Below are 144179 nucleotides of genomic sequence, written 5' to 3'. Positions count from 1 at the left end.
AAATGCAAAAAGATCATGGGAAGAGAAAAATGCTAATTTTAATATTAAATAATTAAACTGAACAGTTTTAATGAGAAAAAACGATAGAAGTGACAAAATTTGGTGAATTGCCATTTGTATTAGTTTGGAATAGTACCTTAATATTATATTTTATGATTATTCATCACTTGGTACTTTTTATCCCATTCATTTTTTATGATACATATGCTAAACCTCTTTTATATCCATATTATGTACACAACAATGTGAAATTATAGCTGTCAGGTTTTTAGCTGGTGTTGCCCTTCATGCGGATCAAATGTATCAGCATATTATATGTGCAGATCCAAGAGTGTGGTCTTTTATAATTGACAGATGGAAATTTTGTCAATGCATAATGGCAGTATTCCAGTATTTAAGGGGCTGCTGCAAAGAAGAGGGGGTCACGTTATTCACCAAAACGCCAGAGAGAAGGATGAGAAACAATGGTTGGAAACTGATCAAAGAGAGAAGCAACCTGGAATTAAGGAGAAACTTCCTGATAGTGAGGACAATTAACCAGTGGAACAGCTTGCCTCCAGAAATCGTGGGTGCTCCATCACTGGAGATTTTTAAGAAGAGACTACCCAGCGACTTGTCTGAGATGATATAGGTTCTCCTGCTTGAACAGGGGGCTGGACTAGAAGATCTCCAAGGTCCCTTCCAGCTCTATTCTATTCTATTCTGATATTCATATATATTTTTTCCTGCATATTCAGTAAACACCAATATTTAACATGCATCCATACTTGTTTTTGACTGTCTTTTATGTAATTAGTCAATGAATGCTTTTATTTTTCAACATTTTGTTTGATTTGAGGTAAACCTCTGCCTTCATTGGGGAAGGTATAATTTATCATTATCACTATGGGATATAATCTATAATGAATAGTCATTAGCTTTCTTGGGTTTTTTAATTCAAACTTAGTTCAGTGTAGTATATTATATCATAAGTATGTTCCAGGTATTGCTGGCTCACATAGTGTTTCCACCATTAATGTTGTCTTGAGCACTTTTCTCTCTTTTAGGATATATTTTTTAATACTCTCATTTTAGCTTACCCATGTTTCATGTTATCCAACTGTAAAATGTCCAGATATTCATAGGCTTTCAATTTCTGGTTTTTCTTAAAGCTTCAGATCATCTATACAAAGCAAATATAAGATTTTATTGGCATTTTTTTTGTTTTTTGATAGCCAATTTGTTTTTCAAAATTATTAGGACAATCATAGCAATGACGAATAATAAGAGTAATCATGAGTCACACTGGAAGATAGTTCTCTTAATTTTGACAAGCTTATATTTCCAACCACCAATTCTGTCTTCCATTGTTTTATTATTTTTTCTACAAATATTATAATTTTTTTTATTGACATGAGTTGTTCCCAAACATTGATGATTAAACTATGTGGTAATAAATCAAATGCATTTTTATAATAAATTCAGATCATTTGTTAATTGGTTGTTTTACTCTTTGCAATTCTCCAAAACCATTTTATCAATCAGAAGTTGATCTTTCATATCGGTACTTTTCCTTTTCTTTTCTTTTTGTTCTACTGGAAAGATGTCTATTCTTTTAAATAATCTTCCACTATTAACTCTGTGAGTAATTTAAACATTGTAGGCAAACATAAAACTATGGTTTCCTGATGCTGTCCCATTCACTGTGTCTTGTAGAATCAGATAAATTTTGCCAGCCTATAATTGAGTGTAATCTAGACATTTAAGCCCAACCCGTAGAATTGTTCATTTCCAGAAGATCTCCATTTTTTAATCCTTTTCATTTGATTTTTAATCACTTCTGTTGTTATTAGTTCTTCCATTTGATTCATCTTCAAATTCTTTTATTCATCCAGTATTTTTATTACAGTCTTTTGGAGCTTCCCTTAGATCGTGGATTGTTTCTTTTTGTTAGATTCTTCATTTTTAGAATTTATACTTTGGTATAATTGCCTATGGTCTGATTGAAATAGCTGATTTTGCTTAAATTGGATTTGTATTTCACAGTGTTCATTTTTTCAGCTATTGCTGTTATTTCTTTTTGTATGATTTCCAACCTTCTTCAGTTTTTTTAAATTATTCATATATGATCTTATTTTTTTTATTTTTAACTCCAATCTGATTTTTTACTTTGGGATTGAATATGATTTTGATTTTGGTTCTAATATCAACACCCTGTTGTTCTGTAACCACCACTACTGTACTGTAGGCAAGGTAATTCATCTGTTTGATAGATGTTAATTTAACCCTTGCAACCACCTTTTTCACATATTTCATTATAAGTGCCAGATCTCTTTTGGGCATATTTTTGGTGCTGGCAATCTTTATCTTTCTACTGGTAATTCTGAATATGCCATAGTTTTCTCTTTTAATTCTTGTTGTAGGGTGTAGGGAGGATCACTTCATATATTGTCCTAGTGCTGGCCTATACTGTCTTTGTTATTATTAGTTCTTCTCAGTTATCATTTCTGTAGTTCAAATCAGTTGTTCCTTTATCTTTCCCATTGTTGTTATTTGAGTTTATTCTATTATTCCACTAGTATTCCACTAGTATTCTATTATTCCACTATTCCACTATTATTCTTTCTATTATTCCACTATTGTTTTGCGATCTTATACTTTCCTAATGTTTCTGAATATCTTCTAGTTCCGGCAATGAATCTCCTTTGATCCTTTAATCATGGTTCAGTGATATCTGAGTCTGGATAAATTATTTTCCAAACACTGCTTTAAATAGTCCTGCTTTGTTGGTTCCGATTTATAATAGCAGGTCATAATGGTGCAATTTTCAAATACAATATACTTTTGTCTTCTCTATGATTATTGTTCTTCCAGTAATCTTATAGGGCTGGAACCTGGTTCCTCAGCAATAGTTCCTGAGTCCCATTGCCCACTTGTTGACAGATGGAACTCTAATATCTGACATGTCCTTGTTGACCCAGATTATGACTGATCCAGTAAAAGATTCTTTTCCTAATTATTATTTTTTATAGTTTTTAACGGATTTATTAACTGTTTTTAGCTTTGTTGTACACTGCCCAGAGTCATTTGTTGTGCGATGGATGCTTATTTAAATTGGTTGAATAAATAATAAATAATTGTTATGAAACATTTTTAAGCTGCAGAGTTCAAAATGTCACAAAGATACTTGCAACACTAAAAGGAGTTTGCAGCAATTGGGGGGAAATCATACTAATATTTGGATTGCATGTATGTGAAAATAGTTAGATTTTTAGTTTACATATTATTCTAACATTGCCAAAGTACTTTTTTGAAAAGTACGTGTGCTCTTTAAGGCACAAGCATCACCCCCAATGGCTACTTATAGTTGTTAATGTCTACTAAAAAAGCACTATGTTTTAAGAAACAATAACAAAAAAGTTAGATAAACTCAGAATTACATTTATGCATTACACTGAATCATAGTTTAGTTAAATATGATGTGCTGTTTAAGACATAATGGTCTCTTTCACCTATAATACTATGCCATAAATCATGCTTTACTAACCACAAAAACTTGATTACACATAGATTAATAATTCAAAGCAAACAGTAGCCCTTGTGGTAATGCAATGTGTAAGCCTATCTTTATCATTCATTATGTTAAAATGAACTATCATAAGACTATTTCTGAGATCTTGATTTACTTGATTTCCCTGATTCATGAGTGTATCTGTTAAAACTGTACAATAGAAACTCTTTTATTTTATAATGATTTTTATTCATAAATAGAAACTTTTCTTCCAAACAAAAATACATAAAATATATAAAAATAGATTGTAATTAAAAATATAAAATAATAAAAGCAGGCTGTATGAAAGATTTCTGAATAGCAATATGTGCGAATATCAGCAAATGAATTAATTACAAAAATGTTATAAAATGTCTGATGCCCACAAAATAACAACATAATTCCCTGAGGAAAGGATTTTGAATTGTGAGACTACTATTAGAATGACCAACTTTAAAAGGGGATGCTCAGCGGTTAAAGACATAGCTTGTCATAGATGGAAACCTGACAGTCTGGATTTGAGACTCAAGTGTTCTATGTTCTTGCCCCAATTCCTGCCTACCTAGCAGCTCAAAAGCATGCAGATGCGAGTAGATAAATAGGTATTACTATGGTGGGAAGGTAACAACATTCTGGGCACCTCAATGTATAGTCATGCTGGCCACATGATGGAAATATTTTCAGACAATGCTGGCTCCCTCGCCTAAGAAAGATGAGCACCGCCCCTAAAGTCAGACACAACTGGAAAGGGGAAACCTTTATCTTTATTTTTAACTTCTCCAAAGAATATCCTGGTATGAAAACGTGGAAAGAAGTGTTCCAGAAACCATGAAGGTAACACCTTGAATTTAGACTTCAAATTAACTGGGAACAAGTGAAAATTGTATAAAATTGGCTCCAGTTAATAAACTCATTACACTGTTTTGTACCAGCTGGAATTTCCACTCTTGTCTTCATAGATGATGCAGCACTGAAGTAATCTAAATGAGATTATGATAGTGATTACTGTATAATGTTAGTTGTATTCAAGTAGGATTATAACCAGCACATCCATTTTAGCTGGTAAAAAGTGTGTTGTGCCACAGAAGACTATTGAGTCTTTAGTAAGAGATTTCAATTATAGAAGCACATATAAGCTGTAAACTTAATATTTGGGGAAAATATAATATTTCCCCAACACACAGGATATCTGTGTTGCCTAGACTGAATATCAATTTTTTTCACCTTCATTAAAATCATTTCTAAGGCTGGATAATGATTCAGCATTTCTTCTGCATCAATCAAGATATCCAAATAATGTTGCTGATTTTTTATTAAATAGCACATGGAATATAAATGGAACATTGACTACAGTAATATCATTGTGTAAACTCCAGGAAGCAAAGCTTAAATTTCCCAGAAGATCTTTCTGGAAGCAGTCATCCAGGTATGAATAAGTTTCTGTATCTATCTCTAGCTCACTTGATAGTATTGGAAGTCATTGAAAGATACAGGGAAAGATACTGATGATATCCCAGTAGAAATTTTAAAATTGCTGGAAGACAATGGGAAGAATTTTTTACTGCAGCTCTTCAATCAGATATATGAAACAGGAAAGATACCAAATGATTGGCTAAAATCAACCTTTGTGACAATCCCCCAAAAAATAAATGCAAAGAAGTATACTGAATACAGAACAATAAGCTTAATGAGTCATGCCCTGAAAATATTCCTGAGAATAATTCACACAAGAATATACAACAAAATTGAAGAACATCTAGGTAACACACAATTTGGTTTCAGAAACAATCTTGGTACACAAGATGCGCTGTTCAGCATTCAGGTTCTTGTACAGCATTGTAGAGATGTCAGTCACAGTGTTTACATGTGCTTCATTGATTTCGAAAAAGCTTTTGATAAAATAAGACACAGCAAACTATTAGAAATCCTGAAACAAGGGCAACTAGATGACAAAAATATCCAAATAATAAAGAATCTGTATTGGCATCAGGTAGCAAATGTGAGACTAGGCCAAAAATACTCAGCTGTGCAAAAATAAGAAAAGGGGTCAGACAGGGATGTATTCTGTCTCCACTGTTGTTCAATATCTAATCTGACTCAATCTTCAACGAGGCACTGGAGAACATCGATGCTGGCATCAAAGTAAATGGTGTTTGGATCAACAACTTAACATATGCTGACGATACAGTTCTGCTTGCCAGTAAGCATAAGACCTTCAGCTCCTCATCAACAGAGTCACAGAAATATCTGAAAAATACGGCTTGAAGCTTAACACCTGAAAAACCAAGATCATGGTCATCAGCAAACAACCCGTTAATTTACCACCAATAAATTCAGAAGGAATACCACTAGAAAAAAATAAGATCATATATGAAAAAGTGGACATGACCGTTGAAGTAAAGACAAGGATAGAAAAAGCTCAAACAGCATTCTTCAAAATGAAAAAGGTCTTCTGCAGTCACGACATAAGCCTAAGACTGAAAATCAGGTTTGTCAGATGCTATATTTTTCCTATCCTGCTCTATGGAGTAGAGAGTTGGTCTCTGACAGAAGGCCACCTGAAGAGACTAGAAGCATTTGAAATGTGGATTTACAGGCGGCTGTTACGTATAAGCTGGGTTGACAAAATCAGAAATGAGGAGGTGATAAACCGCATGGGAAAGCCAAGGGAAATCATCAAAACAATTAAAAAATGAAAATTAGAATATTTCGGACATGTGATGCGACACCCAGAAAAATACGGCATACTCCTCCAGGGAAAGATTGAAGACAAACGAGGTCCAGGCAGAAGAAGAACATCATGGCTTCAAAATCTAAGGGACTGGTTTGGACAAAACTCAGCAGCATTTTTTGTGCGGCGGCTGATAAAAACAGGATCGCCAACATGATCGCCAACGTCCAATAACGGATATGGCAGAAGAAGAAGAAGAAGAAGAAGAAGAAGAAGAAGAAGAAGAAGAAGAAGAAGAAGAAGAAGAAGAAGAAGAAGAAGAAGAAGAAGAAGAAGAAGAAGAAGAAGAAGAAGGGAAATTGATAACTAGGTTCTTGTTCTCCCTTTCTTTTAAAGATTACGAGCACACAGTCTAAGTTCTAGATAATATGGATATAGAAAATCTGTTTAAGAGTCTCAGAATCTTATTAGCCACAATTCATAGAGGACTTTGGTTATGAAAAGGAATCTGTGACACAGAGAAAGGAACATTATTTTGTTCCTGTATGCTATTTTTCTTCTTTTAATGAAACTAATTTCTCTTTTATTCTGATAATGCTGGATATAAGAAGAAAGGATGGACAAGTATTGGAATGAATATGTGTGAGTGATCTATATGCCAACATTCTGATACCTAAAAACTGAGTTATCTAGAAAAAAATCTGAACAAATAGTCCCATGGAAATCTCTGTAGAGTCTAAATTATGCTGAATATACATATCTGTATAGTCATCATGCTATTTCCTATTGACATAAGTAACATTATAACTGTAATAATTTATCCTGCAAAATCTGGTTTCATGAATGGGAGCTAAGCTTTAAATAACAAGTATTTTGTTTGATATAATAGCTGTGTAAACATAAATCAGGGTTGGCTTTATTGGATACAGAAGAAAACCTTTGATAAAACTCAAATCCATTTATTTTTGTTCAAGTGCTATAAAACTTTACATGTTGATAAATATAAGTGTAAAATATAAATATTTGATAAATATAAAATATATTTCTTGGATTACAAAGTATTACCTTAATAAATCTTCTGCTCACACAATTTTCCAGTAGGATTGTTTCACCCATAATTAAAATGCAACCAGGAACTCATCAAGCATATCCTTTGTCTCTTCTAATTTTTATTTTGGTATGAAACCTTTGGCATGCTTATTAAAACAATTCATGTAGTTAATTTGCTTGGATGAATTTAAATATAAAATGCTGTTATATGCAGATGATTTCAACTTTTTTCAATGATTACCATTTTTTAAAAATAAAATCTATATCTACATTTCTAGAAGTAGCAAAGGTATATGGTTAATACTCTGTGTTATAGTAAATTGGTAGATGATACAATCTGTAAGGCAAATACATATTTTATCAGCTGGAAAGAAAAAGTATGATGGTTATAGAGAAAATTTCAGACTTTATACTGTCCAGCAACTTATGTATCTGACAGATATTGCCCCCATAATAAAATTTTAAAATGTATCATTTAGATGAAAGAGAATATTAGAAAACTGTCTAAGTTTGTGTTTGTGGTGGGGCGAAGGGAAATTAATATGAAAATGGTTTTTGAATTAGCACTATATACTTAGAGAAAAATGCCTATATTGACTATAGTTTTTTAAATATTAAATTAATATTTGAATATTATATTTAAGTAATAATATTGATAATAAAATATATTTTCAATAATTGTTTAATTGGTTTATGAACATTTATGGTGAAATAGGAATAATAAATTTTATCCATTCAACATAATCCTTGTAATATTTATTTCATTACGCACAAAGTTTGTTTATAGTTTCCAATTATATAAAGAATGCACAAAATTTGTACCACTTCTTTGGAATCGTGGAAAGTTTATTGAGTAACTATGAATCATCCAAAACTGGCAGACTTGTGTAGTCTTGGTCACTAATTTTCTTTCTTTCAGGACATAAAACACGGCAGGTATTGATATGAGGGAATATATTCTTACTTAAATATAAGCTGGAATTGGTAATAATTTGTCTCCCAATGTTTTGTTCCTATTTCCACCTTAATCCTGCCCCTCTGACAAAAATGGTATGAAAAGTGAGCTCTTACCTGCAAGCCCAGTTAGTTTGGAGCAGGGATAGGCAACCTTGGCTCTTTTATGACTCGTGGACTTCAACTCCCAGAATTCCTGAGCCAGCCATGCTGAAGGGAAAGGGAGAGGTTTCCAAGCTGAGCCATGCTGGCTCAGGAATTCTGGCAGTTGAAGTCCACGAGTCATAAAAGAGCCAAAGTTGCCTACCCCTGGTTTGGAGGAACAAATCCCAACCCAAACAATTATATAAATTATAAAATAATCCTGTTTTCCAGACATTTTGTAACTTAAAATATTTATTTTAAATATAATACTATTGTTGGGTAGTGATAGTTGGATGTTATTGGAATAAAAAACCAACATTTTTAACATCATGTACTGTATGGTTCTGATAGTATCTGAATAGCTATCTGGCCAGTACTTAAAATGAAAAATCTCTAAATCAGTATTCGATTTGCGAGCTTAGTTGTCTGAGCAATAGTTGTCTGAATAGAATGATAGACTCAATGTCCTTTTAGTTTCTCCATGTATAGGTTTTCTTAGGGTTCACTTAGTGTTAATCAAATTGCTTACTAATGTCGTCACAATTCTTATTTTAAAACATAGTTAAAGATCAGTCTCTCTCTCTCTCTCTTTTAACCCATCTGTCTGTCTTACTTGGGATAAATCTATATTTCACAGTTTTAGTAAAACTGTTTTTGCCTATTTTTATTTATTGCACATGAAATCCAAAACATATTATGTCAGAATCTTAATGCCTCTAAAATCAACACATCCATTACAATATTTGGCACTAGGTAGTAATTGAAAATATATTTATACCCACTAGAACTTATTATTTATTTATCTTCTGGAAGCTGTCAACATTAGCTTTATTTTAAAAACTGGCAAATTCCTCTTTAGCAGATGGACCTGTAATCTGGTGTGCTGGTAAGTCAAAAATTGTATTCTGTTTGAATACCATCAAACAGATTTTGACTTTGGAATTTACAATATAAAAAAGAAGAAAAATTTAGTTTTTATCACTTAATATGGGCTGACTAAAGAACAACAGAGAAACATAATTAAGCAATTTTGGTTATCTTAAAAGGGAGGAAGACTTTTTTTTGTAAGAATAGCTATTGAATAATAAACTTCAGGTAAAACAATAATTACATTATCTGAATTTCTTACATTCTGTCTCAAAAGAAATTACATCTTTTTGTAGCTTGGGATTTTGTATATTCTGGATCAAGCAAAATTTATTGATAGAAAAAAAATGACATGTATAAATAACAATATAAATTAACTGAATTAAAAGGATAACACTGTAAATATGGCCTATGATCACTGTGCAGCATTTTAGCATGAATGTAGGTTCATTTATATACTGTTTCCTTTTCTTTGTTCAAACAGTTGGCTGATAAAGTATAAGCATGATAAAATATAAAGAATCCAAGTGAGGATTCATTTTTTTCCCTTGCCAGTTATAAATGTAGGCTGTAAATATAAAGCAGAATAGTTTTTACCAATTGACAAGGGGTGCATTATTCCAAGCTGTTGTGCATTATGTGTGAAGAGTGTCCCAGCTGTGTCATTGGTGAGGTTAAAAGGTGTTTGCACTTGCATCTTTTAAATGAACATAGTAAATGAAAGTGAACAATTAAGAAAGAAATTTGGCTTCGTATTTATGCATGCTGTGTTTTATTGTGACATTGCCAGCTTCTCTGAATGAAATTACAAAAGCAAATTAAACAGCTTTATGAACTCACAGGAGGAGCAGTTGTTCTAGTGCTTTTCATACAAATGTGTAATTAATTTTTGAAGTAATTCAAATTGTTCTTTTGTGAACAGTGAATGAGAATTTGCAAAATAACCTGTGCAGATGAAACTAAGTGAGATGGGACATAGGATTTAATGATTAGGTGGCAGTTTGCAGTTGCTGGGACCAGGAAATTTTATATAGTCTTATTAATATTACATTAGTAAGTTAATGAAACATTTGGGTGAATATATTATAAGTAATAGAGGCATTAATGATATTTTTAACACTCAATTATGTTAATTGGCATCTGTTATTTTGTCTCAAAATATAAACCTTAGTTCAGAAAAGATAAGCATGAACAACTTGGAATGAACATTTATTTTTTGAAAACATAGCCTTATTGCTGTTAAATATATTCTGCAGTAAGATTTTTCACTTTTTAAGTAAATAGAAAATATTTCTGCAATGCTTCAAAATTATATTTTAGAATTTAATTTGTGTGTGTGTCTTTGAGCAGTATTGACTTCTGCTGACTGGGCTGAAAGAGAGCGACTGAGCCAGGATCACCAAACTAGCTTCATACCCAAGGTGGAACTAGAACTCACAGTCTCATACTTCTGTTTGTCTGCCCACAACCACTTTCTCACTGCTTCAGACAAATATTGCCATTTACTATTGGTTAGCTAACAAATACTACATTTGAATCCCCATCATTATCAAGACCGCAGAGTTTTCTAGCTGCTATTTAATGTTCATCTGGATTTTGTATTGTAGATATATTATTTCAGGGCATATCTTCTACTACTATTATGTTGTTCCTCTTGCTCATGCTGCCTTTACTCTATGCTAATCTGACAAAATCCTGTCCAGACTACTTCAATAACAACTTACAACACATTCAATTTAGACTGTAGGCTAACACATTCTTTCACTGGAATGTTAAGAAACTGAGGATGAAACCAGTGGTGGGATTCAACCGGTTCGCACTACTTCAGCAGAACTGGTAGCTAATTTTTTGTTGCCCAGGCCCAGAATGGACTTCCGGAAGCAGCATCCACACAGAGAACCGGTTGTTCACATATTTGAATCCCACCACTGGATGAAACCCATTTATCTCAAGTGTCTGGAAAAATGGTAACAAGTACTTATTTTTTTTTAAAAAACCTGAGAAATAAGAAGTTTGGAAAAGGAAATTAAAAAAAATCTGCCAAATTTTGAATCTAACTAGACAAAAGTTTCATTCACGTGCTACTACAATAATGCTGGATAAGAAAGATTTTGCTTCCTGAACACTTTGGGACTAATCAGATTTTTGGTGAGTAATCACAAAAATAACCCACAATTTAACTTATCATGTACTGTTTTATAGAAATGTTATGGTTTTACAAAGTGGTAATGTATACCTTTCAGTACATGTTCACTATGCTGCACACACAAAAGAAACATACAAAAACATGGAACCAACATTAAAACACAGTCAGTACACCGAGTGTAACTGGAATATCTGTGAAGATCTAAAAGTAGTAGCTCTGCTGCTTGAAATGCAGCTCAGATATACCAAATACCTTTGTTAAATATGAGAATGGAACAGCCATGCAAGAAAGTTGTCATTACATTAAAAGAAATTACATTAAAAAGAAATGGTCACTCCAAAAGAATTTGGTTCCAGAAAATGTTGTACGTAACCCACCTATTGATCTTGCAAAGATATTCTTGTCTCTGTTTCACATAAAACTCGAACTGATGAAAAATGATGTGGAAGCAATGAACAAGGGAAATGAATCTCAGTATCTGAGATGGATGTTTCCAAGAATAATTGATGCCAAATTTAAGGAAGGTATTTTTATTGGTTCATAGATCAGATACATCAGGGGTTTTCAGACTTGGCCCTTTTATGACTTGTGGACTTCAACTCCCAGAATTCCTCAGCTAGCGTGCCTGGCTGAGGAATTCTGGGAGTTGAAGTCCACAAGTCATAAAAGGGCCAAGTTTGAAGACCCCTGAGATACATCATCAATGTCAAGTGGTTCAAAGATCTGTTAGTGGGGCCAGAGAAAATTGCAGCATTTGTAAACATTAAATACATTACAGTCAATAAAAGTTAATGTTATGTTTCTTAAGATTCCTATGTGATACAGTCATTCTAAAATTATGTTTGTGTTCCATTTGAAGAGGTCTATTGTAATCACTAAAAGTTGTTCAGGAAGCAAAGTGAAAAAAAAAATTGTCCAACACAATCAGAATAAAGGATTGATTTAGAAGGTATTGGAGCTAAAGACTCCCTTCCTCTGTGAAATAGTTAAATAAACTGTTGCAAAATAAAGAAATAAAATGCTCTATCGCAAATGGACAAGAATACAAAAGGTAATCTAAGAGAAAAATATTATCTAAACCGTAGTAGAAAAGTGCACAAGGAGAGTGAATTTGGAAAGTAAGTATGTGATGTTCAGCTGTGATTCTTATGCCTGCAGCAGTTGCAAATCTAAATAAAAAATAAAACTGAAATTTATCAGTCAGAAAAGCATAGAAATCAAAGTCAAATTACAAAAGAAAAAAGGTAAAGAAGATTAAGCATAGAAATGAGAGATAAGAGAACTTGGTAAATCTGATAAGATTAGTGGGCTTGAAGCTCCCCATTCATCATTGTCGGAGTAGTTCTCAAATACAACAAACAGTTTGATAAATAATTATTATATCACTTGGCTCACTACTTAATGGAAGACATTGCAGTCTTAATCTTGTCAATTTTGTTTAGGAGTCTGAACAAGCATTTATCCATAAAACTGATTATTATTTAATTGTATGTTGTTATTATTATTATTATATTACAAGGAAACATGGTAATGATTGTAATGTCACTTTCATACACAGAATATCTGTCTCAGTGTACATCTTGAATACAAATACAATAATAATAGAATATATATTCTTGGCAGTTCATATAGTTGATTCATGGATAGGACAAAATTACAACATCTGTTTGCAGATGCTCAGTTGCATTGTGGATTCTTGACAGTTTAACCAGCTTTTCTAAATTGGTATCACTTGAGTGTCAGAATCTTCCACTGTAATCTCTTAGATTCAAGCAATTCATACTGGTAGGAAAGAGAATAATACATAATAGTGTGGGTTGTTTTAATTTATAGAGATCAATCTTTCTCAGATTTTTTAATGATTTCTGTGCCTAAAATTTAGCCGAAATTGTTTCTGTATTTTTACAGAAATGCTGAAGTCTCCTTCATAACATTTTAACATTAAGGCAATTATTTCAAATACGTTTCACAAAAACAGATGCCTGTGGATTACCAGAATGAAGGTTTACAACAGCTAACCAACTTGGAAAGACTATATCAAAGGATATATCCATGTCATTAATCTACTTTACTAATTATGCTCTATTTAAGTTAAATTAAATTACATTACTTTGAGTACAAATGCCAAATCAACAGACTCTATTTTGAGTATTTGGCTTGATCTAATCTCTAAAAACTGTAACAGGTCATGCCTTATTTGTGCATTATTGTACTTAAACCTATCGGGTTTTAGAAGAACAGAAGAATATTCCAGTAAAAATGGAAAGTACAATGCATGCAGGCAGAATTCTATGACACATTTGTTCTATGATAATCACAGTCAAGCCCTAATGAATATGCTTGGGTATTACTCACACTGCACCTCTTGACAAAATAGTCTCCAGGCAAAATAGAGGTTGGCATCCCAGCAATTATAATTTAACCATATATATACATAGCTATCCTGCATGATAAATGTAAGATTTGAGAGATTTTATTATGCAAAGAACTATACAGATCAAAGCCTCTGTTATCATTTTCAAATTAATTCCAAAATACATGGGTACAGTGCTTGAGACTGGGGGATTAGTGTTTGTTTTCTGCTATACAAAGCAGGTACATATAACTTTACAATTAAAATTAAGTCTTTAATTAAAATAAAACACAGTAGATTAACATCTAGTTGAAATAAGTAAGGTCTTTAGTTCAAATATAAGTATTATGGCCAGTGGTGGGATTCAAATATGTGAACAACCAGTTCTCTGTGTGGATGCTGCTTCCGGAAGTCCATTCTGGGCCTGGGCAACAAAAAATTAGCTACCGGTTCTGCCGAACTGGTGCGAACTGGCTGAATCCCACCACTGATTATGGCACAAAAATGAGTTCTGAAATACATGCTCTGGCCAATGCAAGAATACATGACGCGGCATTACTACAGAATTTGAAGCTGCATATTTCTTCTCTAATTTGGAAATATTTTTTTCATTTTCATTATAAGGTTTATAATATAGGACTTTAATATAGGACTACTCTCTTTGTTATATTTTCTGGAATAGGAATAATTCTTACAAAGATACAGAGGAACAATAGAAAATATTTTTTCTGATGTAGTAAGACTGCAAGCAAACCATGTTGGTTCAGTATTTAGTAAGTTATGTAAGATTTAGAATGAAAGGCACTATTCCAATTCCATCCTTGTGAATTGTTGTCATCAGGGAACAGGAAGCAGTAACATGCCATGTCTCTTGAAAACAGGCTAGTCCAGTTATTGGTACTCTCTCCTATATGTTAATCCTTAGGAAACTGATGGATGCTGTTTCCTGAGTTTTGGTTGTTATAAATTCTATTTACTTTCACATTGTAAGCCACTCAGAATCTTTTGGAATGGTGCAACTTATAATTGATTAATGTAACGAATGAATAATACATGTCTAAATAAAACTGGAGGTTGTCAAGTTGGGAAATACCATAGATTTAATGATAAATTGCAATTATTCTTCCTAATTTTGTTTTTAACCTTTTCCTTCTCCTGCATCCTTTTTTCTTTCCACTGGAGATGAAATGAATATTTTATTCATTATTTGATGTTATTATTTTTATTTTTAGTCATGGTTCATTTATATTTTGTTTCATGAGTCTCAGCTCATTTTCCTTCTAACCTCAAATGAGATTTTTTTAGAAGAACATGTTAGGTTTGTTATCTAAAATTAACTGACTTTTGTGTTGTGTTGCTTTTTCAATAAAATTTTATTCCATTTTTTGCTTGCATATTTGTCACTTCATAGTACAATGATGGGTATCATAGAAGATTTATCATTAATATGTTTTTGCTTCTTATACTTTTTAAGATGATAATATTTCTTGGTATTCCCTATAAGCTGGTCTGATTAGTGTTTCTTCTTTTGTGTGACCATCTCTTGATTAGACAGTTGAAAAGCATTCATAAGATAAGAGACTCCCTGGAGTCCTGCACTCTGTCATAATGTTTTCTGCAAATGTTAACACAAATTGACATTTATATTCATATGGAAATGATTATGCTAATGAGTCAGTTGGTAGTAATATCTATATGTTAAATTTAATATAACTAATATATACTTTTTACAAGGGAAAATTCCTCTAAACAGATTTCTCAAATTGTACTTGTATTCATCAGGGTAAAATAGTTCCACCTCAGATCACATGGTATTAGTGAGCAAGCATTGGAAAGAGTAGCAGCCATTTCCTCACCTGCTTCTCATTATTATTATTTTTTTACAGAAGCACCTGAAAAGAGAAACAGAATTGATTTAGAGAAAACTTGGGCAATAATATATTAATTAATATTATTAATTAATATTTGTTTCAATTATAATAGAGAGCAATGTGAAGCTTAATATAGTTACAAATAATATTTATATTCCTTAAGAATTTATACTAAATATGATTTAAATGAATAATAATGATTTTCTGCTTGTGATGTAGCTCCACAAAAGATTTTTAAGTGTAATACTGTTACAGATTTAACCTACTGATAGAATAAATAGGAAAATGCAAAACTGAGTAAAATATTAAATTAGCCTATATATAAACTCTATACTCTATATGATAAATCTATCAACAAAGTTCAATTTTGTTTAGGTATACAAATAAACAACATGTAAAATTAGAAAAAAAAGAAATATATCTATAAAGTTAATTCTCATATTGCATAACTCACTACAACAAATACCTTTCTTTAGGACAATAATTATATTTAAAAAGGAATTTTAAGCAACCTCATAAATAATTCAGTGCAGAGGAAATATATAAGACAGGCATGTCAAACTCGCAATGTCACGTGACATCATGCGATGTATCGTGACTTTTTCCCATTGCCAGCAATGGGGTGGGCGTGGTTTCAGTATGATGCATCTGGTCCACGGGCCGGCAGTTTGACATGCCTGATACAAGATGTTCCTGTTAAGCATTTATTATTTGGGTATTTTTTGACTGAATTCCAATCCCAATCGCTAGCCATGTAGATTATTTAATCAAGATCATCGTAGAGGTAACAGCAGTATTTGAGGAGGGTCAAAAATGTAAAATTCAGGGTTGTAACTGTGTGATCTAAGTCTCATTTTTTCCCCAGGTGTGTTGGCATTGCTAAATACATGGAAAATGCTAAAACTTCAATGATATGGCTGCAATCATCATTTTTTCCTCTTTTTTTTAGCCCAGATGATGACATCTATGAACGACATTCTTTTGAAATAAGGATTAATATATGCAGCATTTATATATGATACTAATCATTAGAAAACATATTCCTTATCTTCATGAGATTCATTTACGTTTAATCAAAAAATAAAATTTGGAACAATAATTGCGTCTAAAGAGGCACAAAATTTCTTCTTTTTCCATACTATATTTAATTGTTCTAATACATGAATTTTGTGATGGCGTCCTTATTGTGGTTAATATCATTTTGTCCTGTTTTGTGTGCCATTTATAGCTACTTTTAAGTGTGATTGTTTTTATGTTTTTATTGTTTTTAATTAAATACTCTATGCCACCCAGAGTCACTTCCATGTGAGATTGGTTATTCAAATATGTTAAATAAATAATTTTCCATAAAAAAAACTTTGTTTCCAACTTTCTGTAATACAGTTACCTGAACTTGTCATAATTGTTACCTAACTGATACGTAAAACATTATAACAATGTTTTAAGAACTGTCTATTCTGATACAGTATATACAGTTGGCTTGATCTACATATTAGACTGTGAAATACAAATTAGATTTGTGTCATTTAAAATGTGGACTATACAAAATACTTGTATCCCATGTATGTGTGTGTGTATGTGCATGTGCACATTGTAACATACATATGTAAAATACAAAGCATCTTTCTGTCCAAAAATATTTATTTTGCATGCCATTTATATAATTGCAAGCGATGATTATAACTATTTATTTATTTAATTAAATTTCTACCTCACTTGCATTTTGTTTTGTGAAACCTGAAGGGATGGAAATATTAATGTAGTTATATATGTTAAGATCTATAGGATAGTAAATTTATTGCAAATAACTTTACAATGAGTACCGGTATATCATACAGGAAAAAAAGTTTTACCTGCAGAGAATGCACAGTCCTAATATTAGTTAGAAATCAACCAGTAATGTATTTCTAGTCATGCAGTTTCACTACATAACAAACTGAGAATGAATACAATTAGCATTATGTTAAGTAGGTTATGTTTTCCTTTACTAGTATGAATTTTAAAGACAATTTTAAAATACTCATGGGAAAAATGCATGATGTGTGATCTAGGTTGTACATGCGAAACCATCCCCCTGCTACCACCATTGCCACTCTGTGCAGCCAGAAAGGTTGGGCACATTTGCTTTAAGATCTTCTTCACTCTTTTAATGTATTCATTTCTAATCTTTTTCTTGATTTCTTTGTGCTTGATGTTGTCAGTTTGAAGGGTACCCAGGTATTTATAGGGATCATCTTCATCCAGAGTCCATAGGACATCTTGATTCCTTCAGTTTATTTTATTTTATTTTATTTTATTTTATTTTATTTTATTTTATTTTATTTTTCCTGTTTGATGGTGAAAATGGCATATTTGTCCAGTCCAAACTCCATTGCAATATCTTGGCTGTATATATGGGCAATGTAGAGCAGCAGTTCTATTTCAGATGATGATTTTCCATACAGTTTCAGATCATCCATGTAAAGAAGGTGGGGTAGTTTGGTGGATGTTTTTGATGTTTGAAATGACATGAGCTATTCAGTAATGTTGACAGAGGAATCAGTGAAATGACAAATAGTACCTGAAAGATTCCTCTCTGGTATTAATATCTCCCAATCCCAACCATTGAGCAGCATCCATAACTTCCACTGTGCCTTTGATCTTTGTACATCTTCTGATGTTTCTACTGACACCTGTTATTTCTAGGCACTTCATTATCCAGGCATATGGCAGGGAGTTGAATGCCTTCTTGCAATCAATCCATGGTACATTCAAGTTGGTCTTCCTTCACTTGCAGCTTTTCCAGAATCATCTTGACAATTAAGAAATGATCTTTTGTTTGCGTGGTTTCCTTTCTGCTCAGATAGAGGAGTTTGTTTTCAACAAGAGGCTGTTGGACTACATCAGCTCCCATTGTTGTTATTATTGTTGTTGCTATTATTATTATTAATAATATTAATATCTCTGTGTGTGTTGGTGGTGAAATTATTATTGCTCTAATATGTTCTATTCGTATTACAGTATCTAAATATTTTCTCCAAAATAAGATTGCAAGTAGGAATATTTTTCTTGGCTTCTATAGGAAACATCCTAATTAGGGACTGCTAAGGTAATGGCACAAAGCTTGGAGACCTACTCTCATCCTGTGTGTAATTATAACATGTCCTCATTTGAAATATTATAAAATGTGTAATTCAGTTGATGTCTATAGATGCTAAATGATGATAGTTTGCATGCAAGGATACAAAATATTATGGCCTATGTATAATCAGGCAAGATAGTAAGAATTAAGATCATTAAAATGAGACTGTGTCAAAAAAGGAAATTGCTTTCTCATATCTTTGAAAATATAACATTGCAGGCTAGCAATAGCAATAACACTTAGACTTATATACCACTCCATAGTGTTTTACAGCTCTGAGCAGTTTACAAATATTAGCATATTGCTCCCATCAATCTAAATCCTCATTTTACTGACCTTGGAAGGATGGAAGGCTGAGTCAACCTTGAACCGGTCAAGATCAAACTCCTGGCTGTGGGCAGAGTTAGCCTGCAATACTGCATTCTAACCACTGTGCCATGATGGTTCAGTGGTTAAATGCAGGTTAGATACAGCATCTTCAAAATGGAATGTTTAACAATATTAATATATGGATATTTTGATTAGATGCATGGCTAATCTTTCCAATCTCTACAAAATATGCTGCTATTTCATTCAGATCTAATATTTTAACATCATGGTCCATAAGACCATAAATTTAAGTTAGCTGAATTTGTTTTAAAATTAGAATTTTAGTTACTTTTAAATTAATAATAAATATTCATATGTTCCCTTTTAAAAAAAGAAAGGTCTTCTAGGCTGAATATATTAAAATTAAAAGAGAGTATTTGTAGCTTGGGGATGATGTTTATGGAAATTCTTAATCATCCAGGTCATGGTTGTCCCAAAGGTGCTTTTTCCAAAAGGCAACTGGACTTTCTTGGTTTTTTCTGTTGAAAACATTTCACTTATGAAGTAGCTTCTTGGATGAGAAGCGAAACATTTTCAACCACCACCACCCAAAATCAAGAAAGTCCAGTTGCCTTTTGGAAAAAGCACCTTTGTGGTAGCTGAGTTGTACTGTAAGAGCAGCAAGGATCCCATACTGAACATTTATATACATTTCTTGTTGTGTTAATTTTGGATAGAGTTGATGTCATGTTAAACCTTTCCCTTCCGCTTTGGAGACAGGGAGGAGAATCAGAGTTTTCTTGTTCAAGATCAGTGATGTATATTGTATATTCCAAGTATTTACATAAAATTCTGTCAAAAATGACAGAGATAAAATCATTACTATCAAAGCCCAAAGACTGAACATAGTTCTGTGCAACTGCATCATTTTCTCATTCATCTTTTATTAATAGCAACATTCTGTTATATTGGAAAATTTGTGTGAAATTGAAAATAAAATTATCCAGACTTTACTTAAAATAGTAAGAAAGAAAAAGTTTTGCTTGTGTCATCCCAAGTTGCAAAACTATTTTTGTTTTCTGCTTCACAGAAATCTCAGATGAAAATGAAGCAGGTGTCTTCAGGTCTTGGAAGAACTCATTACAATCACAGAATTTTAAAGAACCATTTAAGCCATTAAATCTATTCTGGGCAAGAATCCAAATTAAAGCATCCCCTGACAGATGGCTAAGCAGTGTCTACTTGCACATATCCAGCAAAGAGGGGGGGCATCACCTCTTTGGATAATTGGTTTCACTGTCAAACTGCTCATACTGTTAGATTTTTTTCCTACAGTCAACAGGAATGAACATTCCTGTTTTTTTACCTATAATGAATTCCACTCAGAATCCTTTGTGATGAGATGGGTTTCAAAAATTGTAAATAAAAAAATGATCTATCTATGTAATGATAGAACTCGGGTTTTTTGCATGTGGGATCCTTTCCTGACCTGTAGAGCTATATTACATCTTCTCAAAATTAAACATTTCCAGTTCTTTCAATCTGTCTTTAGTTAGTTTCTAGTATACTTTTCATCTTTGTTCTTCTTTGAACCTCTTCTACTTTTCCTGAATACTTTTTAAATTCTGGTGCCCAAAATGAAAAATTCTCAAGTTGCAGTCTGATAATACAAAATAAAATGTTTATTCGCATTTATAATCAAATCCCAATGATATTCACAAGGTATTCACAAAGCAAGCCATATACTTTCCCATTTTATAACTCTGCATTTGATTTCTGTTTCCTAAGTGCATAATTTCCATTAACATGTTCTTGTCTTTTTAATCATCAAAGTAATTTTTTTATTTTTTTACTTTTTTTAATATAGCTATGAAATTCATAATTGTGTGTCATGCACTTTTTAATTTCCACATGCAAATCATAAAAATCTAGCATTCACTTTTCAGTAGCAAATATCAGATTATTTATTCATTCCAGTTTTTTTGTCTGTTGAGTTGAGAATAGTGTACAGTAGTACTGCTTTCAACTATATTTTCATTTTTTAAAAAGCCATTATGTTAATTAACTATACAATACCAATACTATTATTTGCTATGATCCTCAGTATATGGAATACATGTAAATTTCAGAGCTGATATAGATTTATGTTCTTCTTTGTTGAGCAGCCACTTGCAACAGCTTAATAAAATATCTTGCTAATTATGCATGCATGGACATTGTGTCATGGTTTGACACACCTCTCTACTGCAAATATTTAAAAAATGTTTTGAAGGTTATGGTTGAGTTAATGAGAATAATTGGACCATTAATTCTGATAGTTTTTCTTCTAAACATTTTTTCATTTATGTTTTTCACTTTAAAGAGTAAATGAATATATAATATTTGTCTTTACTTTGAAGTATTATTTTATTGGAATAAGATTTCATTTGATTAAAAATATATAGTTAGCTGTTGTTAAATATCTGATGATCATTGTCTTCTAATTTTAAATTATTTTTTATTTAGTTCATCCAGTAAATTTATATATCACCATAAAGAAATAAAATTTAAAATTTTGCTACCTTTTTCTTATTATACATAGCTTTTTTCCCCCTCACAGATCAATTTGTAGTGTCACTGAAGCATTTCCTGGCTGTGAGAATATAATTTTGAATTTTGTTGTCTTTTCAAAAATAGAAAAGTATAAAATAATATTACTTTTGATAGTAAAAGCTACTTCAAGCAACGGTTAACATTTGATTAATAAAGATTTTGTATAATTCATAAATCAGCATTGCTGGTTCTATACATAAACTTACCTTTGTAATAATAGTAACTGAAGATATATATGTTCAAGATCTACCTGAAGCTTAATATTTTATGAAATTTGAAATAGAACAGAGTAATGATTTTCAAAACAGATACTTTAAATATGTTAGGCACCAATAATAATGTTCTATTATTCTATTTAAGGCAATTGATGGTCTCTAAATTCTAAATGTAGCCATTATACAGTACTGAAAAGTTAAGAAACGGCTATTTTGGGAATCTATGATTAGTACAGAATGTACAGTTTTTCCTTACTGAACAAAGATCTTCCCTTTCAGTTTTAATGAAATCGCTGTTAAGAAACTTTGGTATTTCTTCAGATACCCTTCCCCTAAATTAGAATATCTTCTGACTTCATAGGAATGCATACGAAAAAATTTAATACTTCATAATTCTTACTTAACTACATTCATGTCTCTGCTTGGTTCATTGGTTCATTGACTGAATGGCTGTATTGTGAAGGTAGCAATGAAACAATCATATTTCTTGCTGGCACTAATGACATTTGGAAACAGAATTGTGACAGCAAATTTTTCATAAAGGTTCTGTCATTTCACATTTCTTGAATGTATTGGGTTAGACATTTTGTAGGTTCCCAGAAACTTGAAGACCACCTACTTCAGGTGGAATCTGCTTAATAGCTAAGACTGGGTGAAACACAATGCTTTGGATTTCCTCTTATATGTTAAGGAAAGAAGCTGGAAACATGTCTTTTCAAACACAGCCACAATGTTCTGGTATAATTCCCCTACCTTTCCAGGTTAGAATGGCTCTTCTCTTTTCCCTGAGAATATTAAACCAAAGTTATTCCAGTTGAGAAGCTCCTAGATGTGTTAAAATTGCAATATCTCAAATTTCATGTCAGAAGCTGCACAGCATTAGGATACATGTTGTAAATTGCAACCATGAATGGAGTATGGATACATAACTATATGTTTGGACATTTCATTTATCAATTTTCCCATAAACTTTGTGTAATGTTCAGATGAGCCAATGTTGTTCTTCCATGTTCCATCAGAGCAGCCGGCCCCAACCTTTACTTCTTGGCAGCCCGGTGGGGGAGGGAGAGAGGGGAACCATCCCATGCAAGCAGCATGCATGTGCATCAGCCCACCACTCATGCAAGTCGAGCTGTGCATGTGTGCGCCAGTTTGCTTTCGTGGTCTGGTTCCAAATAGGCCACAGCCTATTTGGAACCAGACCGGGGATTAGGGACTCCTGAATCACAGGACAAATCTTTGTTCAAATTCTTGCCTTAGGAACTTAAAAGTTTACTTTTCAATTCAAACCTATTTTTTCTTAGTTCTTTTTTCTTTTTCTTGTATTAAAACAGATGTAATAAGGGCATTGATAAACTTTTTGGCCTGGCCAAATGTGAAGAAATTTCTGAATACTTGATTTAATTTATAATTATAAAACATATTTCTTGTCCTAAATATGTATAAATATCATCTTTAAAATACCAATATTTTTTCCTGGAAGTAGCCTTCAGAAATTAATTGGTAGATATTCCTTTCCTTTCTGCCATCTTCTTTCTCTTTTCACAGTTTTCCTCATGTGTTGAATTTGATACAGAACAAAACTCCAATGCCAGTTTAACACATGTAGGCCTTAGTACAGGTAATTATCAGTTAATTATGGTCACTGGGCATCTCATTTCTCCTCACTGATATTTTTAAAGGAAGATTGTTGGTCTTTAAATGATACCAGATAGCTTGCAAGCAGGCCAGCAGTCAAGTAAGTGGCTCTTCCAAGTGAAGGAGTTGAACAGGTGGCATTGTGCAAGCATGGGAGAGCACAAGTGGCTGCTGCCTGATGGAGCAGGGTGTAGCCTGCAAGGCGTAGTACAAGTGTGGCAGACTGAAATTAGCAGCTATCATGTGGGGTAGAGCAACTTGCAGCATTCCGTCTCATTTTCTCCAGATTTTGCTTATGGGAAGCCAGCAGGAAAGTTACAAATGACAATCATGTGACTATGGGAAGCTGAAACTGTTGTAATTGTGAGCCAGTTGCCAAATGCCTAGATCACAATCACATGACCATGAGGATGGTAGTACAGCCACAACTTCCAGAACTAGCAACAGCAATATCACTTAGACTATATAACACTTCACAGTGCTTTACAGCCCTCTTTAAGCAGTTTGCAGAGTCAGAATATTGCTCCCAACAATCTAGGTCCTCATTTTACCAACCTCAGAAGGATGGAAGGCTGAGTCAACCTTGAGCCGGTGAGAATTGAACCGCCAAACTGCAGGCAGCCAGCAGGCAGCAGAATTAACCTGCAGTACTGCATTCTAACCACTGGGCCACCATGGCTCATAACTATTCATAAGTACCACTTGTTCAGTGCCATTGTAATTAAAAGTTCTGCAACAAGGTGTTGTTAAATAAGGACTCCCTATACTAAAATATTTATAGATTTTTGAAAAAAAATGGAAATCAGATCTTTGTGATACTCTTTTCAATGTAAAACATGAATTCTTAAAACTGCCCTTTTGCTAATTAATCTAATAATACACATTTTTGCGAAAATATACATACATACACAGAGTCCATGATGCACCATCCCCCATTTGCTTTCAAAATAAAACAGTTTTTGCCTCAGTCAAGAAATAGGATACTTTAATGAGGAGGAAAGGGCTTTTCTGATTACTATTATTCAGTATAGAGCAATTGCAGATAATTCATTTGAATTGCATAAAATAAAATTGGTTCTAAGGTAAGAGAGAATGTATTGTAATAGCTAATTATTCTATAGCAGTTTGTATGTTGTCTTTTTAAGTCATCCAGAGTTGTAACAAATTGGGGCAACCTATAAGTTTCATAAATAAATAAATACATAAAGATGCACTATACTAATTATATTGTTACAGTTGAAATGCAAATTTGAAATAAGCAAAGGGAAAGGAAGTATAAGTGGTGTTGATTTGAAACCAAAGACATCTATGAATGTTTATTTTGAACTACAGGGGGACTTGTGGAAAATTGACTTTTTATACAATAATTCATGTATGAGCATTCACTGTATTTTTTTTACATTCCTATCACCAACCAAAGCAATTTTAGAGCTGTGTTGCCTTCTATATGCTTCTGTACCCATGTATAGAATTTGATTTGTAAATGAACAGTGTTATTCAGTAACCTAAGATTTTGTTTCCTTCATTAGAAGAAAATGTGACCTTGCAAAAGCTTTCTTGGATTTACAGAGGGTATGAAATAACATTGATAGTGACTGGTAAATTTTGCTGCTTAATTCCTATTTTGTAGTCACTAGGGATATTCTAGTCTTTGAATCTTGTCAGTTAAATAAAACGCTATATTGTCCATCAGTGGCTCCAGGGCACAATTTAATTTCTGGTTGTGTCCTGCCAAGCTTTGCTATGTGACTTTAAAATCTCTCCAATGGTAATTAGGTGTATATCAGATTGTTATTGAAATGTGATGAGGTAGGAACTCATCTCTGTTTTTTCTGAATATATTAAGCATGTGAACGTTTACTGTAGATTTAAATATTTTTGGAAAATGGTTTTATATTTTAAAAGAAAACTCTGTATATAGCTATTCCTTTATAAAGATATTTCAGTATTGCAAATTTATCACATAAATGTATAATATTGCTACAAAAATAAAAATCTATATGTATCTGTGGAGAAGGAGACTTTTTTTTATCTGAACTTCCCTTCTTTCTCAGAACTCTATCCTTTTTCTTAATAAATCAGCGGTACCTATTTAGTGTAGTTCATTAGACCACAGGAATAGGATAGGATAGGATAGGATAGGATAGGATAGGATAGGATAGGATAGGATAGGATAGGATAGAGCTGGAAGGGACCTTGGAGGTCTTCTAGTCCAGCCCCCTGCTCAAGCAGGAGAACCTATACCATCTCAGATAAGTGACTTTCTAGCCTCTTTTTAAAAAATCTCCAGTGATGGAATGCCCACGATTTCTGGAGGCAAGCTATTCCATTGGTTAATTGTCCTCACTGTCAGGAAATTTCTCTTTAATTCCAAGTTGCTTCTCTCTTTGATCAGTTTCCAACCATTGTTTCTTGTCCGGCCCTCTGGTGCTCTGGTGAACAATGTGACCCCCTCTTCCTTGTGATAACCCCTCAGATACTGGAATACTGCTATCATGTCTCCCCTATTTCTTCTTTTCTTTAGACTAGCCCACAGGTCAGCAACTTGCGGCTCCGGAGCCGCATGTGGCTTTTTGAGCCTTCCCCTGTGGCTCCCAGCCTCCTCTGCCATTTGCAGAGAGAGACAGAGACAGATACAGAGAGAGGCACTTGAGCTTACCTTCTCTCTCTCTCTCTCTCTCTCTCTCTCTCTCTCTCTCTCTCTGTGTGTGTGTGTGTGTGTGTGTGTGTGTGTGTGTGTGTGTGTGTGTGTGTAAGTAAAAAAGAGAGTGGACTCACAGTGTTCTCCGAGGAGCTGAAAAGCTTACTGGGCTGCGCTTCTCCTTTGGCTGTGTCTCTGCAGGAAGCAGGAGAGAGCTAGCTAGCCCAGCTATGCTGGCTCAGGAATTCTGGGAGTTGAAGTCCATGAGTCATAAAAGAGCCGAGGTTGCCTACCCCTGAGCTTGTTGGAGAACAGCTTGAAGCCAGCTTGCCAGGTGAGCAGAAGATCGGAGAGAGGCAGAGAGAGAGAGAGGGAAAGAGAAAGAGAGAAAGAGGGAGAGAGAAAGAGAAAAAGAAAGAGGGAGAGAAAGAGAAGGAGAGAGAGAGAGGAAAGAGAGAGAGGGAGAGAAAGAAAGAGTGGGGGAAGAGGACTGGCAGACCAAGGGCAGAAAGAGAGAGAGGGAGAGAGAGACACAGAGAGAGACCCTTTTGACATCTAAAATGAAGATAACACTGCATATATCCTTTTTTACCTTTATGAGATGTGTGTGTGTGTGTGTGTGTGTGTGTGTGTGTGTGTGTGTGTGTGTAAGTAAAAAAGAGAGTGGTAAAAAAGGATATATGCAGTGTTACCTTCATTTTAGATATCAAAAGGGTTTTGCGGCTCCCAGTGTTTTGTTTTCGGTGGGAAACAGGTCCAAGTGGCTCTTTGAGTGTTTTGGGTTGCCTACCCCTGGACTAGCCAAACCCAAGTCCCACAGCCATTCTTTGTATGTTTTAGTCTCCAGGCCTTTGATCATTTTAGTTGCTCTTCTTTGAATTTTTTTCCAAATTCTCAACATCTTTTCTGTGGTATGGTGACCAAAATTGGCTGCAGTACTCTAGGTGTGGTCTTACTAGGGTTTTATAAAGCAGTACTAATATGTCGCGTGATCTTTATTCTATGCCTCTGTTTATACAACCCAAAATTGTATTAGCTTTTTTGGCTGCTGCTGCACACTGCTGGTTCATGGTTAAGTGATCATCTACTAGGATTCTAAGGTCTCTCTCACAGGTACTGTTTTTAAGCCAGGTCTTGCTCAATCTGTACTTGTACCTTTTGATTTTTCCTGCCTAAATGTAAAACTTTGCTTTTCTCCACATTGAAACTCATTTTGTTGGATAGGGCTTATTGTTCAAGTTTGTCAAGATCTTTTTGGATCCTGAGTTTGTCTTCTGGGGTGTTGGCTACTCCTGCCAGTTTGGTGTCATCTGCAAATAAGTAGCAGTTACTTATTTGGGGTAGACGTGCTTGAGGCAATGTCATTATGCCCAGTAAAAGACATAATGTAAAATGCAAAACCCCGCAAAAAGGTTTAATAAACCATTCCCCCAAAAAAGTCAATACAAAGTATAAAAATGGAAGAGAAAGTAAATCCATATTGAAAATTAGAATTTTTGGAGCTAAAAATATTAACTTGCTTTTTGTTGTGGTTCTGGAATTTCCTCTATTCACAAGATAAAGGATACTAGAACTGCAAGTATGTCTTTCTTGTAAGTCATCTATCTGATCTAATTTTAGTAGACACACTTGAAAATGACCCATAGATTAGGTATATGGGATATATGCAGATTGTGATTTTTGGTTTAAAGAACACTGACTCTCTATTTTTAGATTTTACATAATACTTAGCATGCTAAGTAATTTGCAGTAGCACACTTAACAATTTAGGGAAAATTCTCAGTGAGCTCAAGTAGCTGAGTTAAGTATTTTAGAATAGATGATTTTTCTGTCATAAATTTATGTTATAAACATACATTTTTTAAAAAAACAGGTATGTTTTTTTAGTAAAGGTAAAACTAGGAATTTATTTATTTATTTATTTGAATTTATATACCATCCAGCTCCCACTACTCAGGGTTGCTTACAGTAAAAATATTAAAACAGAGCAAAAGAATACATTGTATCAAAATAATCAAATATCAGAAGAGTAACTAAATCAGTCCAATATATAATTAAGATTTTCTAATGAATTTAACTACTCAACCAGGGGACAGTGTGTAATCAATCTTACCTGACCTCAAAAATGTCACCACCAACAAAAAGCTAAGACTTGTACCTGATTAGTATGTGCATGATAAATCACCAATAAATATCAAGACTACAAGTTAGATAGTCTAAAGCATCACTGAAAATGTCAATAGCAACCACTGCTGTACTTCAGCCAAGAAAACTGGACATGTATACTTGTCACCATGATTCTAGTTAACTTCAAAGGAATCTTTATTACGTTTGACTAGTATTTTGTTATGGATAGATGTAATTCTAACCCTAACTGAAATAATTAGTCATTTCTAATTTTAAAAAAATGTGCAAACTTTGGATTGTTCATTTCCATTTTGAGTTCATTTTCATAGAAGAGATAGTTGTCAGGTGATTACCGTAGAATGAGATGTGCCAACAGCTCTGACAAAAGGCTCATATTTGCTGAAACAAAATCAGATCCAATAATACTTTGTATTTTGCAGCTCCAATGTCAGATCCAAAGCTCCTGAAAAATAAGCAATGTGAATAGAGCATCAGAGAGCAGGATATGGAAGAACTTCAATCTGCAAATTCAGGATTCCAAGAATATACATCTCCTTGGAAGTTATATTCATAATAAGCACTAGCTACTACCTTATAAGATAGCATCTTATACATTATTGATAAGGCTGTTCATTTCAGACATCCTTACACCACTGTTTGGAAGCTTGGATTTGATTTGTTTTTTAGATATACGATCTAATTTCCTTCATCTTTGTGAGTGTCTAGTCTGGAAGATAGTAGTATTTTAGAATCTGAAATGTACACTTTATTTAATGGCTTATTTATTAATTACATCTTTAAACTGCTGAAACTTTTGGAACTAAGAATAGAATAAAAAATTGACAGCTTAGTTGGTCTAGTGGTGTAGTGCTTAAGGTACAAGGCTAGAAGCTGAGAATCCAAATGTTATTAATGAATGATTTTTAAAAATGTTATTTGCCTATACTTAAATATATAGTTTATCTTCTAACTTTTTATTTATTACATATGAGAGCTATGATGTTAATAAATTTTGTAGTTTTAGGGTAATAATAAATTTGTTATAGTGTTTTTTATCTATTGTCTAACTATAAAAAATGTTCTTATTTTTTCACCATTGTATAGAAATAACATTGTTGAAAGTACTGGTGGACTTAATGGGATGCAAGAACAGACACAACATGAAATGGAAACATTATTCTTTTACTGTCATGGGAGTCATACTCAGCCTATCCTGGATCCATCAACTGCTTGGTCAACTTATTCCAGGTAAGATTTAATCAAATCAAAATACATGAAAGTCCACAGAAAGAAAGACAATGTTTCAAAAACATTACTGCTGTGATAGTTAAAATTGATTTATTATCACATATACATTTTTAAGTACAGATACTTTCCACAAATGTATAGATAAATTGACTGGGGTATGTAAAGTCTTAGGGCAAGAATATATAATATGATGCTAAGGAGCAGAAAACAGTATATCATATTGAATATTCCTATGAACCTGTGATAGCTGATAGTCATTAGTATTACATAAAGAGAATATACCACTAAACTGACATTTCTTTTTTGAGAGTTAGTTTCTTCTTTGGTCATCATTATATTATCTTGGAATAACAATGTCTCTTTAAAGATGTTTGTGGCTGGGAGATTTTTGTTTTCAATCAGTACAAAAGATAAAAACATATTCAATAATGTTGGTTCTACCAGTTTCTTCTAGAACTCTGCCTTCTGTGAGGGACAGAATTAGCTAATAAATTAGCTAATTAGCTAATCTTAATAAAGATAAATTATCTTCAGAAATTAATAAAGCTCATGTGATAAACGTATTTTAGATTTAATCTATTGTAATCCAAGAAACACCACTGATGGAGAGTTTCACTTTATTTTGTTTATGTTCAGAATGATTATTCCAAGGTACAAATTTTGCATATAATTTAGTGCTATTTCTTTTTAAAAGAAACAAATGGGAAAAAATGCTGTTGGTTTTTTTTATGACCAACTGCCTTCTGTTCAATATAAAATTATAAAAGACCTCAAAGAAGACCTCTAGAGTCTGACTGTACAACTTATTTCATAATTCTTTAATGTAATAATAAACTGCATTGAATAGTTCCTAAATTGAATGTTTCATGTAAATGTTTCATGTATACTTTTGTGTGTGTATACGTGCGAGTAAGGGAGAAAGAGAGAGAATGAGAGAGAGAGAGAGAGAGAGAGAGAGAGAGAATTTCATGAATCCATGGAAATTTGATATCATTAGGCTGGATTAAGTGCTTATATTTATGAGATGGCAATAAATTTCTAAATGCTGATTAAACTGAAAAAAATAGGAATGGCTACTTGTTATGTGATATCTGTACATCGTGTTCTCTTACATCATGTAAGAGAATATAATCCATGATAAAACCAACTAAGCCTAAAACTTCTATATTATATTATAGTTGAAAAGATAATTATTTGTAGCAGCATAAATTTAAAAGCATAATATAAATATCAAATTTCTATTTTATTTAAATTGAAGACTACAAAAACAAGATATATGTCTAACATGGTTATTTCTTCTATAAATATTTCTACGGATTATGAAAAGTCTCTTCACTGTTTGATTTCTCTCCATTTTGATCTTGGCAAATATTTTCTTATAGGCCAGCTATAGATATGTATTGAACAAAAACAACCAAAAAAGGTTCATTGATAAATCTATGAAATTTAGTACCTATCTTATCTGAAATATGTCTACGTCATGCTATTTAAAAGACTAGGAAACAATAGCTTTAAAAAGAAAAATATATTGCTGCCTTTTTTTTAGCTATACGATTGTCTTCTTGCTTTTCATTTTGATTGACACATAGAAATTGTCAATGCCTTTTGAATGTTTCATTTTCTCTAGCTCTAAATGTGACCTTTGTTTATTCTTTCCCTTTTTGTGAGGATAACAAAGGGCTGAAAATTCTATCAGCCAAAATGTCATGCCCCAAAAAGGCAGATACTAAAAAACAAAGGGAGTAAGAATAAGAAACCAACTGACATGCCTTGCCTTGTACATGCTGTCACTATAGACGCTGTCAGGTCCTAATAAAGGAAAGATTGCCAGCTGCACTTCAATTCAAGGTCTCTTTATTAGCCTTAGTTTATCCTGCATGAGGTTTTATTTAATTGCCTGAATAGATGATGACAAGCAAGAAGCATAGTCAGCTGCATGATGCTTAATGAAAAAAATCTGTATTTCTGAAATAGTTGTATATTGCACAAATCTTGTGCTTTGATGAACTGGCCTTTTGTGATGAACCTGACTGAAAAGCCACATGTGTTACACTGACTATCTAATTAAGTCATCAGAATGCACTGGAGCAAGCGGAGTGGTTCACATGGATTTGTATAAATAATTTCAGTCCCTCTATTACCTGGCTAATAAAAAATGGCACTTTTCCAGATTATGACCGATAGAGATTAGATGGTACAGCTGCTGCAATTATGCTGGCAGGTAAATTTCTTTGAAACATGTTTCTTCTTTGACCACAACAATTGTAAAGCCACTTTGTTTCACTCATCTTTATTTTACAAATGTGTGCTGCTACAATTCCTTTTATTATACTTCCTCTCCTTTCTTATAATTTATTGTGATCATGCTTTACTGCATATATCATTTCATGTTTATTGCTAGTGTTCTTACTAACCATGATATGTTTATGCTAGAAAGTGGAATCATACATTTCATTTAGTCCAATTACAATTCATCAATGACTGAATGTATTAAATGGTTGTATAGCTGGTATAAACTAAGTGAAGTTTGGCACTTTGGTTCAGTTCCAGTTCAGACTGGAAAACCTCCCTATTAATAAGATAGGGTTTTAAAGTACAATAAAGTAGATAAAATAATTTACAGTCATGATAATATGTGCTGAATGTATTTGGGAAAACAATTACTTCATATGCATGAAATCAAAACACTTATAAATAGAAATGGTAATAAGGAAACTGAAACTGAAAGTCATTGCCTTGCCTTTGATTTTAACTAGAAAGAATGTATACAAATTATTTCATTTTGGTGCAATATATAAAACAATTTTCAAAGATAGATGCAAAATGTTTAATTAAATGTAGTCACAGATCTCTGTAAGGGTACTGTATTTTCATGATGATCTTCAGGTCAGTTATAGGATTATAAAACTCCAAGCATACTTATTACATATATATCTTTGTGGAGTTTATTTGGAGGTTCACCTTACAAAATGAGACTGAGTAAAAGTAAAAGTATAGATTAAAAGTATAGGTTCCCCCCCCCCCCAGCTGAAGTATCCTAAACAATAATTACAATGGTGCTAAGGACTCCAAAATAAGACAGCAAAATAAAAATTATATTGATTAGCTAGTTTGTTTGTGAAATTATGCACATATATAAAACTGAAGAAGGAATCATTAGATCTATTAAGTAAACCAGTTAGAATCAATGAAACAATTTAATTACAATCAGTTTAAATTGTATTAATTTCATGGATTTGTAGTAAGCATGAATATGTCTGCTTTAAGCTGATGAGTGTTATATAGAAATTGTATTCATCTAACTCCATCTTGATTTTAAACCTAATATTTTTCCTATATGTGAGAAGAATAGTTTTTGCTTAAGGCACTGTTTTAGATATGAAAATGAAAGACTTCTCAAAGGATATCATAAACCTCTGGTTAACTATTTTCAACCAGATTTTGTTCTTTAGACCATTTCCTTCATTGTCTTTGGTGGGTTTGTTGTCCTTTAGAACAGACATGTCAAACTCGCGACGTCACATGACATCGCACAACATATCGGGAGAGTTTTGCCATTGCCGGCAATGGGGTGGGCACGGCTTCCGCATGACACGTCCGGCCCATGGGCCGGCAGTTTGACACCCCTGCTTTAGAACACTTTCAATGGTTTTGAAACAAGAATACACACATATCTATGATCTTCACACATGCATGCCCTTTTTTTCCCAGTTGAGGAGGAGACCACAGGTTCCAACTAGGGTGAAATGCCAAAAAATGAGTTATAGAGAAAGAAAAATATATCAGTTCAGGTCCCTCTAGCTTGCTAGAAATCCTAAAAATGTCAGCAGGTTGGTTCCCTGGTCCTCATTTTATAAGAAATGTGATCATAACTTTAGAGTGAATACCTGCCAAAGATATCTTTAGGTAAGACATTTGCAGAATACATTTGTCATCATCTTCTGATTGAATTTTTATTTTTATAAGATCACAATTTATATGTGCCATATACATGTAAATGCTTAAGACCATATGAAATCTTACTAACTATATATAGTAAATTAATTTAAAGTCATTTTTCACAATTCAGTCATTCTCAGGACATTTAGATTACTTAGTGTCTTAGGAAATTTCATGGAATATTAGAAATATGCATTTATAAGTTATAAGCTCTGATAATACTTTAGAATATGTAAGTACACATTTTGTGTGATTATTTTAGTACTTCACATCTGTCAGGTTCTAAATACTGAAAAGAACTTAAAACACAAATCAGAGAAGAAATAAAGTAGTTGAAAAGAATAATTAGAGGCTACACATGGAATCTAAAATAATATATGCAGTAGATGAATAATGCTAAATTTAAATTGCAACTAAGGTGATGAAATACAGAGAAGGCCTCATTTTAGCTTCATAAAGATGCAAAATAATTTAAATAAGTTATTAATGTGCATAATTAATTATTTCTGCCTTTGAAAACAATTCTAAGATATACTTCTATGATTTTAGTCATTGGCATTCAGCTCACACAGTAGATTCTCTTTCTATGTCTGGGTGTCATCTTTTATTCTCTCTACTAAACCTTAAAAGGTTGATATATTTCCACAGAAATTCCCTGAGATGCCATGCTGATTTCTCCCATGGATGTTTTATAAATTCCATATTTGCAGAGAGATCACTCTCTAGAGTGACTTGTTAAAGCAAACTGAAGACCATAAATCTAATAGTTTTCAATAGCTTGCTTTCTGTAAATATTTCATTTCATGTGTACATATAACACAGTTAGCTGTAAGATTAGAATCTTTCAATGTTATTTCAGTTAATAAATTTATAAAATATTCTGGTAGGCAAGTTCAGTGAGTTGATTATCAGTGTTTTATTGCTTCTACATTCAGTACATGAATCATAGAGTAATATATTTATTACCTTATTTGTGTAGCTTGTATATTTACTGTATGAATTAACTACTGTATTATCATATTACTCCTGTATGTTCCAAATATTGGCAGGTTTCTCCTTGATACAGGAAAAAAAGGTACATAATATCCAAGAACACATACAAACATTTTTATTTCAGAAATCCTAAGAAGCTATTATGGAACTCTAGCTGCATAGCTAGAGTTATAAAGCTACAGTATAACTATGTAACTATTGTTACATAGAAAATCTGCATTTATTAATTGTTATTATATTACAAACTAGTATGGCTATAGTGTAAGATAATTATGGGTAAGTTTCCAATCTAGTTAATAGTTCATGGGCTATGACTACTGCCAACATGATGTCATGATCACTATAAACTTTGAGATAAACTTGGTAAACTCACAGATAAACTTTTAAGATTTTCGGTATAGTAACTAGCAACACAAAGAAATAGCCCTCTTAGCATAGAGTGATCACCCAAATAGGTATTTAACTTTTGAAAGAAGCCACATAGGAGAAGATGTCCTACATGCCAGATGAATGAGTTACTGGCAGAAAGGGCACCTTCAAAAGCATTTTCTTGTTGATCTAAGTAACTAGGTAACTGGAAAAGAAATCATTCAGATAGTTAGACATTAAGATATTTAGGGATTTAAAAGATCAACTCAAGTACCTTAAATTATGTCCACTAAACAATTGGCAATCTGTGGAACCATCTTCAGCACTGGAATCACGTGTTTACTGTACCTTCCACAGATAAGGAGAATAGTTGTTACATTTTCTATTGATTGCAATTTCCAGACACTTTTAAGAACTGTTCCAGATAAAATAAATGCAATAGTCAAGACAGGATGTAACTAAAAGATGTCTTAACTGGTTCAGGAAGACAAATACTATTGCTGATGCACTCGCTGTAGCTATAGAAAATGCATTTCTCTACAGAAATTGTTAGCAACAAATCCAATGACAAATGAGTACCAGCCCTAACATCAAACCTATTCTTTATTTACTACATTTATATCCAGCAGAAGTGAAGGCAGCTTTTGGCAGCAAATGTAAAATGAATAATTTTAAAACATCTGTAGTACATTTGAATCAAGTAAAATACAAAATACAAATTTAACAAGAACAAAAGCAATATAGTAAAAATTCAAAATAGTAGTTAAAAGAAGTTCACTTCACTAGAAATCTTTTCATAAAAGCTTGGTCTTTTTCCTGAAAGCCATCTATTATGCCCGTTAGGTATTCAGTTTAACCTAGAATTATAGTCAAACTTCAGAGAGCTACATTTAAAATAAATAAATTTAAGAATAAAGAATTCAGTGCAGTAATGCCAGAGAGCAACAGTATAGAAACCATAATCAAGTAGTCTAAGATGGTAATCTTTTCTGTGTAAAGCATAATAAAACAAAATACTTTATTCCTAGAATTTTTCTGAATGATAGAATATATAACAGGATATCAGTAAAAACAATACATTATGGGTATATCATACAGGAGTGATAATAAATTTATTTCTACAACCTATTTGTTCTCTGTATATCTAAGTGATTCATTGGGGAATGATTTCATTTTCCTTGCACTGAAATGCAGCACTGATTTTGATATCCTGAATTTATGGCATAAACTTAAGACTAAGTAAATTGAGAACCAAATAAAACAAACAAGAAGAAAGCATGAATAACTTAAATCAAAAACAAAAGGAACAGATAACATTGTTTTATACACAAAATATTTTCTCTTAGAGGATATACTGTAGATACTATAATACGTGCAAGTTGCAAAATTACAAATCTTCTAGCAGATGTTTAGTTTTGTAGTTTTCTATTTTTATAACAAAACCATCCTACCATTTTTAAAATTTTAAAAAGCATTAAGGGAAAACTGCTGTAACTTACACAAAATAGCATGCTTATTCTCTGTGTTCACTTCCATATTTTTTTGTATTTCACAGGATTTATATAGCTGATTGTTTGCTGTGTAGAGATTTGAACATATGAAAGCTAATACTCTATCAATGTAGCATGCCAGTTCTGATGTATGCATTAGATAATAGATGCTAGTTGATTAACAATTCTAATTTACAATTATATTACAGTCAAAGTCAAATCATTTGGATCAATTATGTTGTCAATAATTAGAAAGGAAATACTGTATGTTCTGTTCTCAGTACAGAACTAAAGAGCCAACAGCTGCAAAAGTATTTATCTGTTTCTTGAAGTAAGTACATATGCCTGAAAAGAGAAATTAGATAATTGTGAAGTTTTCTTTAAATGCGCAGATAAATGGAACATGACAGAATTTACATTTTTATATTTTTCTTTCTTTTTACTGTAGAATTTTTCCTTGTTGTTTATACTGAACTGTTCATTTAAATCAGCAATAAGTGTTAGGCTTTTTTCAAAGTAATTACAGGATCAGAGATTCAGAGATCAGATTATGTATTATGACAATGTGTTGATTTATTTTGTTGTTAATACTGAACAGCAATGTATAATTGACTTTTAACTTGAAGTTTGAGCCATGAGAATTTTCAGTATTGCTTTCCTATTCTACACATAAACTGTTCAAACATTTTAATCCTACTTAACATAGAACTAAACTTTTTAAACTTTAAAACTACTTTGTATTTTTTGATTTCAAACTAACTTTTAAATAGCTATGACCCTAATTATTAGTTTCTTCATTTATATATCTATTTTATGTAGCTTCCCCTTACCAAAGAGACTAACAAGATATAAATTCCAACAATATAAACAACAACAAAAATGATGATCAAAAAGAAATAGCAGCCAAGAATAAAACCTCAAAATTAGCCATTAGGCTCCCTGAACTATCTGACCTTTATATCTTGGCAAATAGATGCTTGTGGGAAAGCCGGGGCGGTCTTATTTCAGGTGGTATGGTATTCAGAGGACATGACCTCTGAAAAGAGCCCACCAGATGACAGGATCCAAAGCATCCCCTTCTTTACAGATCTAATAGGGTGCTAAAGTCAACTAGAGAGAGGTGATTCTTCAAGTATCTTGGCTCCATGCCATAAATGTCTTATAAGTACCTCTGGAACTGCATCTGGAAGTCTATTGAGAATCAGTGCAGATCATGGAACACCTCCATATGAAAAGTGACCAAAACATAAATGACCGATTATAGACCACGTATAGATCATGAGTAGAGTCCAGTCTAACACAAAGCTGTGCAAAAGCTAGCCCTCTTGGCACTTTGTTTGAAAAGACGTCATAAGATAAAAGGATCCTAAATTATATACTGTTTCTATCTGGGTAGTTCTACCCCACCTAGAACTAAAGATGGCATATTTATATCTAGGAAACCCTTAGAGCCCAAAGCCTCTGAGTCTTCCTAGAAGGCTGAGCAGAAGCCTATTCCTCCTCATCCAGAAACCCACAATCTTAGCAGAATAAAATTTGCAATGTATATTTGCTAAACAGAGATTGGCAACTACACAAACAGCTATGCAATAATTATGTTTATAGCTAGACCTAGATTTCTCTCATACCTTCTGTTCATTATTTTCTGTATCTCTCAAATCTTTCATTTTCCTCTAAAATAGGCTTAAAGCAAATTTATCTTTTATAATTAATGCTAAAACATCATCCTAAGTCTCATTTACTATATGCCATGATTGTTTTAGAAAATACAATGAAATTAATAAAGAAAACATAAATCCACCAATAAATAGAATACCTCACAAGCAGAAGAAAATGTCAGTTTGTCATTCAATATTAATGTCTACAAAAGTTATTGTTTGGTTGGCAATTTTTAGTTAAGAATTATTCATTATTAGATGATTCAAATTAGATATTCTAAAAATTAGATCATTCCCAAAAAAGCAATTAAACAAAGAAGCCAGTAACTAAACAAAAGTATGCATTATGTTGTATCAAAACAGATGTGTAAACAAGTTAAGTTTGATTTTGGTTTTTCATTCAAACAAAATAAACAAATAGAAGTCTATTCTTAATGGCTCTGATCATATTATAGGAAACTGATCAACTTTTAAATCACATATATTTGCTTCTGCAACTTCAGTTAATCTTATGAAATACATTAAAAAATACTGCTGTCCCTCCATCTATCCATTACAAGATGATCTTCTTATAATTTACAGAACATAGAATTTTCAGCAGCAAATCAGCTTTATATCTATGTGCTACTTTCAAAATCCAGGGAAATATATCTATTCAGGTAAATATCACCCTTGTGTCTTGATTGCCTCCATACAAAAGCTAACATATGACACAATGCTAGTGTAATAGGCCTTTATCTGAATTCATGAGAGTTATTTTGGAAAATAACTTCAGAATAATGATATTGAATTATGCTATGCAAAATTATGGATATAAATATCCAAATTTTTGAGTAACATTTTATCAATAAGATGATACTTATTGAAAATAGATATGTAAAAACACAAAATTTGGACGCTGAGAATGCAAAACATTAAAATAATTTTGATTTATATGTGGAATTGCAGCAAGACTGTAATCAGTGCAAATTTCAGGCCCACTACTTGACAATAAATAAATTGAAGTGTCGAGTCTCATTTCAGTCACCTTCAGTAGTGAACTTGAAGCCATGCAAATGTGATACTCATTGGGGACTCTGTGATTGAACTGTGAAATTAGACTAGCTTGTTCTTTATCAGAAATTTCACACCTACAGAACAAATAGGGCTTATTTGTAATGACTTAGAATTATAGAATGTTATCCATCAATATGCTTATATGATGTAGTGACACTAGAATTGTTTTGTTTAGGTAGTTATATTTAATGATAGTAATCAAGCTACACTATAATCAAGCTACACTATAAACTCTAACAAAGTTTGCATTAGATATTAGCATTATTTATACTCTGTAATGCTTAAAAAGTTTCCTGAGATGTGTCAGCACTCCCAGGTAAACCAGACAGGAAACATAACAAGATGAACTAATTCTACTTTATTGTAAGGTTATATTAACCGAATCTTGCAAGTAGACTGGGTCTTTTCTAAGTTGCTCTCTCTGTTAAGTGACTGCTCTCTCCTGCATCATTTGTCTAATTGTTCCCTGGACAGCATCTCTTCCGCTCTTTCCCCAAGAGGATTAAGAGAAGGAAAAATGAAATCATCTACTACATACATGATAATACTTTATAAATAAATCTATATAAATAAAAATGTAAATGTTCGTTTGTTCAAAATCTCCGAACGTTCTTCACCGATTGCTTTGAAATTTTGACACAACGTTGCATTTGAATACGCACTTGTTTTTATATACCTATATTATATAGATGTCACACCTGTGACAGGTAAAAACATGCTTTTTTGAAAAACAGCACCATCTGTTGGACGTAAAAGCAACACACACTTTTACCAGACTGAGCCACAGCAACGCGTGGCCGGGTACAGCTAGTATTAAATAAAAACATAAGTCACTATAACCCTAATCCTCTGGTTTATCTAGCATCTTAATGTATAATTCATTCTTGAGTTTATATTTGACACTAAATATCCCCCAATAATAACTATTCAGGCATAAAGCTTATTGATCAATACTGACATCAGGAAAAAAAGAGAAATATTTGCTTTTGCTGACTGCTGTTTTCTTAAATTCACACATTAATTAACTTCTGTCCTGTCCACCATTATACATATAAACAATGTGTAATCCAATCCATTAAAATATAGAACAAATTGCCTGTAAAATATGTACAATTCTCACCTTCCTCTATCCTTCAACCACCCTCCTTCAAACAGTCTTTGTTCTCCTTGTTTTAGTAATACTGTACTCTTCTCAGGTCTTGCTGTCTTGCATGGAATAATGTTTTTTCTGGTTTATAGAGAAATTATAGAACTTCATTATTTTTTGCCTCTAATTATTTTAGAGACATTTTCCTTCTATTCTACCTTTTCATCATTACCAAGATCTCGATTTCATTCTTTGTAAATGTAGAATGTAGATTAAATAGAAGCTAACATAGGATAGCATCTAAATGTATGGCAGCAGTACATCTAGGAATCAGTATAAACACTTACATTCCTGTAATGTAATTTATTCTACATCTCTAGAATTCTCAAGATATTATGTGTTTACAGCTGGGATAGTAATATACAGTACATTAATTTAAGGTTAGCATTTCATGTAACTTAAGTATTAGTATATTGTGTGCCCTTTCCAGAAGAGCTTGCTTTATTTTGCAGTATCATATAGAGAGAACATGCACATTTTAATTCTTCCCAAGTTTTGTACCATTTGGTGCATGTACTATTTGTACTGTTTTCCACTTTTTTCATTTGTATCAATTAGTTGTTTTATAAACATCCTTTCTAGCTGACTTTGCATTTATCTGTGGTTACCATGTATTAACTTAAGTTTCTTAACTGCTTTCAACATTGCTAATTTATAATCTCATGGTTTATCTCTGGCAAAAAATTCATCAATCTTTATTTTCTGCCTACTTTACATTCTATTTTGTCCTGCCAAAACTGGTTTTTGTTTACCTCTTTCTGCAGGAAACTTTCTCCAGAAAAATAAATATATAAAAGCCTGCCTTCCTGTTTTAGTTAGGCTGATCTTTATGGATTTTGAAGCTAAACAAGGCCAGGTCTTGTTAATATTTTGATGAGATACTTCCAGGCTATAGACTAAATAGTGAAATCAAATGAGGCAATTTTTCTATTGCTGTCAAGAAGTCTACATGGGCTATCCCTGATTTAAGTAAACTTGATTTAAAGAATATTTTGTTTTTTCAACTTAATTTTGAGTTATTTAGAACAACTAAAATTTTAATTGAAAGGTTGAGAACGATGGGGAATGTTCAAAATGACAAGCTTTGTCTTAATAGTCAACATAACATGTTCTATAAAAATTGAGTAAGATATATTGAAATGGAGTCACTTGCAGTAGAATGTTCTGTGTTTCAGTTGAAGATGGGTCAATTTAAAACACAATGGTGAGACTTCTGGTCCTGTGCGGTAGCGATTGGTCGTGGGCTTGCGGACCACCTCACCCCCCCACGGCCAACTTTCGTCCTGTCTGGAGACCTAATGGGTCCAAGCCGCTCCAGAGAGGCGACGAAGAAAGAAGGGTGCCCCAGCAACTCTGGAATGATGGCAGTTGTTCCATTCGTCTTTGGAAAAGCCTTCTAACCCAACAGAAGAAAGGCTGTATTTCATCGATCAGCCCAAGCTACTTGCAACCGGAGTCCAAAAGAACTAACCAGCACTACAGTAAACAGCATGCTTGAAACTGGGTGAGGAATCTGATTTTTCCGTTTCTATTCTACACTTAATTTCCTGGAAAAGATCCCCAAGAAGCAAAATACCTTCGAAAGTGAAGGAGGGTGATTTCTGCCCCATCCTTGTACTAACCGAAGCAGCAAATTAAAATTTCTATGGAGAATCAAAATATATGGCAGTGAAATAAATTTATAAACTTGAAAGCTAAAATTTAACTTTGGACAAGTTTAAGATTGCTGAATGGTTAAGATTCTCATTTTAAAGACCATTGTTCATATTGAAAACTAAATAGATTCTGACACCTAGTGGTGGATGAATATTATGACAGCTATGATTTCTATATAGAACTTGCCAAAACCTGGGAAAAGCTAATCTGTGTTTGTGACCTTCAAAGAATTAATAATAAAGAACAGCTGTGACAAAAAAAGACAACCTGGGCTGCAAACAAATAGAGAATTATAAACTTTAGGGGGAAAAAACTTTTTTGAACTCTTTGGATTACAAATATCTATTTAATCGGAACTCTAAAGCTATTTGCAGATAAGAAGGAAAACCCCAGCTTTTGGCCATCATGTATCAGAGACATGTAGACAGAACACACCAAGAAAACATAAATACTTCTCAGGAGGAGATATATAGTATACTGCAATTAATTCAAATAACACTGAGTTCAAATCACAAAGAAATCCAGAATAACTTTGAAAATACAAATCAATCTATCTCTAAGTTAACTTTACAACAACAAAAAACTTCCAGGAAACAACAACAGAGAAAGAGCAGACAAAACAAATAAGTGGACATAAAATTGAAAATAGAGACTCAAAGACGGACAAAGGAAGAAAAGATGATTTAATCCTAGTGGGGAAAAAATTACAAGAAATGGAAAAAACAATTCATCCCTTAAGACTACAAAATAAATCTGAGGACAAAAAAACAGATTGGAAAAAATGGAATGTAGACATGTTGAAAACATCAGAGAGAAAGGAAGTGATAAGAGAAGCAAAGAAGGAGAAAGAGAAAAAGATTTTCAAGAAACATGGAAAGGCAAAAGCCTCACATAAAGACACTTTATTTGATTTACTTCTTATACCTACAGAAACAGTCATGAATATATGGAAAAACTTTTTGATTCAGCAAAACACATTGATTAAGAAAGACACTGGTCAAAGGAAAAAGATTAAAGTGAAAATTAAGAAAATAGACGATGGGATCTATCAGAGAAAATATTTAAAAAAGAAACATTTGTTTGAATATGGTTAAAGAAATAGAAAAGATTCTGAATACATATGTCATTCTAAGAGAGATGAATTCCTTAAATAATACTATATGCTTCCCCCCCCTTTTTTATTTTATTTCTTGATATAAGTAATATAATACTGCTGAAATGGTCTAGATGAAGGAAATGTTTTAGATAATTAAATGTGTCTGAATTTAGGGAAATTATAATGTATAAAAAAGAAAAAAAATGTTTTGAATAAGAGTTAAAGGATTAGACTAGGTAATCATGGTTAAAAAGAATAAGAAATTTTGGGAATGAATATATATTAGCATAGGAGGAATATATATTTTAAGTAGTATTTTACTTTTTATGTTTCTTTACTCTTGCTCTCTTTTCCTTTTCTTTACTGTTTTTACCTATTCTTTAAGAAATGTAAAAGTGTTGAGATGGTTTATATGGGAAAAATGGATTTAAATCTTTAAATGTAATTAACTGTTGAAAATCTTAACTAGCAAGAATACATTGAACTTTATGGGAGAAACAAATCTAAATAAGGACTGTAACAGGATATAAGATGAGGCAACCAGAATGATCAGGTAGAAAAGAAATATTGTATTGATGTGATCATTATTTTTAGGAATATTGGGAAAAAATCATATATGGAACTGTTATTTATCAAAATAATAAGAACTGTATTATTTCAAGGTTTGCAAAGAAGACATTTTGGGGAAAAGGAGAAATCAAGTAAATGTACTATGTGGATTATGGATTATATAAACCAATTGTTAATGATTTTTCTTTACAAATGCAAACACACTGTTTACCAACTATTAAGTGATTTATGTTTTAAAAAAATCAATAAAATATATGGGGGGAAAAACCCACAATGGTACTTACAGAGAAGTTCCTTGATCTTTGATTTTATTCTGAGCCCACAAGGATGGGTCTAAGGGCAGTTCATGCCAATTGCTGCTGATAAGGCAGCTTGTAGAAACAATTGATAGTGATAAATTTGTTTTTAATTTTTTTAATTACATGCAGTTTCATCTAGATATATTTTTTAATTAACAGGGAACTAATATAAGAAACTGTGGGAAAACCACTCTGCTCTACCATTTGAAAAATCTGTGAATTCAGATCAAGCTTATTCTTTCTTCAATAGATGCCTTTCTGTTTCTTTAAATAAGATCTGAGGTGTTGAATCAATACATTATCTAATCTTTTAAACATTCAATTAGCACCTCTTCCAGCTTGAAAATGAATAAATCTAGACTTGAAGATAAACATGGTAGGTTTAATTTCTTCCTTTCCCATGAGGTTTTCTTGGTGGTTTTTTTTTTAAATGAAGAAGCAGGAGAGGGTTTTGGCAGACTGCCTGCCAGCCTCAAAACAAACAAAAGCAAATTAATTTTATTCACATTCATATAGTGGTATAAATATTGGCTCCAAAAGAAAAAGAAGGTATAATGCTTTTTACCATGTAAAAACCAATCTAACAGAACAGAAGAGCATGTACAGAGTACACATGTATCTCACCTCAACAAATTCACAGTAGTGAAACTATGATCTTCACAGTATGGTTCTTTCCTCACAATCTAATATCTATACGCTATAATATTTCAACTAGATGTATCATTTTCCCCCAAGTATTAAGTGTCTCTTTAGTTCATGGCTACCATCATCATCCTGTGAAATTTTGAGAGAAATAAGGACATAATATTGTTCCCTCTTCTTTTACTTTCATTGAGAGATTTGTTAGATCTGTTGTATTTCCAGACATAAAACAGGCACCTTCAGCATATCAACGTATCTTCAGCATATTTGAAGTTGCTGATTTTTCAGTTTCAAATCTACTACCTCTAGTCCAGCATTTCACATGATGTATAATGCATACAGTTAAATAAGGCAAAATCTTTTTCTTTTTTGTAATATCCACTGGATGTTAGTAATGAGATTTATCTTGAACCTAATTTGAACATTTAATTCTTATCCATGTATTATTGATATCTGGATTGCAAAATGTTACAATACACAAAACAAGCATATTTTCGCAAGGCAACTGGACTTTTCCTTTGAAGACATTTCACTTCTTATCTAAAAAGCTTCTTCAGCTCTGACTGAAGTGGGGAATGGAAGAATTTATATTCATTGCAGACAGCTGGTCATTTGTATTCTTTTAGAGGGTCACTGAGGCTACTTGGAGGTTTACCTGTGTCATCAGGGTCATCTGAGTAGTGCAAATGGGTGTGAAGCCTTCTTGGAACTGTTAAAGGACTGTGTTGTACACTGAGGTAGATAACGTCATATCCCTCACCCTCTGTTGAGAGAAGGTTAGTCAATTTCGACATAGATAGCCTCTTTGACCCCTCTTTCAAACCAGGGGTCCTCTCTGTCCACAATGTGGACTTTGCTGTCTTCAAAAGAGCGGCCTTTGTCTTTTAAATACAGATGGACTGCTGACTCTTGTCCTGATGGATTTGTTCTCTTATGTTTTATCATGCATTTATGAAGTGGTTGTTTTGTTTCCCCAATGTATAATGCACATCTGTACGGCATATACCACATTACTCAGTTTGTGTCTGGGTGTTTTATCCTTGGGGTGGACAAGCTTTTGCCTTAGTGTATTCTTGGGTTTGAAGTGTGCACATATGCTGTATTGGCTGAAGTTCATCCTGAGCTTTTCCAATATTCCTATAATATTCCTGCAATTGGAAAAGCTCAGGAGGATCTTCAACCAACACAACACATGTGCACACTTCAAACCCAAGAATACACTAAGGCAAAAGCTTGTCCACCCCAAGGATAAAACACCCAGATACAAACTGAGAACGTAATATATGCAGTACAATGCAGTGAGCCATGTGCAGATCTGTACATTGGAGAAACAAAACAACCACTTCATTAACTACATACTGATGATACTGAACCCCAAACTGATGGATTATCTGAGCAGCAGATTCATGTAGATATTGAAGAGGATGGAAGAAAGTATAATAATAATAATAATAATAATAATGATGATGATGATGATGATGATGATGATGATGATGATGATGATGATGATGATGATGTTGGAAGGGACCTTGGAGGTCATCTAGTCCAACCCCCTGCTCAGGCAGGAAACCCTATACCATTTCAGACATGGTATGATATATCCAACAAATGAGGGTTGTAGGGGATGATCTCCAATTGAACAACATTGAATAGAACTGGCCCCAAAGAAAGGAGGGGAACCACAGAAAAATGGTGTTCTCAATGCCCAACCTAGAATTGGCTCAGAAGGATACCATGGTTGACAATAAAGAAAGCTGGTGAGAGATCAAGGAGCACAAGGGTCGATGCACCATAACCATCCTAGTTCTGCCACATGTCATTAACAAGTGTAACCAAGCTGTTTCAGTAATAAGTATAAAACCTGACTAAAATACAGCTACCCCCATTCTAGGAAGTGAACGGCCCACCAGATTGCTCAGGAAAAATCCCAAGCCTTTTCAATAACTCCACTGGGTTCATCAATCTCCTGAGGCAGGCCAATCAAACAGGCTTCATCTCCCTGCAAGGAGAAATGACAATAGTCAGCTGAAAAATAACCAGGGAATGATCTGTCCATGGCGATGGACAGATATTTATGTCCTCTATGGCCAGATCACCCCGAGACAAAAAAAAAGATGCAACGTTTGGCTTCCAGTATGTATTCCTCCTCTGCATAAAATCTTTGATGCAAATTCCATTAACTTCAATATTGTTATAAAAATTGTAAATTTTAATGTGATAGGGGAAATAATTAATTAAAGGAAATTAATTACATTTAATTTTAATTATATCTAAATGTAAACCAAATCAAAAATATTTTTTTATCTGTCCTAAATACTGCTTTTTTAAAGTCTAGATGTTAATTGTTTATTACCACCTTCCAAGTTTTCTAGCTTCCTGGAGCTAATTTGCTATGGTAAAACTTGACAAAGAGTCTTGCAGCACTTGCATGGTAATTCATGAAATATCATTCTAAGCAGACTGTGTGAATAAATAAAAACATTTTAATAATAGTTGTTTAAATTCATAGCATTGAATAAATATATGTTTCTGCCAAGTGTGGCATTTTACAGAACTTAGATCTGCTATTATGATAGAATTGGTATGATTCAACTGCCCATGTTTGTAAGCTCCATTAATGTTAAATAAAGGAATGTGATTATTTAATGTTAATTTCTTTTCCTGCTGTGCAAGAATGGGTGTTGAGTATAATCTGCATGGTTAGTCTGATTTAATAAAGAGAATAATAGCTTGTAAATTGAATTGCCTTGCATTAAAGTGCAGTTACAGCTAATATAGCTATAAAGGTGCATTGTCTTAATTCACTTATCATTGATAGCTGTAAGAAAACCAAAGGACTGCAGAGTTTAAATATAACAAATATTCTGTCTATTTAAACTGGAATAGATGAGCATTTTTTAAAAAAAATTGTAATCTCCAAGACATATACAGTATAACAGAGTACATTCTAATGGTTTTAGAGTTGGAATTTATAGGAAAATCAGTAATTATATTTTTTAAAAAATGTTTTGTAAATCTAACTGTTCTACTAACTGAAAGTAGCATCAAAAAGTACAACTCTCTAACTTTGTTCTTGCACAGTGCCCTGCTAGTCATTTCCCCATTAATGATTTATAGTTTCTAGACTCATTCACCTAGTAAGTTTACAACTTAAGTTATGGTTGGGTGCAGCCATGAAGACATTATTGGTAAAATGGTATTTTTCATGAGATAGTAGCATTTTCAAAGTATTGAGAAAAGGAAAGGTGTTATAAAGGAAAATGGTCTGTTGATTATTGCAGCTTTGTGATGCTTGGAAGTGATAGATTTTGAAGGTATATTTTATTTTGAAAGGATATTTTATGTTTCTCCAGATTTTAGATAATCAAAAAACAGATCTGCGAACAACTAGAAGCAAACAAAGTTATCATTAGTAGCCAGCACGGATTTGTTAAAAACAGATCATGCCAAACCAATCTTATTTCATTCTTTGATAAATTGACTAAATTAGTAGACCAGCAAAATGCCGTTGACGTAGTATACTTTGGTTTCAATAAGGCTTTTGACAAAGCAGACTACAACCTACTTCTTGGTAAGCTATAAAGAGGCGGAATAGACAACATCACCACCAGATGGATTTGTAGCTGGCTGACAATCCATACTCAATGAGTAGTCCTCAATAGTACTACATCCACATGGAGAGAAGTAAGCAGTGGGGTACCACAAGGCATCGTCTTAGGCCCAGTACTCTTCAATATCTTCATAAATGACTTAGATGAGGGAATAGAAGGGGAACTCATCAAATTTGCAGATGACACTAAACTGGCAGGAATAGCCAACATCCCAGAAGATAAGCTCAGGATCCAAATAGATCTTGACAAACTTGAACAATGGGCCCTATCCAACAAAATAAACTTTAATGTGGAGAAAAGCAAAGTTTTATATTTAGGCAGGAAAAATCAAAGGTATAAGTACAGATTAGGCGAGACCAAGCTCAAAAACAGTAACTGTGAGAGGGACCTTGTAGTCCTAGTGGATGATCACTTGAATATGAGCTAGCAGTGTGCAACAGCAGCCAAAAAAGCTAACACAATCCTGGGTAGTACTGTGTTTTCTCGAAAGTAAGCCCTACTCAGAAAATAAGTCCTAGCTTGATTTTTGGGGATGGGCTTAATATAAGTCCTACCCCAAAACTAAGCCCTAGTTTTGAGGTGAGGTGCATGCCTAAAAATCAAGCTAGGGTGGAGGTGTGGAGCTGCCCAATGTGCCCTGCACCAACTTACCTGGCAGCCAGGCCTCTCCTTACCAGTCCCCTTCTCCGGTGTCCACAGGCCTGCATTTTACAGTCAGGCCTTTCCGGAAGACCACTGTAGCCAAGAACGGAGCTATGGATTCAATCCATTGAATCTATTGCTTGATTATCAGCTGCAGAGGCCTTCCAGAAAGGTCTGATTGCGAAATGTAAGCCTGAGCTCCATTCTGAGCTGCAGAATGAAACTGCTCCTTTGGCTGCAGAAGTGAGCTGGCTGGGCAAGGCTGTCAGTGCCGGAGGTAAGTGGAAAAGACACCCCCCGAAAATAAAACCTGGTGCCTCTTTTGGAGGCAAAAAAAAAAAAGACTCAGTTTTATTTTCAGGCAAACACAGTATAAACAGAGGCATAGAATCAAGATCACACAAAGTACTAGTAGTGCTTTATAAAACCCTAGTAAGACCAGGGCTTTTTTTTCTCATAGAACGCCCAGAACAGAGTTCTGGCATCTTTTTTGGATGGAACCTTGTAGGGTAGGCAAGGCGGGTTGTATGACGTGTGTGAGTTCTGGCACCTTTTTTTTTTTTTTTTTTTTTTAGAAAAAAAGCACTAAGTAAGACCATACCTGGAATACTGCAACCAATTTTGGTCACCATACTACAAAAAAGATGTTGAGACTTTGGAAAAAATTCAGAGAAGAATAACTAAGATGATCAAAGGCCTGGAGACTAAAACATACTTTAAGTTCTCCTGCTTGAGCAGGGGGCTGAACTAGAAGACCTCCAAGGTCCCTTCCAGCTTTATTCAATTCTATTTCCAGTTATATTACATGAAATGACAAAAGTAAAAGTCGAATGATTCTCATGATTTAAAAATTGAATTTCTGTATATGCAGCTTAAAATGCCCTTATGATGCTACTTAAGTTGCTGCCCTTAATATCTTATGAATTAAGTCATTCTGGTATAATGGTTTCACATTAGAAAATGGGAGACCATGAATTCTAGTTCTGCTTGTGGCACTAAGCCAAATGGGTGACCTTGGACCAGACAACCTTGGGAAGGAGGCAATGGCAAACCAATGGGAAAAATATTGCCAAGGAAATTGCAGGCACTTCTTTATGCAGAGTCTGAAAACTGAACATGATTTAACAGAAGGAGGAAAAAAGGGAAGTAATTTCATCCTGGAAATTCTTGCAACCTTACTGCTATAAATCTTCTTAAGATGATGCTTTGATTTATGCCTAGGAAAAGGATTGTTTTCTACTATAAGTAGAAATCATTGATAGATATATTTTGAGTAAAAATATTTAACCATGCCTGTATTTATAAAATGCTTTAACCTGCCAAGAAAGTTGCCAGCTTCAAACTAACTTGTATGTTTTGGCAAGGCATGTTCTTGACAATAACTTACTGACTTTATGGTTATTACTATGCTATTCTATACTCTGATCTGGAATTTTCCAAGATACTAATAGATTAGTTCTGTAATTATCTGGAATCTTCTTTTTTATTTCTTAATATAGGAACATCTATTTTTCTGGAATCATTTGATAATTCATTTATCTTATCAATGTCCCTTCAGTACTTGAAAATGCAATTGATTTTATTCCAAATATATAAATTTCTAAGTATTACAAGACTGTTTTTGGTCAGTTTCAAGAATCAGTTCTGTTCTTCACAAATACCCAGTGGAATATATTTCCCCTTATTATAATGGTCAGAATAGGAACCAAGTAGCTCTGATTTTTCTTTGTTACCTCTTTGCAGTCTTCACTGAGCAGCTGATGAGCTGTTAGAATACATTAGCAGCCATAGCTTTTCCTCAGCTTTAGCTTTCCTTGATAGCCTATCTGCATTTCCAAATTATCTACACATGCTCTTCTTCGCTAACCCTCTTTCTATTTCCTACACATTTCAGTAATTGGTTCTTAAAATTTTATTAAGTGTTCTTTGCTTTAAGATATTTATCACTGTCTTTTTTCAATGATATAAGGTTCCAAGAAGGAAAATATATGGCTCATACAAGCAAATTTAAGTCACTTATTGCAGAGAAAATTTGAATTTAGAAAGATATATATTTCTATACCTGTAGAATATTACTTTCAATAATATTTTACTCACAACAAAATTGAAAAAATAATACTAAAATGTTAAATACAAGAAATTTGCTTTAAAAAATATTGTGGATGTACAAAAATGTATAAAAATGCCCCCCCCACAAGATGATGCTATGCAAACTCAGTCATCCCTACATCTTAACATACATGGAATTTTTTAGCATATCCTTTCCTTCAGTCTCTGTATGTCTACTTATCTTGTGGGAATCTGTCACCTTTTAATTTTTAGTGGGAATTAATTCTGTATTTTTTTTTTAAATATTCAAATATGTATTTAAATTCATTTGACATATTTAAAGTGCTGTGAATACATCAGGAAGATGCAGTTTTATGACTTTAACTTTGTTTAGAATATAAAGGCCAGGTCATTTCTTGTAAGAAAAGAATTTGCAGAAACTGGAACATTATTTTTATGAAATATATCAAATTTATAAAAGTAAGTAAAACTACTGCTGCTTTCCTCATTCAGTTAATGTTGCTTTTCTAAATGAGTAGCATCCTGACACTGATTAACAATGTCACATGGTTTTATAGACAGTAAGCTAATTAGTGAATACTGTGACTTAATAGCTCCTTACTGCTATTTCATTCCAACACAGATTACTTTTTAGTAATAGAAATTCTTACATAGTTGTCATGGAATAAAGTATGGAGCTCTAATGGACTACTGCACATTTCTGAAATGAAAAGGAAGAGAGGCAAGGCAAATAAAGTTGTGTGCTTTTAAGTAATAAAATAAAGAGTGATGCAGAAAAACCACTAGGTACAGGAAAAGGTAATAAGAATCTATTTTTAATAAGAATTTATTTTTCTATTGAAATGGGTATCTGAAAATACTGCATCATAAATAGGATTGTTTCTTTACCTTTAATTTGAATTTTGACATATAAAATACAGCAATTCCAGTACATGAGATATAAGTCTTTACAGATGGAATAATATTATTTATTTCCATATTATAAATTTTATTTCTATTTATTTATTAAATTTGTCGCTCATCTTTCCAACATTTTATCAGGAAAGAATGATTTCAATAGGAAAATTAGAATAAATTGTATTGTTATAGAAAGGGAATGTCCAACTGTTACTTAGAAACTTACAAATATGGAAGGCAATTTCTTTATCCTTCTAATGAAATCATTTTTAAAGTTATTAGTTTATTATGCTGTTATTAGTTTATCATTTCTGTGTGACTAATTTATATAATAAATTAGAACTTATGAGACAGTAAGGATAAATAAAATAAGGATGCTGTGATTATCATGGTCTATGAATCAGATACCTATTTTATATTTCTTAAACTGTCTAGAAAATTAAAACCAAGAATAAATTATAATTTGCAATTCTAGCATATTAGAAAATTATTTAGTACCATATCAGCAAATTCTTGAATATCAGCATGTAGTAAGGGACTAGGCAAACAATATACACCAGCTGCATATTCACTGTAAGTTAGATCTTCCATAACTTAATGGTGAAATATTCAATACCAATAACTGCTGCCTGAAATTCTAAAGAACCAATAGCATGAATAATATTGGCTAGAATAACCAGTGGTTACATTCAGTTAAAATAGTTTGCTGAGGCTACGAGTCTGGCTTTAAAAGTATTACTTCAAAAATAGAACAATTTTCAATAACTTCCAAAATAGTCTATATAAATATTATTTCTCCTATCATACAGCGTTATGATGAATCATGTTGGATTGATTATCTGAGTAGACCAGCACATAGGTTTTTATTGCAGCTCCTTTAGATTACTAAAAAGATATAATATTGTAGATAGATTCTCCTTATATAAAAGTAATATATTTCATAGAATTAACCAAGCAGATACTTATCCATCCACAATAACAATTGCAACTGACTTGAGATTCATTTTGCTACAGAGGATTGTACAGTGAATAGCAATAGCACTTAGACTTATAGACTGCTTCACAGTGCTTTACAACTTTCTCTCATTGGTTCACAGAGTCAACATATTGCTCCTAACAATCTGGGTCCTCATTTTACCAGTCTCGGAAGGAAGGAAAGCTAAGTCAACCTTGAGCCAGTCAGGATTGAACTGCTGGCAGTTGGCAGAGATAGCCTGCAATACTGTATTCTAACCACTGTGCCACCATTGCTCTTAGTTATGTACCATGACCAGTTATGTACCATCAAGTTATTTCCAATTCCTAACAACCATATAATTTTCTCCATGATGATCTATCCTAACCTGGTCTTTCGGTGTTTTAATAATGCACTCATTGCAAATGAAAGTAAATATACCTGTCCCAAGACAATGTTGCAGGAGCCAATCTGAGTCTGTCACTAGGACCAAAGGTTTATTCTTCCAAGCTTTTGGGCTTGTGCTTAAGTCCATCCTCATGGAACTCCTCTCTCTCCAGAATATGTGCTCTGAGCTGTTTTACACATAGTATTTATATAGTTCCTGGTTGTGTGTAGCTTTTAGTTGTTAATTAGGGTGTTGATGGCTGACTATTATGTTATGTGTTTACTCATTACAATTGGAACCATCCATCTTGCTGTATTAGACCATTTTCCAGAGAACTAGGTGTTTGTATCTGAAATACAATAATTGAATTTGGTCATTTGTCCTTGATTGAGAACTTGTAGTTGCTTTGTTTAATACAAATTCAATATATAGGTTGAATAAATAATGGGAAAGTATTGTCACACTCCTATGCCAATCTAGACCCTGTCTGTTACCTATGTTCTGTCAGTATTGTGGCTTCTTGAACTGTACATAACTTTTCAAAAAAACAATGAGATGGATTTTCAGTTTTTCTGAACATACTACATCAGCATGATGAGGATACGCAGCAGAATCAGCATCATAATACTGCATCAATCCGATAGGACCCTTCTGCTGCAAATGGGCCCTTTGACATAACAGGAACTTTTTTGCCTCCAATTCAATAATATTTGGCAAACATTTATTTCTGTAAATTACCAAGAAATCTTTATCAAGTATCTTTATTTGATGGGAGACAGAGAATACTTTGGTGCATACAGGTTCACAATCAAATCACAATTCAACGTAGACAGTCTTTTTTAATAAACGAGCATGCAAAGGCCATATTTATGCAAGATATTTTCCTTCATCTAACTTCATATATAATTTTCTCAATAATATATGGAATTTTTAGCTAATTTTGTATTGATCTCAGGATTGACATTCAAGAAAAGTGTCATAATTTAGGGACTCTCAATAAAATAAAGTTTAATTTAAAATTTAGTTTGATTAAAACTATTAAATAATAGTTTATTTTATCATATGATTATCTTAATTTTATAAATTCTAGATTAAAGATTGCTGCACATACTATGTTCAATCCAGTAGAATGTATTTATTTATTTTTATTTATTACATTTATATGCAGTCCATCTGACTGTCACATGATTCTGATGTCTACAGGCATGTGCTACATACCTTCATCAAATAAATTTATACAATATAAAGTTAATTCATATTCTTATTATTCCAGAGAATGCATATTGTAATGTAAAGTGAGCTTTCTTTCTTATTAGGCACCAATGCCTTTACTACTTGAGATCAGTGACAATTCTGAGTAAATCTTCATAGAATCTACGTGCTCAGATATAACAATTCTAATATTGCTATTCTAGTCCAGAAGTACTAGAAGAGTGAAGTCAAATAAACCAGAAAATAGCAAATAGTAACCAACAGCAATCAAGTTTCTAGACTATTGTTTATTATCCTGAGTTCAGGGATAATAAATTCTGAATATAGTTCAGAGCTACTATATTCTATGTAGACAATTACAATCAGTATGGGTTTATGATTCAGTGTATTTTATTTATTCAGAAATGGTTCTGAATTAAATACATGCTTGACATTCTCTTGTTATAAAACAGAAATTCATTACTGTGCCCAGCTTTGTTAAAGTAGTGCATTAAAAATACATATAAATTCTTTTGTGAAATGCATAATATCTGTGATATGATTCCTATTATTTAGTCCCAGATTTAAATGTATTAATTGTTCTAACTACTTATTATGTTAATTTAACTTTACATTACACTGATTGCACTGGCACTTTTAAATTCTAATTAGTATCTCTTAGTATTTCTTAAACAAACAAACAAAACATATATGTTGTAGTTTTGCAAAGGAAAAAGAAGTGTGTCCTACATTTAGAAAATGTGTCAAAATTAGGAACAGTCTTTTTACTAAATTATATTTAAAGCACACATGGTTAATTGACATTAATATATCTATGTATGTGCATGTGTGTGTCCAAGAAAGAAAAAGAGAAGCTGACAAGTCAGCAATTCCTTAGTGTGCTAGAGAAGCATATGTAAAGGAGTTCTTAGTGTCACTCATTAAAGAAATCTATGGTATGATTGACACATACATCAAGAGGGGTTTTTTTGTCTGTTTATTCTTTGATTTTTAAGGAAATATTTTTGTACATTTTAGGATGGAGAAATACCTAGAAGCCACACTGGAATAATCCTTCTATTGTTGGTATTTTTATTCGAGTGGAAGAGATCCGCCTTGTGTGCAAATAACCAGCCTTTGCTGTTTGATATGCACAGAAATTCAATCAGAAGCTTAATTACATCTTAACATGACTTTCAAACAGCTGGCTAATTCCCTTGTTTCTGATTAAAGAGATTACAAAAATAAAATTTAACATTGCATTTACATATTGCTCTAAAACAAAACATTTACTTGTAAGCTTTAGTCATTTAGAATATTCATCTCTATATTCAGCCCAAGATGTGAAGCCTGACAAAGGGATCAAAGCTTGACTTTCCAACTAATAAGATGGGGTGTTTGATTGAAACTGTTCTTTTATAGGTCTCTGCAATATTGAACAATCTTGAACTTTTTTTTAGATTATAAGTTTAAGGACTGGATATTTTACTTACAGTAACACCTAGTACTTGTATAATTATGGCAATCAGTGTGGCTTTCTGTTGAAATTGAATTATTGATTAATGTAATTTAATTACCTTATGAATTTACATACTAACATAATCTAAAAATATATATTTAATTTATTAAGGCTAAACCATTCATATTGGAAACATTCTGGAATAGCGCATGCATTTTAAAATATACTTTTTGATCTCCTATTTTATGTTGTAATATATAAAATTCTGCATAAGAAGTCTACGTATAAAGATTGCGGTAACATACCACATTCATTTTTGAATAGCCTATATTTCCATAAAATTAAAATGCTACTCATGCTCCCATTTTAAATAACAATAAGCCCAGTCCAACCAAGGATATTTATATTAGTTGCCAGGCTATTGCATTTATCATTACTTGTACTATTTCTCTTATTATTTCATACAGATACAGTAGCCATCAATTAGACAAAACAATTGTGTACACACACACACACACACACACACATATATATATTAGCAATAGTACAGATGTAATTGAAAAAACACTATTTCATTAGATTCTGCTCTCTCTGTTAAATGAATGAAATGAAAGATGCATAAAACCTTGTGCATTACCCTGCACATATGAAGTAACTTAATACAGGTAGTCTTTGCCTTACAGCCATTTATTTAGTGACCATTCAAAATTACAACAGAACTGAAAAAAGTGAGTTATGATCAGTCCTCAAATTTATGACTATAATATGATCCTGATAACTAGCACCAAGTCATAAACAAGCTGCTGCATTTTGTACCAATTGCAAATTCTAAGTTGTCTTCAAAGGCAGTTTTATATAGAGTAGATGATAGATGGCAATAGTCCAGCTGAATAGCAAATAAGATCACTACTTACAACATAGTATAATAGTATAATATCATAGTATAATATCAAGATCACAATGTTCCACTCTGTGTTGGTCACAGAGTAACGTTGGTTACTCTGTCCAGCCACAATAGTACACAGTTCCTCCTCCCTTCTGGCTAAATGATATCGTCCACTAAAGCCTGAGTGAAATCACTGGAAAACACTGCTCCCAACTCATTCTGGCACTGCAGAACGGTGGCCTGTTAAGTGATATTGAAGGCAAGCAAAAGGGCACGTTCCCCCATCCAGCTTACCCATTGGTGCAACCAATGTTATTTCTGTCCTGCACCCAGGCCTTAGTTCTCAATGAAAGAGTCCCAATAATCTGCTCTGTCTAGAATACTCTCTGTTTGATTACCTCTCACTTTTTTTTAACATATTTTCCTAAGATTGAGACTGGATGATGGTTCTCTAATATACCTAAATACAGGAAAAAGCAAATCACATTTCTATTCAAGGCTACAGATTATCCATCTGCAGTGGCAACTGGCACTTCTGGATTCAGTCTATTGTGCAATGTTCCAGCCCCACAAAGGAGGGGCATGAGTGCATATGGCAGAATTCATCATAAGCAGCATTTCATCCACTTGTTGGAGTCAAATGGAAAGAAATTCTAGTTAACATGGAAAGAGTCAACCTTGCCACTTCATCAGACCTTTGCTGAATCTAAGCAATTCTGCAATTAGTGAGCAAAATGGTAAGAGGAAATCTATTTGCTTGTTCCACCCCAAAAGGCTTCTAAGGAACAAACCAATTATATAATAAGGGAAGAGAAATATTGTTGTGCCTGCATTATCACCCATGTTCAGTCAGGTTTATTTTTAATCTCCTTCCACAGATGCTACAAAGTTTGCTTCTGATGGTCCATTTCCTGAAACTGTACAGTGAAACAACAAGCCAGTTGGAATAAATAAACAATTGGGAGCAATCACATGGAGATCCCAGATGAACTCCTGTTTCTAGTAGTTAATCAGACTATCAACAGAAGTGATCTCAGATTTTTTGGGTATTCCCCACATGCCTTCTGGAATTCTGGATCCAATGGCTGCCTGGGAAGGACGATTCCAATGGTCTGTTTACTCCATAGAAGTCCTGGGTGGGAAATGATCTGATTATCCCAAAAGGCCGGATGTAATACCTTTCATATCCAGCATAAATATTCTATGGTTAAACAGGCAGGAATAGAGCAAATCCTGTTTAACCATAGAATATTTATGCTTCCATACTATGGAAGCCATGAACTCCTGAGTCTTTCCTTCCCCTAAGCATGGAATTGAAGTCTCCCAGCACTATGAAACAAGGATACTCCAATCCCAGCACAATTCTGATAGCTGGTGAAGGAACCTGGACACAAACCCTAATCGGTAGCCAGCAGCCAGTACATCAACAGGATTCTTACCAAACTCCAAGTATGTAGCCATGCTTGACACTAATGTTTAATCACAGTGTCAGCAGCAGAGAAGTTGGTCATAAATATTATGTCTTTATATATCAACTCCATCTCTCATCTCTAGCCTTGATAGTTAAGTTGCTGAAGGACCTCTAGAAAAACTCTGGGCTATCTCCCAATTTACAAAGCAACTTACAAATATTCTCTTTCATCAAGTAAGTCACATGCTGAGAACAGTCCCTATCAATTTTAGTATAAAATCACAAGCATTCTAGGGAACACCATAACATTCCATGGATTGTGCCAACAGTTTTCCAAAATTAAATCTTCCAAACTAAAAAATGCTTTGTGATGCTCTAGATCAGGGGTCAAACTGCCAGCCCACAAGCTGGACACGTGATCCGGAAGCTGCGCCCACCCCATTGCCGTCAATGGCAAAACCGTCCTGATACGTTGTGCAGCGTCACGTGACATCGCGAGTTTGACATGTCTGCTCTAGATTGTCAATTTCCCTTAACTGCTTATCTTACAGAATAAGAAAAAATAAATACATTTGTTCAATTTATAAATGTTTGGTCCATTGATAAGTATGAAGCCATTTCTTATAGATCATAAATCAATCTGTATTTAGGGAACTACCAGGGGAACTTCCTTTTTACATATCAGAAATAAGAGTGTATTACTGGGGTTTGATGCAAGTTCCTAAATATCTTGTGATATGAAGATTGAATAACTTGACATATTCCTTGTTCAGCTTCTGAATATTGTTTTACACAGTGCATATGGTGCCAGGTTTTAGACATACTTCAGTTTTACTTGCCAAATCAGATGGCAATTCTAGTTATTTTGCATTTGTTTAAAACAATATTGAATTATATCCTCAGGATTTCTAAGAATAGAAGAATTAGTTAGCTCCAATATCAGTTAAAAATGGATAGGCTTGTCATTTAAAGATATGATGCATTTTCTTGAATTATTTGGGTTGCTAGCATTGTACCATGCTCCCAGAATACCCCTATACTATTTCCAGAAAATGTTCACCCTATAGTTAAGACACTTTATTTTTCCAATAACCTGGATTGCCACATTGAAAACAAAGGTACAGGCTAGTCACTGTAATCTATGCCCACATCCTCATCCTTTATCACTATATTTCATTCCTTTAACAGAACGGCCAGGCATGCTCCTCTTTTGAAGGAGAAGGGAAAAACTTTTACAGGTTTCAGAATCATGGGTCTTAACGAATCCATTTACATCATAGTTCTGAGACCAACCTTTTTACAAATTCAGTATTTTCTCCCTGTCTGGAATGTATACTGGATTGACCTATCCGCCATTAAAAAAACGGTTATTTTTGGCTAACATCTCTTACTTTTCATAATTAAAGGGATGCTTCATCACTGGAGGTTTTCAAAAATAGACTAGGAAACCATTTAATTGGGATGCTATAATATCTCCTGTCTCCTGTGTTGAGCAGGTGATTGGACTAGAAGCCTCCTGAGGTCGCTTCCAGCCCTATAATTCTATGTGTTATGTTACTGAATTGTCAGTTCTGATCCAAAGCTTTTCAGTATCATTATCTCACTTAAACACACAAATCTCTGATTCCATCCACAATGGCCATAAAGAAGTTGCTAAGTATGGCTTATGTTTTGGAACTTTTTCTCATTTATATTGTGTGTCATGATTGGAAGAATATCTATGAGCAGCTGCTTATTAACAAGATGCTGCTCAGAATTTTATGTGGCACTCACTTCCAGCCGCACTTTCCTTGTTATGTTCTTTCTTATTTCCTTTCTATCATAAGCAAACCTTAACAGTGCCATTATCCAGGAGACTCTTTACCCCAGTCAAATGAACAGCAAATTTGTTTGGGGGTTCAATTTTGTCAATTTTATTTTTTTCTTAGGCAGAAACCAGTTTAAGTTATTAAGTATCAAACATTTATTGACTTCTCCCATTGTTGCTGCAAAGGTACAAAAAGTAGAAGGGAGTGAATTACAGACAATGGCCTGAAGGAATACAACTGCTGTTTTGGACAGATAGCTTTGAAATTATGAATTGAAAGCTGATATTGTAACTTCACTTTTTAATGTGAATCATGTAATTTAATTTATTTTTTAATGCATAGGACTATGGATGATATTTTGTCGGCATACCTAGCACAATATTCTTGGTATCATAAACAATTCTCTTCAATGGTTGTGCTGACAGATAATATGATGTTGTAAAAAGCATTAATTTTAATGGCCTCTGGGCTATGTGTGCAAGTGCCTGTATGCATTCATGAGCAGTCAGCTTGCTATTTGCTAATAAATTATAGGGCAACTAACAAAGATGTATAGGTAGAGGAAACAAATAGTCTTCAGCACTGTTTGGCTATCATTATATATGAGTATCCAAATAAAGGACTTTGAGGTAGTGTAGATTTAAAAATTCCAGTGCCTGTGGTTGTTCTGCCATCTAGTGTTTAACAATCATATTTGAGTTTCTTCAGATAAAGTGCAAATATTAACTCTTTAATTTAAAATCAGATGATAAAAAGCTAACTCAGTTACATTTATTATTTAAATTACACGGTTCTACAAGGCAAAAATAAAAAAAAACTATTGCAATCCCTGAAATTGTATTATTAGCATAGAAAAAATATTTGAAGGTTCTATTACTGTCAACTATTTTTCTTTCTGTTTTGAATAGTTAGGGAGTTTTTACTTACTTATCATTTATTTAGATAACTCATTTTTTTAAAAAAAAGAAATGTAATTATGGACAAAATATCCCTAAACTGATATATAGAACTTTGCTGATTATATATTTATAATATGACTATATCTAGTAACAAAGTTTCTAAGTTTCATCTTTTGCTTCTTTCCCAGTGCTATCAAATTAGCTGTTAAGAAACAGTTAACTTAAAGGAACTTCTATCTAATCAGTTCTATCCACCTTGAATTTAAGTAGATTCTTCAGATAACAATTTTCTCAAGAGGCAGCCTGTATGAAAGTGCCCTCTGGCTGTTTCTTTTCAATGACACGTATCCAAGCTTTGATCACACTCTTCCACCTCCTTTCTCCCTCTTTCCTTAAATCTTGCTCATTTTCTCTTTCAAACTATAATTTGTACTTTGCTGAATTGTATTGTTATTTTCCCAGATCTGTTCATAAATTATGAAGACCGCTTTTGGATAATTTTCTGTGGATGTATCATAAAAAAATCCATATTTTTCCATGTCTTATAATCACATGTAGTCACATTTATGTTTGAACTTGTAAAAGTTAAATCCATCTTTTGTTCTGCTACATTTGAAAGCACACTATGTACTAAAACATTATGTCTGCTGCAACAAGGAAGCCCAGGATGTTTAAAAGCCAACATATAAAGAACTCAAGAGATTTTTTTTAAAAATTCCATACTAAACCACATCACTAGAGTAAGTAGTTTCTAGAAAGTATCTAGAAGTATCTACAGGATCCATTAGCCTCCATGGGTGGACATCTTAACTAATTATGGAGGAGAATATGATGTAGTACTTCATATTATGGAGGAGAATATGATGTAGTACTTCAACATTCATCAGGAAGTGGCTCATGCTTAGTAAGATTATAAAGCATATGAAGAAGCAGAAGAAATATTAAGATCGTGACTGCATGACCTAGTCCAGTCGCTAGATAGAAGAAGCAAATATTCTCCCTTCCTTTGTTTATTTGTGATTTTAGCCATGTACAATTAAATCACTTTTTTATTCAGTTCATGTTCACTGAAAAAACATTTATTCTTGATTTCATATGTCTTTGCTTTATTGCACGGGCTTAAGTATTCCATTCTCTATCAACTTATTTTTATATCTCCTAACATATCCAGTCCTATATAACAAACCAAGCAGAAGCATGCTGTTATTGAGGGCTTCCACTTCTTTAAACAATTATCCTCACAACAGATATATACTTCCTTCTACCTTTATCACTATTTGTACATCTTATTGTGTGACCTTATAATTTCCAATTTCCCATCTTTATTAAGTATTCTACTGTGATGCATATATTTACTTAATAAGTCTAGCTTTTTCTTATATATTTATAACTTCTTAAATTTATTTGGTTTTATTTCCATATCAAACACAAGTATCTTGGTCTGTTTTGTTATTATATTTAACTTAAGCTTGCCATTTTTATATTCCACGTTTCAATTTTCTTTACCAGTCATTGTTTTGATTAACCTATCACTTTAAGTAAGATAAAGTATAGACAAGTTATTAACTTTAGTCATATTCATCCCACATACAATACTTCCAGTTAAAAGTAAAGGCAACATTGGCTAGTTGGCACATTTTAGCCTATACAAACAAATCCCAAAAAAATCATCCTATTTGAATAAGAATAACAACTCAGATGTTTGTTGATATACCCATCAATACAAAAGAAAGTCCCTAAAATATTGTGCCAGATAATTTTGAATTTTGTTTCTTGCCTATTGTCATAGAATTATTTCTCCATCAGCTCCTAGGACTTTAAAATATTGTTCCACATTTAGGAATCTGGTGGCTTTCAATTTTTATAGTCTGATAACTTTGGTTGTGAAATAGTGCTACATAAACAGGCAGTTGTCTGTCTTCTGTCTGTCTGTCATATCTATCTATCTATCTATCTATCTATCTATCTATCTATCTATCTATCTATCTATCTATGTGTGATATGGAATAATCCTTTCTGAGTCATTTTCTAGTCATTCCTTTTCTCTCTTATCTAGGTTTTCCTTCAATCATTTCACCAGGATTCTATGACGTTCAGTGCACACTGAACTGTTTAAGAATTTCATCCAAGGGGTATTTTTTTGTTTTTTGTTTTGCAGTTCATGTGCTTGGAGCATGTCATTATTAAATAAGGTTAAATATTCATATATAAACTTTAGAAACAGAGTGATACTTCTAATGATGTATGTTTGTATGTATTATATAAATACATGTATATATGTAACACATACTCACATACATACCCACAGAGACTGTATGTGTATATACTGTATTCAACTATTACTTTTATTTTTGAATAAAACAAGTTTTTTTAAAATTAGAATACAAATCCAGCAAATTAAGAACAATATACAGCTATATTTAAAAGAACAAAATATCACTGTATTTTTCCTTTTAATTATTGTTAATGTGTTTAATTTTGTTACTGAAATCAATACAAGCACAATTACTAATGATGGGAAAATACCAACATGAATTTTTAGGAATCTGGTCTTGTGATTTAATTCACTATAAGATTCACTTGATGTTTCATAATGCTGTATTTGAAGTTGCTTAAGACTGCACATTGTGAAAATTAAAATATGATATTAGAAAGAGTTTTGTGGACAGTTTTTTGTGGAGCTCACTTTAGTAAAGTAAAGGAAGGCAGGAAAGAAGGAGAAAGAAAGAAAGAAAGAAAGAAAGAAAGAAAGAAAGAAAGAAAGAAAGAAAGAAAGAAAGAAAGAAAGAAAGAAAGAAAAAGAGAAAAATGAAAAATTTCCACTAGAGGGCAACATGGCCTAGGCTTATATTTTCAAGTTTTATTTTAAAGAATTTTGTCTTTTATTGAGTAGATGTGGATGAAGCTCATTGATTCAGTGTTTACCATTCTCCTGCGTTAATTGGTATTGTTATCTGACCTTAACACATTGATATGCTTTAATAGAAGCCTTTTCTGTACTGTTAGGTTGTGAACAGGGGCACTGGTGTGTGTATATATTGATTACAATTAAATTTTAATGTATGCTTTGGTTTATCACTTGGACTGTCTCATTACCAGTGTTCATGTCTAAAAATGATTTGCAGTTAAAAGGCATGCTTGAAATGTCCATAATAAGGTCCTACATTAGGAGTCATGCTAGAGAATGTCCTAATTGTCACTTGGTGAAAATACATTGAAAATATTAATCAAATAACCCAGAGTAATCACTCTGAACATGGCAGAATGTGAATGCAATGTGTCTGTGTGTATGCAAAGGTTTGTGTGCTTGCGAGTAAGTATTTCATTAATGTGAACCTGAAAATTCTATTCACCAGGTGCAATAATTACTGCATACATAATTATTTAAATATATTTAAATATAACTGTAGGTAGCTCTACTGAAATTTTCTACTTAAATACTCTCTTTTGGGCACCAGGGACCGGTTCTGTGGAGAAAGTTTTTTCCGCAGACTGGAGGAGGCATGGTTTCATGTACTACCTGCATCCCGCAGATGGGGCTTTGCTTGTTTGCACGACCGGTTTCTGGCATGCTACGGCCCGGTGCCAGTCCATGGCCCGCGGCTTGGGAACCCTGGCCTTAAATAATCATCCCATTTCAGCCTAGAAATAATATGATTAAAAACTATTCTAAATTTAAGAGTCTTGTTTTACATTAACTTTGGAATATAAATATGAAATACTATTCTATCATTTCAACAAGCAATACTTATTGTAAACACTGAAACAAAATATACTTGTTGTATGAAAATTATTCGTGGTGTGAAAGACAGTAGTAATCTTCCAAATTAAAATGAAATTTGTGAGATGTATCTAAAATAGTTACGGTAATATTGTTGTCAGAAAGAGCAGATTCATACAATAAAAGCTCTAGTTTTTAAAATTTTAATTTATATACTGCCCATCTCACAGTCACACAACTCTGGGCTAACAAATTTTAAGTCTGATTTTTCTATAGTAAAAAGCTGATAGAAGTATTTCTTCATTATTACTGAAATTGGTAGATTAGGTGGAAATTATACTTAATTACAGTTAAGTGTTTTGGCAAAAAAAAAATCATAGAAGAACTTTAATTCTAGGGGGAGAGGGAAAATAAAGAGACCATTATCTGAGCAATGTCAGGAAGACAGAAGCATTCCTAGCTGATGCTAGGAAATTGGCAGAAAGTTTGAAATATGCTTTCCCTCCCTGCAATTATGCTTTTTTTTTAAAAAATTCCACTGATTTTGAGAACAATCCAACACAAAAGTGAGAATAAAGAATTAAAATAAATAACAGGAGAGAATGATAAACATAAATTTAACTAAGAGAATTTTTAAAGAGGAAAACATGAGCAATTTTATCTAATAAAAGGCAAGTTTGTCTTAAACCTGGTACTAGGATCTTATCTAGCAGGATCATAATCCAGCAGTTTTCCAGTTTTATTTTATTTTGCAATATTTGCTTCTCAGGGTTGGTGTTAGAGAGCAGGAGCTGTTATATTGTGGGGTGTTCAGTGCTGGAATATTACTCTAAAACATAATAATTAAATTTCTGTAGGGTTCACTGTGAAATTGATAACAGTGGAAATATTTGTGTTACGGTATTTATTTCAATGTCCATTTCACCTAAGTCACTCTGGGCAATTTACAAAATCAACAACAACTACATCAATATATATAACCCTAATCCTAAACCCAGTAGACTGTATCTTTCCTGATTGATAGGTTAATACCTATAATGGCTGTGGTATCTTCTTATATTTCTCTCCAGCAGCACTGAAGGGGGGCATAATTTAATAATTGGTCAATAATTCAATATGGTCTGCTGTATTCTGATCTCCACTCTTATTGTTCCTGCCTTCAGGAATAAAATGGAGGAAACTTTGAAGATTGCTCTTTAAGAATTTGGATTACAATTTCAAGAGGCACTAAGCTGAAAAATAGTGCTAGTTAATAGTAAAAGGAATACCACTTAGACTTTATAGTGCTTTGCAGCCCTCTCTAAGTGATTTAGAGAGTCAGCATATTGTCCCCAACAACAGGGTCATTTTATCAACCCCCAGAAGGATGGAAGGCTGAGTCAACCTTGAGCTGGTGAGAATCGAACTTCTGGCATTTGGCAGAATTAGCATGCAATACTGCATTCTAACCACTGTGCCACCACAGCTAAATTAAGGATTTGGCTTCAAATTGATTAATAAGTGCAAGTATATACTGCCTCTTCCTCCTGCTTCAGAATGATTGAATCTTGAAATAGCAGCTGAATATTGAGTCACATAGTTACTTTTAACCATTTATTGTCATTGGACTGGAGGGCTATTTTTCCAGTATTTAAACATAAAACTCATTCAGAAGCCTTGCTGTTGATAAACATAAAAACATGTTATTCCTATTAGCAAATACCAGTTTGTTAGATTTAAAATAATTAATTTTCATTTGTCCTCTTTAAATTTCCCAAGGCTCTTTTTTTTTGTTTTATAGGAGTCCTTTAAAGGATTACTGCAAATGGCAGTTTAACATTAGTTTGGGAGAGGAACATTTGGATTGTTAAGCTGATTTAATATATAATTTACAGGTACTCCTTGATTAACAAACACAATTGGGACCAGCAATTCCATTGCTAAACATTGCAATAGCTAAGCAGAAAATCACATGACTGTTTCAGAGTTATGATGCCTTCCCTTATGATTGTTAATCAAGTCACAGTGTTTGTTAAGCCAAATATAACTTGTTATTTTATTTCTGCATTGTCCATTAACTATGCTTGTTGCAAGCTAGTTGGGAAGCATGTAAATGGTAATCACATGACCAATGGATGCTGTGATGATCATAAATTCAGGGATTGGTCACAAGTCTGTTTTTTAACACTGTTGTAACTTTGAATGGTCGCTAAACAAAACATTTGGTAAGTAAGGACTATCTGCATATAAAATTTGAACAAGAATAGTAGTAATACACACTCAGAATGGACAGTCCAAGTCCCTCAAGTTGCTGGGGCCAAACCCTTCCTGGAGTAAAGCAGCTTTAACTCTGCTGGGTGGAGGGCTGTCTGGAATGAGGACCACCATAGGAAAACCTGCCCCAAGTTCTTTAGCCTCTTGTTAAATAGGGCTTGGCAGCCAGAAGATATTGGACTCCCAGCAGAGAACCGGTAAAAGTGTTCCACAGAGGCGACGGTTGTAAATTCCCTGTTGGAATCAGCAGGAAGTGTATTGAAAATGAAACGGCCACCATAGGAAGGACCAGCTGATCAGATCAGTTCGGATTTCTTCCTATTACTCAGATCAGTCTTGCTCGAGAAGAACAGTGACACAGCTGGGGAAGGTGCATGAAGAATAGCAAACCTTATCAGGGGATTGGGGCCGATTCCCTCAAGGAAAAGTGAGGGTGGGTCCTTTTTAATCTCAGAGGAGAGGTAGCCAAAGGTTTATGAAGTCACATGTGCCATTGGTGATGTGGATAGAGAGGGGAGGGTTCTCCCTCTCCTAATGGCAGAACTGGGGTTGATGCAGAGCAGCCCGAGGTGAGGAGAGTGTTGCTGCTTTACCAGCTGGTGGGCATTGGTAGGAGAGGAGGCCGATGCCCCCATTTGTGCTACTGGGCTTCCTTGGGACATTGAGTCAGTCCAGAGAATCCTACAGGCTGGGCCTGAGTTCTGGCTTTATGGCTCCCCAGCAGCTAGACGAGTGTTCTGGTCTGCCTGGCTTGCGGAGCAGCTGTGGGGAAGGCCAGTGCCGACCCAGAGTCTTGCTCCCAGGTTTGTTGCAGAGGTTCCTTTAAGCTCCTGCTGGGCGAGGGTGTCCTTCCTGAGATGGTCTCTAATGGAGAAAGTGTTAATACCACTTTATAATGCCTTTATAATGGCCACACTTGGAATACTGCATCCAGTTTTGGTCACCATGATGTAAGAAAGATGTTGAGACTCTAGAAAGAGTACAGAGAAGAGCAACAAAGATGATCAGGGAACTGGAGGCTAAAACATAAGGAACAGTTGCTGGAATTGGGTATGTGTAGTTTAATGAAGAGAAGGACTAGGGGTGACATGACTAGCAGTGTTCCAGTATCTCAGGGGTTTCCACAAAGAAGAGGGAGTCAAGCTGTTTTCCAAAGCACCTGAATACATACCTTAGTTAGCTGACTAGCAAAAAGTTCATCTATTTCCTCTGTTTGGTTGGGTGGCCTATAGTATACACCTATGGCAATGTCATTTCCCCTCCCCCTTTCATATTGACCCAAATGTGTTCAAGGCAGTTTTCATCATTGTTGTGCTCTATTTCTGTAGAGATGTAGTTATTTCTTATATAGAGAGCAACTCCACCTCCTCTTTTATTTGGTCTGTTTCTTTTAAATAATTTAAATCCCTCTAGCTGTGTGTTCCATGTGTGGGTATCATCCCACCATGTTTCCATAATGGCAACAATATCATATCTGCCCTCATTAACCTGAATTTCTAGTTCACCCTGTTTGCTGTTCATACTCTGTGCATTGGTGTATAGACATTTGAGTCTTTTATGACTGACCCTGTGTTTACTTTCTACATAACCTGTGTGGTGCCTGAGTTCCCCTATTGTCTTACCACCTATTTGATTAGTGCACTTTGTGTGGCACACACACATTTATGTTACATGCACTGATAGCCCTATAATTTTTAGATTGCCGGGGACAGGGTTGTTCTGTATCAATTAACTCACTGTACCCGCTGTTTAGTTTAAATTTTCCTCCAGAAAATCTGTGAATTTATAGCTGAGTAACTCAGTCCCTTTCTTTGATGTATGCAAACCATCTCTTTTGTACATCTTTTCATTGGACCAGCTACAGACATCGTGACTAATATATTGACGATGTTAATTGGAGGTTCTGGAATAAGTGCAGTCTACCTGATATAAGCCTTAGATATTCTAAGTCTACCAGTCTTAATTACTATTTTTTTTGAATAGCCAAATAAATCCATTCAATTCATAGAATCTGATAATAAAACATAAATAGCAAAAACTTGCATGGTATACCGTGCAATAATATTATACACATAACAAAAACAAGAGAAATATGAATATATATATATATATATATATATTATTGGTGGAATAAACAAAGCATATTGTTAAACCAGAATGAAAATGAATATATTTGAATGAATGTACCATTTTGCACTAAAAAGTTTGATTTTTGAATGCATAAATTTGTGATTGGAGTAATGCATGTCTGAGAATAAACAGAAAATGTAACAAATGGTAACATATAATGACTCCGTGATAATATATTAATGAAAGCTGAATAAGGAATGTTAATGATAACATTGAGGTGTTTGTGTTACATAAAAGGAATGAATAAGGAGTGAATTGGGACACAAATATACAAAAGAGAATGAATGGGGTAAAACAAAAGAAAAGATCAAGGAAGTAGTGATTTAAATGCATTTGATATCTTCAAAAAGAGAGAGGTGAGATTTAAAAAATCAAAAACAAAATAAATGTTCTTTGGGAGTTCACAAGTACAAATTATTATTTCTCATGCATGATTCTCAGAAATTTTTTTACAAGATGTATTAAAATGTATACTAGTGATGGAACTACTTTAAATTTCCAGTTAATAAGTCCTTATGCCCATACTAGGGCAGATTAATTCTCTTTCTAATAATCTTTCAATGAATTAGAATAATGTGCAAGTTTTCACAATAGTTTTTTGTATTTATATCAGTCAACTTTATATATGCTATGATATAGCAGAAGCAAGGATGGTTTGGAAGGATATAAAAAAAGAGATATAATTAATAGTTTGGTGTGAAATTGATTTAACTATCTTTCTCTTTCTTTTCTAATTTCATACCATTGATATCTGTATTATTTCTAACTTGTTTTCTGCAGATTGTAGATAAATATGTAACTATATATCCTGAAATATGCAATCCTGTATATGTCTATTCAGAAACAACTGCCATGAAGTTTTTCAGAATTTTATTGCCAAGAATAATGTGTCTGTAGCACAAAATGATTTGTTTCAGTGTCCCAACTGTACAATCTGTTTCAGCAAACTTTATGGTAACTTATCTCACAAAATTGACTGATGAACAAAGTTTAGAAAGTTTAAAAAGAAAAAATTAACAACTATCATTATAACCTATAACCTAAAGCCACAAATCAACCCAACATTAAAAATAAAATAATCACCTAACCATCTGACCCAAATGCCTGAGAAAATCTTCAGTGTTGTACAAAGGCTAACTGGATCAGGACCATCCAGATATCTGGAGGTATGCTGTTCTATATGGTAGGTGCTGCCAGAGAGAAAACACTCTACCAATAAAGGAGAATATTTGTAGCTCAGGATTGAAATGAGGGGTCTTGGTGCTCTCTGAGTTTGGTTATTTTCTTGCAGACATTTCATTACCCAAACTAGGTAATGATGTCCTGATGACCAGTAGTAGCACTGATGATGTTACCTAGTTTGGGAATGAAATGTGTGTAAGAAAAGAAGAGAGCACCAAAGACCCCCAGAATACATATAATAGCTGACATGTTATAGAATGGCTAACATAATAAAATCTAGAGATTAATTTTAATAAAGAACAAATTAGATTTATTTCAGATTAAAAATTACAAATCACTGCTACAATAGCCAGAACTGCTGCAACTGCTATTGTAAATTGGCATAGATTTTATTACCATTTTGCTTAGTTACAGAGTTGATTGTCCCATTTACTGTAATTTATTGAGAACTTCATATCTTTAGCATTTGTCCCAACATTGTTTCAACATATGTCCCAACATAATACTGTATATGTGTTAATAGAAAATGTTGAATAATTTTTCTGTAGAAAGGAATTACAAATTCAACAAATGTTCTTTGTAATTTTATTTAACAGCATAAAATAATAACAGAATAACAGAGTTGGAAGGGACCTTGGAGGTCTTCTAGTCCAACACCTTGCTCAGCAGGAAATCCTATATCATTTCAGACAAGTGGTTGTCCAGTCTCTTCTTAAAAACCTCCAGTGATAGAGCACCACAACTTCTGAAGGCAAACCATTCCACTGATTAATTGTTCTGTCAGAAAATTTCTTGCTATTTCTAGTTTTATTCTCCTCTTGATTTGTTTTCATGCATTGTTTCTTTTTCTGCCTTCAGGCACTTCGGACAATAGGTTTACCCCATCTTTTTTGTGGCAATCCTTTAGATATTGGAACATTGCTATCATGTCACCTTTATACATAACATTTTATAAAATTATACATAATATTTAGCAAGTTCTGAATTCAATTTTATAACATTATAATTGGGCAATTAAGTATATATAATATTGTAATGCCAAATACCGTGCATGATGCAACTGGCCCGTGTGCCGGCAGTTTGACACCCCTGCTGTAAGGTTTAGAAATAGATTAAATTGGTCTTTTTCAGCCAAGTGTTTTTCAAATGGTTATTATGGCAGTAAAATTAGGAAAACATATATAAAGGAACAATGGAAATGTAGTAAATAAATATTTCAATTTGAGACAGGTTGCATAATAAGCTTAGCAACAATTTTTGACATATGATATTTCTAGATTTACAAATAAGTATTTTGTGTAATATTTTAAAAGTCCTAAATTCACTTTCTTTATTTTTGGAGTCACAATTAACTCACTGTATTTTGAAAACTTAGGACACTCTTTTTTAATATTTGTTAATCATATTATATGCCATTCCTGGATATGAAAATTCTAAATTTAAAAACAATTTATTAGAGAGATACACATATTCATTAAATTAAATTCATAAAAAAGAGATATTGTTGGGGGCAATATGCTGACTCTGTAAACTGTTTAGAGAGGACTCTAAAGCACTGTGAAGCTGTATATAAATCTAAGTGCTATTGCTGTTGCTATAATATTGTTTGAAGAATCATTGTATGAAATAATTCCTAAGAATACTTTTTAAAAGATCAAGAATACTTTTTTAAACTTGGAATATAAAAAGCAGAACAGTTTCTTTTAAAAAACAACAAAAAACAGATTCCACTAATCTTGTAATACCATGTCAACAGAATGAAGAGACTGTGGAGGTCTTCTAATCCAACCCCTTCTTCAAGTAGGAAAATCTATACCATTTCAGACAAATGGTTCTGCAGTTCTTTTTAAAAACCTTCAATATTGGAGTACCCACAACTTATGGAGGTACAAAGCTTAGTTCAGGCAGATGAAATCAATGGACTTAACATGCAAAAAAAACTATCAATTGGGCTAGTAAATTTATAAAGAGTACAAACATGGGCAACAGTCTCATCTTTACATTTATAGGAAGAATAATTTAAATTTATAATAATCTTTCTTTGTATGCTTTAAAATTCCTAGAATGAAACAAAATGTATTATATGCAAGATCAAATTGTTGATCTAATGGTAATTTTGCAGTATATTTAATCTCCCATTAAATTCACATTTACATTTTTATTGGTTCAGCAGTCATTATTTATGCATTCTAGGGCATCAGTTTTCTAAATTGCAACTTTATTCTTTCAAGCATGGCAGTTTTTATTTCAAAGAGGATGTATGGATACTGCACTGAACAGTGTCCTTCCCCAGCATTTACTGTAATAACTAGTCCTCTTATCTGAGCCACAGGAAAATAACAAATTAGTAATATTCCTTGTCCAACTATAGAATGTTAGATGTTTTAATGAAAAAATATTGTTCTTTGATATTGAATCAAATAATATGGTTATGGCAAAAATATTTCATTTTAAAGTATTTTTATGTCGTTGTTATTTACTCTAAATTGATTAGTAGAATTGAATATGTCAGTTTATGTTTGCTTATTTGTCCCAGATGTTAAGATTCTATAAGGGCTCTTGATGATTACAGATTTTAGGCAACAGGGAAATGTGATTTATGTTCAATTTATTATTTCAGTTTTAATGCCCCTAATGTTATAGCATCCAGATACTTTCTAGCAGAATGTACATGTAGGCAGAAGTTATTTTTTTGCTAAATAGAATTATGTGGCTTTCTTCTTAAAAGTTATATTAAATGGATGACACATATATTTTTAATATTGCTAATATTAATACTTGCATAAATGTTTTTAAATATCTGCCAAAAGCACAATATATTTCTCTTAGCTACTATTCTAGAAGCACATTCTATTATTCAGGGAAAAAAGTTCAGTTTTAAATAATAAACAAAGCATTCATTCACAGCATTAAAACAAATCCTGTATCAAAATTACTATGGAATGTCTAGTGTATAGATTTAGATTTATTCTCCCTTTGAAACCTAGAGAAAATATTTTTGATGCTTAATGAAAACTGCACATGTGCAGAAGGATAAAATTTCTTGAAAATAAATCAATAATTTAATGTAATAAAAGGATATTAATAGTGATTTATATGTAAAAGGGTATGAAAAGATTTTGTTTCCTTTCTGTCCCAGAGGTATTCGCCTATATTTTATAATTACCACCTACATAGATAACTGAATGTCCTCACTATATCAGTATAAGTATAAAACAAGCAACATTGGAGACAACCTATTTTGCAGCTTGCAAATAGATCCATTAATTTCAAGAATTAAAATGTCAATTATTAATTATGCTTCTGATCATGGCAAGTTGCAAGCTAATAAACACACATTGAGCTGTACCTAAAAACAAATAAACAGAAATCAATTGACTTGTTCTATTATAAATTAAATGTAAGAATTTATTGTATTATTTAGAAATTGCCAATGAAATTGCCAGCACCAATATTTATGAGCTAATGTATCATAATACGCACCAGATCTTGCATCAGACACTTAATTATTAGTTGAACTATTATTATGCTAGTTAGAAAATTGGTCTAAAAGCTACTTGGGAGTTAAGCAGTTTTCTATAGTATATCAACATACGTTGACTACATTATATTAACTACAGTATATTCTACTGATTTATATGAAATCTATACTGAATATTAGACTCTAAAATTCCCATTAATTAGATTTAAGAAAAAAAGAAATATTCATATCCCACTGGAAACAGCAAATATTTTCTATTTCAAATTAATCTATATAACTAGATAGATCTGAAAATGTTATATTGTATGTTTGGAATTTTGAAGACCCACTCAGAGTAGACAGTGCTGAACCAGATTTAGTCTAAATCTCTAAAAGCAGCTCTGTAAGATTTTATAAAATATATATTTATAACATCTGTAGGCATGTTTGAAATACTTTTTTGAAGCCACAACATAGAAACAAACTTACATCCTGAAACCCACATTCTGATGAAAATGACTATGGTATTCTATCAATGAGATGTAAGTTTTCCTAAGGTCTGCCCATTCTGGATTCTTAAAACATGTTTTACATATTTTCTGCATTTTTACTATTGCCTGTATGGTTTTGCAGACCATTGCTTAATCAAGTTTGTAATCATGGAATAATAAGCATTGTATAACATGAAAGAACAACACAGTGATAAATCAGCAATAGTATGGTCTCATCCTGTTAGTTGCCTTAATATGGTTTTGTAATGCCGTCCATATATGACACTGGAGCTTCATGCTGCAACCTCCATTTTAGGGCCAGACTGCCTACTTAGGTAAGTTAAAACTGGATCAAAGTATGGATCTGGATCTTGTGGAAACAAGCCTCCTATGCAAATGTTCCAAATCACCTGGAGAAGAAATCTGAGGATGCCTGCTGCAGACCAGCTCCCTCTAATATGCCCCAAGATTTATTTCAACATTTCAGAAATTGTATCTAAGTTTGGTTGGTACTTATAAACAGATTGTGATTTTTTTCATCCTCCAGCAAATATGTGAATGATTAAATCTAGTTGCACAAAGCAACACTTTGTGTAGCATATGTATCAGATCCAGAAAAACCATACTTATTGCTTTCAGCTTGTCTCAGAAATTATGTAGGTTTTTTGATAAATAATGTGATCTGATTCTCTTTTTCAATAATTTTAGCACTTACAGAAATGGTTCACAAGTGGAATTCATTTTTCATGTCATTGTTTTCTCAGGAGTTAACATAAATCAGCAGAGCTCAATGGTACTTAGTTTCAGTGTGGGACTCACAGCTGTTTCCTAGTTCAGTTGTGAGATATTAGAGACACGGTGTTAATCACAAGTTAGACAGGCAAAGTCAGATGTATCAAGTTTAAAATAATATATGTATGTATATATACATATGTAGATGTGTTAAATTTACAAAAATTATTAAAGCTATGAATTATTTAATAAATAAATTTAATAAATATAATCAAATATATTGAATATTATAAATCAGAACAGAATTCTATATGATCTTGACAGAATGGAAAACTTTACTATGTGTGGATTCTTGAACTGAGCAGGGGATTGGGTTAGAGTAGGGCCGTGCACATGTGTGCAGAATCATGCACACCGGCCAGCCACTCACATGGCCCAGTAGCAATTAGGCCACAGTCCAGTAATGGGCTGCGGCCCACAGGTTAAGTGATGTCCAAGGTCCAATAATTTCTGAATGTGACAAATTATATCCATCAAAGAGAAACATGTATACATTTTTCATTTATGCAGGGAAAAAATTAGATATACAAATAATGAAAGTCTAACAGCTGATCTGATACTGGTATTGTAAAAAAGATTTAGAGCAGTATTTTGCATCTTAAATACATTAGGAGTTTTAATGTTGAATGGACACATGGTTGTAGTAGAAGAATACGGTAGGGAAATCCTGCTAAACATGGCTTCCAAGATTAGGAAGAAAGCATAGAAAGAATCTGTAGCCCAAGTGAGTCACCATTAGGAATGCTTTGGAACAATATTCTCTGGAATCTTTTCCCACTAGCTGCTGGCCATATACAGCCTATTTTTTAATTTGACACTTCAATATTTCCTCCACGTTAAATTTGGTTTGGTTCTGTTAAGTTATCAGAAAGTTATTTTTCTGACAGAAAGACAGAGTGTCAAGTCAAATGTTTAAATATTTGTAAATATGTATTTATGTAAATATGTATTTGTTTATCATATTGAGTAAAAAAAGGCACTGAAAAAATGTAAAATCATTACATAAATAGCTGAAATATACATCATGTGATCCTGCTCTCTTTTTATGAAGTAGTGTCTGGAAACCATTTTTTTTTAGTTATATTGCGTCCTAAATATGCAATGTTTATTCCTTCGGCTGTCTACTAGCAGGATTGCAATGTGCTACAGATTCTTTTCAAGATGTTTTGCCCAATTTTATTTTGTTTGCTTGTTTTTTATATTATTTTAAATTTGAATCTTGGAGGTGGGTACTTTTTATTTAAGTTCATTGATGAAATAGAGGTTCAATGACTGCCACATGTAATCTGGCAATCATTTTTTGAATCTTCTTTCCAACTACAGCTATTTTGGTAATGTGCCCACACATGCTTTCAATATTTCTGTTGGATCTAAAAGATGGTACAATGAAAACATATAAAAAAGGAAATAAAATAAAAATAATTATGTACTATAAATTCTGAAATGAAAATATCCAACTCTTCACCAGTAGAAGAGTTGCATGTATATGTATAAAGCATATATAAAAATATTTATTGATTACTCTTATTAAAAATCACATTAATGGATGATACTAGTTTGTCAGCATTCCAGATGATACCAATAAAAATTCCAGATGATACCAATAAAATGAAGAGTTAAACAAGATCATAACATATGTTAGATGTTAGAGATAGAATGTAGAATTCATGAATAAGAATTATTAAGAAAAAAGGAGTAAGGATGAACAGTACAATGAATCTGGCAGCAGTTATCTAAGATAGTTACTTCCAGATTAGAATTCTTCGGTTCTCTCTGTATAGTGCTATCCTTTAAAAAAGCTTAGAAAACCAGCATTTCCAAAATACATCAAATCCCTGTATCACATTCAATATCTAAAATATTCATGTCAGCAGTAGCACCTTATTTCAGTTTCACTGATTACATGTTTGCTTTTCATCCAGATTTAAATTACTGGGCCTCACCACATGTGAACAATGTTAAATATTGTCCTTAAAACATTCTTTGGAAACTTGCTCTTTGTCAGTATAATATTCTCACATATTGTAAAATTATGGCTTACTTTAAATATGGCTGATTGAACAGTTGAGTGGAACACACAATATGTTTGCCAAGTCAAAACTAAACTGTATGATTGAATTTACATTTAATGCTAAGCCAGGAATTCTTGTTTTTTGGACTGGAAAGCACATGACAGACAAGAATGTGGTATGTGACTTCTTGCAAAATAACTGTAAGGGAGTTGCCCATGACTGTCATGGGATATATGTCATGGGACACATTATCAGAAAGAAAAGAATTTTATAATTAAATTTTATATATAATTTGGGCATTCCAGAAGGTTTTTCCACACATTTATCAACTACATTATCTAAAAACAAACAAACTGGAAAACATATTAGAAGTTACATGTAGCTAGGAATCTGACAGATACTGTATCAAGAGGGTCCAGAATCACAGTGATATCCTTGGTGCTATTTTGGAAATATCACTACAAAACTATAACATGGCTTGTTTTATTTTGCTTTGAATTGTTGTGAATCCAACTATTGTTTATTCAATACAATTGAAAGTCTACAAGCAGCTTTGCAAGATAGTAAGATTTCTTCTGAAACAATATTCTTGAGATGAACAGGTTTTTGTTTTGTATGTCTTTGTATTCTACTTCTGTTATTAGACTCATAATATTGTGATCACACAGAAAAAGATCTCTTTTCCATTCTTTTCTGTCTGAATTCTGTTTCTTCCATGCATAACATTCTACAGAATTGATATGGCAGAAATTCTATTACAAACATATTTTCTCTATATTTCTCAGATACATGCTGTACAGCTAAATAGTAAAAGTGCAGCTTTAGATACTGTTATCTCTTTTGTTTGCATCCTCACTCCATTGAGTATAAAAATGAATTTCTTCATCATGCCACCTAACACCCCGTATTAAGTTGAACTCTGCTCTAGAGTTGCATCAGAAAATTAAATATTGCAATATAGATTTGGAACCCTAGAATGTTGTCAGCAATAACACCAAACAATATATTAATGACTTCTATTAATATTGCTTTTCTCAAAACTGGTAATCATAGAAGGCTCAGGAGATGAATCAGTCAGAAAGTTATACACTCAAAATGTAAGAGTGAAGGATTGTAACAGAAAACCTGCAGACTGTCTATATACAACTAAATCTAGTATCAATGGTATCTAAATACTGTAATGACACTATTTATAAAATAAGCTGTGGCTTGGCACTTAGATTCCTTCAGGGCTGTATGTTCAAACAGAATCACCTGGACTGACTGAGCTGAGACTTGGAGGCATTGCTTTTATTAGTAGCACCTGATCTTTAAATGAACATTGCACTAATATCAGACTCTTTTTTTAAATTTCATTTCAACGCAGAGTATTATTGATTGGATGCCATCTTGGTTATAACTGTATTTCTGGATAAAAAATGTATTATTGTATTGTGTTTTTTATATAGTACGAATTGCTGTGTGCTTTTATAATTTTCAAAAATAATTTTTATTGTTGTTATTTGATTGTCAATTCACCAAGTACATGCTATGGTTTATTGTCAGTTTGCTATGGATATTTTATATGGAAACAACATTGTTAATGGTCAGAAGCCATAAGGAACTCAATGGTATATAAGTGGAACAAAATATAATCCAAGAATGTTTCAAGTATGAGCACCATGGCAATAATAGAAAATATCATACTAGTGCTAATAATTGTTGTTTACATTTATCTCATGGCCATCCTCCTTACTTATAGTTATCAGAATACTGGGCTAGATTCAGGACAGAGAACTGAGTTCAATTATATGCTAGCAATTCTCAAAGAAATTTTACCAGGCAGGGATTAGCAAAAATTTAAGAATATGTGTTGCTTCAGCTTTTCTGCAATTTACTTATTTTACTTATCTTTAAATAATTTGTGAAAAAATGTTTAAAAATATTCTTCTACCTTTTTAAATATAGGCTTATATATGCATGCCCACATCTTGGGCTTTTTTTCAATCAATACTAAAACTAGAAATCTTGCAGGCAGCAGTTGAAGGATGGTTGTGTTAAAGGCATCAGGAAAAACATTAATGAGGAATCCAGAAACTGCACAATATAAGATACAAATCACATATATAACAGAATGTGAGTTCAGCAATAACTATTTTATATTATTATTGTGAAACTGATATGTATAATAATACCAGGATATTATTAGAACAAAGGTTCCCAACCCCTGGTCCGTGGACCAGTACTGGGCTGCGGCATGCCAGCAACTGGTCCGCACAAACAAGCAAAGCCCCATCTGCAGGATGCAGGCAGCACACAAAACCATGCACCCTTCGGTCCACAGAAAAACCTCTCTCCATGGAACCAGGGCCTGGTTCCCAAAAGGTTGGGGATTTCTGTCTTAGAACAAAGAAAGAAGTTAAATCATTAAAATAGCAGAATTAAGATACAGATTCAGATATTCAATGTTCACTTTACAACTTAACTCTCCTTAAATTTATGACAATTGTATTATCACTTCAGCATTATAATTTTGTAAATAGAATGCTAAACCATATACACAGGAAGATGGACAGAATGATTTGTGGCTGTTTTGTGATGATTGCCTTCCCATTTGTATAGAAACTATGTAATGCAGCTGTGACATGAAACATGCATGAATTCCAGGCCTAGCTCAGCCAATATGTAGCAAGTCTAATTTACTCTATTAATCATTTCTTTAGGTGCCACAAGGAATAAATTCAGAGAAAATAAGGGTAGTAAGAAAAGAAATAAAAAAGAGAAGTATAATTTCATAGTTCACTAGGAATACAAATCAATGGACAGAAAACAAGTACAAAATCTGAAAGATACAGCATCAGCACAAATAAAGAAGATTCATAAATAGAAAGCCTTACAATAGCTTTAGTTTGCAGACTCAGCAGTTAAATAACATATATTCAACACTTCATTTAATCTTACTTCCAAAATCAGTGTGCTTTTATAGCCCTTGCAATATCTCTAATAGCAGACAAAGTATTCATTAAAAAGTGCAGAAATATGTCCTTTCATGGTTTTGTATATTGAGGTGATGTTTGATTTGATTTGATTCAAATCTAATCTGGGAAATAAATATTTTATTCTCTTTATTATTTTTATAACCCACCAATAAAACTACTTTCTAAGTTTATATTCAAAATTATACCCAGGTAATAATTAGAACATGAAGCCACAATACACTGCTGGAATTATTAACTGGACACAAGGTGAACTGGTCAGATTGGACCAAAAAAACTATGTTCCCATTGTGATATTGATATATTATACTACCCTGCAGAAATGGAGGCAGAAGTTTACTTCAAATTAAACAAACTGTCAAAGAGGAAAAGCATCTTGGCTTTTGTATCAGCCAGGATAAACATTGATGCAAGTTAAAAACTGGAGCTAACTGAATGTGCAGAAAACAAAATATGAATATAAAAATAATCCCTTCTTTGTGGGGTTCTTCAGGGCTTAGGTCTTTCATGTTATACTTTTATTCTTTAATCCCTTCAAAGGACTGAAGGCAACACATATGACTTCATATCCACAATAATCCTCTGATAGAGTAGTCAGTACAGTACCTCTTTTCTTTAATCCACAAGCAATCCAAGTATTCCTTAATACACAGGCAATGTATTTGAGGCAATACATAAATGAGATACACATAGATAGGGAGATTGGAGACAGACAGATAGATAGATTTTCCTGGCATTCCACATTTTATCTGGAGCAAGTATTCTGTTATTTTTCCTTATGATAATCAAAATACTCAGCTTGATCATTCTCCCTATTTAGGTTAGCTAATGCCATTAGATAATTTATCTTTCCTGGGCCATTCCTGATACCATGTGGGCAAGGTTTGGTTTGGCATATATATCTAAAAATAGATTTTTCCAATTTACATTTATTTCATGTGTTTCTGGATTGCTATATTATTCCTAGTTGGTTCACCAAGAAGGATTAGTAAATGTAGACATTTTCATGAGTTTGAGTGATTAGTCCAATATATTATAGATTTACTCTTCTCATTCCAAGGGTTTTTAATTTATGTAATTATTTCTTTATTTTGTCTCTATTGTGGATTTCTACAAAAAAAAAAAAAGACTCAGTTTTGTCTAGTGGTCTAAAGCAGGGATCCTCAACCTTGGCAACTTTAAGACTTTGCTGGCTGAGGAATTCTGGGAGTTGAAGTCCGCAACTCTTAAAGTTGCCAAGGTTGAGGAACCCTGGTCTAAAGCACTCTGCTAGAAACGGGATTGTGAATTCCAATCCCATTTTATGCATGAAAGCCAGCTGGATTAGTCATTCTCTCTCTTAGCCAAGACCACCTGGCAGGGTTGTTGGTGTAGGAAAACTATGAGAAGGAAGCAGTATTACATATGTTCACTACCTTAAGTTATTTATAAAATAATAAAGCTACAAACAAACAAACAAATAACTTGTTAAATGAATAAAGGGATCGGTAATCTCAGGGACTTTATTCAAGACTATATCTACAGTAAATACGAGCAGATAGTATGCCATTTTCAGCTACATTGGACATATTTTTATAATCCTAAAGAATGTAGATTAGTAGTTTGGGGGCAACTCTGTTTTACCTTCTGAGGAAATGTGTTTTTATGAGTTCAGAATTATTCGTCATCATCGCCATTATCATCATTATATTAAAGATAGACTGTTTTAAGTTCAGTGAATGTAACTAAAAGGTTACTTATTCATACCTGATAACTATTGGCTGGGACAATTACAGTTTGGGAAGAGTTAAAGGAGAATAAAATTAATCTATGGCTGCAAACAATCAGAAGAACCTGATGGCACTTTTTCAACTAAAAATTATTAAAAGACACAAAGTTTTGTGGAAAGTCAGAGTTTAATATCTACAAATTCTAATTAGCTTTTGGTCTAATCTGCACAATCTGCACAATCAGAGCAAGAATGCAAAACTATTTTATTGCAGCAGAATTTTGTCATTGACTGTGAATGACATTTGTTGTTGAATGTCATAGAATATTTCCATACAGTGAAGTAGGTAAGAAATATGCAGGCAAGGGGCAAAACTTCTTAAGACTGTGGATTATAAGTTATTCTTTAGCCTTCACTATTTAAGCTTTTTACAAAAATGGATTTATGGAGAACTGCTCTCACATTTACTATTTCAGTCACAGCTGCTAATATCTTGGGATTTTTCTTTATTTGATTTGATTCGGGATTATTTCAAAACTGAAAATACAGAAAGATTTGTATGTTATGTGGATGTATGAATGGAAATATGATTGATTAAAATAATAAAACATCATATTTCATTTATATATATATATATATATATATATATATATATATATATATATATATATATATATATATATATATATATATATATATATATATATATATATATATATATATGAAAATGAAAATGAAATATGATGTTTTATAAACTCTCCCAAAAACCGCCTTAGCAACCCTGAAGATGTCGGGAGGGCCCGACGAAAGCTTGGTTGCCTACAATTTTTAATAATGTTTTATTGCTTTTAAATTGTTTTTAAACTTTTTAACTGCTTATAAATATTTTATCCCCTCTTGGTGATCGCAATTATTTCGACATAACATATATATATATACATACTCGTATGATAACTTAAAGCTTCCTAGAAGTTTATTACATTTTTAAACCCTGCTTCCCACACAGATTTTACAGAGAGTCAGCTTATTTTGCTAAAATTGGTTTACTTAAGCATATAAAGGTTTTCCATTTAAATTCATTATTGTTTCTTTTTGCTTCATTCACTTCTGTTTGTTTCTCTATTAATTTTGCTCTTTTGAAAAGATATCAAGAAAGATTATGAATGAACATCATAGATCAAACCCTTAGATGATTTTCTTCCACTGATTCAGCTTGAAAATTAGCTAGATAGTTTAGCCTTTCTTCAGTAACTGTTTAAAAGCTTTTGTAGGAAAAAAGAGCTTATTTCCTTAATTGTTTCATCTGCAATCTGCTTCAACTTCTTAATTTGCATTCCATTAGCCATACTTCCTCAGTTATTCTAGCTATAAAACATTTAACTATCATCATTCTATAATAATGCCAGTCACAATCATACCTTTAAAAAAAACTATTATAGGAAAAAAGAAGAATGCACCATGCAACAGTTTGCTCTGGAAATATGAAAAGAAAACTAAAGCAAATGTAGTTACAGTATATAAATTTGGAAAGAAATAATTATGTACAGAAAGGCATACATTTTTAAAATATTTGTAATATTTTCATTCTTTTATCTTTAAAATATTCAAATCAAAACCATCTGGATTTAGATTATTGTCTTGTAGCTCTTGAAAAAAGGAACCAGATTTTTAGCAGGTGTAAATCATAACAGTTTCTTGTATATTTAAACTCATGAGCCAGCATTAGTAATACATTTTAGCACTATAGTCATATCTAACTACTAGAACACGTCCCAACCCCATAATTGCTTAGAAGAGAAGGTTAGAGTTCATTAGAATTTAGTTAGAATTGTCTAGCAACTAGCCAGAAAGACCCAAGAAAACATAAAGTACACAATGATAATACAGACTAGAATAATACAGAATCAGAATAAATTTAATCTGGGGAACAGAAAAATCCTCAAAATCCTAAAGAAGAACTATCAGCACCCTTCCAGCAGACAGAAGCTGAGCCACGCTGTCATGGACAAAATATAATACATACAGCAAGAAGAATTAATGAAGGACAAAGAAACCTAAGTAAGAAAAGACCTGTTCACGATAGATGAGTTCAAATCATCAAGGCCAGATGAATTACTAAACTGGCAGGAATTGCCAACACCCCTGAAGAAAAGCTCAGGATCCAAAAAGATCTTGACAGACTTGAACAATGGGTCCTATCCAACAAAATGAATTTTTATGTGGAGAAAAGCAAAGTTTTGTATTTAGGCAGGAAAAACCAAAAGTATAAGTACAGATTAGGAGAGACCTGGCTCAAAAACAATAACTTTGAAATGGACCTTGGGGTCCTCATGGATGATCACTTGAAAATGAGCCAACAGTATGCGGCAGTAGCCAAAATAGCTAATACAATCCTTGGTTGTATAAACAGAGGCATAGAATCAAAATCACATGAAATATTAGTACCACTTTATTAAATCCTTAGTAAGACCTTACCTGGAATACTGCAACCAATTTTGGTCACCACACTACAAAAGGATGTTGAGTCTTTGCAAAGAGTTCAGAGAAGAGCAACTAAGAGGCCTGGATACTAAAACATATGAAGAACGGTTGCAGGTTTGGATTTGGCTAGTCTAAAGAAAAGAAGAACTAAAGGTGACAGAGTATTCCAGTATTTGAGGGGCTGCCAGAAAGAAGAGGGGTCAATTATTCTCCAAAGCACCAGAGGGCAAGAAATAATGGTTGGAAACTAATCAAGGAGAGAAGTAACCTAAAATTAAGGAGAAACGTCCTAACAGTGAGAACAATTAATCAGTAGAATGGTTTGCCTTCAGTGTTATGCTCCATCATTGGAGATTTTTAAGAAGAAACTAGACAGCGACTTGTCTGAAATGGTTTAGGTTCCTGCATGAGCAGGGTGCTGGACTAGAGGACCTCCAAGGTCCCTTCCAGCTCTATTCTATTCTATTTTACATTGCAGAGTTCTGAAGAAGCTGGCAGACCTGATCTCAGAATCACTGAACCATATCTTTCAAAGATCCTGGAGCACTGGGAAACTATTATAGCAGGGCTTTTCAACTGGTGGTACGCATACCTCTACGTCGGCACCTGGCAGGTGGTACGTGTACGACAAGTTGAACAGCACTGTAAAAAAAAGTGTAAAAAAAGTGTAAAAGTGGATGAGGTGAAGCGGCGGCAGAGCCACACAAACTTGTGGGAAAGTCAGCTGGAACTGCGCGAGGAGTTGCCTGGGTCCTACTGAGAGCCCAGGATCAAAGCACGCAGCTCCAGCTGATTGGCGGTGGCAGGGAGCCTCACGCAATCTTTGGGTGGAGAGTCAGCTGGAGCTGTGCGAGGCATTGCCTGCCTGGGTCCTATGGAGAGTCCAGGATCAGCGTGCAAAGCTCCAGCTGATTGGGCTGGCAGGCAGCCTCACTCAGTCTTCAGGCAGAGATTCAGCTGGAGCTGCGCAAGACATTACCTGGGTCCTGTTGAAGGGAAGAGAAGAGAGGATATAAAGGGGGGGAGAAGAGAGGATATAAAAGGGGGGATAGAAGAAAGGATATAAAAGGGGGGAGAAGAGAGATATTAAGGGGGAGAGAAGAGAGGATATTAAGGGGCATCAGAATGTAAATCACGTGACCCTGGGAATGCTGCAACAGTCATAAGTGTGAAAAATGGTCACAAGTCATTTTTTTCAGTGCTGTTGTAACTTTGAACAGTCACTAAGCGAACTGTTGTACGTCAAGGACTACCTGTACTTTATCACTTTTTTCCATTTATTTTTTTTTTGGTCAAGTTTTTGACACCTTGCTAGGCAACTGTTGATACTCGAATATTGCCATATTCTAAAAGGGATACAATTGGTGAAAAGGTTGAAAAGCCCTGTATTAGAGGACTCGGAACCAGCTGATGTGGTTCCCATCTTCAAAAAAGAAAAAAATGGACCCAGGAAACTATAAACCAATCAGCCTTACATCAGTACCAGAAAAGATCCTGGGAACCATAATCAAGCAACAAATCTGTGAACACTTAGAAACAAGCAAAGCTATTATAAGTAGTCCTCAACGTATGACCACAATTAAGCCCAAAATTTCTGTTGCTAATTGTTAAGTGAATTTTGCCCCATTTTACGACTTTTCTTGTCACATTGGTTAAGTGAATCACTGCAGTTGTTCAGTTAATAACAAGGTTGTTAAGTGAATCTGGCTTCCCCATTGACTTTGCTTGTCAGAAAGTAGCAGAAGGTGATCACATGATCCTGGGACACTACAAACATCATAAATATGAGTTAGTGCTAAGTATCTGAATTTTGATCACATGACCATGGGGATGTTGCAATGGTTGTAAATGTGAAAATGGTCATAAGTCACTTTTTTCAGAGGTTTTTCAGAGACCAATTTCGAATGGACACTAAATGAACTGTTGTAAGTTAAGTACTACCTGTACTAGAAGTCAACATGGGTATGTCAAAAAACATTATGCCAGACAAATCTTACTGCATTTTTTGACAAAGTGACTAAATTAGAGGACCAGCGAAATGCTCTGGACATAGTATACTAGGACTTCAAATGCCTAAGGCATTTCACAAAGTAGACCGCAATCTGCTTCTTGGTAAAATAGAAAAATGTGGGACAGACAGCATCACACCATTCATAACCGGGTAATACTCAGTGGGGAATACTTACATGGAAGACGTTCCATCTTTGGAGTAATTAGCATTAATTACTATTTCTTTTCAAGGAAATGTGCCAATCTCTGTTACTAAAATATGTTGGTGTGTTTTAAGGCCTGGGATGCCTCAAGGTTATAATTATTTGTTATTTGTTCTGGCTGCTACCTGTATTATGTCAGAATCATAATTCTCTGAGAAGTCCATAACTATGCCCCATTCTGAAAAGTAAGAAATTTGCTTCAATGAATATTCAGGTAATTACAATTTCTTAGTTGTGGTAGTTTTTCAAGAACTAATTAAAATAAGGTCCATGTTGCTCAGTTTTATTATTCCATTTGGAAAGGGAAATAAATTCTGCTTGAATTAATACATCATTAGCTACCAAAGTCAGTTACAATTAAAATCAAAAAGAGTTAAAAACTTGTACAAAAAGATATGTGTTAAGGGCCTTTTTTTAAAAAAAAAAAATCTAACAAAGATGTCAAGGACCTGTGCAGGGAGTACTTTCCAAATAGGTGAGGTAGCAAATAATTAAAATGATTGGAACAAGCTTTAAACAGCTGTTTAATAGAATTAGCAGATCTGCACAGGTTGCCAATTTGCTTCCGAATATAACTCAAGGTATTATTTTCATTTATAAAGGCCTTTTAAAGTTTCAGGACCTGGGTATTTGCATAACCAGCTCCTTTCAATAATATCTGCCTAGTGAAGTTTTGAAAAAATAATAATACTGTAGTTAATCTCCAGTTTAGTTTGTATCTAGCACATTTCCAGTCAGCCCCTCTATCCACATCAGAGCAAGAAAATATTTGTAGCTCAGGGTTGAACTGAGGGGTCCTTGGTGCTCTCTGAGCTTTGGTGGTTTTCTTGCAGGCATTCATTGTCAAACTTAAGTAATAATATCAGTGCTAGAAGGGAGAGGGGGGTTTCTTACTTTATATACTAGTAGATTGCCCTGTCAGTGTCGGAGGTTCCTTGATTAGACTGTTGCTTACTGTTAGTTAGTTTGTCTGCATTGGTAGATACTTGATTACCGTATTGTTTTACTTCTTGATTGTTGGTCTAGTGTTAGTTGTGGCTGATAAATAAACAAACATCTACATATCACTCAAAGGAAAAACCAAAAAGCCTCAAAAGACTAAATGTATAGGAAATGAACCAGGCTGAGCCTGAGATCATGAGTTCTTTCATGCCCACAAGAAAACTAAATCCAGAGTCAAAAGATCTGAATTCTTTCGACTCTTATCTACTGCCAATTTGCTTTGCCCATTAGTAGTTCAGATTCTTGCAAAAAGCTTAAGCTTATAATAAACGTTTATACTCATTTGAACTGCCTGGACTTTCTGATTTCTCTGGGCTTGACAAATGTCTCCTCACTCATAGTCAATACTTATATGAACAGTGTTCAGCCTTAACACATACACATCAACTCACAGATATACGTGCAAAGGGAACTTCTTAATTCAACATCATGTAGACTGGGTATATATATATTTTACTTTATATTTACCAATGAATATACATCTCCCCAGGAGGTTAGATATGGCTTAAATCCTTATCCAGTTCCCATTAGGTCTCCTTGGATAAGTCATAATCTTTCATATATTTTCATCAACACACAATACCAAAAAGGGGTCCCTTGTCTTTATGTCATCCTGAAGTACCTTCTGCATCATGTTTGCCAGTAGCAGGATACCAAACAATCCAGGAAGGAAGGATTCTCAGCTAGATCTGTCTTGTTATGCATGGCCAAGTTGGCTGTATTCCAAGAAATAAAAGAGCAGATATTGGATCAGGAGATGCAAAGAGATTTTCTCAGCTGTTCCTTGGTGTTCTTGGTTTCTTCTGCTTAAAGAAAGATTGACAGAAAGCTTGCTATTTTTCATGGTTATTTGCTTAGGCAGTTTTAAAATTATATAAATATTGATTAAATTATATCATATGTGTGATGTGGTGGTGTAATGGTAATGATGTTTGCTTCCCACTCGGGAAGTTCAATCCTAGATAGCAGCAGATGTTTCTCTCTTATGGAACAAAGAAAAAATCTCTGCTGCGAACTCCATGTAGGTGTCAGGAAGGTCATCCATCCAGTAAATGCTCAGCTCCATCCTATTGTACTAATTCTACTCCGAATTAAGGAACTACAAGGGCATAAAAAGAAAAAAATGAATAAATTAAGTCATATCTTCTGTAGATTCTTTAACAAAAAAACAATGCCTTTTTATTAAATACATCTTAACTAATTAATCAGATGTGTTTATATTTATTTATTGTATACAAATATACATATTTAAATCAGAGTGTTTGGTATAATTGTTAAGGTACCAGGCTAAAACTGCGAGACCATTAGTTCGAGACTGTCCTTAGACACAAAGCAGCTGGGCCAGTCACTCATTCATAGCCATAACTTTTTTATTACATAAAATGTAATCAGTTTGATTAATTCAAGTATTTATCAATTTAATGACAATTGTTCAGTACAGATACTTCGTACAATATTTATTTATTTATTAAATGTATATGTTGTCCATCTCACTATCTATAGTGAGTCTGGGTGGTTTACAATGTCATAAAAACAAATATAAAACCATTAAAATCAAAAATTGTAAAAGTTTAAAAACTAAGAACACAGACAGTATATGCTTGCCTTTTGCAGTTCAAAATATATCATACTCTTGTGAAGAATTACTGTGACTTTTTATATTTTCCTAACCATTCGCATTAAAAATATCCCGCTGCTTCTAATATTTGTTTGTGTGTGTATTGTTTCCTGTTCAAAGGAAAGTTTGATATTTTTTTTAAAAAAAAATGAGTTCCTTTTGTTGATTCAGGAAGACTCTTCATTGACTTCTAAAGAGGGGCATGTTTAGGTTAAGGATTAGTTTGAGTGTCAGACTAGGATGCTGTTATGGATTTGAGACTCACTGAATCCAAAGGCCATTCAGCTTTAATTTCTAAATAATTATCTTAGGCTGAATATGCTAAATTGCAATTTTGATCAATAGTGGACTTCTATATTTCCAACTGTTCATCAACTATAACTGGGTGGTTAGTTCTAACACTTTGCTGATAGGAGTTAACGGAACAAAAGCAATTTATATTGAATGGATGTATTAATGTAAAACACTGAGCTAAACTCAAAAAAGTGATGACTTTTTACTACATTTTTAAATAAGTGCTTAAAGTTAAATGAGCTATGAAATAAATGTATTGTATACATTTATTTATTTACATATGTAGAAGTTATTTATTTACATATGTAGAAGTTGTGAATTCATAGACTTTTTTCTACTTTCATCCAGTTTCAGAGGTTGGAATTCTATTTTATTTCATAAGAAAATAGAATGACAATTATTGGTTCATATGCAGAAAGATCAGTTACCATACTCATGAAAAGCCTGTTATCTGATAGTTCTACCCATTAGTAAAATCTGCAGCTGTTCATATTTTCTTTACATAGCACGTGTCACTGTGGCAAATACAAAATATTTTGATCCATCAAGATTACAGAGATTGCTGAAAGGCAATAAACATGAAATAACAAGAATTTTATGTTGGAATGACAGTTAAATAATAAAACATTAATAAAACAATGTCAGATATTTATTAAAGTTTAATTATTTTACTGAGAATTTGAAATTTTAAAAAGTGAACTAGTTACTTTATAATAAATAATATATTCATTATTAAAAAATTACAAATTATTTTGTGTTGTTCTCAATACAAAGATTTTAAAAATGTACTACTAACATGTATTCGTATTAATTACATTTGCATTAAAGGGGCAATATGCTGTTCATTATGAGTGCAGGCTTTTTAGAATAAAATAAGTAGCTACCAGAATACCTGATACTATACTAGATAACAGCTACCTTACCTGCATCACCAAAATCCAGACAATCACAAAAAGGTAGAGGGAAATAAATAAATACTAACAACTTAAGATAATTTTTATCAATTCAAAGGTGACAGTCATGGTGAATCTTGACAAAAAAAGCATAAACTTAAAGATCTCCTTTATGAAAAGAGGGCAATTAAAGTTTCTATTCTATGATTAATCACAATTTGTTATTTCTTCTAATTTGGGAAACAATAAACTTGTATACTTTTTCTTCAGTAAAATTAGATCTAAATTATTCAGTTTATTTATTTACTATTTATTGAACATTTGACTGCCATTCATTCTTAACGTAAAAATGCTTCATTTTATGGAGTTAGGAAACAGATGAGGAACTTTAAGAATTGTTCATCAATTACCAATATTGATAATTGATTCTCTATTTAAACAATGGCAAAAGGATATTTCTAAATTCATATGGTAAAGAAAAAAAATAATTTGATAAAAATTTGATAAAATTACTGCAAGATGCTAAAGAAATAGGAGTTTTAGATTTATCAGATATTAAATTCTTCTTTAATACCTGGTGGGGAGGAGTGGGTGACTCTTCAAAATAAGAAATTAGTCAAACTAGAGTTGCTGTGAACTAAAATCTGGATGGCATACCTACTTATAGTATGATAAAGTTAAAATGATATTGGCTTTAAGAATAATTTTGTTATATGTGCCATACAAAGGGTCTGGAAGAAATGCAAAACAAGATTCTCAACAAAGGTCTTTGGGTGTCACCTCTGGAAGCTGTTTTAGAAAGCAAACAATGGGGAGACCAGACTGGTAGACTTATGGGCAAACAATACTTTTTAAATAAGGTGAACCTACTCTTAAGTCTAAGGAAGAGATTATTAGAAGGATGTATCTGTCATTGGTTTAGATACTTACTTCAACATACTTAGTTGAAAGAAAGATTTGAACTAGACACCAACAGGTATGGGTTTAGCTTTGTAAAAAGTGAATTCGAAATTCGGATGACGAGGATTAACATGCCAAGCTTTATAAATTTCTATTGAAATTAATTTGGAGAATGAATATGTAAAGCGTTGTATCATTCAATGTACAAAGAAATTTGGGTGTAATGTAATGCTTGAACAATGGAAAAATGTGAACAAAGAGTTTAAAATTTACATTGAACTATAACTTAAAGATTTTTTTTATACAAAGTGAAGTATTGATGTTACTTAACACTTGACAAAGTGTCAAAAGATGTAGCTAGATGCTTCAAATGTATGTTGGAAATGTAAAAAAGGAACTTTTTTATCATCTTTGGAGGACTTGGCACAAAGAAATAAATATGGGGAAAAGATTCGTGTTTTAATACAGAAGATTTTCAAAATGAATATAAACATCAAACCAGAGACTTTTTTTTTAGGCTTAATGGACAAAGAATTTGAAAAAAAAAATTCAGAACGTTGTGGTCATATATGTTGACAGCTGCGAGAATGCTCTATTTGCAAAAATGGATAGAATGGCTGGAGAAACTGATGGTATTAGGAGAGATGGTTAAATTAACTGTAATCAAAGAAAAGAGCACATCCAACTTTGTTTCTATTTGGAAACCGCTCCTGGATTTTGTGCTTGCGATAGAAAAAAATGAAACTTTGACTTTGGGATTTGTTGTTATAGAAATAGCTAGTGAATATTATATATGCAAAAGTTAAAAGATGAGGCTATAATGTTATTATTTTTATTCTACTTAACTGAAAAGAGTAAATAGAACTTAATGCTTTTCTTTCTTATTCCCTTTATCTTACACTCCTCTCCCCCCTTTTCCCTTTTCCCTTTTCTCTTTTCCCACTAGTTTGATTTTCATTTATATTTTGATAAATTTAATAAAATTATATTAAAAAAATAATTTTCATAATATGTATCATTGCTACGTATAATTTTTTTCCCAGAATTAGTGAACTAGCCTTCATATAAGGCTGAAATTGAGTTTTGGTGTTAGTATGGGAAGGATGTTAGTAAGGTCCTGTGTACTTTCAAATGGAACAACTGTGAAAAATAAAATAAAATCTGTGCTGATAGAAGTTTTAAACACTTTATGAACTTGAAATAGTCATTGAAGTTATGCTAAACTGTATGCAAGTATCTAACTGGAAGCTACTTTCTTGCCAGCTGCATTCACTGAGTGATACTGTAAAATATCCAGTGCACTAAAAATAAATACTATTGTTGACTTCATCATACCATTAGCTATAGATTTGTGAAAGAAATGTTTCAAAAGAAGATAATATAATATCTGTAGTTCAGGACTGAACTGTGGAGTTCGTGGTGCTCTCTGAACTTTTTTGTTTGCTTGCAGACTTTTTATTACAAAATAAATAAGTGCTTAGCTGATGTTACCTAGTTGGGTAATGAAACATCTGCAAGGAAGCAACGAAGTTCAGAAAGCACCAAGCACTCAAAAGGAAATATTCCAGCCATTTTCTTAAATTAGAGCTTACATTCTTCGTAAACTCTAAGGAAATCATCTAAAAGTAATGTCCATGATAATGCTGTTCTCAGGTGAAAGCCAAAAGTAGATAGGATTTTAGTTTGTTATCATTACATAATGTAGTAAATCTTTTTATACTTGTGCTTTGAGTGATTTTGGCTAATCAGAATAAAGATGGAGATTTAAAAGAGGCAGCATAAGATTAATTTTTATTAGTGGAGCAATTGACAATGGGACAAGACGTTTTTGTACCAGTTTGAAATAAAACAGTGAACCAGTGCAAAATAATGCACTTGACTGGATCAGAGAATTTAGGATGTGAACAAGATCAAACTCAAACTAGATCAGGCTTTATCTTACTAACTTTCAATTCTGAAGGAGATTTCTTGAAGACCATATCAATGGATTCATTTCTTGAAAGACCTTGCTGAAGAATCCATGGTTATCAAATTTTAATTTAGAACAATAGTGTGCTGGATACTCCAGTATCACATTCTTTTTATTCACACAGTCTATAATCGGTAGAAATGGGTAACATTGAAACAATATAATGATTTCTAAAAAAATGATACCTTGATTTATGCTAATATTCTACATATTTTATAAGTGACTCCAGCTGCTATTCATAATCTTCAACTTTTTTATAGAAATACTTTAAGAAATTTAGTGTAGGCAATGTCAATATTCATTTGTATTTTGTTGCGGGTCATTTTCAATAATGTGGAAAATGATTAATTCAGAGTGCATTTTTTAAAAAAAATACTTTGTTTTTTATCATTAATTGGATAGCCGCACTCTATTACTGTTACTGTTAGTTATTTTTTCCACATAAAAAATAATAAGCAAATCTTTCAAAGACAAAATATATATTTTTACAAAGAAAAGCATTTACCTACTTTATAAATGTTCTTTAAGGCAAAGATATCATAGACACTTACACATATTTAAAGCACATGAAAGTAAAATAAGGTAATGCCATTTAACAGGAAGTTTGCAGACTTTTGGGCTGGATGTCACCTGGGAATCACTGCACATTTTCATGACCTCCCTGTGAGAAACTCCTCAGATATCATAGTAAGTCTGATTCATCAGCTGCAGCAGAAGCAATTGAATTAAAGCTGAAATATTTATGTGTCTGACTCCTCACATTCCTAAATAAGCATGCCCTGGATAAGATTTCTGGAGGAATTTGTTTTGCTGCTTCTCAAAGCCTGTGCTCCTAAGGATTTTTTTTCTTTTTCTAAACACTAAAATATTATACTTTGTATCTGATTTTTTATTTAAGTCTGAATACTGAGGTGTGCTTTTGTGATGTGTATAAAGTGTACTGCTCTTCAGAGATATGTATTTCAGCACTATGAGGACTGGGATCATTTAGGCTGCACATGTAGATACATATACATTCTGCAACTGTGTCTGACTTTTCTTTTCATCCCTAGGTGAAAGACTTGATCTGATCTTACTTTTTGCACATTTTTTCATGCTCCATGCAGTAATCAATTTTATGGGGACACATTTGTAGGCTGACCAAGGATAAAAAGATTAACTACTTTTTCTGTCCATAAATTAATGAATCCTTAGATGGTTTCCATATAGATTTTCCACACTTGCCCTCATATGATATTCAGGCATACCTCTTTAAAACAGTTTTAGCTTTCTTTCTATGTCAAATTGTTTCCATAACTCCCTACAGCTACATTCAGTTTTTTCTGCATTGAGACTGTAAGACTCTTTTCATCTTAAAATAAAATACTGGATTTTACAGTACATAATTCTTACTCACGGAATTTTGATGCGGGGTCTGTTTGCATATATGTATTTGTTTATGCATGTGGGTTAGAAAGCCAACTATTTTTACACACTGAAGTCATTTCCTTTTAAAGTCTTACATCATCTGCCCAATATTTATTTGGGTAATTTTTGAATCTTTTGATCTATTGATAATCAATTGAGAATTGTTGTCCATTGCTGATCTGTTTGCTGCATGATATGACCACCCCATAGTGATTTCCATGAGAGAGATATGTAATCATTATATAGTGTATGAATGTATTTGTACTGTCATCTAATAGATTGTCCAGATTTTATGAATTTTGGTAACCTTAAATATACAGGAAAAGATTTAATGAAAGTATTTTAAGAATAGACTTCACAAGTGTGGTTTAAAAGCATAGCCAATAATTAATTGGAAAATTCCTTCCATTTAATGTTTCTCAAACAAAGGATCAAATGACGCATGCAGTTTCCCATTATTTCCATATGGGCTTAATATATTTCTTTCGTATAATATAGAAGAAGTAGTAGAACTTATTCTCTGCCCTTTTAGTCTCAGGTCCCTAAACACTGAATCCACTATCTTTATTCATCAGCTTTTCTTGGTTCATAAAGATTGATAGACTTCTTCAGAATGACACTATTTTCTTTAGTTAAAATTCTGTTGTTCATTCATGTAACGTTTTCCAAATTTAAATTATAAGGCAACTTCATGAAGTTAATGTACAGTCATTTATATTTCTCTTTTGGTTCCCTGGCATATGACACAGAAAGATGGATATAATTAAGAGTTTTAGTTTGTATATTTATTAGCTTTACATTAATTATGTGTGATAAATAGCATGTTTCTGTGTAGTCATTTATGATATATAGCTCTATCACATAATAGAAAAAAGAAAGTTTTGTGGAATATTTTAAATATAACAATTTGGAAACTATTGCCTACTGAAACCTCTAACTATATTTAGTTTACATTTAGCATTTTTAGCATTTTAGCATTTTATATTAAAATAAATAATATATGAATACTAAATGTGATATTTACATAATTGTTACTGCTAGACACTCTTAAATTGTAGTTTTAATGGTACATACATTTATTTAAGAACAACTATTATTTAAGTAACATTTGAACATATGAAGTCTGCTTGAAGAGTTAAATAAACTTATTTATTTATATTATTTTGCTTTATAAGGGTGTCCAATTGCAAGGGACTCATAACAGAGTGTAATGGATTTTAAAACAGATCATTAAAACAAAAAAGAATAGGAAATAATGATGAGGATTATGTTCATGTCTGGAAGTTAAAAAGTAAATATCAAATATTTATGCATGCTCAAGGGCATGCTGGAAGAACCAAGTTTTCAAAGATTAGTGGGATCAGGGTCAGATGAATTTTTTGGGGGGGATGCTGTTCGAGATAGCAATGACAGAGAATTCATTTTTACAGCTCTCAAAACACTGCCCTGTTTTGCTATTGGAATCCAAAATAATCCAATCCTGACCAACATAATAGATGGACAAAAACAATCTGAGAGTCAATCCCACAAATATCCAAATTTTGAGCCATGAATGGCTACCAACACATTAAATTGTACTTTGAAACCAATGCAATCTGCAAAGTAATAAATGCCATCCATAATTAAATGCTATTCATAATTATTCATACTATTTTTGCCACTTTTCCTAGTATGAAAATTAGGAAAACTAGGATAAAAGGAGAGGGTATACCATTGCTTTCTTAAGAAACAGTGGACCAGCCCTGTCTCAAGAATACATTTAGCACTGTGTGGATCCAGCCATGCATTTCCTTGCTGAATGCCTTAACCAATCAGGAGGAGCAAGGATTTAAAATACAGGTGGCTGCACTAATGCTCAACATCCTTGGGCCCAAATGTACTCCAAATAATTTCCTACCTTATGGGCTATAGTAAGCTGAAAGTAGAGTGTAAATCACATATTTTAGGATACATAATGTAGAGATAAAGTAAATATTATATGTAATAATGTATAAACTCATAACTATCCAGTTGAGCTATTTCAATATGCTTTATTTAGGATGGCTGTTAAAAATTCCCAGAAACTAGTCTAAAACGTAATGGCCTGCATACTTTCTGGTTATTTTCATTGGAAGCATTGGCTTAAGGTGCTAGTTTTAACTTATAAATCCGTTTCGAGCTTGACGTTTGGATGCCTTCAGGATAACTTGTTCCAACCAATCAGTAAGACCCACCAGGGAGAAATTGTTATTAATTCTTCACTTTGGGGGGGGGGGGCGGCTCAAAGCTATAAAGGGAGAAGGCACTGCTTTTCAGGGCAATCCTTTGAGGATGGACTTCCAGTACACATCAGGCTGACCTCTCCTGTATGGAATAGTTTTGAAGAGCCTACCTTGATTTCATCATGTCATCTTTCATTCTGTTTTTATCATTTTTATTTTTATACTTGGTGGATATAAGTTTCATAATTTTCATAAGAGTTTATACTATGGATGTTTTATCAGTTTTATAGTCTATGTAAGCCTCTGAGATTTTTCAGTTGAAGCAGGATAAAAACATGATAAAGAAATGCATCTTCAATTCAAGGATAAAAATACATGAATTTTATATATATTCAGTAAATTCAATCTCTAAGGGAGAAAGGAAAGAAAACCTCTGTTGAGGTTTAGTGAACTCTACATTTCAACTTTTGTAAGTCAGCTAGTCATGGCGTCACTCAGACTATTGCTGTATATACAACATTGCTATTTAGGAAGGAAGGATTTATGAATTGTACTATTGTTCCATTTTAAGCTAATATTTATTTTATTTTTAATTTAATTTTGGAAAGAGAAATAAGACATTAATGTGATATTGAATCATCTACCAATACCTAAAAGTTAACAGTTCATAAAAAACGTTAGATTTATTGAGCTTGAAATGTAGCTAAAAAGATAATTTTACATTGTGGGAAAACTACCACTATGAAAATACTGGATTTGACAAATGTGTTCATTTTTTGAATTGGCTCTCTGTTGTCCTATTGAAACTCTGATAAATATAATTCCATATGGAGAAAGCTTTTATATAATGTATTTATTGTAAATTTTGCATGTGAATGTTTGTTTCACTAATTTTTCCCTTTCCCCATTTTTCTTTCTTTTTCATGTTATTTGTGTGTTTGTGTGTTTGTGTTTTTATGGGGACGGAGTGTGGGACTGAGATTTTGCACTTTTTAAAATCAGTAACACTATTTATTTGTTTGTTTGTTTATTTGTGTAACAAAAAAGAAAGAGGATTTGTATTATATTACTTTGTCATCTATACTAGTGCTCTATTGCACGTATGGATGAGGTATGAGGGAATGAGTGTTACTAAACATTTTAATACAATTTATCAATTCACTGTTTTTGATTTAATAAGCTAACATATTCTAGGTGGCCATAGTTCTTCCAATTTTTCAACAACTTACCTAGAGAAAATATGTATTATATATATTTTATAAATGTGTGTATGTATGTATGTATGTATGTATGTATGTATGTATTGTCTCTCCTTCCAAGCCGTTCGTCGTCTCCTCCCATAGCAGCTCTTGCCGCCTAACCTGCAGCCCTATCACTCCAGTCCTGCCAGTTGCTATCTCGTTGTGGTGTCACCTGGCCCCCCTCCTCTTTTGCCAGTTTGCTGTCCTCCCTAGGGATCGCAGCTTCCCCATTTGTAGAGCCATGGTCTTGCTTTTGCACTGTATGGGATGGCCATCTACTCTGTGGATTGCCATGTTATTTCTCCCATCTTCTGAGAGTCTGGTATGCTGGTAGGAGGTCTATGTGCCAGTTGATGGAATTTTCATCCGAAAGCCAGGCTTCTTTAAGAAGGCGGCTACTCTTAGTGGTCTCACGAGATATGGTCGTGAGACAAAAAAGGAGGGGGGAGTATGAAGCAGGAACATCTGAATAGTTGTTCTTTGCAGGATCAGGAAGAGGGAGCTACAATCACCAGATCCACCAACAGGCTGCCGGATGAGAATCAATTTAACACATTGCAGAGTGACATAGCTAATGGGCCAATGACACGCTCGAGGAGCCGGGTGCAGAGACAGGCAGCTGTATATAGGCAAGCTCCCTAATCACCTAGCATTTTAACTCTGATGATGTCAGTAGTTTGGCTGATGAAAGCTCAGTAAGTAACTTTTTTACTCACAGGCTTGTTTATATTAAACAGTCCTGTTTATTTTATCCTGGTGTTCATTTTTCTTATATTTATATATATGGGGCTAAATAAAATAAACTTCAAATGGTACAAATAAGGAGAAATACACTGATTTGTGATTCAAAGCTAGTGTTAAGGGATTTTTCTTGGATTCTTCATTAAACATGTTGAAACTACCTGGGCATGGTAACCATGTATAAAATATACCCTAGATTAGGACCTTGGATTTTTATAGTAGATTAAGCCCAGTTATCTGTCATTGTACAGCCAATAATTAAACCAATGTTATTATTCCATTCAATGTAACCTTTGTGTTACTTCTACACTGTTCTTTAATTTTAAGTATTTTACATTTTAAAAATTATTTCTCAATGGATTAAATAATTGGATTAAATAATTAAATAACCAGCAAATGGATTAAAATAATTAATTATTTTTCTTGTGAATTTTCCACTTTTTATAATGAATAAGTATTCTCAAAATTTGGTATATAATTACAAGGAAAAAGAAAAAAATCCTCTCTAAGTTATGTTGTTCACAAATAACAATCACAAGAAGAAAATCAAGGAAACAACATTATACTTGGAATAAGCCTGTAATTTTTTTTCTTTTTTTTGCGCCTTAGGACTGTATCAGTAGGTAAGGTAAAAATTCAAGTTCATTGGTATCATCTAGCCAACTTTCAATAAGAATAATAAAAACAGTGTCTTACATAATGTCAAAACAAATCCACATAGAGAACAATAAGAATTCAGCTCCATACAGTATACCAATATTGATATATGGTTTTTTATATTTATATGTTATTTTGTTCTTTGTTCTTTTTATAAGCCACAAATGAACTTGAGCTGAACAGCTATAGAATTAAAAACAAACAAATGTGGTATTTACATTATTTGCATCTAGATATCCTTAAAAGCATTTCTATTAGCAGCATTTATCATTGTGGTAATCTACCTGAAAATGAAGCATGATCCATAGAATTTCTCCATCCACATAAAATTTAATTTTTGCAGAACAGACTCATTTATCAGAAAGACCATACTGGTGACCATACAACTATGAGCAGTGTTTTTCATATTACCATTTTTATATTATTTTTCCCTTAACATCCATTCCTATGTTATCCCTTGCAACTCACGCCAGTGGCAGCATGACAGAACTAGTCTTGTTTAAAAATAAGCAAGCCACAAAAAGGAAACACGCAACTAAAAACTCTCTGAACAGATTAATGGATATAAGATGCTTGAATAAGGCACATTTTATTTTGATTACTGAAGGATCAAATTCATAGTTTGAGTTAAAGGATGGCTGTTACAAGATTGTTTTCAGATATTTGAAGAATATCATCATGACCTCAATATCTAGTTATCTCAAGGCAAATGTACCCAATTTCTTTCCATAGGAATTACTTGTGATTCTTTTTTGCTCTTCTCTAAATATGTTTCTTATAGTCAGGATATGCTTTATTTTCAAGCATTTTGTTTCTCATGTACTCACAGAAGAAATAAGTCAACCAACTAAGAACTTCCTGAAGAAGTTAGGACTTGTTGCAGTTGTTCTAGACCCTTTGATTTGCCAAAAAAACCCCACCCCAAAATAAAAAAATTAAAAACAGAACCCAAATGATGAACTAGCAAACCCAGCAGCACAATGCAGTATTGAAGGCTAACTCTGCCCATTGCCAGGAGTTCAATCCTGATCGACTCAGGTTCCCATTCTTCCAAAGTCAATAAAATGAGGGTGCAGATTGCTGATGGCAATATGCTAACTCTGTAAACTGTTTACAGAGTGCTGAAAGCACTATGAAGCGATATATCAGTCCGGTTTCTATTGCTATTTGAATTAGATGTAGTATTAGAGAATTCTCAATAGATATGGAGCTAAATAACATCCTTTCCATATTCAAAGAAAGTGTTTATAGCATTTGGTTGGTTGGTTAGTTCCACAACATGTTGGTTGCATAAGTGCTACAGAATATTATTAAGATGCTTCAGTATTTGAACTGAACCTTGATTTTAACAGGATGCATAGGTATCAGTTTTTCTAAGGGAAAAAGTTCAAACACAAACCAATGTCTGACTTCCTGTTGCCATTTTGTGCTATTCAATTTAGTGGACAATTTTATCTATATATGCAGATAATTAATTCTGCATTTTCATGGCCTATGCAGATCATAATCTCTAAAACTTTCACATATAATCAGGAAATTGAGGTCTGTGTGAAAATCTGTTTTCCTAGTCTGGCTTTTAGCCCTTTAGGTTAAACGTACTAAATCTTCTTAGCAGGAAAAGTAACCTTAACTGATGGAGATAATACACTTATGACTACACAGTACTGTATTATTGCTAGAGCAGTTAGACAGTTGAACCTTTATGCTCTGAAATGATCGTTTTGTTATAGACTCTTAGCTGCAAGCAAATGTAATACTATTCCAAAGAATATGAAAGAACCTTTTACAAGAAAAAATTAACTATAATAATACACATAGTGATAAATCAAGTGTGAAGTTTGAGGCAGATGTGGAAAATAATGTTAATTCTTACTTGGAATGCAACATTATTATACAACATTGATGGTTTCTTGAGTTTAGTCCAGCTTTATCTTTATCTTTATCTTTAATTGCAACTTGTGACTCCAGAATAGGAAGGAAGGAAGGAAGGAAGGAAGGAAGGAAGGAAGGAAGGAAGGAAGGAAGGAAGGAAGGAAGGAAGGAAGGAAGGCTAAAATCTGAAAGACTATAAAGTCATACAAATCACTTAAGATATAATCATAGTAAAAAAGTTCAGACAGAATGGATATAATTCCTAATATTTCTATGGTGTGTTTGATTTCAAGGCAAAAAGTGAAGGTCTTTGTCTATCTAACTCAATAAATTTTGCTGTGATTATATACATACCTACTCATATTCTAAAACATTTTAATTCATATGTACAATGTTGAATAGATGTAATTTCCATGTTTATGTTCTCTTGTAATAAATATTTCCTTTAAAAAACAATTTTTAAAAAAATATGCTTAAATATGCTAATATTTAGTAATTTGTAAGAATAAATGGAATAAATAAATAAGACAGGTAATATTAAGAAATTAAACAGATTATACAAGTCTCAAATTAGCATATATGTTTTAGGGGCATTTATACTTTGGAAACATATAATTCAATTAGATAAAATATAGTGTTTTGGTAATATTATTCTTGAGTCATTTACCACAGTTACCTCTGAAGTCCTAAATTAGCTTTTTATTATTGTTTTGTTGCAAGATTCACTATGTCTTCTGATTTAGCCTTTATATAGTTCAATATGTTTAACCAGCTTGACATCTTGCTTTTTTTCTACTGCATTTGCATTGCATTTGAGCTTTGAAATTTATCTAGTATCTTATTTAGGCCACAAAGCAGCATTGCCTACATATGAAATTGCTTTCAGTAATATGAAAGCATTGACCTTTTGTTTCAATTTTCAGTAGGGTGAGCTCACCCACAGAGGAATTATGAGATGCTCAGTGTAAGAGGGGGAAAAATTATATGAAAATAGATGCACTTCCCATGTCAGAGGTTGATACTCAAATCACAAAATCAACTTCCTCCATAAACCTACACATCCCTAGAGAAATTTCAAGGGTTAAAACAGCATTCACTAATAGGATTTTAATTTTCTGTGCTACATGTGTAAGGATATACCATCTTGTTCCTAACTCTAGGAATATATAGTAATTCACATGCCTTGAAAAAGTGAATAATTCATTAGGTTTTTCTTGTATGTAGCATTGTGGTTGTACATTTTTGCTAATATTAAAAGTTATGTCTAACCAAATATGAACTATAGTTTGCATTATATATATTGATTGGTTATGTTTAGAGTTGATTTCTTCATAAATGATTCTATGAATCATTTGTAAACAAAATGATTACACTTTTTATAAAAAATGAAAATGAAAATTATTTTGACTTAAACTTTTAATTATTTTCTTTTACTACTATGTATAGGATGAACCTATATATTAGGAGACCAGCCTGTGGGAATCTTTAATATCTAACCAATTTAGCTTTCATGTGAAGAATTTATTATGATTAAGCCAATACAGAATCATTAAATCCACACAAAGTTGTACCTGAGAGATGTTATTTACAGTGAAAAACTTATATTTGGATCAATTGTATATTATATGGATGATTTTCTCTCTTTTTTTCTTTTCTATTATGTTTTGGTGTTGTAATTGTGTAATTTTTCAGGGGATTCTAAATAAAGAATCTCATTATTCACAACAAATAGTTGATAAACTATTTGAAATAAGATGAAACTATTAGCATCATTTTAAATGCCCCACGTATAGGATTCTACATATTGCTTTTATTACTCCTCTTGTAACTGGAAGGAACAGGTGGGAAAGAAGTGTATTTTTTTTAATTTGTATCTCATCTTTATTATTTTTGCAAATAACTCAAGGCAGTAAACATATCCGACATACCTTCCTCCTCCTATTTTCTCCACCCAACAACTCTGTGAGGTGGGTTAGGATGAGAGTGACTGGCCCAAACTCACCAACCATCTTACATGGCTAAGGTGGGACTTGTATTCATAGTCTTCCACAGGAGTATCAAACTGCTGGCCCACGAGCCAGATGCGTCATGGCGAAACTAGACCTACCCCATTGCCGGCAATGGAAAAAAGTCACGACACGTCACGTGACGTTGCGAGTTTGACACCCCTGGTCTACCACTTTCTAGCCTGGTGCCTTAACCTTAACAAAACTACCTTTTGCTTTAGAGCAGCAGTCAGTGATAATTAGAAAGCCACAAAATTTCTCTCACTATTGTACTCTGTCATGATATTGGAACAAACCTTCTATATGTTATTGTTTGTTGATGTATATTATTTTTCTTCTCTTAGATGGTGGTTTTTATTTTTTTTAATCTGATTTTTCCATATAATCTGTTCTTTGATTAAAAAAATAAAATACCATTATTTGTAAAGTACAGGGACAACCTTTATCCTCTTAAATAATTGACATTAGGAAAGTTGTATGGAGATGCATCTTATTTCTAAGTAATTCTGTGAAAGATCATAGCTCCATTATGCACAACAGAATTTGTGCACCCTTACCAACTTAAAGATTCTTTCTATTGTCAAGGTTTCCATTTCAATATTGCATTTAAGACATCATTTCAAAAAACAGTAAGATTTGAAATTCTTTAGTTTCTTTGTTGAAGTTTTAGATAGTCATCTAAGATGCATTATATTCCCCTTTTCAATCAAAGGCTTAATTATGGTAATTAGCTTTTGCAATTTGTAAAGTTTGGCCACCAGTGGAACCACTAATATGTTTAAGCCTTCTTTTTGTTACTAATTCATTTAGCTTCATTCAGTTTTTAGGAAGGAGACCTAACCTCTCAGATTAGTTATTTGAATTCTACCACATCATTAAAAGTGTGCTTGCTCGCTATCCTCAATTCCATTTTAGCATAAATCCTCAGCATCTGTGATTATGATGTGCTCTTTGGGAATCTGTCTACTGTTTGTCTGCTGAGGATGAAAAGCTCGACAGTTCATGGCAGTAAATTAACCCTCACAATGCCACTTGGTGCCAAACCTTTTTAGAAATGTTGCCTTCTGCAGCTTTCTTTTCTCTCCAGATTTCACAGTAATGTCTGAGTCCCTCAGCAGACATAAGCTTCATTTCATTCTGACAGCCATCTGCAGCACTGAGGTGCTCTACCCCCACCTTCTTTTCATTCAAAGTCTATAGCTGCTTTTGAAAGAATATGTTAATGAATTAACAAGGGAAGGGGAGGAATAATGTCCAAAGAAAGTAATTTAGAGGCATTTTAAGTCTTTTTGAAAAAAGGGGAATAGTCTGCATAACTGTTCTACTACTTATTACTGTAGATAATCTAAGGACTTGCATTTGGGATACCAGAGCACCTGAAGCTATTTTATCAAAAGATGTACCTCATTTTTTTAATGATCTCTCTCTCTCTCTCCCTCTCTCTCTCCCCCCCTCTCTCTCCCTCTCTCCCTCCCTCCCTCCCCTTTATTCCCCCTTTTCACTGTATTACCTGAAGCAGGTTGCTTCTCTGTGAGGCATTGTTACATCCTGGGCTATCCTTTTATATTGTCAAAGGAATTAAACAAAATGTATATTCCTTTATCATTATTGTCAGTAATGTTGAATGCTAAATAACAGTGTCAGGTTCTTCAAAAAAAAGACACAATGTGCTGTAAAAAGGGTTTGTGGTCAGAATGATAGAGGAAAGCCTGCTGTGTAGTAAAAAGCCAAATAGCTATAGCTCATTAAGTTTTACATTAGAGGTAGACAATTTATAATCAGTGAGTTTCTGCAATCCCTGCATATACTCTTTCTCTGTTTTGTAAAAAGAAAAGAAGCTTTACTTGCTATGACCCTTTCTTTCCAACAATTTTAAAGTCTTTGGCCATGAAAGTATTGCCCACCCTGCTTAAAACAAGACATCTTACTGCCCAAAACCAATCAAGGTTTAGATTTAGACAGAGGATATATACCTGTATATAATATTTAACTATATTTGGCAAAAAATAAAAAAATAATCATTTCTGTGGTTCTCTTCCATTCTGGTTTAACAATATGCTTTGTTTATTCCACCAATAATATATATATATTCATATTTCTCTTGTTTTTGTTATGTGTATAATATTATTGCACGGTATACCATGCAAGTTTTTGCTATTTATGTTTTATTATCAGAGTCTATGAATTGAATGGATTTATTTGGCTATTCCAAAAAAAAGTAGTAATCAAGACTGGTAGACTTAGAATATCTAAGGCTTATATCAGGTAGACTGCACTTATTCCAGAACCTCCAATTAACATTGTCAATATATTAGTCACGATGTCTGTAGCTGGTCCAATGAAAAGATGTACAAAAGAGATGGTTTGCATCCATCAAAGAAAGGGACTGTGTTACTTGGCTATAAATTCACAGATTTTCTGGAGGAATATTTAAACTAAACAGCGGGGACAGTGAGTTACTTGATACAGAACATCCCTGTACCCGGCAATCTAAAAATTATAGGGCTATCAGTGCATGTAACATAGATGTGTGTGTGGACAGGAATATCAACCTTGCTGTCAAGCAAAATCAAGCTTTTATAGGGAGTGCCACACAAAGTGCACTAACCAAATAGGTGGTAAGACAATTGGGGAACTCAGGCACCACACAGGTTATGTAGAAAGTAAACACACCACACAGGTTATGTAGAAAGTAAACATAAAGGACTCAAATGTCTATACACCAATGCACAGAGTATGAACAGCAAACAGGGTGAACTAGAAATTCAGGTTAATGAGGGCAGATATGAGATTGTTGCCATTACGGAAACATGGTGGGATGAAACCCACACATGGAACACACAGCTAGAGGGATTTAAATTATTTAAAAGAAACAGACCAAATAAAAGAGGAGGTGGAGTTGCTCTCTATATAAGAAATAACTACATCTCTACAGAAATAGAGCACAACAATGATAAAAACTGTCTCGAATGCATTTGGGTCAATATAAAAGGGGGGGAAATGACATTGCCATAGGTGTATACTACAGGCCACCCAACCAAACAGAGGAAATAGATGAACTTTTTGCTAGTCAGCTAACTAAGGTATGTAGGAAGCACATCACAATAGTAATGGGGCACTTTAACTACCCTGACATCAACTGGGAGACAAACTCTGCACCATGTGGAAGATCAAACAGGTTCCTGGCAAACCTAGCAGACAACTTTGTCTCCCAAAAAGTAGAGAAGGGAACTAGGGGATTAGCCATTTTGGATCTAATTCTCACTAACAGAGATGAAATGATAGAAGGTGTTGAAGCCATAGGAACCCTGGGAGGAAGTGATCGTGCAATATTGGAATTCAATATTATGCAAGCATAAACAATAGAACATAGTCAAACTAGAGTCTTGGACCTTAAGAGAGCTAATTTCAATAAAGTTAGAGAAAGCTTGGGAAGGAGTCCATGGATGAAAATCCTCAGGGGAAAAACAACTCAAGAAGTTTAGGAAATTTTGAAAAGTGAGATTATAAAAGCCTAGTCTGGCACAATACCAATGAAAAAGAAAAATAACAACTCTCAAAAGAAACCAGCATGGCTACATAAAGAACTCTCTGATAAATCAAAAGACAAAAAGGACGAGTATAAAAAGTGGAAATAGGGGCACATAAGGCAGAATATTAGCAAATATCCCTAGCCTGCAAAGATGAAGTGAGGAAAGCTAAGGCTCAAAATGAACTAACACTTGCGGCAAAAGTCAAAAATAACAAAAAAAAGTTTCTTTCAATATGTAAAAAACAAGAAAAAGGTTAAGGAAATGATTGGTCCATCAGTGGGAGAAAGTGGAAAGAAGGTGACAAGCAACAGGGAGAAAGTATAACTACTTAACTTGTTTTTGGCATCTGTCTTTACACAAAGGGAAAAAACAGTCCAACTTATAAAAAAGTACCATAAAAAACAGATTAGAAACACAAGTTAAGATAGGCAAGAAAATGGTAAGTGAGCACCTGTCCACCCTAGACGAGTTCAAATCACCAGGACCAGATGGATTACACTCCAAGGTTCTGAAGGAACTGGCAGGTGTGATCTCAGAACCACTGAACTCTATCTTTCAAAGATCCTGGAGCCCTGGGAAACTACCAGAGAACTGGAAAAGAGCTGATATAGTTCCCATCTTTAAAAAAGGAAAAAAATGAATCTAGGAAAATACAGACCTATCATCCTGACCTCAATACCTGTGAAGATTCTGGAAAAGATAATCAAGCAACAAATCAGCAAACAAAGTCATTACCAAAAGCCAACACAGGTTTGTCAAAAACAGATCCTGCCAGACAAATCTTATTGCATTCTTTGACCAGGTGACAAAATTAATGGACCAGAAGAATGCTGTGGATATAATTTACTTGGAGTTAAGTAAGATATTTGATAAAGTAGACCATAACCTACTATTTGAAAAAATAGAAAAAATGTGGGTTAGACAGCATCACCACCAGATGGATTCGTAGCTGGCTGACTGGCTGTACTCAGTATGTGGTCCTCAATGGAACTGCATCTACCTGGAGGGAAGTGTGTAGAGGAGTGCCCCAGACTTCTGTTCTTGGCCCAGTGCTCTTCAACATCTTCATCAATTATTTGGATGAGGCGATAGATGGGGAACTCATCAAATTTGAAGATAACATCAAGCTGGCAGGAATAGCCAACACTCCAGAATATAGATACAGAAGGATTTTGACAGACTTGAACATTGGACGCTATCTAACAAAATGAAATTCAATGGTGAAAAAAGTAAGGTTCTACATTTAGGTAAGAAAAACCAAATGCACAGGTACAGTATAGGTGGTACCTCGCTCTGTAGTAGTAACTGTGAGAGGGATCTTGGAGTCCTAGTGAACAATCACTTAAATATGAGGCAGCAGTGTGCTGCAGCTGCCAAAAAAAGCCAACACAGTGCTAGGCTGCATTAACACAGGGATAGAATCAAGATCATGTGAAGTGTTAATACCACCTTATAATGCCTTGATAAGATCACACTTGTAATACTGTATTCAGTTTTGGTCACCACAATGTAAAAAATATGTTGAGATTCTAGAAAGAGTGCAGATAAGAGCAACAAAGATGATCAGGAGACTGGAGGCTAAAACATATAAAGAACGGTTGTTGGAATTGGTATGTCTAGTTTCATGAAGAGAAGGACTATGGGTGACATGATAGCAGTGTTCCAATATCTCTGGGGTTGCCACAAAGAAGAGGGTGTCAAGCTATTCTCCAAAGCACCTGAAGGCAGGACAAGAAGCAATGTATGGAAACTAATCAAAGAGAGAAGCAACCTAGAACTAAGGATAAATTTCCTGACAGAACAATTAATCAGTGGAACAATCTGCATTCAGAAGTTGTGAATGCTCCAACACTGGAAGTTTTTAAGAAGAGACTGGAAAACCATTTGTCTGAAATGGTATAGGGTTTCTTGCCTGAGCAGGAGGTGGACTAGAAGACCTCCAAGGTCCTTTCCATCATCATCATCATCATCTTCTTCATCATCATCTTCATCATCATCATCATCATTTACAAACACAACTATAGAATTCCAGTTCTCTCCTCCACACAGCAGAATGAGAAACAAAACTGGTGCCGACTGCACAATCCCTACATCTTATTTGGGCATATAACCAGGAAAAAAAAATCCACCACCAACCATATGACCTCTGGAAATTTTTGTAACCCCAAACAACAAAGGGAAATCACATTATTAAAAATGGCCACTGCTGCAGGAGTGACTGAATCCAGGTCACATGATTGCAGAGCACTCTTCTTGGTCGCAATTTTGAATTCCTAGCATAAGTTCACTTTTGGGGTAAATTTGTAATTCCAAACGTTCTCTAAATGGATGTTCATTTCTAGGGACTTACCTGTAGTGTGTCTAACAAATGTTTAGGATTATTATTAGAGACTTCTGAAACACCTCACTTATTCTCACTATTAGGCAGACACTGCTTTTCACTTTACTTGGATATAATTGATATGTATCTTGCTTAATTAAAATCTAGAGTCTTTCAAGAGTTAGGTTGTTAGTCAAGTAATTCAACTGGGTTTGCTGTTTGCAACATTTTATCTCTGCATTTTGTTCATTGATTCTATAAGTCCTGGGCTATATCAACTATTACTGATTTTTATTTATAATTACAAGGAAATATAAATAGGATACTGAACAAACATACATTGGTTTCCCACATACACATACATATAAAACAAAATATTTTCATGACCTGCCTCAAGATATGGCTTACTAATTCATGTGAGTTATTCAAACAAGACATTTAAATTCAATAGAATTATAGCAAAAAAAGTATTATTGTTATCTGTTACATGTGTATATTTGAATGTTTTTGCTTTATTTCATTATGTAATTCAAACTCTTACCTTTTCTCCCCCCCCCCTTTTCTGGGTTAAAGCCATAGATGCAAACTTCTCCCTTGAGAAAGATAAATATCTTCTTGACCTCTGTGGCACTTTTGGATAGAGAGACAATCAGATTTCTTTTCAGACAAATGATACAATGGAATAGAATTAACACATTACACATTAAGAATGTGTAAGAATGTAAATCACTGTTTATTATAATAAATGTAAATTATTTTGTCTTTCAATGTAACTTAATGTATTACTTGTTAAATTATATGTTAAAATTTATTGCTTGTTAATTACTTGTTAAATTTATGTATAATAATCACATCAATTGTTGTCTTAAAATGTATAATCTTATACCTTTCAGCTTGTGTTGTTTATTGGACAAGTAATTTGTATTATTTATTTTATTACAATTGGTAATAAGCAGAGTTCTGAATTATATTAATATAAATAAAACAACATATTAAAAGGGAGCATTAATGGAGTACAGCAAAACAGTTATAATGTTCACATTCTTTAGTGAAGATTAAGTTCTTTATTGTATTATAATTTATTATCCACCTTCGTGTTTTTATTGATAGTGTTCATAGCTATACTTTATTTCTGTTCCTTTATTGCTCTTACAATCATGCATCCATTAAATTGCATTATCTTTAAGTTCAAAGATAGTGTTTGCCATTCAATAGTGGTCTAATTTTTCATAATACTTTACAATGATTACTATATATTGATATTGAAATGGTGATAATATGAGAACACTTTCATCTGAAACTGATATCCTTCAAAAATAAATATTAAAAATATATTTTAAAAGCATTGATAATAAAACAGATCACATGCCCATTTTTACATTGGCTGAATGATGCATGAAGATTTAAATGCAAAAGAAAATCAATATAGTCATTTATTGGGTTGCCTTCTAGGTATGATAAATGAGAAAACAGCTTAAATGTAAGCACATTTGGATTCTGTAGTTAAATGCCAAGCAGAATGTTCTTTTTTTAAAACAAAGTTTAATGTTCTTTCCTATGATTTTACTTCAGCTTTACTTGAGAAAACATTATTCAAGAAGTATGCAATGCTGCAAAGTTGTTTTCATATATATTGTTTTACTGAATTAAAGTTTATTTGCCAGATAAGTTTATCAACTGACTGAACACTGGCATCTAAAAAGGAAAGAGTTGGGGCAAGTGATGAAATGGGCACCATTTCTTACAAGATCCTCTCTACTGGCTACTCATTCGCCTTCTCCAAGACAGAAGATTGAAAATTGGATGACAGTTGTCTAGGAACAGAGCTTCTTAAGAAGAGAACAAACCTCCGCCCACTTCAAGGTGGAAAGGCTATCCTATCCCTCAAATAAGATAATAACATCAAATGGATTCACCCACATGTCACTTTCCAGACTATCTTGATCAGGGCTTTTTTTTCTCATAGAATGCCCAGAATGGAGTTCCGGCACCTTTTTTGGATGGAACCTTGTAGGGTAGGCAAGGTGGATTGTATGATGTGTGTGAGTTCCGGCACCTTTTTTTTTTTTTAGAAAAAAAGCACTGATCTTGACAACCTAGAAGGGGTCAGGATCTAACAAATAGGCAGGCACATTGACAGTTTGAAGGATCTTGCCCACTTCCTCAAGAGTCACAGAATCAAGTTCAATTAATGGATACAAGTTTAACATTGGAATTCAAAATAAGGCCAAAGGAATATCGGAACATTTAACCTCCTAAACACTTATTGCAGATATCAAAACAATCATTTCAGGGGGAGGGAAGAGATATAACAGTATGGTTGAGCATGCAAAAATTCTCAAGCTATCTTAAAAGAACTTAACAAAAACAAAAGGATTGTTAACACAATATCACTATTACTTAATAATAATTAATCTCTATCATCTATATTATCAATCTATCTTTTCCCAAATTTGTCTTCTAAGTCTCATCACAATTTAAAACTTATATCAGTTTAGTTACTCTATATGTCTATGAATCGCAGCTCACAAAGCTAACACCTTTTAATACCATTTGTTAGCCTGAAAGGATGTATCAGATTCTTTCTAATTTGTGAATTGTCTTATATCTGTCAAGGTGTATATTCTTCTAAATTTACCATATTTGATTTTATAACATCTACAATTAGTGTAAATCAAATCATCCAGGAATTTGCTGCCATTCAAATATGTTCAGCTTCAACCTTTTGAATAATTTCTTAAACAATCTGACTAATGTTTTTTTAAAATGTGATTTGAAATCCAGTACATCAGGGATGAACCAGATGTGGGTAGGTTTTATATAGTTATTAAAAATAACTTTTTCTTTTAAATATTTTTATTGTAGATTTTTCTTTGTTATCTGATATAATTTATCTACACTGGATTGTGAACTTTTGTATAATATTGACATTTTCAATATTATCATTAATAAAATATTAGGGAAAAGCAAACGAGTAACAATATTAGAAATGTATTCAGCAAATTGAATCAATTGCCATTTATTTCTTTCACTAATCCAGAGGAATTTAGGAAGGCATATTTAAAGAAGGCTGAAAATATTGAAACACCAGTGTAAGAAATGATGTCTTTAAACACTCCTTTGTAACTTGAAGCTTTAAAAAATAACAAAGAAAAAGTTTTGTTTATAGTACCTATTTGTCATACTGTCTACCCTGATAATCTTTTTCTACTATTAATTTTAAGAACATTTGGGGATAGTTAAGAGATTAAAAATAATTTGTTATAAATGTATTTTCATTACATAATGATGCAATAGCATCCCATTTTAGATGTGGGATATATGAATTTTTTATGTACATAAAAAATTGACTAACTCACTTGTGATTAACCTCTAAACTTGATGGAATATAAATTGAAGTGAATATTTGCATTTAAAATAATATTAAGACTTTTCACATAAATAAAATAAAAAATGAAGAAAAAAATAGGAGATAAAGAAAGAAAAAAAGAAATGGTGCAAGAAACAAAACAAAAAAAGAGGTATAATTAAAGAAACAAAATTATTTTACTTCCATTCAATGGTAATTAATTCTTGGAGAATGCCTGGGTAAGTTCTTGCAGTTTTCTTGGCAAGATTTTTCAGAAGTGGTTTGCTATTGCCTCTTTCCTAAGGCTGAGAATAAGTGAATGGTGCAAGGTCACCCAGCTGGCTTTTTAGCCTCAAGCAGGATTAGAATGTCTGGCTTTATTTTATTTTACTTTATTTTATTATTTACCTCTCCCATTTAGTATCAGCAACATATAAGGGTTCTCTCTCTTTTAACTTCCATACAGAATGTGCTCTTTAAAGAACAGAAAATAAATTCTTGTTGGACTTGAATATATTTGTGTTTGTTTTATTAATTATTTGGAACATTCAGAGTTACACACCTGCAAAAATATACAAAACTAGTTTCCTTAAAAGCATTTCCCTTTGATATGATAAGAACAAATTTGGGGCTTCCGATTTTGCGCAGTAGCACAGCAGCCAAGGGATCACAGGGCTCCGAATCCTATGGCCAAATTCTTCCTGTTGGGGGATCCTAAGTAAGCCTAAAGTTGCCCCGGAGAGGCAACGAAGAAGGAGGGCAGAAAGGCTAGCTTCACTCCAGAGTCTAGCCCAAGCTACAAGTAGCCAAAGCCCAAAAACACTATTTTAAGTTGGATTGTAAACAACATACTTGGAACTGGGTAAGAATATTGATTCTCTCTCTTCTACTTGAAAATTGATTTCCTGGAGAAAAAAGCCCCAAGAAGCAAAAATCGTCCAAAATTGAGGAGGGGGACTCTTGCTCCACCCTCCCACAGATGGAAGCGGTGAATTAAACTTTTATGGGGGACAGAAATATATCTCTTTTTTTTCTTTCTTTTTAAGATATGAGAAATGTAAAACTACTGGGATGGCTTGTATGAGGAAAAAGACTAAGACACTTAAGTGTAATTAACTCTGAGAAAATCTTAACAGCTAAGAATGTCTTGAACATTGAGGGAAAAACAAATCTAAATAAGAACTTTGAAAACAGGATCTATGCCGAGGTAATTAAGATGTTTAATTAGAAAAGAAGCTTTATATTGCTGTTACTTGTATAAATACTAGAAAAATGTTTATATTCAATTTTTATCTATAAAAATACTAAGAAATGTACTAATTTAAGGTTGGTAAAAGAATATTATTGGAAGAAGAGAAAATCAAAGAAAGCTACTATGTGGATTATGGAATTATAGAAATTAATTGTTATTGATTGTTTTTAAATATAAACCCAGACAACACGCTGTTTACCAAATATTAAGGTTACTATGTTAAAAAAACAATAAAATATATTTTTTAAAAAAGAACAAATTTGGAAAATAATTTCTGAAACTCAATCAAATGCCCTAAAAGTTTTATTAAGTATACAAACTCCTGAGGTCATATTCTATCTAAATACAGAAGGTAAATATTTGAATTAAAAGACTTGGAGTGAAAACATTTTTCCAAATACTGTATTGCCAAGCAGTTTTATTAATGTAAAATGTGAATAGCATTGTTCATTTTTTAACATTAAGAAATTACAGCTATCCTTTCTGTTCCAGAAACTGATCAAGAAACACTGAAAGACAGTTTCAGGTTTGATTTGTGCTTCTGAGTTGATTTCATATTTCCACAGAAAATGAACACAAACATGACATCTATGCCACTTTATTTACTAAAAGGTCTATTCAGCTGTTCTTCTGTTGTGATTCACAACTGGTCCGGTGGTTCCTTGCATGCTAATAAAGAAATAGTGTGTTGGACAGAATTTTGATCAACCTGACTCTTCAAAATGTTCATAGGTTGCCAAGTGCTGATATATAATAAATCATTGATAAGTGAAAATACCTTATCCGTTTATATGTTAGAATACACATTTTTAGTAATGTAGAATGATAAAAAGATTTTTCACTGTAAAGACTTGTCTATTTTAATATGAAGATACTTTATTCTATTTGGTTCATTGTTAAATGCATTCCACAAAGAAGTATCATGCTTTTAACTACAACAGTAGCAGTGAGTGAGTTTTTTTAAAAGGTATGAAAGGTGTATTTAAAATATTTTCACATTACCTCTATGCAATTTTAAAATTATAATCCCATATACAGTATATTCTTTGATAATACATGTAGGAAAAATATAAATATTGTATAAGCAATTGAATATTTTATAGTATTATAGACTTAATTCAGTAAAAGAGATAAATTAGATGCAGGCTGTATATCAGCTTATTTTTCCAAGTTTTTTTTTATATTTGTATAAACTTTTGATTAAATTCCATTAAACATTATTAAAATTAATTAAACTCAACCTCCATGGTATCTAAAACCACACTTCTCTCTTTGCCCTTATTTGAATGTAATTTTCCTATTTTTCCTATTGTGCTCTGCTTTATGAATATATTTCAAATAATTTAAGCAAAATTTACTGAGATAATATTTCCAACATTTATATATGCTTTCAACATTATTCTTATTTTTTTTTCCTTTTGATTATGAAATGTTGCCTTTTATTCTTTTCCTTTGCCCCAGTTCCAGAGTCAAAATAGCACTTACACAAGCCTATTTGACAAGACATTGCTTTCCCTCTTCCCACAAAGAGATAAAGTCCCCTGAGTCTGTAATTGCCAGGAGATGAAGCAATGATGGGAGTGATCCCAGTCAATAGCTTTGATAAACAATAAGGTACAAAATTAGCAATGCTAGTATTCAACCACCCTGCCTCCTCTTCCCCATATGTCCGCCACAGCTTGTGCTGGCTGCTCTGAAGAGTATAGTACTTTAGAGCTGTGAATTACAGGGAAGTGCAGTAGAAGATTAAAACTTGGAGATTATTAAACTGAAAGGTTGAGCAATGATGCTGAAGATATTGCAGAAATTAATTTATTCAATAGCATGGAAGGGTGTAATGCTGTCACTATTAGTTTTTCTGCTTTATATGGATTCACTTGTGTATGGATATTATTTGATGGCAATTACAACTACTGTTACTACTATCACTCCATCAGCAGCTTTGGTGTTGTTTTCAACAGACTCTGATGACCTAGAGAGAAGAAGCGACAGTGGAACACCACTTCCCACCTTAGATAATGAGGACAATTCGCTGGGCTATACAGGTAGAGTGTCTTTTTTCCAATTACTTACTTTTCCTACTTCTATGTGCCATCCATACTGCTATATGGTATTAATGATCCTTCATGCCATTGTCATATAACTTTAATATACATTCCATGAGATGCAAATATACTTCTGAAAACATGTATGCTTTTTTAAAATCAATACTAAAAATAGCAGTATTGGGAGAGAAATAGAAAAGTGTAATGTTCTTCAAGTGATATGATTAATTAACAAAATTTTGCACAAAATTCATCATCAAAAATCAAATATTTATTGTAGTATAGACCTGCAAAACAATTAAATCTAAATTTTAACTCATAGTCTTTCTTAAAAGTTGGTTTTTTGCTTTCATCTCATATGTGTGTGCAGATAGATAGATAGATAGATAGATAGATAGATAGATAGATAGATAGATAGATAGATAGATAGATAGATGATAGAGAATATATTTGTTCTTATTCATCCTTAATCTATAGCACATTAAGCATATTAAATATAAATAAGAAAATAATTTGTTAAATAATAATAACTCTGTACATTTAATTTTTTATCTTGCTTTGTTTTTAATGATAATTTGTTAAATAGTAATAACTCTGTACATTTAATTTTTTATCTTGCTTTGTTTTTAATGATTCCCTGCTTGCTGCAAAACTTTATTATTTTAACATTTATTTATTATGCCAAAAAGTCTACATCATGAATATAAATAAGTCTCTCTTTTTTGTATACATTATAAAAGAAAGTTAGTATGATTTTCAAATCATTATAAGTAAAGTGCAGATTAAAATTTACAAAACTTAGATCTATACACTTAAAACAATGTGTGTCAAATAATTGTGACATAAAAGTTTTTACGATTTAACAATCACAGAATTGCAATTTTGTCTGTTTTCAGATCTATAAAATTTAATGCCTCCATTGAAATGACAATATGGAGGTTTCAGCCAAAGAAGAATTTTATAAAGACATGGCCTAAAGGGTCTAAAGACATGGCTGTGTCAGTTGGCTTGGGTCCTCAGTGGGAGAACAGCACACTGGAAGTGGTTACTCAGTAACAACAGATCCCACCTCTCCCACTCCGCCCCCACTCTCCCCATATGTCCTTAAGTTTTAATGTTTGATTTTAATTATTTATGTTTTAATTGTATATGTATAGACATATTTTTTGACTGTCAGCTGCCTAGAATTACCCTATGGTAACCCTATCTTACTTATGATAGAATGGGGAACCAATAAATTTTATAAAGAGAGAAAGAGAGAGAAGTGCAATTGGGGCACAAGCTACTTATCTTACATATTACTTTTCTCCCTCAGGCATAGATGTCACCTGCTTTTTAAGCAATCTAGGAATACCCCCAAATTATGTACTAGCTATGACTGAGGAAGTGCAATCCCAAAAGAGATACAGAGGGATATCTTTGGAGCCAGGGACCTTCAAAAGCCATTGCCACTCATTTCTACCATGGTTGATCTGAAGTCTGCTCTCCCTATTCTGACCCCCATTCTGACCCTCAGATGGAGGTGAAATCCACACTCACAATAAGGAAGAAAAATTAGACCAGGTTGCCTCCTGGAATCATAGGTGCTCCATTACTAGAGACTTTCAAGTAAAAGTTAAAGAGCCATTTGTCTGAGATGGTATGAGGCTTCCCATCCTGGGCTCTTCCAACTCGCCATGGGATAATTCGCCATGGGACAATTACACACAGCATAACTAAATGCAATAAATATTATCCACTATTTGACATTATTTTCATTGACAAAAATGGAAGTAATGTAGAAGAAACAGTGGCGGATAACATTTATTGGGTTGAGTTATCCCACGTGGATTGTCCCACAGTGAGTTGGCTTTAATGAGATGGCCACGGCAAGATGGCTATGGCAAGCTGGCCACAGCGAGTTGTCCTAGACCTGCAAAGACGATGGGATCCCAACTAATCCTCTCAATAGTTCATTAAAGCGGCTTAGTTCACCCTATTGCTCTACAGTTGCCCAATTTTATTTTACTTTTCAGTGGTTATCATCCTCTACAGTGGTCACAATAATCAATAATCAACTACAGCAACTAAACCAAAAAATGAACACATAAAGTCAAGACAAAACCAAAAATAGGTAGCCTCAGATCAAAAGTACATTGAAATAAAACAGTTTCAACATGTTTAGCAAATTGCAACAAGACAGAGACAATACTTGCTTCTCTGAGAGAGTGTCTCATAAGGTTGTGAACTATTTATTACAAAGAAAGCTGTTGTCTTCCTCTGTCCTGAGAATCTTGCAAGAGAAGGAAACTTTCTGCAGGCCTTCTATCAATGATGAAAGTGTAAGGAATTGCCTGTCAAGGAATTGCCTGATGTAGCCCAGTGTAGCTTAGCTTAGTTGAAAAATGTAACTTGAATAGGTATTAAGTGACTTGACTTTCTAGAAATTTATTTTATCCTTTCAAACAACTTAGATATAAAATCTAAATATGAATTTAAGGGAAAATACCAAATGAAGATAATTTTATTGAAATGCCATGTTTTGTCATCTTAAATTGTCTCTTAAATCAGCTGTAAATCAGTATACATTTTTGTTTACTGCATACAATAAGAGACTTTAGAAAAGGTGACAGGCTAATAAAAATGTTTTTAAAAAAGAGAAAAACAACCATCTATTGATCCCTATGGAGAATAGTTTAATGACATGGTTTGAATACTTCTACAGGATTTTCATGGATTTAGGTTTTCATTATCAGCTACGATGCTGATAGTCAACCATGACAGTTAATTAAAACAGTTCCGGTCGAATTACTAGATTCCTGGTCACAAATTGAGGAGATGAATAATGCAAAGTTACTGAAGAGAATTTAATAAATGCCAAACATTGGTTGACTCTTCAGTGACTGAACACCAGCCAAACCATTCAGTGAATTATGGGAGACAGTGTTCTTAAGAAGTCAAAGTACAGCATCATTATCAGGATACCAAAAGGGTATTGTCATAAATGAGAAGATTTGGAGCAAAATGTATTCTTTATATAAACTAAAATAGAATCAATCAAGTGAAATTTTTCCACTTGGTGGAGAACTTGATATGGAGAGTGAAATGAAATTAACTTTTGGGTTGATAGGTCATGTGACCCTTGGTCACATAGCGGGAAAGTATTATTATAAGAGAAAGTATTACTATAAAAAAATAAAGATTTCCCCTGTCCAGTTATGTCCAACTCTAAGGACAGTGTTTGTCTCCATTTCCTAGATGAGGGAGCCTGCATTGTTTGAAGATGCTTCCGTAGTCAGCATGAATATACATGGAACAGTGTTACCTTCCCACCAAAGTAGTACCTATTTACTTGAATTTGCCTATTTCAGATTGCTAGGGTGGCAGGAACTGGGGCAAGATCAGAAGCTCATCCCATCAGGTGGAGCTTGGATCTCAAACTGTCAACCTTCCATCAACAAGCCTGGCATCTTAACTACTCAGCTACCATGCCCCCAGTATTGCTATATTCCCTGTTGAAAACTGAAATCTATACAAAAGATTCAATAGTTTATGTAATGTAGAATAAAATTTTATTCAGCAGTTTTTATAATTATTTTCTAAATATTAATATTTAGAATGAAATTTTATTCTACATTACATAAAGTATTGAAATCATTGTGCATATGCAATTTACTGAAAAACTCTTTATTCATAAAAATAATACTTTTAAATAATAATTGTAAACCATCAAGTAATTCTTTATTTCCCTTTTGTTTTAAACCTGATTTGTGTTCATTCCCTAATAATGACAAAGTAAATGTGTAAATACTACGTTTGTGTGTGTGCATTCACCCATGTGCAGATTAATATGTATATAGCATATGCACATGCAGTATCAATAAAATCAAACAAGTTAAAAAATTCAACATAAAATAATTTCTCTGTTAAATTACAAGCAAGCCTTGGTTCAGTTTTCCAGCACTATCAACACACACATACACACAATACAGACAGAGAGAGATCTAAAAAGAAAGTTACAATACATGGTATTCTACAGAAGGCAAGAGAGAAATGCATTGTGGTTCATATACTATAATTCCACATAAGGAAGAAAACAGACAAAGTGGCAGGAAGCGGAAACAACATAAATATTCAAAGAGTATTAAATGAATGCATGTGTTCATATGCAACTACATATGGTCATAACACAGACTTTTAGAAATGAAGGACATAAATCTCCATAGTATTTACAGATGGTTTTTGAGAAGATCCTGATAGCCAGCCACTGGGAAAAAAATCATTCCAAGACTGGTTCATTGTCAACCACATTATATGCAATAACTGTCTTATTATAACTACACATCTGGATAAATATTTTTCAGGTTTAAATATGCATCCCTAGGGCACATAAACAAGAAGAGAAACTATGCAACCAGTCCACAGGGAATTCTTTTTCATTTTAATGGGATCTTCATATTGTCTAAAAAAAGAAGGAAAATTGCCTAAGTACAGGTGTGCATATTTAGCCTCTACATAATAGTAACAGCTGTACAGTATGAAGGACATCTTCACTTGAGTACTTCTTTCTGGAAAACAATATTCTACACTTGCCAGAAACTAGATACTGTATATTCTTTAAAAGAAAATAATGGACAATGGTTACCTTTAAAATAAAATGCCATGACTCCAAAATATATTTATTACCTGGTTTAATATCTGTTCTGCTCACATCTTGGGTACTGCATAACTGAACTAAAGGATACATTTCCATTGTGTTCAAAGAATAAATAGTACTAATAATCAGGCCAAAAATGATAAGCTGCAATCTAATTATTATGCAAGAAAAAAAATACTCAAATTTTATTTCACTTTAGTAATTTGTTTCATTGTTTATCTTATTTTTGAGACCCAATTAATTTTTTCATTCATTCTTTTATATTTTCTTTCATGGCATATTAACATAATCATATTTAACTTGACCCACAAGTATTTAGTAAGTTTAGTACATTTCAATGAAAAACACACTATCTCAAAAGAAAACAACTGAGATAAGATTATTGGTGGCAGCCATATGCAGCAGGGCTACAAATATTTATTGCAAAGAAGGAATTGTCTTTTTTATAAAATATTGTATAATTCAGAGATAAACAGTAACAAAGGTAAGAACATAACACAACAAATCCCTACTGCGTTGTCATCTAGATCACGGGTGTTAAACTCGCCGCGTTACATGACATGTCGCGACTCTTGTGACTTTTTTTGCATTGCCAGAGCTGGGGCGTGGCCTATGTACCTGATCTAGATCAACAAGATCATGTTTTTGAGTACCTGGCACTTCGAAGCAGAGTTACAGGACTTAAGACCTTCAGTTGAGCAATTAGGCTTCATGACTCTGAAAGAACCAATAGAAGTTTGAAATTGTCATGTTACAGTCAATTGTGATATCATTATTGATAATTGTGATTATTATTAACATGTAACATTAACATTTAATGTTTAACATTATAATTAACATTTTAAATCCTTAAAATCCTGTAAATACAAAACAGTAAAAGTATGTATTAAGGTTAATCAAAGTATGTTTAAGTCTTAAGCTAGCACCAGAAACATATCAGGTAAAGTACCAATTATATGTCAAAAGAGAAGGAATTGCAAAATCAGGCCAGTAATCTCTGACAGTTGCTGATCTGTTAAGATTTCCTCATTTGGTCTTATCTGAAAGATGATTACATAAACAAGTGCTTTGCTAGATAGCTTCTATGTATTAGGAACTGCACTGAATATGCAGTTCACAATACACAGAAAGCTAACTATCCATCTTTCAGATGAGACTAAATGATATATATATATTGCAGAATACAGGTGCAAAATGTTCTATACTTGTTAAAATGAACAGAACATACCATGTGAATCAATAAACATCTAAATTAATTAGATGACCAATAATTGTATTTTACTGAAGTGGTCTACATGCAAGCACAACTGAGAATTCGTAAATCCCCTTCCAACAACCTTCATGAAAATTTGTATACATTTTTTCATGAGGAAGACCATGAACAGTAACAAAGCTATTGCCTCAATTTTCCTCCTTTTCTGTAAGTTACCAGAACAAACAAAGCAGGCAATGTTAAATTAATAAGAAAGAATAAGAATTTGCTTAGAAAAAAACACTGAATTATTTTAAAAATAAAGGAGAAAGAAAGGGAGAGAGGAAGGAAGGAAGGAAGGAAGGAAGGAAGGAAGGAAGGAAGGAAGGAAGGAAGGAAGGAAGGAAGGCAGGCAATGGAAGGCAAGCAGGCAAACAGGCAATAGAAAAAAGGGGAGGCTTCTTAAAGTTTTATCTCAATAGCTTTATTTCCAGATATGAAAAGCCATATACACACAAAGGCAGAAATCAATTAAATACTAAATAAAAATAAATATTTTTAAAATAAATTTATAGAAATCTGCCTGTATCTCCAAAATCCCCGTGGTAGTGTTTCACCCCTTTCCCCCCTTTCCAAATTATAATCATTTTCTTGTTTGTCTGACACCAGTCTGAAAAATGATTCATTTTTCTCTCATGAGAGAAGACATAAGACAAAAGACAAATTGGAGTTGCCCACTTCCCTTTTAACTGGTCACTCAATATAGTGAAAATGCCTTTCATTGCTATTGCTACTGATACCTTAAGTTTCTTGGAATTGATGTTTCTACCTACCTGTTCTAAATTGGCAGATATAGTTTAAGATTCCTTTAACTCTTCTACATCTCATCTTTTTTGAATGGGAATTATCTCTTTATTTTAGTGCTGTATGAAATTTTCAGTGTAGATATTTTTTTTTATTACTGGACTATCAGAACTGTTAGCCACTGATATTAAAGAGAGCTGAGCAGAGTTGTCAGGATTTGCCTTCTGGTTTACTGTATATTTCTGTTTGTACCGCCAAAGGATGACATAGGTCCTAAAGAGTCAGCTGAATGGCAAGAACAAGTTCCATGCCATCAGCATGTATGTCCTCCCAGTCACTGATCATAGTAGCATGAGAACAAACATTAAGCACAAGGTCCACAGAAGCAAGGGTCCACCACACATGACCCAAGGTTCAGCATATGCAGAGGGGCCTCAGAGAGAGTCAAATACATAGTAGCAAGGTGTAAGATGCAGGCAGGAACAGGATACACTGAACAGCACAACCAAGTACCTAACATTGTGTACAGAAATATCTGCACAGTGTATGGACTACTAGACCGTCCCATTGCAGCCAGTTTGATCTTAGTTCTCTTATTCTCCATGATCTTCTATGGGGTTGACAGGTAGGAGATCCCATAGAAGATCATGGAGAATAAGAGACCTAAGATCCTGTAGGATTTCCAGATCCAGAAGATAAGCAGTACTATCCAATCAGGCATGGTAATAGACAAGGACCAGAAGGCAGCAGTGGTCATAGATGTAGTGGTGTCAAGTGACATCAACATCAGAAAGAAGGAGTATGAGAAGAGAAGAAATAACCAGGGCCTGTAGGAGGAATGGTCCCACTACTGGTAGGAGCAATCGGGGCTGTAACTCTTATGTTGGAACAGTAGCTCCAACAGATCCCAGGAATAACATCAGAATTCTCTGTTTAGAAGAGTGCAGTGCTCGGAATAATTAAGCAGAACTCTCAAACTCTCAGGCCTCTGATACTAAGATTGAGGAAGACACATACTACCCAGGATATATGTATGTCTATATGTACATGTGTATGTATACATCTCTTGCACAGTAGCAATAAAGGGGATAACAAAGGGTACATGGTTCTAACATATGTGTTGAATATTAACATATGCAAAGAAAATGGTAAATAGCACAAATGTGAAATTATAACAAAGTGGCTGCAATCCAAGGGGTATTCGATAGCAAATGTCATACAACAACAAAGAGTATGTTGGATAAGGAGATGGGTTTATCTATTATGAAATACCTTGTAGTATTCAATCTGTTTTATTATTGTTTCTCCCTGGGCATATTTTTTCTCTTTTAAACCTTTGGTATACTATTAATAAATCCCCCTTGAATCAGATATTTTAAAAAAAAATGGTTTAGGATGCATTGTTGGTATTATATGATTTGAGAAAAGATCTCATGAACAGGGTCTTTCTTATGGTTAGAAGATGAGTCTAGATATGTTCTTTTTATTTCATTTGGGCCCACTATTTAATTAGAATACTGATTATTAAGAATTGCCTGACTAAGGAACATTTTGGAGTATTTTGGAAAATGACATAGTCCTATTTCTTTCCTTCTATTCATGTATTGTATGACAAATTATTTTAGCACAATATTTATTTTCCATTTTTTAGCATTTACATGAAGTAAATGGCAATATTTTAAATCTCCTTGAATACAAATGTCCCAGGTTTTATTTTATAACAGTATAATAGAATATAGCACAATATAAGATCTATCCATTTTCTAGGTGTTTATGATGTTAATGTTTTGTATAATGACCTAATAAAGCTTTTTTTTTTTTTTTTACTAATATTGAATCTACAACTGTGAAAGCTTTTAAGCTCTGCAATCAGGTCATTTAGTACATCAATGTCACTTTTAAAGAAAACAAGTCTGCTTGGCAGACAACTTTATCATTTACAACCTAACTAGGTAAGGTTATGCCCACTGTGCATAATTATGGTTAATTTATTTTTCATTTTGCATAACAGCTGGATCTTATGTTTGCAAACACCAGTGGGACTTCAACTTGAAGATCTGTTTTTATCATTTAATGCAGCTACAGACTGCTACTAGATGAATGAAACTGATTGTGATATCACACACAGAAGTATTTATTTCATAGTTACGAAAGTAGGTAATATAGAGCCTCTCTCTTGGCTTGAAATGCATATGACTTAAATTCAAATCCAGCTATAGATTCAGTTGACACAGAAGCCTGGTATATAGCTTAGCTGTGAAAGTCTCCAAGTATATTTTTTTTAACTTCCAAGGAGCAATGTTGCAAGCCACTCATCCGTAACTTACTCAGCAAGTAACTTACTCAGCAAACTACTGTCTTTTTCTGCCTGGAAGAGTGAGAAATAGAAACCTAAATAATGAATTTCTTCTCTAGCAAGAAACAGCAATCCTGTCATACTGAAACAATATAATTGTATCAAATCAAACCATACATGAGCAATTAGCAATTATTCACAGAAGAGATATCAGCTATATCAGTCTAGCCATTCTATGCATCTCATGAACTGACCTGCAACTCATGAAAGCTTTCGCCATTTAATAAAATTTGTTAGTCAGAAAAGAGTCTCCGGGATCCTTCTGTTTTTTTTCTCACCATAGTTTAATTCAGATTTCTACAACAATTATGTTTGAAGTTAATTTCAACTATGCTTTTTGTATTATCTGATTATTAACACATTCTAATAGAGATAAAAATTCAGATGCCGTATTTCTTTTAAAGGATTTTTCAAAAATTACTTCTTTTAAAACTTTGTTTATTTGTTTGCTTGTTTGCTTGCTTTGTTAGAGTTAGTGGATCTTAGTAGTAACTACTAGATGTTTGTAAAGCGATATTTTACCTTTTGCTTTCATATAATTAATATCCAGATTTTTCTTTATTTTTTATTAAAGGTGATTTTTTGCAAAAGTAAAAACAAAACAAATTTAAAGAAAAAAGAAACGCGGTAGGTAAATAGAAAAGAAATTTTAAAAAACAAAGAAAAAGAAACATAAAGAAGCCTTATGAATGTCTTTGCCACTTACATGTATATTTTAGCCTCTCTCTCTAAGGTTGCTTCACTATTTCCTTCTTTCCATACTCTACCTCATGGGTGTCAAACTCGCCATGTCACGTGATGTGTTGCGATGTATTGCAACTCTTTTTGTATTTCTGGCAACGGGGTGGGCGCGGCTTCGGTATGAAACTGGCCTGTGGGCCGTCAGTTTGACACTCCTGCTCTATCTTTTCTAATCATCACAACTCCATTTTTTTCTGCTTTTAGCAAAAATTCCATCAAGGTTTCCCAGTCACTAACAAAAATAGTTATACTTTACTTGCTCTGTAAGGAACATGAAGTATATGTATACAAAATTGTCTTTTTCCTAATCAAACAACTTACTTTTGCCATCTTTGCAAATTCCAGGATTCTCTGAAACTACTCTAAATTTCAGACAAGACTCTTTTTCTTGCAGTTCCAATAATGCCAAATTGTCTAAATCCCCTTTGATCTCTCTGTTTATTATTTGTTTCGTTGTTTCTAACACTTCTGCTCTGACTTTAATTTGGTTTATTTCTCCAGTTAATTGACCTACAGACTCTTGATTTTTTTAAAAAATTCTGTCATTTTTCTCTTTCGTCTTTATAAATCTTTCTTTCATGATCCCTTCAAATGCAGTCAAACCTTTGTGAGTCTCAGATAAATTCTTTCTAATTCTTCAAACATTTTTTTGTAAAATTTCTGAACTCAACCCTTTTTCTGTTGGCTGTCTTAACAGTCCTACTCTTTTCCAAGTTTTGCTGATTTCCTAATAGTTACAATTTTATTTATAATCCTGAAAGTGAAAGTGAGTCAGTTACAAAGATGAAATTAAAAGAGCTTTCTATTTTCCCCCCAATCTTTTATCTTTTCTGTATTCTAAAGGGTTTAATCTTCTAATGCTCTATAATTTTGTACTCATACTCTATCTCAGATTACTTTTATCTCTTTATTTTAACAATAGCAATAGCACTTAGATTTATATACTGCTTCACAGTGTTATACAGCCTCTCTGAGCAGTTTGCAGTTTGCAGAGTCAGCGTATTGCCCCCAACAATCTGGGTTCTCATTTTATCGATCTCAGAAGGATGGTAGACTGAGTCAACCTTGAGCACTGTCAGGATCAAACTCCAGACTGTGGGCAGATTTAGCCAGCAATACTGCATTCTAATCACTGTGCCACCAGGTTGAAAATGCCCCATTTCTAATTCTAAGCAATCAAAATTCCCACAAGGGTATAATTTGTGTATTTCATTATTTCAAAACAATGCCAGAAACTCTCTTACCAAGTTGCAGATGTTTCAGATATACCTATTTCCTTGGTCCTTTTAAAACTTTCTTAAATCAAAGGCCTGATTAGCTTTTTGCTGCTAGTTTTAAGTTCTTCAGGCTATTATTTTGCACTTTTCTTTCATCTGGCATGAAGGGTAACTCACACTTTGTTTTATCCTTCTGAAGATCTCTCTTTAATTTCAAAATTATTATAGGCAAATGTGCTTAAGAAAGTAAGGTTTTTGTCAAACTCAGTGTCTTTAAAAGTTCCATTATGGCTGTGAGCTAGATAATTTTTGTTCATCTCCTGGCTACTCAACTCATGAGTCAACAAGATCCTGATGTCCAGGAAATGATGTCTGGAGTGCACATGGGAAATCTCTCAATCTTTTCTTATCCAGAGAGGCACCATTTCTGACTGGGACCTAATGCCTAACCACCTTTGTGGCACATCACCCTTTCCAATCCCTCAGAGATGTTTTAGTTCACTACAGTCCCACTTGGAAGCCAGCTGTTATTCAGATATTGTGATCCAGATCTGGTAATCCTAGCCAAGATACCATAGTGCTTTGACTTCTGAAAGGAGCAGAGTTCACTGTCTTTGTGCAGCAGGACTACCAATGGGAGACCATCCCACAACTTCATAAGAAACATTGTGAAAATGTTGTGCAAATGTTTCTTGTTATATAAGTATTTTTACTTTTCCTGCAAGAATTAACTTAAAAGGATACAGCTTTGCTAGATGATAGTAGACCTACTAACAATAATACAATATGAAGGGCTCAAACAAGCATCCATAAAATATATTTTTCCTTTGGTTTCTATATGTGGGAAATAACAGTTAGCTGTTATACTTAAACAATTAACAGTTTTCAATAACAGTTGAAGTACACAATGAATGTATGTATGTATGCATGCATGTGCATTTGTGTGTGTGTATGCGCCATCAAGGCTTACTCAGTCAGAAAAATAATAGATACTTTTCTGTTATATTACTGCTGAGCCACAAAAGTCTGAACCACAATGCAAAATCTTATTTTTTTAATTTGTGTATTTATGTGATGAGTGTTCTATTTAGCTTGCTTATGTATACAGAAGTTTCCTGAAAGAGATTCCAAATTCATGATGTGGAAAATACAGCCATTCACATTTATTTAACTCTCTTTGGGAAGATACAATTGTATCCATAGAAACAAAGAACATATGCTCGAACAAGTGACTTATGCACCCTGATCACACATTATATTCTCCATATGAATGGCATCTCATAAGAAATATTGTACATGCATAAATTGCCTTTTAGTGTTTTAAATCTGTTATTATACTTTGCAGATAATTGAATTCCAGAAAAATGTTGGTCTAGTCATTCTATAAAGTAAAAAGTTGAACCCTGGCTCTGTTTATAATTGTTCTCTGCAATCCTTTAGCTGAAGGATATAATTGGTAATTAATTTAGTTTAGATTTCAGTCAAACAGTGATAAAAAAAGGTTTAATAATCTTAGTGGATAAACAGGAAGTATGTGAGCAAAAAGGAAATATTTGGAAAAGGGACAGCTGGTTCTCAAAATTACTGAATTCCCAGAAGTTTGAAAAAAATGTTATAGTAAGACAAGATAAGCTGTAACAAGCAAATTTGTGTTGTAACTGCAGAGCAGTCTCATTTGAAGTGACTGTATAAGTCTGAAATATTTGATTCAATTATTTTTTGTATTAATAGCACTATTTTTTCAAAATCCATGTATGTACATTTTTATTTATAAATGAGGATGCTAAAACATGATACTTAAACATATGCATAATTCATATGTGCTCATGTTATGTTCATATTTCAATACTTATATTGATCTGATTGCATGTCCCCTAATTTTGAGTCTATTTTATCAATTCGCATGATCTTCTGATTTAAGAGATCATTAGCTTCTTTTAGAAATACAGACTATAGAATATGCTGTGATCATTGGAACTAGCAATAGGAGTAACAATAACAATAGGAAAAACAATAGGAATAGCACTCTGCAGTCAGCCTGCAATACTTCATTTGAACCACTTTGCCACCAGGGCATTAACATATTTACATGGCATAAGTACATTAGCAATAAAGGTTTTATTAATCTTCTGAATTAAATGCAAGCCAGATTCTTTTTGCTACACAGCCTTTAATAAGGTAAATATAGATATTTCTATTTATTCATCTTTGTTTCAGTCCTTTGTAGAAAATAAGATCTCTCTATGCCCTAATGTCCTTTTTTAGGCAAGGATGTAAATAGTCCATGAATATACTTGTGATGAAGATATTTATTAATATTAGTCTTATTATGAACATTTTAGTAGAATTCAGCCAGTTCGCGCCACTTTGGTAGAACTGGTAGCTAATTTTTTGTTGCCCAGGCACAGAATGAACTTCTGGAAGCAGCATCCACCCAAAGAACTGGTTGTTCACATATTTGAATCCCACCACTGATTTTAGTAGACTATATAATAAAAGGCTTATAAAGACCAGGATATATACACAGATACAAACAGATACACAATTGGGGCAGGGGGAAGGGTGGGAGGAAGAGAAGAGATATCCATGAAACTAAGCTATCCAATGTATGCCTTACCTTAAGAATCTACTTTTACAGTTAATGACAATAAAGAAATTGTGGCTTATCAATCTATATGAAACTGTGATATTATGATGGTGACAATGATTTTGTAATGATCATCAGTATATTTGAAAAGAAATATTATGTGATATTCTATATTCTGTAATATTATTTTGGCAACATGGTCATCTTGATTTTTTAAAAAATTCCATTTCTTTGAATGCCCTTCTCTATTGGAAGTCGGCGTATATGCTGCCCAATCTATCCTGGACTCCTAGCTTGTGAAACTGGATTGCTACCTTAGTATACAACAAGATACGTCACGTGATATCACATGATGTTGCAAGTTTGACATGCCTGGTGTAGAAGATCACCTAAACTATTATTTGTCTTAAGATGCTTTGTTTTCATAATGAATCTACAGAAAATCAGGTATCTGCATATTTAGGTTGTATGTCAGAACAATACATATAAAACATACTTGTTTTTATGCATGCTTCATGTTTTGGTGTGCATATTTCCCAAATCCTGAGACAGTGTGTCAGAGTATTAGAAATGAATTTGCAAGGGCAGTAAGACTGAATATTTTAGTACTATTTTCATTCAGTCAGGTAGTCTCAACGATGCAACTGCAAATCAAAAGTTGAAAGTCCAGGCAAACATTATCAAAGCACATTCAACTCAAGAATAGAAATAACGTATCTGTGATTTCCAAAAGATAATTCAATTTGTAATCTTACATCTGTTTTCCTTGCAGTATTGAATTCAGGGAGAGTTACAACTGAATAAACTTGTGAGGGACTGCAAAGTAAAACAAGTATAAATTACATGTAAAAAAATACTGATGAGTCAAACTGACTTAAAAAATTTGTGTATTTAATTTCACGTATGTTCAAATTGTTTTTTTAAAGGCTATTTGTCCAAGTAAACATATGATTGACTTTAAATACATCCTAGCCTTCATAAATGGCCAGTTTTTATTTCAGTATTGCCTGTATTTTTGTCATGTTAAAGTGAAAAGCATGAAATACTCTATATTTTCAATAACATTAAGATTGGACATTTAAAAATTACATTATTTTCTTATATAATTAAAAAGAACATTATTTCAAATAATATTGTTTTAGAAAGAAAAAAACAATGCAACAACAAAAATAATGCATTTTTGTTGTTGCATTATTTGTTTGTTTTTTTCTAAAACAGTAGTGATCTGGACTAGAATAAACAATGCAGAGTATTTCAGGATGCTTCCACCTCCTATTTGCCAACAAATCCTCCACAGACCTTGAAAACTGTAAAAGAAAAGAGGTTTAGATTTCATTCTGGAGAAAGGAGATTAGTGCGATTCCTGCATAATACTTATGTGGGTTAGAGGTTGCCAGATGTTTTAAGGAAGTGGGTAATTAAAATTCTTTGAATGTACTGATTTTTTTCTCAGCTACATTAGCTAATTCATATTTTCAAAATATCATCATTCCACAACTTAATTTAATGCAACTTCACTGTTACTGGTAAAAGCAGAAAGAATAAAGATAAAGCCTTTTTTATTTTATTGTATTAATGAAAGTAAAATGTTTCAATTTTTTTAAATCTAAAATCTAGATATTGCCCTCTAGTGGCAATGCATACCAGCAGTCTTATCAAATCATTATCAGAAATCATTTTATCATTTTCCGTAACACATTGTTTCAAATATTTGCTGAGAAGCAGTAAAACATATATCTATTTTAATCTCTAATCACTTTTCTTTCAAATTTCTGAATAAGCAATATATTTAGTCTTGAATATTCTTTATAAATTGAATTATATTGCATTATTATATTTAAAGCTTATGCCAGTAATGTTCAATTTATATGGCAATATAGTTAGAAGTATAGCTGCTTATTTCAAACTAATTTGTGCATGTATTTCAACTGAAGATTCCATTTATATAAGTTTTGATTTTTCTTCTGTCTTATTTAAATAGTTTATTTACTCAATTTATTATCGGATCATTTCATTTCCTTCTACTCTAAGCTTCCTGTTTCTATATAACTTTCTTATCCAGGAAATATTATGTCATTTTTTTCCCATGCCATAAGGATAATTCAGCTAGTATTACCCAGCAACAAGTACATTTCCCCCCAAATCTAGTTAATGGGATTCAGAAGAGTGATGGTCCACTTCAAATTCCACTTTCCACATCAAAGATATTATAGCAGGATCCAGACACAACATATTATTCCTAGTTGCTAGGTTCACATATTTTGTTAAGCCAGAAATCAAAAACCTATACTTGTTTCAGCTATGTAAAATACTGTATATGATATAACCTTTAGTATTACACAGTAAAGTGATTTGTTTGGTTTTCACTTAGTGTTCTTTAAAGTTAACGAGTTCTTAGTTTAAAAAAAAAAGTATGATACCTGATTAGACACATGAAACAGGCTGAAATTAGAACAGATACATTACAAAGATATGAAATATAGATATTCATCTTTCTGGGTTTATAATCATAATAACCATACTACCGCTATAAGTTATAAAAATTATATTTGGTTGTTAACTATGCTCATGATTAGTAATATCTATGTACTAGGATGGAATGCACTAGAAACATTTTTTTGTAAATGAAGTCTATATGAAGTCAATAAACTCAGCTTTAGTTCGAAGAAATTTAGAATATTACTTCCACCAATAAAAAACAATGTGGGTTTTTTTGGCAGCTGCTATTCATATAATAAAACACAGATGTGTGACTAGCTGTGTTTACTTTAGTACAGGGATCATTGTAATTTATAATTGCCAAGAGTATGCATCTCTGCACATTAAGGTTTGTCACAGATGTTGGCTTTTCAGCCAGCCAAGCCATAGAAACATTTTTACGATATAAAGGGTTTGATTAAAGTTATGCTTTGATAAAGATATTTTGGAATTAATCTCCTTATTTATATTTTAGGTTTGTTGCCTAACTCATGAAGTTGCATGCAAATTCCTTTTTAGTACTAAAACTTATTTAGATAAAATAATTTCTTTTGATAAAGACATTATTTTCTATCAAGCCAGTTTCAGAACATCTTTTCCTACACAGAAAAGAAAGAGCATAATCTGCAAATCTGGATTAAGTCCTGTTATTTTGACATTTTACTTAAAATTATATCACTGTTAATATAGACTATGAATTCCATTTACATTTATGGGGGAAAAGACTACCTTACATAGAAATTACGTAGCATAATTGATTTAGAATCACTGCTCCATATGGAAAATTATGACAACAAAATATGCTTTTTGTATATATGGATCAACCTAAACTAGTATATCTTTATTTAATGTGTAGTTGCTTATTATTCTGTTCTGTCAAATTCTCTTGTTTTTTTCTTCTTCAAATAAAATAAAATTGCATGTTTTCTTGGCATACCCAACTTTTTCTATATGATATAATTTGGAATGTAGCACTTCATTGTATGCATTGTATGTATACATAATGGTAAACATTCCCTCCACAGACACATACTAGAAATCCTGTTTGTCTTTATGTTTCAGTGTTTTGTCATAAATTCTTCCCATAAAGTTCCAAATTCACTGGATAAATTCTGTCTATGACATTAAACAAAATCCAGTTTCTGTCAGAGTGTCTTTCTCCATCTACCTTCTTTGATTCATTCTTCAACTTAATAATTATAGTCCTGACACCGATTACAGTCTTTTTCTGTATACCTAATAATAATAGTGCAGTACCTCAAGGCTCATTTTTTTTAAAAAGGCTTTATTAACAAACAGCAGCTTTTAGTGCTTCTTTCAAGGTTTTTGGGACCAGCATGCAATCCTGGAATTTCAGATTTTGTATCTTTATTTTACAAATTTATTAATATTTTTAATTCTTCTTTAGAAATTTAACATCGTCAGTTTGCATAGAAGCAATTCCTTTGGAATGTACAAATATTTTATACTCCAACTTACTGGAAAACTGCCAAGTTGCAAATGAGGTCCGTCTGGGATAGTGCAACCCCATTCAGAACTAAGATAAAGTCCTGGATCTTGAAGCTTCCCTGGCAAGATCCAAAGTCATCTGGTCTTGCCAGGGTTCAGCTGAAGCCTGTTGTCCCCCATCCAGGCTCCCACAGCCTCCAGGCAATATGAAAGGACAGCAACAGCATCACTAGATCAGCAGGGTACCTCAACCCTGCAGCCATCTCAAGCTGAAAGCAAGGATGGTTTCACTATCCCAATCCTGCTCTTGCCAAAGATCATTGACAAGTGCAACCAATGTGCTTTTTGTCCCATAACCAGGCCTGGATCCTGACTAGAAGGGCCTTAGATAATTCATTTCATCCAGGACTTTCTGAAACTGCCAAGCAATCACATTTTCTACCAGCTTCCCTAATAAGGGATAATGGAAAACTGTATGAATAGTGTCCAGGCATGTTGGGAATAAGTGATGGAACAGATGAGCCAGGGCCTCCTTAAAAATCCCTGGGAATTCTCTCCTACAATGACAAGTTTATCACTGCTTCAACCCATCTGCTAGTCACCATCCTGGAGATTGCCACCAACCAGGCAGGATAAGAATCTAATTGACAGGTTGTTACACTGACACCATTGAGGACCCTGCCCATTTTATCAGGTCCAACAGGATCAAACTCTTCTCAGGTAACTCAGTAAGACCTTTCCTCAGGCATTTTGCATGGATGTGCATCATATATGGGGTCCAGTTCCAGTTGGGAACAAATACAAGGGACTTTGTCCATCAAGTGTGTAGTCCTCTGTGCAGCCCTGAAGATGACCGTCCAAGCTCCCTGTCCAAGGAGGATCTGAGTCACCTGCAGGGTGACATTCTGCAGATGCAATAAGGGTAGAGGAGTAATGCTGTTTGCCTCTGTTACTACCATGAACTAGGCCTTAATAGAAACTCTGAGTTGTGTCTGGTGAGAGCCAGCCTTCATTTTCCTCCAGTGGCACTCTAGGCATTTCTTAACCCTTTTCAGAAACTTCAATTTCTCTGTGAACCACAGGGAGAGTTGGGAGCAAAGGGTCAAGAGAGGCTGCATAGAGGCAATCCTTTCCAGACCCCTGGCCACCTTTGATTCCAGGATGTTATCAAGGATTCAGCAGGGCTGTGCAGCAAATGTTTAGCAAGTATTCAGTGAAGAAATCCATTTTGTAAGAATGCTAATGCAAAAGGTTGGTGCAAGGATGTGTTTTGCTAAATTAGTGAGCCTAACTTGCTATTAGCAACAGAAAAACATTTCCTTCTTACTCCATTTTTTTTCCTGCTTTCTGCGGTGCTTGTACATCTTCTAACATAGCCCTTGATGGGAAATAGTCTCTGTGATTTGTCATGTGTCATGCATACAACACTTTTCTGAAGCAAAGCAGCTGTGCTGTTTCAGAGAAGAGAAGATGTTGTTGCTCTGTGAAATTGTTTCCATATAAAAAACAGTTCAGGCTCCAGAGAATCTAGAAAATCTAACCTTTATATCATGAAAATCGGAGGCAGACCTCTGACAGTCACAGAATATATTTTATTCATATTTATTGGTTACAAGAATTGTAGCAACCCCATCCCCAAGTCAGGCTGCTTGCAGATACTGTATTGCAAGTATGTACAACCATTACATTCTATATTGGGGAAGGAAATGGGAACCTTCTTTAAAATTTCTCATGCTTAAAAAACTGAAAATATTCATAGATATTCTCTTGTGCATAGCAGAGCATATTCCAGATTGGAGAGAAAGTATACAAAAGATGCAGTGGTACAAAGGCTCAACTGGTCAGAAATGCCACCTGCTTCTTAAGCAGGAGTTGCAAATCTAAAAGGGCTCCCAAACGGGGAATAAATTCTGTCTGATGGAGCATTACAGCATCCAGAATCAAAGTGATAAATTACGAAAATGAGATCCTCAAAACTCACAGCCCCTCGGTTTTGGTAGGTTTGAGAGAAAACTGATTCTTCCTCATCTAATCCCCCACAAGCTCAAAAAACTGGGGAAGAATTTGGATGCATCATTTGTCCAGCTGCTGCAGAAATGTAGAAGTGAACAATATCAGCATAATGATAGGAATCGATTTAGGGGGGAAAATAAAATCCAGATATTCATGTCAAATTTACTTTTATTTGTAACTAGTTTTGCTTTTAATGAGTCCAAACTCATACTCAATTTCAACTTCCGCCGAGCCCTAAAGACCTATCTGTTCCAAGAGGCCGGTCTGGCATAAATCTGAAATTCTAAAATTTTAAATTGGGTATAATTTTATATTATTATAGTGGGTTTTAGGACAGGACAAATAATTTAATTAGTTTTGAATATTTTAAATATTATGGTATTGCTGTTTTATTAAGGTGCCTGTTTACCGCCCTGAGTCCCGCAAGGGAGAAGGGCGGTATATAAATCAAATAAATTTGAATTTGAATTTGAATTTGAATAAATTGTGACTACTTTCATTTTTATATGTTTGACAGTCTAAGAGTATTCCAGTAATATATTATTGTTATAAAATAAAAGTTATGAATTTGTGCTATGTTATACAAGAACATTTTATACAATCCATTTCAGTGGATTGAATATTTCAGTGGATTGAATCTAATTACATTTGATTTTAAAAATAAATACTAAAATGCACACAGAACAGAACGGTTATTTAATTATGATTAAATAATCTCAATTTAATATATTATTAAAAAGGCGTTTGGTTTTCCATTTTGCCATATACATATTTTTCTTCAAAGAGAATAGACAGGAATCCTTGAAATGTTTAAAGGCATATCATATATTATCACTATTTGATGGGATTGTACTCCAGTTGAATACACATAGAACAAACCATAATCTTATCTAAGGAATGATGTTAACCCTCCAATCAGAGTAACTTACAAACAGTCTGCCTTTGTGCTTATTAGATTGCTGGGACTGCATTTTGTGCTGGAGGTTTCAGTTTTTACCAAAGCAGCTCCACAGATAGTTGCTACCGTCTTGTATTCTGCCCTTCACAAAAAGAACACATTAAAACAGCTAGAATCCCTAGGGCAAATGGAGGAGATTAAGTAGCCTATTCTTGCAACAGAATCCTGAGCATACAAAGGTTGATATTGTGTATTCAATGCACTATCTCTTTCTAATACTGAACTTTACTATTGTCCCTCCTGATTCCAGTTTACAAAGTGTTTGGAGGCTTTGTGTAATGGTTCATTGGCATCATCAGTGACATCCGAGTGTGGGAACTTTTTTGAAATAAATATAGTCTCCATCCAAGCTTACTCAGGTTTCTTGGAACTTCATTTTGTTTTTGTTTTGTTCTGCAGTATACCCTTAAAGTCCATTGATATGCAGTGTATGAAATTATTAGCAATTATACATGGTCATTGTTATGTGCATACTTGTGGATATGATGATTGTGAAATAGGAATTAAAAATAAAAAGTATTAATTAGAAGTATTTTAAAGTATTAATAGAAGGTCCACTGATTTGAATCAGTAGTATTAGTTTTAAATTTGTTTAGCCCAAAATTTACAAATTATAAACTCAGCAGTTTCATGTATTTTTCATTATATACTCTTAGTGTATGAACTATTAGAAAGTGTATTTCACCAAGCCAATCATGAACACACATAAAACGGAATTGTGGAAATTTCTTCCTTATATACACGAAGTATAAAGTGTATATCACATGGATATTCCTTTTACATTCTTAATCTAAAACATATGAATTTGTGGGAAATACAATTTTGTTGTATAAATTATATAAATAATCTTGTCTTCAAAAGCTATATGGAAAATATCTAGATACTCAAGTATAGCTATAATCATTTTAATTGTACAGGATTATTCTCATACATATAGATGTAGATTGGTACTATTTGTAAAATTTAGATTATTATGTTATTTTTAAAAGTAATTAACATTCATCCAGAATGGTTTAGAAATAGAAAATAACATAATTCACCTGCAAAAAGTCATTTGTGACTCTTGTTAAATTTCAAGTGTTGAAAGTTTTTAATGAACAAAGGTACTAACATTTCTTCTTTTATACTGTGTAAAAACTGAATCAAGTTGTGCTTACAGAGCAATGTGTACTGTTTATTTTTTCCTAAAAACAAGTATATGCTATTTTATGAAAATACAGATATTTATTTCAATATTATACTTGGAATATATTTTCTCCTTATAGAAACAAGATATCCAAATTTTTACTGTCAAGTTTTGAATTGCTACCTAATGCCAAGAATGGATTGTTACTTTTGAATATTACATGAGTGATAATGGGGTGATTTATAAATAACTAGTTGAGAATAAATCAAAGCATGTTTTCTTAGTCAGAACACAAAGTCTGATTTAGGAAATAGATTTAAAACTATATAAAAGGTCAAGTTTATATTTGGGTCAGTTTCTTATTTCAATACTGTTCCTGAATTTTCAGCTTATGATGACTATATGGTTGGCAAGAAATACTTTGCATTTGTTTTATTATGATATAGTAATATTTGCAGTATATCCTGCTCTTAAAATACATGGACTTCAAGTGAGGTTCATAAAATTCCTCATTTTATATATTCAGAAAATGTGTCAAGATAATTTTTTTTTAAAAAAAATGAAATATTTAATTGTTCTAATGATAAATCTAGCATGTATCCTCATGCTTGCATCTTTCTATAGAAAGTGTTTTACACTCTCCAAAATTGATTTGTTGTGAAACTGGATTGCTAAAATTTATTAAAAGTGTATTTGTACCTTGGAAAAAAATTCTTTTGTTTTGAATGATGAAACTACCAAAAGATTCTTTTGACAGTTGTTTTTATAATTTATCCCAGGATCATTATTTTATCTTCAAGATACTCCTTAAGCAAGCACAACATTAATTAACTACTGAAGCACTAAATACCAAGGCTTTCCATAATTGAAATAACCAATCAGCTGCAAAAAGTGAATCTGTATATACATTTTCATAGATAACAGCATTTTTTAAAATACTGTCTGGCTAGTGCTTAAACTGTATGGGTAGGTTCCTCTGTGATAATTTAAAAACAGAAATAGAGCTCTGGTTCACAATAAGGTCATGTAAATCTTTCAACTCTAATTTATGAGGGTTTTACATCAATGTATTTCACTTTTTTTTCAAACTCTTTCAAGGAAGACCAATTATACAGTAACATAGGTATTAGCTCATTAATGAATTTAAATTGTAGCCTAAAAGATAACTAACAACCTAATTGGATGAAAACTGAAAGATTAATTGGGCTATGCTATAATAAATACATACATACAGTCAGATGACTGGATGTTTTGTTTTGATGAACTGTTTACACTAATAAGAAATGGGTATTACTGTTTTTAGACATATTTGCAGATACTGTACATCAAATTAGAAGCTAGAATTGTTCAGTCTGGTACTGAAACTAAGCATAATTTCCAAATGAACTATTTTCCTAAATATGCTGCATAAATATCCAGATACAAACACAGATATGAATGCTTCATTTTTGTTTTCAATATTGTGAATATTATGAGTTTCCAGAAGATTGATGCATATTGTCAAGCTTTGCTCCAGACATGGTAATTAATCTTGCCTATTCAGACATTTAATCCTACATTTACAACTTGCTTGTCAACAGATGAGCCACAAACACAAGGAGGCCAGAATAGTTACTTTATTGCAGAGTAGAATAAGATCATACAGAGGTAGTCCTCAATTTGCAACCATAATTGTAATTTACGTGTCTTCAGTACTTAATACTGTTCAAATTCTATCTAGAATCTGTCTCTTGCTACAACATAGCTTTAATGTGGATTGGTCATCCATTCCTATCTCTGCCACTAATGCGTTCTGCTCCATATTTAGGCCCATCTGTGAAATAGGCAAGAAAAATGTGGAAATGAGTCATAAACCCCATGCTATTAAACAGAAACTCTATTCAACCATTAAAAAAAAAAGTTAAAATACAAATCAGAACCCATTTTTCTTTAATATCAAAATCTCTTTCTAACTAGAAAATGTGTTTAATGCTTCCACTTTTTAAAAAAAAAGAATGCTTCCCAATATTTAGTTTAAACAAGTATTTCTTTTTTGTCCATAATAGGTCTAAGGATATGTGTATTTCTTGGGTGGAGAAAATGTATTTTACAAAGCATACAATTTTTATATATTATTGAGCCTATAGAAATTTCATATTAAGACAAGGAATAAGTTAATGTTCAGAACATAATATGCAAACTATTGATTACACTAGCTTGTACTGGCATATAGAAAATGAATTTGAAATATTTGAAAATTGTATAAATGTTCACATTTTTTTCCTTAATTCCACGGTTGAATATTCAGGATGCCTCAAAAACTATCAGCTATTTTAAAGTTATGTAGAAAACATATTCCTACAACATTGGATTCTGCTATTGGATGAAAAAGGAAGAAGGTGGATATTAGAAAAATTCAAAATTCCATTAGTTGTTTAGTTTTAATAAAATAGTTCCTTGCATTTTTATTCTACCTATTTTATTCAGAAGCAATGTTCAACTATATCAGAAATATGCATTCTCTTTTTGAACTATAACTAACTCTATTGAGACATTGTGACTTAATAAGATTAAAACAAAACAAAGGCTTACTGAGGTCCAAGATTGAATGCACTAATCCTGCTACAATTTCTTTGCATATGGTAATTCTGGTCTCCAACCATTATTGAATGTGGCCATCTAAAAATTTCCTCACAAATTTGTTTGAATTCAAGCAATATTAAAACAATAAAAAGTGATAGTAATGTGGTAAATACTGAAATACTGAAATCTTAAACTAGCAAAATTCTGGGGATAAATATAGCATCATCACAACTTTTTAAACATAGATAAAATGGCCAAATGAATTCCTGAAGAAATGTCTACTTTAGCCTATTTACCAACCTACGATGATGTCTATTATTCTATGACCTTTTATATTAATAAGTAGAAATACTTTTAAACAGCTGTGAGTTTCAGCCTTTTTTTTCTATAAATGTCTAGAGATTTATGAGATAAACAGTGGTAGAGGGAATTGTTTCCATTTGCAGTATACTAATTTACTCATACTTTTAAAAGTATTAAAGTATTAAAAGGATTTTAGTAAATACTAATTATATTTACTTTAATATTAAAATAGATGAAAATAAAGTTAATTACAGCAACTAATTTAATTGATTATAAGGAAGATGTCCATGTATACAGACTCAACCTATCCCATGACATATGCATTGTCTGTTAAATAGATAGTAAGTATATGGTTTGAGTAATTTAGAGGTAGTTTTAAAATTGTGTGGTCTGCTATGAAAGAATTTAATTTGATGTTTATGTCCCAGCTTCATATTGCCTCTTTTGCCTGAGTCCAAAATTCCTTGTGTGTTTGTTATAGTTTTGTTTTGTTTAGGAAAGAAGGCACAAATCAAAATTTTAATTAATGGGATGGAAAACTAATGGCAAGATGATTTACAAAAGCATTTGTGTTTTCTTTTATTGATATTATTTGAACAGTTGAACAATTTGACATGAATTCTTTCTACAAAGTAGGAGATATGCCTAAATTGTTTAAATCATACTGTAACAGCAACATATTCAATATTAGTTATGTGCAATTGTATGCAACATGAAGAATTCAACAAAAAAAATCCAACTGAGCCTGCTGTGTTTATTATTTTATTTATTCAAAATTGATTGACAGAATAGATTTTGTTTGCTGTTTATGTAGTATATAGTTTCTATATACATTTTTATACTTTAATTTCATTATCAACATAGCTTGACAATCTAAGTCTATAATAATGATTTAGAAACATAAATAATTGCTAATGTGCTTTTCATTCCATTTGGACCTTGAGTTCAGTATATAATAATTCATAAAATCTGCATTTAATATATGATATGATATATCCATATGATAGCCATTCTTTAGATGTTATCTTCTATTCATTTTATTCTTGGCATAAAATTTCTGAAAATATCTTTGTTGTTGTTCTACAATGAGATGAATTTTTGGTTACAAAATGAGTAAAAATCACTGAGAACCAAAGATCATATATAATATATGATCTTGGTTCTCAGTTATTTTTACTCATTTTTTAACACACAAGATACAAGATATATACTGTATATATGATCTTGTTACTATATAAATCCATTTTGCCTGAGGCTTTAAATCTTTCATAATGTACATTCTGCTTGATATTATATGTCACTATGTTGCATACATTTTTTTAAAAAATATATGTTTTTCATTAAAACATTAGATGCCCAGTATTTCTTTCTTTATACTAACAATTTCAGCAAACTGTATGAAAATGTACTGTTAGTGGAATGAATAGGTATAATTCTGGTCAATTATCCTTTAAAAATACTAAAATCACCATAAAGTTTAAACATGTACAATAGCTGGACATAACTGTGGTGTCTTTATGTTTTGTGAAGCTGTGTATTTCATACTAACTCAGAAAAATAGACAAGATCTCCTGAAAAGATAAATATTTGCTACATCATACCAGCAGAGGGTGCTGGAGTATAGTTCATACTGAAACTTTTATTGCAAAACAAAAAATCCAAAAATATGATTTATTATTTGAAATTCTTTTTACTTGAATCAAATTAAATTATTATTAAATTAAAAACCTAATATCTCTACTTTATATATGTTCATTTTTTCTTATAAGAAAATAAGCAACTCTAAAATCAAGTATGTGTGCATGAATACTGTCATTCAGATCAAAGAAACAGCAATAAAAATAATTAGATCAAGTCATCTAATCTTTTATATATCCTCTTAGAAATTAAGCTGCCACACTATATCAATTTATCTAGAATAAGCAAGATAGTTTTCCTTTATAGGTATGTATCAGATCATACAATATGTTACCTATGTAATATAAAATATTCAGATTTTTTAAAATAATCTATAGTATTGTAACAGCTTACATAAGCTTTCAGATTGTTGCTGGTGGTTCTTGTATGTTTGAATGTTAATTCCATATTTATAAAATCATTGTAGTTTTGGATTACTATTTAAAACTAAATCAGATGAACTGCAATTATAATGTCAATCACTTTGATGGATAAACATTTTGAGTAGAGTCACATTTGATTAAGGCTAATAGATAGCAAACAGGCAACATTTGGAATGAAACAGTCAAATATATCTTTGGCAAAAGAGAAGGAGCAAAAGAGAAGGTGGTGGAACATATGCTGGGACATTAAAATACAAAATTTAGGACTTACGCATTTACATCCAACAATAGAAAGCAAGCATTTAAGTCCAGGGGTAGCACATTTCATTATTTTATCATTGAAATTTCTAGAAGCTTTCAGTATGAGAGAAGCTATTTTCACAGGCATCCCATGTGATTTGTAGAGTGCAACTGAAAGCAGTATAGCAAAAACAATTTACACTGCTGTACTACATCATTTGTCTTTTGAATCTTTGAATTTATCAGAGCAATATAAAAATACTATGGCTTCATAATGTACTGTTCTAGTGAGAAAGAGCTATTGAGGTGAGATAAATGTTACTGTAATTTCTAGAAGATATGTTACTGATATGAGAAACAAAGACAAAACAGTGTTATTAATCCTTACATGATGCTTTGTATTGAGAAATAAAGCGAAACTAATAACTGAAGGAGCTTACACTTCCTAGGGAATAGGTTCTAATGAATACAGTTATTTCATTCACCAATATTACCTATAGTGCTAACACATGATTTCTTTAACTATAGTTTATTAAATAATCCCTAATTGAATAGATACCCAACATCTTAAGCCATAAACCACAATTTATGGCAATTGCAGTGGACAGATTCAGCAACTCTGACTCCAAGTCATAACCAAGCAAACCATTTTATAGTGTATTGCAATCTGTGAATTAATCTAGATTGGATTCATGTATTCTTATTGTGACACTTCAGATCTCCTGAAATAAAGGTTTCTGTATGAAATCATTCTATGTTTGTTCCCAGTGCATGTTTGCATATCCATTTGTATGTCTAGATAAAAGTTTCTTCTCTGTTGAAATTTAAACTATACACAAGAATACCAAATTATAGTGTGCAACTTCAAAATTGTTAAATCCCAGGTTGTGTGCACCCTACACAGATAAACGGGATTCTTTTTTTGGTAAATATATAATATTGTATTTTGTTGTGTTGCACCAATTCTAGAAGATTTTGCATCCAATGTTGCTGACACTATATTATTTTATCCGAACAAGATGTAATCCATAATGTGGCATATGATGATTATGTTCTGATCAAAGTTATAAGGTGATTAAGAAAAGGCTAGATAGTTTCAGAATTGTTCTTTTTTGTCATTTAGAAATGATAATTGAACTCTTTATTTCTAATCCTCTTTATTGGCTTGGCATATACCTCCATATACTTCAATCTAAATTTTTTAGGCTAGGTCTAGAGTTTAGAAATAATACCTATGTGGATTTTTCAGAAAACTGTGATGCATCCATTTTCTTTTTATTTATCCGTAACAATTTCTAGGGCATCCCTTCTTTCTGCTACCATGATCAAAAGAAAAGAGCTTAAAGTGTTTAAATTAAGGGAAGATATCCCTGTATATATCCCCAGGGATGAGGAAAATAGCTCTGAGGCCTCTCTCCTGGCACTTTCAAAGGGATAGGTCTCTCGTTTGAAATATATAGAAGAGAGCTTTTCATTTGTTTTTCAAGCTCTGGCTTGGAGCCAAGAGTGTCCTGGAGAGTTGCCTTGTGCCTTGCAGGCTAGTCTGACCTTGGAATAACAGATGCTGGAAGGTGTCAAATTCTGTTACTTTCTGTATGAAATTCAAAATAGCAGGTTTCACCCAACTTTTTTTTAAATTAAAAGGAAATGCAAACTTAAAATGAATGGACCTAGCTTCTGTTAAATTGATGTATAAAACAGGAATCTCAGCTTTGAGGTACAGTTTAGAACATGAGGAACGTAAACTGTTCCCAGTAGAATGACAACATCTGGAGCTAAACACCAAAAGGATGTCAGTTATCACTGCATTTCCATTTGGAATCTAGTATTTCATGTAATTTCATTGCACCATGCCATTCTATTCTAGACAGTCCATTATTCCAATCTGACTTATCTACTTCATTTTAATCTGTCACTCTATTTCAGTTGTTTGTTTCTGTTTTTAAAACATTCCATTTTTAATGCAACCATTTTAAAACTATTATTTTAAAATAGATGTCCTTAGAATGATTAAATACAGGATATTTGAATGATAAATATACTGTACTTTTTCTGGTACTTCAGTCTTATTGTGAATGCTGAATGAATATCATTAACAATCCTCTTTTTCCTTCTTGCTATCATTGATTTC

Source organism: Protobothrops mucrosquamatus, unplaced genomic scaffold (genome assembly GCF_001527695.2).
Source record: "Protobothrops mucrosquamatus isolate PMUCROS unplaced genomic scaffold, P.Mucros_1.0 scaffold_185, whole genome shotgun sequence".
NCBI lineage: Eukaryota > Metazoa > Chordata > Lepidosauria > Squamata > Viperidae > Protobothrops > Protobothrops mucrosquamatus.
This window is presented reverse-complemented; position numbering follows the sequence as displayed.